This window comes from Stenella coeruleoalba (genome assembly GCF_951394435.1).
Source record: "Stenella coeruleoalba genome assembly, chromosome: 7".
In the NCBI taxonomy this organism is placed as follows: Eukaryota; Metazoa; Chordata; class Mammalia; order Artiodactyla; family Delphinidae; genus Stenella; species Stenella coeruleoalba.
The window spans coordinates 27473369-27617547 of NC_137153.1; the positions used below are offsets into that span (position 1 = coordinate 27473369).

At 39.7% G+C, this 144179-nt stretch overlaps 1 protein-coding gene across 1 annotated transcript; it reads left to right on the top strand.

Moving 5' to 3' along the window:
* The first annotated feature begins 37967 nt into the window (after positions 1-37967).
* Positions 37968-112905, top strand: SPTLC1 (serine palmitoyltransferase long chain base subunit 1). Its single transcript, XM_079927908.1, has 15 exons — positions 37968-38098; positions 40746-40853; positions 43827-43921; positions 64462-64555; positions 65126-65198; positions 81316-81448; positions 89086-89215; positions 92831-92920; positions 98388-98495; positions 100648-100743; positions 101102-101198; positions 102300-102354; positions 106464-106581; positions 109808-109881; positions 111513-112905. Exons 1-15 carry the CDS (start codon positions 38042-38044, stop codon positions 111604-111606), a joined length of 1422 nt encoding a protein of 473 aa, XP_079784034.1. The 5' UTR covers positions 37968-38041; the 3' UTR covers positions 111607-112905.
* Positions 112906-144179: the final 31274 nt, after the last annotated feature.

The following is a 144179-nucleotide window of genomic DNA, read 5'->3' on the forward strand; positions in this document are numbered from 1 at the left end:
TAAATCACAAAGAAATAGAAAGAGAATAGACCTGTAACTGGTAAGGAAATTGAATCAGTAATCAAAAATCTCCCAAAAAATAAAAGCCCTGGATCTGTTGGCTTTACTGTGAATTCTACCAAACACTTTAAAAAGCACTAATACCAATCCTTCTCAAATTTCTCAAAATATTAAAGAGGAAGGAACAGTTCCTAACTCATTCTATGAAGCCAGCATAACCCTGACACCAAAGCCAGACAAAGATACTACAAGAAAACTACAGACCAATATCTCTTATGAACCTTGATTCAAAAATCCTCAACAAAATACTACCAAACAAAATTCAGCAGCATATTAAAAGGATTACGCACCTTGACCGAGCAAGATTTATTCCCTGAATGCAAGGATGGTTAAAAATATGAAAATCAATCAATGTAATATACCACATCAAGAAAATGAAGGAAAACAAACACATGATCATCTAAATTGATGCAGAAAAATTATTTGAAAAAAAGTGAACATCCTTTTACGATAAAAACCTTCAACAAAGTAAGAATAGAAGGAAACTACTTCCACATAATAAAAGCCATGTATGAAAAACCCATAGTAAACATGTGATGAAAGATGGAAAGCTTTTTCTCTAAGATCAGAAACAAGACAAGCATGCCCACTTTCACTACTTCTATTCAACATAGTACTGGAAGTTCTAGCCAGAACAATTAGGCAAGAAAAAGAAAAAAAAGACATCCAAATTAGAAGGGAAAAAGTAACATTATCTCTGTTTGCAGATGATACAATCTTACATGTAGAAAATCCTGACAACTCCAAAAACAGCTGTTAGAACTAATAAATGAATTCAACCAAGTGATACAAAATCAACACACAAAATTAGTTGCATTTCAGTACACAAGTAATGAACAACCTGCAAAGGAAATTACAAAGACAATTCAATTTACAATAACATCAAAAAGAATTAAATATTGATACTTAGGAATTATCTTAACCTTAAACAAGGAAATGAAAGACTTCTACAATGAAAATGACAAAATATTGATGATAAAAATGAAAGATGACAAAATAAGTGGAAACACATTCCACGTTCAAGGATTGGAAGAGTTAATATTTTTAAAATGTCAGTATTATGCAAAGTGATCTGCAGATTCAATGCAATCCCTATCAAAATTCTAAAGATTTTTTTGCAGAAATAGAAAAATCCATCCTAAAATTCATATAGAATTTCAAGGGACCCCAAATAACTGAAACAATATTGAAAGAAAAAGAACTAAACTGGAGGACTCACACTTCTTAATTTCAAAACCTACTACAAAGCTATCATAATCAAAAGAGTGCAACAAGTGCAACATTGGCATGAAGACAGACATATAGATCAAAGGAATAGAATAACAAGCCAGAAATAAGCTCTTTAATATATGATGAAGTGATTTTTGACAAGGTACAAAGGTCATTCAATAAAGGACAGTCTTTTCAACAAAAGGTGCTGGGAAAACTGAATATCCACATGCAAAAGAATAAAGTTGGAAAGTTGGACACTTACTTAACACCATATATAAAAATTAGCTCCAAATGGATCAAAGATTTAATGTAAGACCTAAAACAGTAAAACTCTGAGAAAAAAAAAAGAAGAAAAGCATGGAACAAAAGCTTCACAACATTAGATTTGCCATTGATTTCTTGGATATGACACCAAAGGCACAGGAAACAAAAGTTAAAGTAGACAGATTGAAATTCATGAAAATTAAAAATTTTTTGTCGAGACATTATTCACAGAGTAAAAAGGCAACCCACAGATTGGAATAAAATATTTGCAAATCATATGTCTGATAAGGGATAATTATCCAGAATGCACAGAGAACTCCTAAAACTCAACAACAGAAACAAACAACCTGATTCAAAACTGGGTAAAGGACTTTAATAGATATTTCTCTAAAGAAGCTATACAAAAGGCAAATAAGCACATGAAAAGATGATCAACTTCACTAATCCTTCAGGAAATGCAAATGAAAACTGCAATGAGATACGACCCTACACCCATTTAGATAGCAACAATCTAAAACAACAACAACAAAACAATGTATTGGTGGTGAAGTGGGGAGACTGGAACCCAGTGCAGTGTTGGTGGGAATGCAATATGGTATAGTCACTGTGGAAAACACTATGAGGTTCCTTGAAAAATTAATAATAGAATTAGCATATGATCCAGCAATTCCATATTTGGGTATATATCCAAATGAAATGAAAGCAGGGTCTCAAGGAATATCTTCATACCCATGTACATAGAAGCATTATTCATTATAGCTAAAATATGGAAGCAACCCAAATGTCCATCACCAATGAATAGATAAGCAAAATGTGGTACATACATACAGTGGAAGATTTTTCAGCCTTACAAAAGAAGGAAATTCTACAATATCCTACAACATGGCTGAGCCCTAAAGACATTATCCTAAGTGAAATAAGCCAGTCACAGAAAAACAAATATTATATGATTCCACCTATATGAGGTACTTAGGGTAGTCAAAATCATAAAGAGAGAAAGTAGGATAGTGGTTGCCAGGGGCTAGAGGGAAGGGAGAAAGGGGAGTTATTATTTAATAGGTAATAGAGTTTCAGATTTGCAAGATTTGTTGGAGGGGATGATGGTGATGGTTATATATCAATGTGAAAGTATTTCATACCATTACACTTAAACATAATTAAGAAGGTAAACTTTACGTTATGTGTATTTTAACACAATTTTTAAGAAGGAGGAAAAAGTCTGGCAGTTCCTCAAAAGGTTAAACTTAGAAATACCATATGATCCACCAGATGGTGGATCTACTAGACAAAGACAACTCTCTTTGAAATAACTGTCTTAAGGATGTTCAAAGAACTCAAGGAAGATGTGGCTAAAGTCAAGAAAACCATGTACAAACAAAATGGAAAATGTCAATAAAGAGATAGAAAACATTAAAAAAGACCAAAAAGAAATCATAGAGCTGAAAATTACAACTGGCAAAAAAAAAAAAAAATCACTAAAGGAATTCAAAGGCAGATTTAAGCAGGAAGAATAAAGGATTTGTGAACTTGAAGAAAAGAAATTATTGAAGCTGATGAACAGAAAAAGACTGAAGAAAAGTGAAAAATGCCTATGGGACTTATGGGGTACTATCAAACAGATCAACATACCCATAGTTGGGAGTCCTAGGAGGAAAGTAAAGAGACAGAGAAATTATCTTAAATAATGGCTGAAAACTTACCAAGTTTGATGAAAGATATGAATAAAAACATCCCAAAAGCTCAACAAATTCAAACTAGGATGAGCTCAAAGAAATCCACACCAAAACACATTATAATTAAACTTTCAAAAGACAAAGACAAAGAGAGAATCTTGAAAGCAGCAAGAATGAAGCAACTTATCACATACAAAGGATCCTAAGATTATCAGTAGATTTTTTTCATCAGAAACTTTAGAGGCCAGAAAACAGTGGACTGATACATTCCTAAGTGCTAAAAGAAAAAAAAATTAACAACTAACAATCCTATAACCAACAAAACTGTTTTTCAAAAGTGAGAAAGTAATTAAGACATTTCAGGTAAACAAAAAATAATGTAGTTTGTGACACTAGACTTGCTTTGCAAGAAATTCTAAAGGGAGTCCTACAGGTTGAAATGGAAGGACATAAGACAGTAGTTTAAAACCGCATGAAGAAATAAATCCTCAAGAAATGTAAATATATGGGCTATTATAAAAGCTAGCATTATTCTAACAACAGTTTGTGACTCCACTTTCTGTTTCCTCCACGATTTAAGAAACTAATACATAAAAAGTTATTAGTCTAAATGCTAATATTATTCTAACTTTGGTTTGTAACTCCACATTCTGTTTTTTACATAATTTAAAAGATAAATGCATTTTTAAAAATTATTAGTTCATGTTTTTGGACACACAATGTATAGATGTAATTTCATGACATCACTAACTGAAAGGAGTGGGGACAGAGATGAAAAGGAGCAGAGTTGCTTTATGTTATTGAATTTAAGCTGTTATAAATTCAAATTAGAGTGATTTAACATGAGGATGTTAAATGTAATCCCCAAGGTAACCACAAATAAAATAGTTAAAACATGAAAGCAACCCAAGTGTCCATCGACAGATGAATGGATAAACAAAATATGGTGTATGAATACAATGGAACATCTTTCAGCCTTAAAAAGGAAGGAAATGCTAACACAGGCTACAACATAGAGGAACATTGAGGACATTATGCTAAGTGAAATAAGCCAGTCACAAAAAGACAAGTTCTGTGTGACTCCACTCATATAAAGTAGCTGGGGTAGTCAAATTCATAGAAACAGACGGTAGAATGCTGGGGGCCTGGGGGAAAGGAGGAGTGAGGAGTTATTGTTTAATGGGTAGAGAGTTTCAGTTTTGCAAGATGAAAAGAATTCTGGAGATGGATGGTGGGGATGGTTGCACAACAATACTAATCTATTTAATGTCACTGAACAGTACACCTGAAAATGGTTAAGATGGCAAAAATTATGTTACGTGTATTTTACCATAATAAAAAAGAGCAACGGAGTTCCTGAAAACAGGTGTGTGGGTGAGGGGACTGCTCAAGCCTTCAGAGCTTGGAAGTATGAGCTCTGGAGTGTAGTCTTCCACGTGCTTTCATGTTGATGATTTTGCTTGGACCTCACAGTCATCTGTGCAGAAGACAGACCCTTACTTCCCCATTTTAAAGATCATAAACCTGAAAAAAAAAATGACCTCCACAGTGATCTTTCAAACTGAAGCCAAAATGGACCAAAGAATGTTCTGTGCCCATTGGCATAAAGAGTTTATGGCACATTTAGCAGCATTTTCAGCCTTTCCTTAGAGAATGCACATAACAGAAACTGAGGCAAACCTTTGTTAGGACAAGAACAGCTCAAGACCCAGGCCAAGCATTGGCTGGAGCAGTGGAATATCACTGAAGCCCTGGGTTAAGAGCCAAGGGTTATTGAGCACATATGATGTTCCAGGAAACGCTTTACAAGGTTAGTTTTGTTCTATCCCCACAGCAACCCTGGGTAGTAGGACATACAGACTCCCCAGTTCTTCTAAGAGGCAGAGAGTTAATTAGCTCACCACATTCACTCAACTAGAAAGAGGTGGAATCAGGATCTGAGCCTACACAGGCCACTCGGGAACCTGCATTCATAGTCTCCTCCCCCAAATGCCCTGAGCTGGCCACATGGGGGAGGACAGGACCCTGATTTTGGCATACATAACATGGCAGGATGAGCCAGAGGACCAGCTCTCTGGAACCCAAAAATGTGAGTGTGAGCTGTGATTTATATATATATATATATATAAAACTATAAACTTCAGTTCACAGCCTAGTTTCACACTTCATCTGTGACAGCTGACTCCTGTTTCTTTCTACAATGTGTTTAGTATAAGTCTTTGGTTATATATGTAGCCTCGAAAAGTACATCCTGCTATTTTATTTTATCTGTAAGAATTTTTTATTTATACAAATGGCATGGGCTTTAAAATCTCATTTTGTTTCCTACTTTTCTCACCTGGTACTCAGTTTTAAAGCTGTATCTATGTTGATAAGCGTGTGTGTGCGTGCACTTATATGTCAGCAGCTATGTCAGATTCCATTGTATGCATCTGTCTTATTCAGGACCCCTGCGAGGGAGACCCTGAGATGTGAGTGCATCTCAGAATGTGGATACAAGTGGCTCATTTGGGTCATGACCCCTAGAAACTCCTGAGCGCAGTGGGAAAGTGGAGCAGGGAGAGAAGGAAATCAGTTTCTTCTCTGGCACTTCTGGTCTGCCTTGAACGCAGGCAAAGGTGACTCCAGCCGCCAGATGAATCCCCTGGCAAAGAGGTGCAGATACTGGCAGAGAAACTGTAACTGCTGGGGGCATTGTGGGCTGGGAAGGAGGTACAAACAGCCTCTGCTACAGCATCATTCATGATCATTCCGCTTTAGACAGACCTTAGCTTTCTGCTACCACATATAGTGCTGTATTGAATATCCTTGGCTCCTGGCCCCTTATGATCCTGTGTGGGAGGGTTCCTGAATATACGGCCCAAGAGTAGAATTACTGGGTCTAAGGGACGTGTGTGCTGAGTTTCCCCAGCTCAACCAGACTGCTCTTCCCAGGCGCAGCCCTGACTGACAGCCTCGCCAGCAGTGCATCGAGTTCCAGCCACACCATCACAGGATTAAAAACCATTTCTAGTCCTGTCCACCCATGGAGTCTCACCCACACTACCACCAGCACGTGACAGAATCTCTTTCTAGTCCTGTACATCAGAGAGCTGGAAAGTGGTCTCCCACTCTGATAACGAGTTAATTTCTTATGTTTATTAACTGTTCAGGTTTTTGCAAGACGAGGGAAAAAGCTGGGTACTTCCTCCACACTGCACACCAAAATAAAGTGCAGTTATATCATTAAAAACAAATTAAAATTGTAAAAATATTTGAAGAGAACAATTTTTTAAAATGTGAGTTGAAAGTTGAAGTGTATATTTGAAAATTGCTAAGAGAGTAGATCTTAAAAGTTCTCATCACAAGGAAAAAAATGTGTATGTGACAGATGTTAACTTTTTGTGGTGATCATTTTGCAATATACACATATACCAAATCACCTTAAACTAATACAATGTTATATGTATATCTCAATAAGACTGGGATGAAAACAGAAAAGAATGGCAAATTTGACCACAAAAAAATGTTTAATTCTGTACAATAAAAGATACCTAAACAAAGTTTTTTTTAAAAAACACTGAGAGATGCAATGTAGGGAAATAGGTACAACATACATAAAAGGAGATAAATATAAAAAAATACATCAAATCATATAGAAAAAGGAAAAGAACCTTATGGGAAAATGGGTAAAATTATGAACAAACGATGCCCTGAAGAAGTTTTACAAATGGGCAGTGAGAAGCACAAAACACCTCATTGGAAATGAGGAACCGGCAGTCAAATCCACTAAGACTCATTCATTTCTCCATCGTCAGACTCACAAGTACTCCGTGTGGGCATGAAGCAGGGTTACAGGCTCTTGCCAGTTCTGTGGGTGGCAGTATAGATCCAGCCAGTCTTGGCCAAGGCACCTGGCTCTTGGGTCACACACAGGAGCTGCATGCAGAGGAGAGACAGCCACACAGGAAGTCCCAGATGTACTCATTTCTCTCCTGAGAGCTTAGCAGAGTTTAAGCTCAAAGTCCCTTTACTGGTGCCATGCTCTAGCCTTCTGGAGGCTTCTAAGAGCTCCCCCCACCCTGAATTGGAGGATGGGCAGAAGAGCAATGAGGAGGGGGTCACTAACTTGAGTGTCAGACCCCTGGCAGCTCTTACAGCACAGATTGCTGAGTGCACTCCTGGAGTTTCTGATTCAGTGTGAGATGGGCTCAGAAATCAGGGGGTGTGGACACTAAATTAAAGTATGAGCAAAACATGGTTATAATGACCATATTAGTCTGCTTGGGCTGCCATGACAAAGTACCACAGACTGGGTAGTTTAAACAACAGAACTGGGCTTCCCTGGTGGCTCAGTGGTGAAGAATCCGTCTGCCAGTGCAGGGGACATAGGTTCGAGCCCTGGTCTGGGAAGATTCCACATGCCACAGAGCAGCTAAGCTTGTGCGCCACAACTACTGAGCCTGCGCGCCTAGCATGCTCCACAACAAGGGAAGCCACAGCAGTGAGAAGGCTGTGCACCGAAACGAAGACCCAACGCAGCCAAAAATAAATAAATTTTAAAAAAAAACAACGAAAAAAAAACAGAACTGTGTTGTCTCACAGTTCCAGAGGCCAGAAGTCCAAGATCACGGTGTTGGCAGGATTGATTTCTCCTGAAGCCTCTCTCCTGACTTGTAGATGTCTGTCTCTTCTCTGTGTCCCCACATGGTCATCCCTCTGTGAATGTCTGTGTCCTAATCTCCTCTTTTCATATCCTTATAAGAAGTCAGATTTGTATATACCAGTCAGATCACACTAGGACTCACCTAGTGACCTCATTTTAATTTAATTACCTCTTTAAAGGCTCTTTCTCCAAATACAATCAGATTCTGACCTGTTGGGGTTTAGGACTTCAACATATGAATTTTGGGGGAACACAATTCAGCCCATAACAATGACCTCATCCAGAATTTCTTAGTCAGGTCTTGGACTTCTTTTGCTCCCCTTGGCCAGCATATCCACTTACCTCTTTTCCTCAGGCCATATTTGAGTTATCAAAAGAAAAAGTTTCAGAAACCTAGTGGGAATAGAGTCACCTCCAACACTACTTATTTTTATTATTTTTTTTTGTGGAACGCGGGCCTCTCACTGTTGTGGCCTCTCCCATTGCGGAGCACAGGCTCCAGACGCGCAGGCTCAGTGGCCATGGCTCACGGGCCCAGCCACTCCATGGCATGTGGGATCTTCCCAGACCGGGGCACGAACCCGTGTCCCCTGCATCAGCAGGCGGACTCTCAACCACTGCGCCACAAGGGAAGCCTTACCTATTTTTCTTGATTGTATTATGTTTTCATTCATCTCGTCTCCTTTATTGATGTCTCCAAACTGTAAATTCCATGAGGGCAGGGACCTTGACTGCTTTCTTTACAGTTGTATCCCAAGGTCTTAAACAGTACCCAGCATATAGTAGATGCTGAATAAATGTGTATCAAATATATGACTGAATGACCCACCCCTCTCCTTCCTTCCAGCATTATCCCACAGAGCATGCTCATCTCACACACACAAACACGCACACGCACACACACACACACACACACACATCTCTAATGTATGTAATATCTATTCATTGATCCACTCTGACCCATTTCTAGCAAAATCTCTTTATGCAGCTTTTGTCTGTGAAAAAGAAGCAATGCAATGAATGCAATGAATGCTCTGATGAGGAAATGTCCCTAAGATACGTTTAAATTTTAAAAAGGAAGTCGCAGAACATATCCTTCCACACCTTGCCCCATGCCCTCTGCTCCACTCGCACTTCTCCTCCTCCCACACCTCACCACCACATTACTAAAGGCCTATTTCCAGTAGGTCCTTTTACCCAGTACATGATGTCTAGCCACCAAAAGAAAATTACAAGGCATACCAAACAGCAAAATATACACTTTGAAAATACAGAGCAAGCATCAGAACCAGACCTACACATGGCAGATATATTGGAATTATCAGACCATGGAATTTAAAATAACTATGATTAATATGCTAAGGGTTTTAATGGAAAAAGTACACAATATGAAAGCACACAATTACATATGGGCAACAAAGAGAAGAAATTCTAACAAGGAATCAAAAAGAAGCACCAGAGATCAAAAACAATCCAACAGAAATGAAGAATGCCTTTGTTGGGTTCAATAGTAGACTGGACATGGCAGACGAATAATCTCTGAGCTTGATGATATGTCAACAGAAACTTCCAGAACTGAAAAGTAAAGAGATAAAAGTCTGAAAAAATAAAAAATAATATCCGAGAACTGTGGATAACTCGGAACTGTGGGACAACTGCAAAGGGCGTAACATACAACTAATGGGAATAACAGAAGGAGAAGAAAGGGAAAGAAACAGAAGCAATATTTGAAGCAGTAATGACTAAGAATATCTCTGAATTAATGTCAGACACTAAAGCACATTTCAGCAGGATAAATGTAAAAAAAAAAACAAAAAACTTGCACTTAAGCATATCGTATTCAAACTTCCGAAAATCAGAGATTAAAAAATAAAATCTTGAAGGAAGCCAGAGGGAAAAACACCCTACCTGTAGAGAAGCAAAGACAAGGGTTACATCTAACTTCTCAGAAACCATGCAAAGGAAAAGAGAATGTAGTGAAATATTTAAGTGTTGAGAGGGGAAAAAACCCCCACTAATCTAGATTTTTGAACACTGCAAAATTATCCTTCAAAACTGAAGGAGAGGGCTTCCCTGGTGGCGCAGTGGTTAAGAATCTGCCTGCCAGTGCAGGAGACATGGGTTTAATCCATGGCCTGGGAAGATCCCACATGCCATGGAGCAACTAAGCCCATGCACCACAACTACTAAGACTGCACGCCTAGAGCTCGTGCTCTGCAATAAGAGAAGCCACTGCAATGAGAAGCTCATACACCGCAATGAAGGGTAGCCCCCCTTGCTATAACTAGAGAAAGCCTGCACGCAGCAATGAAGACCCAACACAGACAAAAAAAATTTTTAAAAACGAAGTCAAAAGTGTTTTATTAAAAAAAAACAAAACTGAAGGAGAAGTATATTCTCAGACAAATAAAAATTAAGGGAATTTGTTGCTAGTAGACCTGCCTTGTGAGAAACATTAAAAGAAGTTCTTCAGGGAGAAGGAAAATAATACAGGTCAGAAACTCAAATCTACATAAATAAAGAGCATCAGAGAATGAATAAGTTGAAGGTGAAATAAAAACATATTTTTCTTATTCTTTTGTTCAAAATAATATTAGCAGCAAGGCATTCAGTTATGTATGCTATGTGTGTGTATATAGCAAACATACTCTTACCAAAAAATCCAACAATAGCACTTTTTGGTATTTACTCAAATGAACTGAAAATGTATGACTGCGCAGAAACCTGCACATAAATGTGTATAGCAGCTTTATTCATTCATAATTACCAAAACTTGGAAGCAACCAAGACATCCTTAAGGAGGAGAATGGACAAATAAACTGTGATACATCCACAATGGAATACTATTCAGCACTAAAAACAAATGAGCTATGAAGCCATGAAAAGACATGGAGGAACCCTAAATGCATATCTCTAAGTGAAAGGAGCCAATCTAAAAAGGCTACAAACCATATGATTCCAACTACTGTATATGACATTCTGGAAATGCTAAAAACTATGGAGACAGTGAAAAGACCAGCGGTTGGCAAAGGTTAGAAGAGAGCAAGGGATGGAGCACAAAAGATTTTTAGGCAGTAAAACTTTTGTATCATACTATAATTGTGGATACCTGTCATTATAAATTTGTCAAAGCCAGTAGAATGTATAACATCAAAAGTGAACCCTAGGGCTTCCCTAGTGGCGCAGTGGTTGAGAGTCTGCCTGCCGATGCAGGGGACACGGCTTCGTGCCCCCGTCCGGGAAGATCCCACATGCGGCGGAGTGGCTGGACCCGTGAGCCATGGCTGCTGAGCCTGCGCATCTGAAGCCTGCGCCTCCGGAGCCTGTGCTCCGCAGCGGGAGAGGCCACAACAGTGAGAGGCCCGCGTGCCGCAAAAAACAAAACAAACAAACAAAACAAAGCAAAAAAAAGTGAACCCTAATATAGCCTATGGACTTTGGGTGATAATGATGTATCAGTGTAGGTTCATCAATTGCAACAAACATACCTCTCTGGTCGGGGACGTTAGTAGTGGATATTGATAGTGGAATGGACTGTGCCTTGTAGGGACAGGGAGTAAATGGGAAATTTCTATACTTTCTGCTCAGTTTTGCTGTGAACCTAAAACTGCTCTAAAAAAGAACTTATTCATTAAAAAAGAAAACATAACCGCAGGTAGCAAAGACATGAACAATATTGTTCTGTTGTTATTTTTATGGTGATTACATTGCTTATTTTCTTTACAGGGAGTGAGGAAATGTTTTAGATATATTAGTAACTTGCTAACCACCTGCTCATTCCCTTGGGAATTCTAAAAGGTTTTAGAACTCATTGGGAAAACCACTTACTCTCCATAGAAATGCAGTTTTAGGATTTAAATCCACATTTAATCACAGAAATAAAAAGGAACACAGTGTTAAGTGGGTAGCCTTGCAAACATCTTAAACACTATTGTGCAAACCTGCCATTGAGAAATCCAGCTCAAAGAAATCCAGCAAAGGGGATTCGGCATGTTGTCAAACTTGTCCTACTCCCTGTGGATCCTGAATGTTTGACTCCAGAAACCTGGCACTTAATTTTAATCAAGATTTTCTAAAAGACACAGGACACTCCTACTTTCCTTGGCTCCTTCACCATTTCCAACAGAAATAAGATGTGCTCTGGGCTCAGGACCAGCATTGCCACACACACAAACACTCATATGTTTGGAATGAAGAAGGAGTGGTTATTTATTTCCTCCAGTCTGTGACATAAAAAACAAACAAACCAACAAACTCAGTTTGAAAGCTCGGGATGCAGACAAAAAGCACAACAGGATTTCACTTTAAAAATCTGATTGAACACAACTCGGTCCAGGATTTGGGAGAAGGAAGGATTTCGGGGCTCCACCTAGGAGGGTCTGGACCCTGCATTTGGAGGACACTTTGTTCAAGATGGAGAACAAGCTGACTTTCAAATCAGGTAATTATGAGAAATGAGGAGAATAGGGACTGTAAGGACTTTAGAGCCCCCCTTGGCCTCCGCTTGGCGCTGCCCTGATTCCACCACCTCATTTTGAGCGCCTCTCTGAGTCCCTACCACTTGGACCAACATGGCAGCTCATGATGGGCTTTTACGTTGCCCTATGCATACTTTGGCTTGAACTTTGTGTTAACTAGAACAACCCATCTTGTGGTCTATCAAACATACATTGTACATCTGCTTTAACCATTAAAGAAAAGGGTGCATTGTCCAGGGCTAAAGAGTGTCCATCTGGAAAACAGAGATAAATGCCTCCCTTCCTGGGACTCCTTTGATGATAAGCCTTCCTTCCTACGAGCTAAGGCCATACTGACTCGCTGTGTATGTGCCAATCTGTCTTTTTTGAAACCTTGAAGAAATGCATCCCCATCAGGTTTGATGTTTTGTTCCGACAAAATATAAAACTGTCCTGAAAACCATGCTTTTCTGGAGCATTTCCTCAGAGCTATCTGAGAAGCTGTCTTCTGGGCTACAGTCCCCAGTCTGGCTTGAATAAAACTCTCCTCTATTCTTATTATAGATTGGTTTATTCATTGTTTCCAGTGACATCAGCAATCTTAGTGAGCACCCTGTCAAACCCCTTCATGTACAGATCAGGAAACTGGGTTAAGAAAGGTGGAATGACTCACCTGAGGACACCAAGCAAATAAGCAGCAAGCACAGAAGGGAGGTCGGTCACCAATAGGTTACCCTTGTTCACTGTGCCAAGATGAATTGTGCCAACCCTCTGACTCCTTCCTTTAAACCTTGCTGATTGAGGTGGGAGGAAGAAAGGAGGTGAAATATAAACATGACACGGAGAGTCCTTTGGCCTTATTCTCTGCTCGTATTTTTGTTCAGGGTACATATGAATGCTTTCTTCAACCTAGATGACCCAGATGAAGCTACAGGTGGTGCCTGTCTGGTCCATCTCTGCTGGGGATCCTGGCAAGTCACCTAGTCACTCCCTAAATTGGCTCTGAACGCATCCTCCAACTTCCAGGTAATGGGTCCCTGCCCTTCTGTCACCCCTGAAACTGGAACTTCTCCAATGATTATAATAACTGCCTGTTATTACCGTCTATTACTGTGCTAGGTGCTTCATATTTAGTAAACCATTTTATCTTCATGATAATCCAAGGGGGAATTACCATTTCCATGGTACAGATGAGAAAACTAAGAAAGCAGAGGGATTCTTTCAAATGTGCTGAGAGTGTTAAATCTAGGACAGGAGGCCAGATCCCTTCAGCTGGGCCTGGACTACACTCATTCCCCCGCTCTGGGTACTGTGGCCTGCTGTCCCCACTCCAGCTCCCAGACATGGGCCTGTGGCCTTCCCAAAAGAATCAAACTTAAATCTTTCTTTTATTCCATGAACATATCACACCTGGAACCCAAGCTAGACCCAGAGCCTGGGGCTCCTTGACTATCTAATAAAGAAGATTGGTGTGATTACTTTGTTTCAGGGTCTTCATCTAATAAAGACATGTAATAGATGGAAAAATAGAGAGAAGAAAGGAGAAGTGAGGAAGGGAGAGATAAAGATACTAAAGCAAACCTCCCTATACCGGCTCATCTCACTACCCTGGGAGTATTCATAGTAGTGCAAAACAGTGCATCAATACATACATGCACACACATACATACACACATGCATACACATACAAACACATGAATGCTTGTATATATGCAGGAGTGTGTAGACATGAATATATATGCAATGTATATATTTGACTCTAATGTACAAAACTAGTAAGGATTGGTTGTACTTGATTGTGAGTCATTGAAGTGGAAATGCTAAATGCATGTGAAAAGATGCTTCCTGAATGACAAATGTAAGTCATCCGTCTCAACCAGTGGAACAGGAAGAGGGGTCACTTGGGCATCCCACGATCACCTGGTGGGATCTGAGTAGCTCCGACTTCTCTTTTTCCCTGTCACTGGGGAAGGTCGTTAACTGTGCTGGGTGGAAAGTGCCCCGCCCCTGCCTCTGTGCCTTTGTGCATGCTGTTCCTGTCTCTTCAAAACCTCATCCCCAACTCCCTACTCAACCCCTCAGTTCATCCTTCTCCTCCTTAAATGGTCCAGCTTAAGTCTTCCTATTCCAGGAAATTTTTTCCTGATCAACACAAGCTCACAATTCTTTTCTTGTCTGAAACCCTATACAATGAGTTCTTCTTTACTGTTATTTATTGTTGAGATTGTCATGAGGAGTTAGGGAGATAAGTTACATAAAAGCACCCAGCACTAAAAACATGACAGGTACTCAACAATGAAGACTGCTATGACTATGCTGGAAATAACATAGAACAGGAAGCAAAATAAAAGCAATAATGTAAGTTTCTTGTAGAAATGTTTCATTTTAAAACATCTGGATTTTTTTTCCCACACAATAGTAGTAAGGGTCTAGGTGAATGTAGGTTATGTGCTAGGCACAGTTCTGAGCACTTAGCATGTGCTGTCTTGTTCTGTCTTGTTTATTCCCCCACAGTCATCCTTGGAAATGAGTTCCACCATCATCCCTGCTTGACAGATGAGGGAACGAGGTGCACAACTAGGAAGAGTGTGTATGGGGCTTAACCAATCCTCCAGACCACTCTGCACCCCCTTGCTCTCCCCAACACTAAGCACAGACCTTTTAAGGTCAGAAGGTTCACCTTCAAAATGGGATTTCCTTTTTAAAATTTTTTTTTAAATTTTATTGAAGTATAGTTGATTTACAATGTTGTGTTAGTTTCTGCTGCACAGAAAAGTGACTCAGATATATATATATATATATATATATATATATATATATCCTTTTTCATATTCTTTTCCATTATGGTTTATTGCAGGATATTAATTATAGTTCCCTGTGCTATACAGTAGGTCCTTATTATTTATCCTATATATAATAGTTTGCATCTAAAATAGCATTTCCTTTTGTCCAAGCCCAAAGCCCAAAGCCCCTGGTGATTTTAAGTTCATGGTTCTGTTTGTATGACCAGCACAGTTGAGAATTGCAGCGTGCCTGGGATTTCCCTTTAAACAGCATGCTTCCCACTGCCTAGCACAAAAGCACAACACCGGAGAACAACAAACATTATCAACAGCATTTTTTCTCTTGAGTGTATTCATTTTAGCAGTTCAAATTCATTTTTCAAGTTTCCTATAAGCAGTTTTAATACTTTTAAGCAGGTAAAATTCTATTCTTCTCAGGAAGTAGAGAAAAGTTCACCTGCAGAACCCAGGGAAGATCTGGGCTGATTCCAGGCTGGCGTTGGGTTAGCTGCAGTGCCTGATTCAGGGGCAACCACACTGGGCAACCGTCCATCTGAGAGATGAAAATCCCTCAACTGCTGCTGGGGTGAGTCTCCTTGGTGGCCCAGATGCATTTCAGGGCCCAGCGCTCACTCCTGGCAGAAGTACTGACCTGCAGTGGGCCCTGGAGCTGCCTCCAGTTCAGACACGGCCAGCTCACTCAGGGATCACGCAGGAGCCATTCTGGGCTCCCCCATTTGGCTTGATGAACCTTCAAGAGAAGGTAGGCTACTAGGATCATTTTCTACATTCCAGATATTTATCTGATATGACCTTTGAGCCTTTTATAAAGATATTCTCTATAGGTACATAGTAGTAGTATTAAAGATCACCAAACAAGAGAAGACATTTTAATTAAAAACTAATATAGTCATTAGAAAGAATGTTTATATTTTGCTCATTATAGGGAACAGAGATAGAGTTTGCTAAGGACCAAGGACTCCTGGCCCTCGGTCCTCTCAGTGACTTCAGAACCAAGACGGCCTCTGCCACAATGTTCCCCAGAGCTGCTCCACTCCATCGACTTCTATTCAGAGGAGTGGAGAAAACCTGTCTATAACAGGTCTCCTAAAACACAGTGAGGGGTTAAGGGGTCCCAGCTCATGCAACTAACTTATTCCTGCTTCTCTGTACCTTGATGGGTAATGGCCGGACCACAGGAAGTATTTGCAACTCCTAGAAAAGAAGGGGATTACAAATTAACACAATGTAAATATAATAAAATAAAATGTTATCCTAAAACAGAGAGGTGCACAACTGTTTTTCTTCTACAACGTGTCTCTGTCTCTAACTAGCTAGGTGACTTTGAACAAGTCACTTTATCCCCTCTCCTTCCGCCCCTGAGTCGTTCCCTCTGAACAATGACTGAATTTGAACTTGATGGCTCCTGCATGCCCTTCAGGCCCCGCAGTCCAGGGCACTCTGGGCTGCCATGCGGGGATGATGGCTTCTTGGTGATGGTTGAGGCATCAAGTGAGAGCAGCATGGTGTACCGGGTACTTGCAGCTACAACTTGATTTAATTTAAACTGTATTTCATGAGGTAGATATTAATAGCCCCATTACAGATGAGAATACAGAGGTTTAGAGAGAATAAATGATTTACCAAAGTTCCTAGAGCTGGTTAAGTGGTAGAGCCTGGATTCAAACTTTGAAAACCCATGCTTTTGGAGGCTCTGCGTTGAGATCCTGCCACTATGCTAGACATTGGAGTAACAACCCCAGGTACACAGCACTTACCAGGAGCCAGACACAGTTCTAAGCACTTTGCATATACTAACTTGCCTAATCCTCACAATGGTCTCATGCCATTTCACAATTGAGGAAACTGGGGCACAGAGAGATTAAACAACTTGCCCAAGGTCACAGAGCTGGTATGTATAGGAGGGATATTCATAAGCACAAACGATAACTTAGACCTGGGTTTCTCCTTTAAAATAAAGTATGGAAATACTATTTTTTTACAACTATCTGTAGAATATTGGCACAGAAATTTTTCCAATACCAAATCATCTACCTTTCAAAACTTCCTCCAATACTAAGATTCTGTTCCCCAAGAAACCTAGTCACAGCATCACCCCAGGACCCTCAGGTTGGGTATACTATAAAATACATTCGTTTCTAGAGCAATTAATTTATCCTTCTTTAAGAGGGCTCTCCTAATTATGTTAATCTGCACTTTTAAAAAAAAACGTGTAACGTAGTTATCCAAAACTTGAAAGATGAATAGGATTCTATGACATTATAAATTGTTTATTTGTAGTATCCTGAACTGAAACCTAATAATTTCACCAAGCATAAAATAAGCTCTTGGGGCTTCCCTGGTGGCGCAGTGGTTGAGGGTCCGCCTGCTGATGCAGGGGACGCCGGTTTGTACCCTGGTCCAGGAAGATCCCACATGCCGCGGAGTGGCTGGGCCTTTGAGCCATGGCTGCTGAGCCTGCGCGTCCAGAGCCTGTGCTCCGCAACAGTGAGAGGCCCGCGTACCGCTAAAAAAAAAAAAAAAAAAAAAAAAAGCTCTTGTTTAAGTAAAATGCTGGACAATCATTGCTTGGACAATCTAAGATCACCCTTTTGAAGTTTTTCAGGATTTAGGATTCAGAATAACATTTTAAAATGACTCAGTGTTTATACAACACCAGCATCGGGAAGTGTGGGTGAAGGTGAGAGAGCAAAACACAATGTTCATATATTTTATAATTATTTATTGAGTATGCACTAGATACTTGTGAATACAGTGATGAAAATATTGTCACAGCTCCTACCTTTGGTCAATGGAGAAGGCAGACATTAATTCATACATACACAACTACATACTTAGGTTTTATTATGTGAAACCAAGAGGTGCAGAGTCCTGGAAAAAAAAAAAAGTACCGAGTTCTAAGAGAGCTTATAACTCAGGGAGGGGAGAGCTCCCTGAGAAAGTAGTGTTTGAGCTGAGATCTGAAGGATATATATCTCAGATCTTGGCTGGGAGATGAGAGCATTCTAGGTACAGAGTGTGCATTCCAGGTACATGTGCCAAGATTCACAGAAGAGGAAAGGAAGGGCTAGTGGGGATGGGACACAGAAGGAAGGCTAGTTAAGGATGGGGCTTTAGGTAATGGTGTGGCTGGCACAGTGGCACATCCAATTCTACTCCCTCTTTCTTGAAAACAGAACCCCACTTTATTCAGGCAGTAGGCAGAGATCCCTTGATCTCAGTGAAGGTAAGCCCAGCTCCCAGACTCAAAAGATAAGTCAGAACTGGTTGGCTAATTCTTTGCCTCCTTTCCCAGTGACCAGAGAGGGGTTGGCAAGTGGCCAGTTCTGACCAATAAAGGAAAAATGAAAGAATGCTGGAGGGTTCTTGGGAAAAATTAGATTTTCAAATAAAACCTCAGAGATCAAGAGAAGACATCCTTTTTGCCCTGCCCCTCTTGTCCTGACTGTATGTGACAGTGTGGCACTGTGGTCATCTGGAATGCATGACAATCTTAAAAACACAAAGCCACCGGGTGGAGGATGACAGAATGGAAAAGTAGCACCTGGGTCCTTGACATTTGCAAGCCTCTGGGCAAACCCTGGAACTGCCTCCCCCAGGCCCCTTGATATGTAGGATCATTGAAGGCCTTTGTTTAAGTCATTATTGCTCAGGTCCTCTTATTCACAGCCAGATGCAACCAAAACTGATATGTGCGGGAAGACATTTGTTTCAGTGGTCTATTGTTAAGTCATGAACCACATCAGAGCTTAATGGCATAAAGCACCCATTTATTATTATCTCTCACAGTTCTGTCGGTTGACTGTGCCCAGCTGGGCAGTTCTCACTTGAAGTCTTACAGGTGGTTGCCATCATACAAAAGCTGCAGTCATGTGAAAACTCAACCAGGTTGGATGCCCAAGGTGGCTCACTGATGTGGCTGTTGGCTGGTTGCTCAGCTGGGGCTGTCAACATTGCGCCTATTCATTGCTTTGTCATGCAGCTTGAGCAGCTCACAGTATGGTGGCTGGTTTCCTAGAGGGAGTATTCTAAAAAACAGTGTTCTAGCAGAAACAGTAAAGTTTTTTATGACCCACTTTCAGAAGTCACATGGCATCATTGGTCAAAAGCAAATTGCAGAGCCAACCCAGATTCAAGATGTGAATACCAGGAGGTGTAATTCAGTGGGAGGGTCATCTTTGAAGACTAACTTCCATACTGTTGAAGGATTTTAAGTGATGAGTGGTGTAGTCAGATGGTTGCTGTATCGAATGGATCGGTGGAAAGGAAGATAAAAGGGAGACCAGTGAAGTGGCTTTCTAGGATTGTGATTGACTCCAATATCCATTCTGTGCCTCCCATTGTGTATCAGCAAATCATCCCTTCTCTCCTTTACACTTACTGATTCAGGTGTGGACAGATCCAACTCAATGTCGACCAAGGAGACTTGAGCAGAACTCTCAGGATCTCTTAGAAAATTTGTTCCTTGTTCTTAAGAAAAAACCTCTTGAAACCAGTCTTTCTCTTTGGCTGGACATGAACATGGAATCATGCAGGACTGATTACCATCAGCTGCTGTCTTATAGCCAGTGAGGAATACTGGTCTTAAAATTATCTTGATATTGGTCTTACAAAGAAGTTAATACTGTGGGTAGTGGAACAAAGATCTCAGAAGAACCAGAGGCTTCAATAGCTTTGTTGAGCCACAGGACAGGAGCTATCCAGGGATGACCTGAACCTCACTTTTTAAATTTTTCACAAATTATTTGATTGATTGATTATCACTGCATATTTTGCAAGGCTACAGGTATAATTAAAGACATTAGAGCAGGTGTCCAGAAGGACAAGGGATGAGAATGGGAGTCAGGACTGGAGACAAAGTGGGGGGAAAAAATGGATGAATGAATAAAGAGACTACAAGTGATTTATAAACTTAGCAGTCTGAATAACTCAACTTTATACCCCTACAATAATAAAAATAATAATAATGAATTGAGAGCCCTTAAGAAATATTATCTAAGGAAAGGTTGCAGGAATGGATTCAAGGGTGTGTATACAAAACTACCTGTTTGATATATTGCAGGGTAATGGGAGATTTAAGGGATTTTCAGTTAATTTTAATATTATACCAACAAATCTATTTGATTTTAGATCCAAACAAATTTTTCTACATCCCACAATAAGATATTATTCCACTGTTCAATATACATAAATCACTGATAACAGTGACTGACACATAATGCTAAATACGTTAGGTAAAATATTATAAAGAACAATTAAAGATACAACTTTGCTTAATTTTGATTTTTTTCCCATTTAGTACATATACTATATATGCATATACATATATACTTATGTATATTATAGCTTAAGAATTCAGATAAAAGCATGAGGTTTATAAAAATAAAAATCTGTCCTGGCCCACCCTTCCCCACCCCAGATTCCCATTTCCAAAAGGCAACTACTTCTTTTAGTTACTTCTAAAAATTTCTTTATATTTTTAAGTAGCTTGCTCTTCTGGTATTTATGATGTTTTCATTTTGCTGCTGTTCATTAACAACATGCTATAGAAGATGAAGATTCAGGTGTCTTAACATTATCCCTCACACACATTTCAACATTTCACCAACTCCCATCTTCTCAATATAGTGGAACCCATTTTTCAGTTAAGTTCATTCACAGTGTTTCTATTACTAAATGACTTTAAACATTGTTCACTGTCAAGCCAAATAGTGATTCCTCTCTATAACATTTTTCTTCTGGGTTTAATTGTCTCTTTTTGTTAATTTTCTTGATGTTGGACCCACTTAGATCCATTCCTTCTGTCCTCCATCCCGTTAATCCAATTTTGCCTAGTCACACTTAGGCCTGCCCACAGCTGTCATCCTGGAATCTCCTTCCCTTCTTTTCTGTGTGAGGTGTCCCATGCCATCTTCTTTCTTGTTTTGCTACTCATTTGGGAGAGGCATATCACCCAGGAGTTTCTTGAGAAAGAGTACCAAGGTGGATTGGTTATTAAGAACTTGTGTGCGGGCATCAGTGCTTTTCTGTTTTCCAGACATGGAGTAACATCACACCTCCTTGCCACATGAGTAGAAGTGGCATGTTCCCTTCATGCCATAGCACTAATTGCTAGTGTGAAACTGGCACTAACACAATGATAGGTGATGTCCAGGATGGTGGCTGTTGTGTTGACCTGGATCATGAAAAAGGGCAGTGTTGCAGGATCTCCCCTACTCTCAGATTTACAAAGGGGTGTAGCATAAGCAAGAAATAAACTTGTTATAATAAGCCACAAAGATTTGGGGGATGGTTGTTACTGTAACATCACCTAACTGATCCTAATTGATACACATTGTATGTCTTCATTCTACTTTTATTATTGCATAATAGTTAATGATAGACTCCTTTGTTGGAAATCATTTCCTTCAGAAGTTTGAAGGCATTGGGGACTTCCCTGGTGGTGCAGTGGTTAAGAATCCTCCTGCCAATGCAGGGGACAGGCGTTCAATCCCTGGTCCAGGAGGATCCTGCATGCTGCGGAGCAACTAAGCTCATGTGCCCAACTATTGAGCCTGCGCTCTAGAGCCCACGAGCCACAGCTACTGAGACCATGTGCCAACACTACTGAAGCCCGCACACCTGGAGCTGGTGCTCCACAACAAGGGAAGCCACTGAAATGAGAAGCCTGCGCACTGCAAGGAAGAGTAGCCCCCGCTCACAGCAGTGAAGACTCAACACAGCCAAAAATAAATAAAATAAATTAATTAAAAACAAAAAGTTTGAAGGCATTGGTCTATGCTGTCTGGCTTCTAATATTGCTAATGAGAAGTCTGACCCTACATTTACACATGATCCTTTTTATATGACCTGTCCTCTGATCCCCCTTTTAGAATATTTAGGAGCTTTCTTTATTTTCATTTATGTTTAACTTTACAATGGTATAAGTAGTTGTGGGACTTTTTTTTTTTTTTTTTTTGTGGTACGTGGGCCTCTCACTGTTGTGGCCTCTCCCATTGCGGAGCACAGGCTCCGGACGCGCAGGCTCAGCAGCCATGGCTCACAGGCCCAGCCACTCCGCGGCATGTGGGATCCTCCCAGACCAGGGCACGAACCCGTGTCCCCTGCATCGGCAGGCGGACTCTCAGCCACTGCACCACCAGGGAAGCCCTGTGGGACTTCTTATAATCAGTATGTTGGGCACTTGAGGGAGCCTTTCAATCTGGAAACTCATGTCCTTTGGGGAATTTTCTTTTATTATGTCTTAGATTGTTTCCTCTCCATCTTTTCCTATGTGCTGTCTTTCTGGAACTCAAGTATATGAATCTTGCAATTCCTGAACTGTTTCTCTCATCTGTGTGTCTTTTCTCCCTAATTTCTATCTCTTTGTATTTTTTGTTATATTTTCTGGGACATTTCTTTAACTTTATCTTTCAAGACTTTTAACACATTCTTTCATTTCTGCTTCCATGTTTTTAATTCCCAAGAACTCTTCCTTATTACCTAGATGTTCCTTTTTATGACATATGGCTCTTGCCTCATGGTTGCATTATATTCTTCTTCTTTCCATTATATTCTTCTTCATTTCACATTAACCCTGTTTCCCCAAGTTCCTTTTTTTTAATAAGCTTTTTATTTTACAATAGTTTTAGATTTACAGAAAAAATTGTGAAGATAGTAGAGTTCCTATATAACTCACAAGTAGTTTCCTTATTATTAAACAGCTTATACAAGTATGATGCATTTGTCACAATTGCAAAGCCAATTGTGCCAAGCTCTTTTTATTCTTTGTTTTGGTGTTTTTCTTCATGTTAAATTATTTTTTCAACTCTGCGGTGACTCTTGGATGACCATTAATATCTAAGAGTTGGGAAAATCCTGATATATAAAGTAAATGGGATTTTACTGGGCTTTAATTAAAAAGTCTTTTCAGTGACTATAGTAAAGTCTGTCTCTATATTAACATTCACTTTATTCAGTCTCTGAGTGGGCAGCAATCCAAGGTAGGAAAAAATTAAAATTTTAGAAAAATTTTTTAATTTTTAGAAATGTTTTTCAAATGTACTGGAAACTAATACCTAATATGACCAAATAGAAATAATATCTGAGGAAATATGGTTAATAGGGAAAACAGGAGGCCATTTTAAAGTAAATGTAGTTAATATACCCAGAAAGTGGTGCTTTAAGGCAGAGCCTTTATACCTCTTTTCTCCTGTATCTACACTCATTTCCATTTCTATTCCTTACCTCTTTTCTGAACTTCAGATCCAAACATCCACCTGCCTATGGGACATCGCCATGTAGATGTCTAACACCTGCTTTCAAACTTGCTCACCTTCAGTCTTCCCCATCTCAGAAAATGGTAATGCCATTCACTCAGTGATTCAGGCTAAAGACCTTGGAGAATCCTTGATCTACCTTTCTCTCCCATCCCACAGTGGCAAATCCTATCAGTTCTATCTTCAAACTGTCTCTCGTATGATGACTTCTCACCTCATCCAACTCTACCACCAGCGTCTAACTAAGTCAGGACCTTTGCAGTAGCTCCCCTCACCCTACACCAGCCACACTCTCATCTTTGGTATTTCTTGAACTCCCAAAACATTTTATCATCACTTAGTCTTTCCCTTACCTATAACACTCTTTCACCAAACATTCATAAATTTCATTCCTTTATTAAAAGTTCTGTCCACACAACAACTCTTTAGAGAGGCTTCCCTGTCCACTTTCTGTAATTCTTTATCTCTATACATACTTTCCCTTTCTTCATAGCATTTCATGACATTAGGCCATAATTTTATTGTTTATCTGTTTATTACCTGTCTACCCACTAGAGTGTAAGCACCAGGAGGGCAGGGATGTGACATTTTTTGTGCATTTCTATGCTCCAGTGCCTTAGGAAGTAAGTGCTCAATAAATAAATGTTGATGAATTCCACATCTAGAATTTTAAATAACATCTCTAGAAATTAAAAATGATCACTGAAATTAGATTTTAAATCGATGAACTGATGGGCTGAATAGGCACAACGGAAGACAAAATGGTGAACTAGAATATTGACACCAGGAATTTTACCAAAATGAAGCTTAAAAGGACAAAAATTGGAAATTTTGGAAAAAAGTTAATCTATATAAAATTTAAATACATACATATAAAGAAATCCTTTATTGTGGTAAAACATACATACATAACAAAATTTACCATTTTAAGTGTATAATTCAGCACCATTAAGCATCCGTTTATGTGCTTAGTGACTATTTGTATACCTTCTTTGGTGAAATATCTGTTCAAATCCTTTGCCCATTTTTTAACTTGGTTTTTTTGTTGTTGTTTTTGTTCAGTTGCAGGAGTTCTTTATACATTCTGGATATTAATCTCTTATCAGTTGTGTAGTTTGCAAATATTTTCTCCCATAAATAAAAACTGTCTTAAAGGTAACATAAATAATGAGGTAGAAATAGTCAAAAAAATTGTTCTAGAACTGAAGAAAGACATAATGCTTCAGCTTGAAAGAAACCACCTAGTAACCAGCAAAATAAATGAAAAATGTTCAACATTACTACATATAATACTTATGTGTGTGTGTTGTGTTAGTCTCAGATTCTTGATAGTGATGCTCATGGTTAGGAATGCCTAAGACACTTGCCCAGGGCCTATATTACAAGCAGTCAGTCCCCACAGACATTTCCCTGACCTGATCCAAAGTTGTGGCTGGTCTGGTCATTGTAGTTCTTATTATGATTGCAGGATGCACTTCAGCAAAAACCATCAGGGAACTTTAAGGAAAAAGGTTTATTACTCACAGGTCTTGGAGGGTACACCGCAAGCTCCAGGACCACACTGTGAGGTCATGGAGAGGGAGGGAGGAAGGGAGGGAGGGATCTGGGGGGAGAGAGAGAGAGAGAGAGAGAGAACCTAGCAAGAATCAGGGTCTCTGCCTTTGTTAGGGTCCAAGGTTCATGTGTGTAGGGTTTTGCAGGTTCACTCTGTCAGGAGGAAGAAATTTTTCTCTACCCTTCTACGTTCTTCTGGCTGGTCTAAGAATTAAATTGACATGAAACAGATTAATAGGAGAAAATCACACAAAATTTTAATAACATGTATACATTGGAGAGACCCAGGAAAACAGGATAACTCACCAAAATGGCAGAAACCTCACCTTACATATCATCTTCAGCTAAAGACAAAATAGGATGTTGGGGATAGCAGTTTGGGACTTCAAAGAAGGGGAAGGCAATTTACATGGAGATGGAAAAGCAACTGTTTGGTAAACAAATGTTTGCTGGCCATGCAGAGACAGTGAGACAGAGAGGAATTTTAAAAAACACACTGCTAGGTTCCCCCCTGTGTACACACCCAGTTCATACCATAGTTATCTATGGTGATAGCTCCCTTCCTGAAACAGGTCCTCTACCTACATTCTTTAGGCAGTTAGGAGGAAGGTCAAAGGTTCTTCCTGAGTCTTTTGGGCTTTGAATTTTTTCAACTCAAAATAATCTGCATGCCAAAGAAACATTTTGGGGTGAGAAATTTTGCTCCTCTGTAGTCCCACTTTTGAAACTTCTCTTAAGTTTCACAGTCCAGAAGTTAAGTTGATAGATTGCTTTATAACTCATTGAACCAGTATCTTAGTCCTGTTAATAGGTCAGTTCAGTTACTCATTTCAGGAAGCAGAAATGCAGGTGGGCTCCCAAAGCTAGGCCTCTAGGGTGTAAGAAGTTGGGTATTTAATAAGAGGCATTTCTATGGAGACAAAAGAAAAGCAATGGTTAATGATTGGAGCAAGTTATAAACTCACTGTCTGAGTGAGTTCTGATTGCTGCCAGTCCAGAAGATTTCTTGATGTCAGGGTTGAAGCATCTTTTGCAATTTGAAATGTCTCTGAGGATGTCATCACGCGTTCAGGTAAACCTTCTGAGTGCCTTACACAGCAATAAGCACAAAGATTGTCTAAACATGGGCTACTGAGGTAACCTCTCTTAAGTTTATATCAAGTTGTTCAGTTCACAGGGCTTCAGGAAAAAGGCAGTTTTAGTTCTCAATGATTCCACGTCCAAAGTGGGAGAAAAATTAGAAACATTAGTTTGAAAAGTTGTAGTAAAAAATTTGAGTAAGCTAGAAGAATTCAGGATCCAGACCAGCTAACGAGTGGAAAAGCAAAACCTTGAAGACAATTAACAGAACTAGCATCTAATATCCATGACTGTGTATTAAAGTTCTACTGAAAAACAACTTTTTTCTCTAAAGTCACCCTTATTTCTAACAAAGCTAGCTGAATTAACATTTAATTTGTTTGCTAAATAAATTTAGTTTTATTAAACCTAGCCTGATTACTTAAATCCAGAAAGAATAGTGATTGACCGTAAAGACTATTTTAAATTTGCTTTGCTGGAACTTTTCACAAGGAATTCCAGATTAAATTTTTTTAGCCTATGGAGGCCAGGAAGCCATGAAGCCACACCAAGGACTTGCCATCTGACTTGCCTGTAATACCTATCTATTTGGGTGAATTCCTCTCTTCTTGAGGTCCCCAAAATATTCTGAGATTCTTGTGCCTGCCAGGAAGTGATCTTCCTTACTCACCTGGTCAGGCCACTGAGAACCTGTTAGCAGGGCACCAGGCTAACTTTCTAAGGGATTTTATGGCTCCCTAAAGTCAACCTCAGTTCCTTAAAGCTGTCTGGATGTATCTGATTCTATGCACATTCTCAAAAATGACTTTCCAGCCAAAGCCATAGCCAAAGTTTCCAATTGGGTCCTGTTATAAAGGGAACATATTCTTAGTGAACTTATACAAATAACTATATTGCCATGAAAATAAGAATACTCACTAAGAGTCTCCAAATTCTGGAGCAATCAGGTAGGGATAAAAAAAGATAAATGTTTCAATTCTACTTACAAATGTATAATTTACCAAGTAGCTATAATATTGTTAGCTTAAGAGGAAAGATTTCCTTATATCTGGAAAGCAGAGATTAAAAAGCCTGTAATAGTTCAGATGAAAAATCATAAAAATTATGATCATGTTCATCAGTTCATTCAGTTTGGTATAATTAATTCTTATTGATCTTGATCTTTGTTAGCAGTTTTATGAAGCCATCAGGGTTTTCATTAGAGTTCTGTAATTTCCTACTCAGTTAAGTATATGATTTGAAAGTTATCAGAAAGGTATATATGTCAAAAAATTCTTTCTATAAATCTTCTTGAACGTGAAGCATTTTTGTGAAAGCATCAGAGTAAAACAGTAACTGTCTATAAATGACAAAATACTTAAAATGGTATGGTTAAAGATCTTATTATAATGCAATTGACAAGGAAATTTGGTTATTTCTGTGACATACAACATTATAAAATAATAACTCGAATTGTGATTGATATTATACCAGGACATATCTGAGTTTTAAGAATTTTATATAATTTCTATAACATTTATATTAGTAACATTCATTCATACAATATAACCTAAGGTTTATCTCAAATTATCACTCATTTGACAATGCTTTCCATGTAATTTAACACACCAAATAAGCCTAATAAGTTTAATATCTCTCTTTGAGATTTTTCAGGGGCTCTCTGAAAACCTCAAAGTTAGCTAGAGGTCAAAAAGACTTCATCTAGAATTTGATTTGGGGAAATTTGTCAAAGATATCAAAAGGTTTAAAACACTTGGTCAAATAGGATCATAGGTCACTGTGAAAGAATACTTATTCACTTAAACAAAGTGACAATAAAATATTTCAAAGGCAGGGCTTCCCTGGTGGCGCAGTGGTTGAGAGTCCGCCTGCCGGTGCAGGGGACACGGGTTCGTGCCCCGGTCCGGGAAGATCCCACATGCCGTGGAGCGGCTGGGCCTGTGAGCCATGGCCACTGAGCCTGTGCGTCCGGAGCCTGTGCTCTGCAACAGGAGAGGCCACAACAGTGAGAGGCCCGCATACAGCAAAAAAAAAAAAAAAAGAAAAAAAAAAATTTCAAAGGCAAATACAGAAAATTACAACAGATTATTTAAAAGGTAAAGAACTTTTACAATCTGCTATCAAAAACAGATCAATAATGTAAGATAACTTTGTCCCCTTAACAGAGAGAAAAATTCAAATTCGAATTTTGCAACAGCTTAGTTTTAATATTAAAATTCATTCACTCAATTAAATTTATTATATTTATTCTAAATTTATTCTATTTTATTCTTAGCCAGTCTTAACCATGCACAAAAATTTTTCTCAGGGTTTATTTTCCATAAACCTCTATAACACCTTTCTTTTGTATATTCAAATTTTGTCCTATGCTTTCCCTTTCTCTCTCTCTCTCCTTTTGCTTTTAACTTCTTTTTAGGACAAAATTATTTGTTTTCCCTTTAACAAAATTCATTTCCATTCCTTATACTTTTTTCCCCTTACATATAAAGATGTTTTCCTTATTAATTTTAATTATTTTAATTATTTATATTAATTAGAGTTCTTAACCCTTAGAAGCCTTAATTTCTAGTGAAAACTAAGGAGTAAGCAATTGTGACCTGTTTGTTATACCAATATTTTTTGGTTGGCAAACATGTGAATACATTTCATAATTTCTAGAAACATACATTTCCTCATAACATAATATTTTTTTAATGTGGTACATGACATGTTTCTAATAAATCTAAACATATTTAGTTTTTCTGTAATAAGAAGACAAAAAGTAAGTATATTTATACTCATTTAGCAATTAATATTTATCATATTTGGAAATGATCTAGACATTCGATGAATTTTCATCATTTAATTTAAGTTAGCAAAACTGTACAGTTTTGTTTCCAAATTAATTTGGAAGCTGTTTTTAAGTTTTAGCTTACTTACATTTATCTACATCACTGTTCTCAAAAATTATGTTTAGATCACCCTTGAAAACTTCAGGAGACATTAGACAAAGTTGGTCAACATCCCAAGCTATTTTTCTTGCTGACAAATTTTGTATCAGAGATAACATAAACTTATTTGACTTTTGATAAACCTAGGTTGAATAAAAGTTTTACATTTAATGCTGACAACTCTAAACACATGCCTATTTTAATTGAACTGATAACCTTAAATATACTTTTATTTGTTAAAGATTAATCCTGGATCACATGAACTTGAAAAATATTTGGGTTTGTTTCTATTACATTTAAAAATATTTAATTTGTAAGCACTTTTAAGCAAAGTAAACAGAGGTCTTTTACAAATTAATTTCAATAATACTATCAGAGGTAGAAAAAAATACCGTATCTTCAACATACACCACAGACATACAGACGCAACCAGTGAACTCAAAAAATACCATATCTCCAACATACACCACAGACATACAGACACAACCAGTGATCTCACAGCTTCATTTTAAAACTTTAGTCATGAATCTTTTACAAATTAATTTTGATAATACTATCAGAGGTAGAAAAAACACCATATCTCTAACATACACCACAGACATACAGACACAACCAGTGATCTCACAGCTTCATTTTAAAACTTTAGTCATGAATCTTTTACAAATTAATTTCAATAATACTATCAGAGGTAGAAAAAACACCATATCTCTAACATACACCACAGACATACAGACACAACCAGTGATCTCATAGTTTCATTTTAAAACTTTAGTCATGAATCAGGTATTGCAATATAAAACTCACTAGTTTATAAATAACAGTTGGAATAAGTTAAGTTTATCTGCTCAGAAGACTAAGGCTTTTTAATATTTGTGGAAGAGACTTTTAAGATTTGCATTTGTCCTTGAAAAATCTTTACAGAGACTATGAATTAGATTTTGGGGCAAGGAAGTCTTTCCAGCAGGTTGCACTTTTTATAGCTCTCTTTCCCTCTTTTTTCCCCCTTTGGTGTCAGGTACTACCTGACTGAGGTAACAGGGTCCAGTCTTAGGCAATAGTGAGCTGTGTTTACATTTCTGTTTAGGTAGAGATTACAAGACAATGTTTTCAATTTCCCCAAAAGAACTGGGTTGCCGCCTAAATGATATGAAAAGGCTGACTTGCTGGTCCAATTACATTTTCTTTCACTTGCTTCTTTATATCAAGGAGATTTCCAACAACTAAAATGGAAATCAAAATATTTCTATGTTCTAGAATTTCAGAGTTTATGTACCACATCTTTAAAAAATCTGCACAAGGCACTCAACAAAGGCCCTCTATCTGAGTGCATAAGTCAACCCTAAACCAGTTCACGCTAGGGACAAAAGTCCTCCGCCACTACTCCTGTCAATCCCCAGTTTCCACCTTACACTACGTGGGATCAGGCAACCCTATTGACTTCTTTTAGTATGTTCAATTCACGTACTACGTTGTCCAAAAGGTGGATGTATATGGCCTGTCTTACAATACCAGGCAGGGGAAGCACTCCACAGTGAGACACAAAGTTCACTCCCACAAAACAATCAGGCAAAAGAGACACAACCATTTTACATAAAGCCCATTCAAATATTCCCATTTTCTCCAAACTGAGGTAAATAGAGCAGACTTGTTTGGGGCCCTTTAATGTTGGGGGGATGAGTAGGGGAGTAAGTAACCACATCAGTATTTGTTTTATATATCCCACTTCTTAATAATTATCAAAAGATTTTCATCCCTCTGTGATGAATCCCATGATTCTTCCTTTTCTGATTCCACTTTATTCTGCCTCTAGCAATATTTGCTAGACATAGGTGCTGTGAGGTTGCCCCTGAGCAGAGCTATTTGCTTAGGTGGCAGCTGCCATTAAAAGTGCTAAAGAACTTCAGGCAGGGCAAACTTGACTCAGAGCAAAGTGTCAGGTTTGCTTTCTCACCACTCAAGTGGTTTATTTTCCCTTGTTAGACCCTAGCTGATACATTGCTTCTAAAATGATCCCATCAATCAATTTTCAAAGAGCTGGCAGAGAAATCCTGGCAAATGCAAGCCAGAGCATGTCCCTCTCCTGTTCAGAAACCTCCAACAGCCCCCATGTCATCTGGGAAATGGCAGAGTCCTGAGAGCGACCTACAATCCCCATAAGACCAGGTTTCTTCCTCACTCCTAACCTCACCTCCTACTCTTCTGCCCTCTGGCTCAATCCAATCCAGCCAGATGGGCCCCTCATTCTGCCTTGAGCACTCTGAGAATGCGCCAACCTTAAGGCCTTGCACCTGTTAGTCTCTCTACCTGCAAAGTTCATAGGAGCTGAGAAATTTTTGCAGTGTGTAGCACAAAGGACAATAGTATCAACTAGGTATCTGCATGGCTAGCTCTTTCATTTGCAACTAGTATTTAAGTCAAAAGTTAACTTCTCAGTAAGCTTTCCCTGGTCATACTATCTAAAATATCAACCTCTCAAACAATTTATATCCCCCTTCCCTGCTTTATTACTTTCTCTCTAGCATTTATCACTATCTAAGACACTATATATTTTCCTTGTCTGTCTTGTTTCTTTCTGGTTCCCTTAGTAGGATATAAGCTCCAGGAAGAAAAAGATCTTTGACTATTTTGTTTACTTCTTTGTCCCTATCTCCTTAGGCTTATAGTGGGTACTGGTTAAATATCAGTTGAAAGAGTAAATGAAAAGAAAATGTAACCTCATGAAAGAAGAACTGACTTATGAATAAGAAACAATGAGCCAACTGAATTGCTACATTCACCAAGAACAAAATACCACAAAACTACAGTGAATTAAAAAAAAACATGGTGCAAACCACTTAATGGCAAAGGAATAGTATCTAGATTACACAAAGAACTCTTAAAACTGAACAGTTAACATAAAATACTATTGGAAAATGGGCAAAAGACATAAATAGACATTTTACCAAAGACGATAAACAGATCTCTCTCATCCTTATTTGATAACAAACAAACATATGAAAATTGGAAAATTCTAATTAAAACTACAGTGAGATATAATTACATACCTATCAGAATGGCCAAAGTAAAAAATTGTGACAACACCTGGTGAGGATGCAGAGAAACTAGATCACTGATACGTTGCTGATGGGAACGCAAAATGGTACAGGCACTCTGCAAAATAGTTTGGCAGGTTTTGTAAAACTAAACATAAAATTACCATATGACCCACCAATTTCACTTCTGGGTATGAATCCCAGAGAAATGAAAATTGATGTTTACACAAAAATCTGTACACAAATCTTCATAGGAGCTCTATTCTTAATAGCCTAAAACTGGAAACTACTCAAGTGTCCTTCAACATGTGAATGGCCTAACAATGACCTAACATCCATATCAGAGAATACCACTCAGTAATGAAAAGGAAAACACTATTGATACATACAACTTCCTGGATGAATCTTCAGGGAATTATGCTGAATTTTAAATGCCAATCTTAAAATTTCCCCTATGGTATGATTCAATTTATATAAAATTCTAAAAATGCAAAATTATAGAAATGGAGAACAGATTAGGGGGTGTCAGGGGCCAGAGACTGAGGAGGGAGAAGGGGAAGTGGATGTAGCCATAAAAAGGCAAAATGAGGGATCCTTGTGACAAGGGACTGCTTCTGTATCCTGACTGTATCAATGTCAGTATTCTGGTTTTAATATTGTACCATAGTTTTGCAAGATGTTATGATTGAAGAAAACTGGGTAAAGGGGACATGAGATCTCTCTGATTTATTTCTTACAATGCCGTATGGACCTGAAAATATTTCAAAATAAGTAATTTATTTTTTTAAGTAATATTGTATCAGAATGGGCACAAATAAAATAGATTAATGGAATCAAATAGATGCTCCAGATACAAACTCTATCAGGTTTGGTTTCCAGAAGCAGACTATGAGACAAGGATATGTGTGAAAATGATTTGTTAAGAAGCATTCTCAGGAAAAACTGGTGGGAGAGATTGGTGGTAGGATCAGAAAAGAAAGGAGGCTGTAGTAAGTTGAATAGTGGCCCCCAAAGTCATGGTCTTATCCCAATCCTAATCCTACATTGTAAATGTCACCTTATTTGGAAAAAGGGCTGTAACAGGTGTAATTAAGGATTCTAAGATGAGATCATCCTGGATTATCCAGATGGGTCCTAAATCCAGTGACAGTGTCTTTATAAGAAACACAGAGGAGACATACACAGAGAAAGAGGAGAAGACCATGTGAAGATGGAGATAGAAATTAGAGTGATGCAGCCACAAGCCAGGGAATGCCTGGAGCCACCAGAACCTGGAAGAAGAAAGGACACATTCTCCCCTAAAGGCTTCAAAGTGAGTACAGCCCTGAAAACAGCTTGATTTTGTATTTTTGACCTCTCAGAATATAAGAAAATAAATTTCTCTTTTTTTTTCGCCCACCCCATTCGTGGTAATTTGTTATGACAGCCCTAGGAAACTAATACAGATTTTGATACTAGGAAGTGAAGTGCTGCTGTAAGAAATACCTAAAACTATGGAAGTGGCTTTGGAATTAGGTAATGGGTAGAGGTTGGAAGAATTTTGAGGTGCACGAGAGAAAAAGATTTGAAGAGTCTACAGGTAGAAATATGGGCTTTAAGGATAATTCTGGTGAGATCTCAGAAGAAAGTGAAGAGCATGGTAGAGAAAATGTCTATCATCTTAGAGAATGGAGATCCCATCATGACCAGAATGTTAGTAAATATGGATGTTAAAGTCATTTCTGTTGAGGGCTCAAAAGGAAATGTGGAACATGTTATTAGAAACTAGAGGAAAGGCAATTGTGGTGATACAGTGGCAAAGAACTTAACTGAATTGTGTCCTGTAGCTACTGTGGAAAGCAGAACTTTTAAGTGATGAACTTGGATAATTAGCTGAGGAAATTTCTAAGCAAAGTGTTGAAAGCGTGGTCTGATTCCTTCATGCTGTTTCTTCAAAAATATGAGAGGAAAGAGGTAAACTGAGGAAGGAACTGTCAGGCAAAAAAGAACACAGCACTTGATGACTTGGGAGGTTCTTGGGTTATCCATATTGCAAAGGATGAAAAAATTAGTAGAGTCACTGTTGGGAAAATATGCTCTGGAGAGAGGGTCAAGGATGCAGCTGGACAAACTTTTTGTAAAGAGATTAAATATGTGACTCATGGATCCACTCAATCATCTCAGCAGAGCCAGAAGTAGAGATGGGGTTATTCAGAAAAGATCTCTGGAGGACTCTCTGTCTATGGCACAGTCTCATGACATACGTGGGAGACCCACAAGGTTTCTGAGAATGTTGTATCAGCAGAAACACGGTCAGCTTGGCCTGAAGGGACAGAGACAGGACAAAGTGAAAGAGTGCTGTTGAATTTCTAGAATTCTACAGGGCTGTTAGAGCTGCTTAGCTATAAGCATATGCTCCCCTTCAAGAATGACTATAAGGGCAGAGCCATGGACTCGAGAGCTAGAAGCTGGAGATGTAGGAGCAGAGGCCTACCAATCTACCATAGGTACAGAGGCCTATGGAGCTGTGTGTCCAGATGATGTAGCTTCATAACACAGAGAATTATTCTCAGGCCTTGAAACAAAATGAAACTGGCCCTGCTGAATTTCTAACTTTCTTGGAACTGATGACTCCTTTATTCCTTGCATTTTCTCCCTTTTGGAATGGAAATGTCTATCCTATTCCTGTCCCACCCTTGTACTTTGTATGTGACCTTCTGGCTTTACAGGTCAACAGATGGAGAATTTTGCCATTGGATGGGTTATACCTAGAGATTCATTCATATCTGATTTAGATGACCTAGATAATGAGATTTTGGACTTTTTGAACTGATTTAGATGAGGGTTGAAACTTTTGGAAATGTTGGAAGGGAGTGAATGTATTTTGCATGTGGGACAGAGGTGAATTGTGGGCCAGAGATTGGACTGTAGCTGAGTTGAATGGTGGGCCCCCAAAGTACATGTCTATGTCATAATCTCTGGAACCTGTGAATATGGTCTTATTTGGAAAAAGTTTCTTTGCAGATGTAATTAAATTAAGGCTCTTGAGATGACATTAGCCTGGATTATCAGGATGGGTCCTAAATCCAATGACAAGTGTCTGTAAAGAGACACATATAGGACCGACAGAGAAGACCATGTGAATACAGAGGTAGAGATTGTGGTAGTGCAGTCACAAGCTAAAGAATGCCAGGGGCTTCCCTGGTGGCGCAGTGGTTGAGAGTCCGCCTGCCAATGCAGGGGACACGGGTTCATGCCCCGGTCCGGGAAGATCCCACATGCCATGGAGAGGCTGGGCCCGTGAGTCATGGCCGCTGAGCCTGGGCGTACGGAGCCTGTGCTCCATGACGGGACAGGCCACAACAGTGAGAGGCCTGTGTACAGTAAAAAAAAAAAAAAAAATGCCAGGAGCCACCAGAAGCTGGAAGAGACAAGGAAGGATTATTCCCCAGAGTCTTTGGAGGGAGTGCAGCCCTGTCGACAACTTGATTTTGGATTTCTGTCCTCCAGAACTGTGAGAGAATAAATTTTTGTTGTTTCAAGCCACCCAGTTTCTGATAATTTGTATGGCAACCTGAGGAAAATAATAAAGGGACCATGCAAGAGTGAAAAAGCCTGCAAGGTTCCACAGGTACCCATTCCAGTGATCTATTGTAGCAGATAACTTCTACATAGCAACCAATCCCAAAGCAGTGGCTTAGGACAATAACAATCATTTGTTTTGCTTACAAATTTTGGGGTTGTCTGAGCTTAGCTAGACATTTTTCACTCAAAGTCTCTCAGATGGTTGAACCAGAGGGTGATTAGAGCCAGGGTCATCTTGAAGGCAACTTCCCTTACATGTCTGGCACCTGGACTGGTAAGACTCAAACAACAGGGGGCTGGAGCAGGTGGGGTCACTTTGCCATCTCTTTTCGTGTGTATGCGGTCCCCACGTGATCTCTCCACGTGGCAGCAGCAATCTACTGTAGAAGTTGTCACAAGGTACATCCAGATTCAAGCAAAGAGAACATAGACTCTACCTCTTGATGGGTGTGTCAAAGAATTTGCACACAGTACCCCTGACTCAATCTAGAGGAGATGGTGAGGTTTACCCCTCAGAATCGTCTTGCTCTGTGCAGCCAGGAAGCTCCAATATTTTATTCCTCAGCAACCATCAGTCACCCACCCAGTAAAGGGCTGCCTGAGAAAACATGTTCTCAGATCCTTCCAGTTCTCCATGAGAGTAGGAAACATGGGTTCTGGCAGCCTGAAGGTACGCCTCTGAAGATTGCAGGAGCTGGCTGCTGGGAGTGAATGCACCTGGGCGAGGCAGTGTGCACAAACATGGTACTGGATCCCAGGTCACCAACATCATCGGGTACATAGTGGCAACTTCATGGGCAGTGCATTAGTGCTGGTGCCATTTCACATAATTTGGGGAAATCAGGATTACTAAAATAAATGGCACTGAGAAAAATTGTTATTCCTTTAGGAAAAAATAAAGGCCCATAACTCTCATCATACAAAAATATAATTTCCAGAATAATTAAAGAGCTAACTATAAACAACAAACTGAAGCATGGGAGGAAAACCTAAGTGTGGTGAAGATGGTCTTTCTAAGCAAGATACAAACCCACAGGCAATAAAAGAACAGACTGACACATTACATAAAAATTAAAATATAGGTATGACAAAAGACAATGTAAAAAACTAGACAGAAATTGGGCAAAAATAATTGTCACATATGAAATTAGATGGTCTTTCTAAGCAAGATACAAACCCACAGGCAATAAAGGAACATACTGACACATTACATAAAAATTAAAATATAGGTATGACAAAAGACAATATAAACATCTAGACAGGAATTGGGCAAAAATAATTGTCACATATGAAATAGGAAAATATAAGATATTCAGAATGCATAAAGAGCTTCCATACATCCATTAGAAAGTGAAAAATAACTAATAGAAAACTGGGCAAAGAATATGAATTGATGATTCACGAACGGACTACAGATGCCAATAAACATATAAGAATAACCATGAATAACCAGCAGCATGGAAAGTAAAATTCAGTGAAGAGACATTTTATCTCCATTAAATTAAATTGGCCAAAAATAGATTGATAATATCCATCATGACATAGAGTATGGATACACTTTCGAACATTTAAAATTGGTTGAGCCATTCTGGAGAGCAGTATGGCAGTATTTATCAGCATTAACATGCATATTGAGTAAAATTCGACTTTGAGGAAACTTGCCAGACATACCCCAACACACACAGAAAGACAATAGGGCACATCGATGTTTACTGTAGAATTGTTTGTAATAGGTGAAAAAGTAGAAAAAACCTAAGTGTTCATCAATAGGAAAATGTTTAAATAAAATGGAAAGAGAAATATACATAACAAATTATTCCAATAAATAGGCTTCTTTGTTGATTAAAAACACAAGATTTACAGCCAAAAAAAGAATGGAAGAAAAGCAAATTGTAGAACAATATTGTCCCTATGCTCCCGGTTAAATTTAAGAAATCCAACCGAAGTGTGTGTGTACACCACGTTGGGATACATAGGCTCTTGAAGGTTCCACACCAAACTCCTATTATGGCTTAATACCTGCAAAGCCTTAGGCTAGGCTTTATACACGGTAAGTGCTATATAAGAGCTGTCTATTTTTTTTTTACGATAATGCATTCCTGCATTACTTATGTAATTTAAAAGTAAAGAATATGTTTGTGATTGCATTAATAACTCCCTGCACCCAACTGCCTGCCAAGCGCGAGGGCCATTTATTAAAATCTCTCCATCCGGAGAGCCCAACACGTGGTCTGGCACATAATGGCCGCGTTGTGAACACCTGTTGCGGGGACCTGCCTGCCGCTTCCCACCCCTCCCCGCACCCAAGCGAGACCCCAAGTTGACCTTTCACCCCTAAACCTTCCTCAGCCAGCGCAGCCAACCGCCGCCCAGTACACAGGCGCGAGAAGGCGGTGCCCAACTGACGGCAGCCCCGCCTTCCGGGCGTATAGACGTCACTGGACCGCGCCGCGCAATATCTGACGTGCCTGTGGCCTGCCTTCCGGAAGGAAACCCTGGCGGCTAACTATGGCGACGGTCGCGGAGCAGTGGGTGCTGGTGGAGATGGTACAGGCGCTCTACGAGGTGAGCTTGGCGGCCCCAGGGGTCCACGACCACACCCAGCCCTGGGGAAGTGGGACGTTTTGTGTGGAGTTTTGGTCTGAGGCCTGGGCGGGGCTGGCCCGGTTATGCCCGGACCCCCGGCGTCCCTCGCTGGAAAGGCTCATAGGCGCACACATTTCCCAGTGGCGGAATGTAGGGAGACACGGGCGGGAGCCGGAGCCGGGGGGTCTTGTATTGCGCTGCTGCGAGCACGGAGCCCTCTCCAGGTCCTGCCCGGATACAGGAGAGAGGCTAGTCAAAAACAAGAGTTGGGACTGATGGTAAAACGGAGTGATGAAAGTAGAGTGGAAAATCTCAGTCTGGTGAGGTCCTAGGGAAGACAGGTTCTCGGAACTGTGGAGCAGGGAATAGGGAAAAGAATTGTAATAAGTTGGACTTTGTTTTTGTTGGGACGTGGGGTTAGAAAGGAAGCCGAATGATTTAGGTATGTGAAATAGTTTGTCATTCTTCCGCCTACGTCCCATTTTCTGTCTTGTAAAGATACAACTATTTTAGTAAACTTTTAAAGAAAGACCAGTTAGGAGCTTTTTTGAAAGGTAATATAAAATTTAGATGTCAGTCTTGGAGAATGTTCATTCATTTGACATTTAGTGAGTTTCCATGCATTGTGCAATGGAACTTTCTGCGTGTTCTCTGAGCTGTTCAGTACGGTAGACCACTAACCACATGTGGCAGTTAAGCACTTGAAACGAGGCTAGTGCAACTGAGGGGCTGAATTTTTCATTTAATTTAATTTAGATGTGTATTTAAATAGTTGAATGGTGCTAGTGACTACAGTATTGGACAGCAGAGATCTAGATGCTAGGAATAGTGCAATGAGGGAACAGGTAAAAGTCCCTGTGCTTACAGAGCTTACATTCACTTAAAGTGAATCTGTTTTCTTTTGATAATTTTCTTAAAACTTAATATAGCGCTTACTGGTAAGGGTGATGATGCAAGATGTATTATTGCAAAACCCATCAGGACTTTTTGGGAAAAAAAACAGTTAGAGCAAATAGAGCCTAGGTGATGTCCAACCTTAGGTAGATTATAGTGACTAAGAAGAACCACTAAAATTTAAGATTTCCTTATTTCTTTTTTAGAAATGAATAATTTCTACTATATATTGTTGCTGCCTTTTTGAAGACTGCTCTTTGACTATGTAACTTCTCATACCCTGGTATTGACCATGAGTGAGACTTGAGAGAAGGTCTCCTTGATGTAACATTTCCTAGGGAAGAAAAGAAGCCACATTTGTGATTTTTATTAATTCAGTAGACATTTCAATTTTTCTTAGGATTTCTTTGTGGAGTGGAATGTTTAGTGACTTGGACTTATGTTTGTCAACTATAATCCAATTATTGATAAAACTAAAAGGATTTTTTTAGTAGAGTCCTCATTCTTAAATGAATTATAGTCAGGAGGGATCAGCAAATTTTAAAAATAGTCTTAGATTTCTTGTTTTGCTTCTAATTTCTGTGCACAGTGTATGCAGAATTTGAGGAGTCTTGCTGTGTACCCATACATATGTAGCATGTATGTAGTTTTAAAGTTATTTGTCCAATGACCTGAAAGTTTATTTATGAAATTGCCAGCAGTTTCCCTGATCCCCCCTTCTGAACTTTTTTAACTGTTGTGAATCATCATTGCTTTCTTTTTGTCTAATGTTTGAAAATAATTTGTATTTACGTTTCTAAATACCTCTTTTTTTTTTAACATCTTTATTGGAGTATAATTGCTTTACAGTGGTGTTAGTTTCTGCTTTATAACAAAGTGAATCAGCTGTACATGTACATATATCCCCATATCTCTTCCCTCTTGCATAAATACCTCTTTTAAATGACTTTCCGATGACAACCTATTGGAATGTAGCACCCCATAACTGACTTATGGAGGTTTAGTTGGTATCTGGAATCTTTTATATGCACTTACTGTATCTAGTTGTGTAAGACATAAAAGTCAGCCTGGCTTTTATCCTGGAAATGTACAGTTGAAAAGAAGACCTGATGCGGATAATTTCATTAAGGTACCTTTATGGATGTTGACATGGAAAACACTACATACTTTGGGGGAACTGGTAGAAAAGAGACCTGCTATTTCTTTAAACACTTATAAAGTCTTCTTTTCTCTGCCACATTCCAAGGAGAACTTAAAGAGGCCTATTGGGGATACAGGAAATATAGTAAATTGTGCAAAAGTCTTTGAGAATTATGGTGTCCAAATAATTCTCAATTTATCCATGGTATGTGGGGGTTGTAGAAGGCTTGTGAAGCTGCGATATGTTTGTTACAGTTATTTCTCACCAGTAAAAATATAAATTACCTGAAGGATCTGATAGTTGATATTGTTAGACTATTGGAATTCTGTGTCAGATTTAATTTTTAAAATTAATTTTTATTCCTAACACTGCAGTTTTAGAGATTTTTCATGTAGGAGAAATTGCCTTCTGTTAGAAATGGGAAAACGAATGAGTAGACGTGAAGTGAGCTTTGAAAGTAAATTTTAAGAAGTAATAAATAGGTATAAAGGTCATGGGAGCAGTATATGCAGATGAATTAAATTTTATGTGCAGGTTTTGGAAATGTTTATTTCACTTCTTGTTATGCTTTTGCTTTTGACTCACTCCTAGGCTCCTGCTTATCATCTTATTTTGGAAGGAATTTTAATACTCTGGATAATCAGACTTCTTTTCTCTAAAACTTACAAGTTACAAGAACGATCTGATCTTACAGTCAAGGTAAGAAGTTAAATCTCTATTTTATTATTCGGTGTATGATTATAGTTGCTACATCTTTCGAAACAGGACTTGTGGTGGCTCAACTATAAATGTTAAAATATTTTCTGGAATGTAAGGAAATCAGGGTAAGCAAAATACGGGGAAGCCAGGGATAAAGTGAATACACAAAGGAGTACCATGTTACAGGCCTTTTTACTTTGCTAGGAGTAAACAGCAGTCTGGGAACGTACTAGATGCTGGACGGGAAGCATGGATGCATGCTGGATTTCAAATGTCCGTATACAAGAAGGATTACATGAGTTGCTCAGGAAAAGCACCACTATTTCTGAAGCCTGAATGAAAGTTTCCCCTGTGGTCTTTATAAAGGAAATTCAGAGTTAGAAAGAATCCTCCCCATCCCACTGCTCTCCACCTTACCACCCCAAATCAAATTTTGATGTGTTCTATATGGTAAGGGACCCAGCTCAAGCCCAAGCTAGGCAAACCTTAGGAAGCAGAAGTGTCGAGAGGACTTGCAGTCCTGACCACTTCGAGTCTGTTAGTACGAGGGACCAAGGGGTTTGTGGAGTCCCCTACCTTCTCACGCAGGTAGGAAGACTTAGTAACTGTGCCCTGGGTGTGAGAGGAAGAGCAGTTTTGACTGCAGTGTGGTTTCTGTAACTTGGATTGTTTCCTTATCCAGCCTCTGTAGCAATGTGCCAGAATACTACTTAGGGATACAGAGATGGTGAGAGATGTTTTCCCACAAAAATGCCTGAAACTTTGGTTCACAAGGCAGCATTGAGTGTGGCACAATGATGGAGTACTGCTCTTTTCTGGAGCATTCACAGAAGGAAGTGCAAGTGGAATGGAATTACAGCAATGTGGCGATTGTTCCCCAGGTTTCACTGGCTGCCCCTGCTGTCCTGATCATTAATATTTGTCATGAGATGGTCAGGCAGTATCCCCCCCTAGGGGGTAGGGGATATGCAACAAATGGTTCTTAGGGCACATAAGTTTTGGAAACCTGGGTAAAGAAGACTAAAGAGGTGTCTCATTTCATGATTTCTTGTAACCTTTAATATGCCAGTGGATATTTGAACCGCTGTTTGGAGAACTGCCATAAACTTGACCATAGATCCCCACCCCCGCCCTTTTTTTTATGAATACCTGTGGGATTAGTGTGCCTTAGAACACTCTTTTGATAGTATTGCAGTAAGATTGGGCTATCTGGGCCAGAAATCCTGTCTCTACTTTTTTCCCTTGGTATTTAGGAGCTCCACGTGAATGATTATGAGGCCATGGAATAGATTTATAGCCCAGCTTTTTAAGGGGTTGATCATTCCTAATATTCTTAGTTTAAGTTTAGACAAGTCAATCCACACAAATATGCATTTTAAAAGAAGGATACTGAAACATAATTTTAGGATAACCCTCTAAAAGCAGAACTTACCTAGAGCAAGATTCAGTAATCACTGACATCTTACCCTAAAAGCTGTGGAAGAAAAAAAAAACTTTATGAGTGTTTCTAAACCTTAACTTATGGCAGCAAAGAAGAAATACCTTCTCAGTTTTATACGTCTGCAGAGTCTCTTTTTATTATTTATTTATTTATTTATTTTATTTTGGCTATGTTGGGTCTTCGTTGCTGAGCGTGGGCTTGCTCTAGTTGCAGCGAGTGGGGGCTACTCTTCGTTGAGGTGCTTAGGCTTCTCATTATGGTGGCTTCCGTTGTTGCGGAGCACGGGCTCTAGGTGTGCGGGCTTCAGTAGTTGTGGCAGGCAGGCTCAGTTGCTGTGGCTCACGCGCTGTAGAGTACAGCCTCAATAGTTATGGTGCACAGGCTTAGTTGCTCTGCAGCATGTGGAATCTTCCCGGACCAGCGCTTGAACCCATATCCCCTGCATTGGCAAGTGGATTCTAAACCACTGCACCACCAAGGAAGTCCCCTGCAGAGACTCTTGAATACCAGGCAATCCTGAGTTGATTCTCAAATCTGTCTTTGTGGTAGCAAGTGGACAGTGTGCATGATACATACTTCAGGCTTGTTCAGGCTGCTGTTCTGTGCAGTCATTGGCAGAAATAGATGAGGAATTTATTGACTGATTTATTCAGCCAGCATTTTTGAGTGCCTGAGCATCAGGTGAATATGCTCCTAGCCATGCCCTAGAATTGCCTGTTAGGAGAAAAATGCACAGAAGCATTTAACAGGAGTGTGAAAATAGGAGTATTGAGAGTGGGCCTATGTAAGGCAAGATTTGCTGTGGCTGTCAGGTTCATCAGGTGCCTCATCTCATCCTGTACATCCAGACTACATTTTCAAAATTACATTGTTTTCTAGTTCAAGAAAGGGTAAGAAACTCAAAATAGTCAAAATACTTGGAATGCATGAAATAACAGGTAAAAGGAATAAAGTAGTTTTTTATGAGAAATTTCCAAACAACTAAATCCTGTTACAATAATTATTATGAGAGTCTTTTGGTATATTTCAGTTACTTCTGAATCCTTGCCAATGGCTTGTAGAAACAGTGCTTTGTAGTCTAGTTGATCCCTTCCTGTGACAGCCATGCCTGTAAGAACTTAAGGCATGGCTGTCTGTCATATCTTGCAGTAGAGGCTGAGCTCCCTTACCTGCAGTCATGCCTCTCACCTTTGTGTTACAGACTTTTAGTTTTATCATCAGTAGCAGTTATACTTCCTACTTCCCACAGTGAAAAATCCTGAACATAGAAATAAAATTTTTAAGAAATTTCCAGTCAGCCACAAAGCTTCATGGAAAAAGAACCTTTAGCCTGAGATAAGGAAAGAGGTGAGGGGTTAAGTACACAAAACTCAATAGTGATTCTGTGTCATTTCCAGGCACAGCAGCTAGACGTCTGTGTCTAGCAGTGTGTTCATTATGATGGTTCCATTACAACAAACAGTTTAGATACCGCTAGAGTTGCTGTCCAGTAAGTAGCACTGCACTGTATTTTAACTGCTTTTCTCCTGTAGGAAAAGGAAGAATTGATTGAAGAGTGGCAACCAGAACCTCTTGTTCCTCCTGTCTCAAAAGACCATCCTGCTCTCAACTACAACATCGTTTCAGGGTAAATTGGTTTTGCTAGTCAAGGGCTTATATTTGGTTTCCTGTAGGTAAACTCAACAAAGTATACAGTGGTTTATATAGTATTCCTTTTTTTTTTTAACTGATATAAGACTTTCAGAAATTTCTGGAGATCAGAAACTTTTTTAATAGTCTCCAATTTGGGTTTCCAAGTTTGTCCCTTTTTAAAAATATATATATATATTTTTAAAAGCAGGGGCTTCCCTGGTGGCACAGTGGTTGAGAGTGCGCCTGCCGATGCAGGGGACACGGGTTCATGCCCCGGTCCAGGAAGATCCCACATGCCGCGGAGCGGCTGGGCCCATGAGCCATGGCCGCTGAGCCTGCGTGTCCGGAGCCTGTGCTCCACAACGGGAGAGGCTACAGCAGTGAGAGGCCCGCGTACTGCAAAAAAAAAAAAAAAAAAAAAAAAGTAATACACACACATAATATTTCAAATGGGAAGACAGTTAAAATGAAAAACAGCATTCCTACTTTTTCCCACCTGGATTGTTTCTGATTTTAGATCTGTTGAAGGTTACCTTCATAACTAGATATTAGCAGTATGCTTACGTTACTGTTTCTTGATTGATTAATGATAGGCAGTGCCTGTTGACTTTCACAATATGAATTATGAAACCAGCTCACTTATGCTACCTACCTCCTGGCTTCCAATGTTTTATTTTTATTTTTATTTCTTAAATTTTAAGTATACAGAAAATATCAGTCACATACGTATCTACCACCCAGAAGTAATAGGTATTAACATTTTGCTATCTTTACTTTAAATCTATTTTTTAAAAGAAATAAAGCATTAGAAATGCAGTTGACCCTTGAACAGTATGGGGGTTAGGGGCCCTGACCCTCTGGGCAGTCAAAAACCTGCATATAAATTAGAGTCAGCCCTCCAGATACCCAGTTCCTCTAAATATGTGGTTCTACATCCATGGATTCAACCAACTGTGGATCATGTAGTACAGTAGTATCTACTGTTGAAAAAAATCTGTGTATAAGTGGACCTGCACAGTTCAAACCCATGTTGTTCAGTGGTCAATTGTATCACTAAAGAAATCCCTTCCCATCTATCACTTACTCTTGCCTCCCAGGCAAGATAACCACCATCTTGAAGTTGGTAGATGTTTTTCCTTTGCTTATATTTATACTTTTGCCACAGCATGCCTGTTGCCATGAAAGTGTTTAGTATTCTATTTTAAAATATGATGTAGGATATTCTCCTGAGTATGTCCTTCTACTTCTGGTCTGATCTGAGAGAGGCTTGTATTCTTCACTTTCGCGAATTTCTTTGGTCTCATGAAAGTTTTACTTCTCCTGAAATCAGACTGACCAATCATTAATGTTATGGTTATAAAATCCTTCCTACCACAAAGGTCTAATTTGCCTGTTTTCCATATGACAGTCAGTTGTCCCAACATTATTAGTTGAATAGTCCATTTTTTACCTACTGATTGGAAATTTCCCTTCTTTCATATGTCAAGTTGCCTTATAAAGGATCTGTTTCTGGCTTTATTTCTATTCTTTTGGTATATTTATCTCTCCCTGTGCCAGAACCTCGCTTATACCACAGCTTAATAATAGGCCTTGACTAGAGTGAGTCCTTCACCTCCTTGTTCTTCACAATTGTCTAGGCTATCCTTCACTCTTCACTATGAGTTTAGGTTTAGCTGATCAGATTTGACCAGAAAATGGGTTTGGGTTTGTGACTAGTAATGCATTGAATTTATGGATTAATTTGGAGAGAATTGGTATATTGCTAATACTGAATCTCTTCACCACGTACCTTGTGTGTCACTTGTATACTTAGGGCTTTTATGTCTCTGAGAGAAGTTGCATAACATTCTTCATAGAGATTTTGCTTAACTTTTTTTTTGCTACTTTTTATTTGGAAATAATAGTAGATTCACATGCAGTTGTAAGAAATAATACAGAGAGATTTCATATACCCTTCATCAGTTTCCCCCAATGGTAACATCTTGCTTAACTATAGTACAGTATCACAACCAGGAAATTAACATTGCATATCTTTTAATAGCTTCATCTCTGGGTTCCAGAGAGTTTTCACTTCTGTCATGAAGCGTCATTTTCTTCTTGTTTCTGTGTTATTGCACTTGCTAGGATACCTACCATGCAGTGTTGAATAGGAGTGGTAACAAGGGCCTCTGTATCCTGTTCCTGATGGCTTTTAAGGGATAACCTGTATGGTGTTACAAGCCTTCCTTTCTCTTCCTAGTTTGCTAAGGGAACTTTTTGTTAGTTTTAAAGTCAGTGTTAAATTTTATTAAATTTTTTCTTTATGTATTGAGATGGTTGTGAGTTTTCTTCTCTAATCCATTACTATATTAAATTGTACTGATTGATTTTTTTACATTAATTAAGCATATACATAAATTTTTATGAGAAAAATTGCAAGCAACCATGCCACTCATCCTCACCCCAGATTCCAACTCTGTAGACTTGCAGAAAGATGGGAGATTTACTCTCTGGAAAGGCTAAATATAAATTGAAAGTCCTAAGAATGTGTGAGGAGGCGAGTGCCATTCTAAAAACAGAAAGCAAATATATAATGAATAATGGGATGCTAATCCCATTTCCTCCAACTCAGCTTTCAGAAAGTTGGAAACCAGATTTATATCCTCATATACACCTCACTGGAGGATTCCTCTCTGGTGAAACTCAGTCAAGAGAGTAAAAACAGAAAATTTTGAGTTTGCGGTCTCCACAGATGAATAAACAAGTCTATGTCTCATTATCATAGAGTGAAGCCCACCATCAGTCAAGAAGCCAAGCCCATTTACACAGTGCTTGCAATTAGCATTTCAGTGTCTTATTCTTAAAAATGGGTGGACAACCTTAAATTATGGTCCATTGATTTTCAACAGAATGCCAAGACAATTCAGTAGGAAAAGAATACTCTTTTTAACAGATTGTGGTGGGACAACGGGATATACACATGTAAAAGAATGATGATGGACCCTGACCTCACACCATGTGTAAAAATTAGCTCAAAATGAATCATGGGCTTAAGTTTAAGAGCAAAAACTATAAGTTCTTAGTTTAGAAGAAAGAAAACAAGAGTAAATCTTCATAATCTTGGATTGGCCAGAGATTTTTAGATATGACACAAAAGCACAAGCAGCAAAAGAAAAAATAGACAAACTGGACTTCATTAAAATTGAAAACATTTGTGCTTCAAAGCCCATTACTAGAGAAATGATACAAAACCCCACAAAATGGAAGAAAATATTTTCAAGTCACATATTTGTTAAGGGGCTAGTATCCAAAATATTAAATATATAAAAAGAACTCTTACAACTTAGTGATAAACCCTATTTAAGCATGACTATTTGGTTAATTTTTATTAATTGTTGGATTTTTTTTTTTTGCTAATATTTGTTATTTTTAGCATCAGTATTGAAAAATGAGTTTAGTCTTTTTCTTTTCCCTTACTGTGCTGGCCCAGCTTTGGTATCAGAGGTATATTAGTCTTACAGTTTTCCTGGCAACACTATTTGTTGTTTGTTCTGTTGAGCATAGATTTTTAATCATGAATTTAATGTCTTCAGTGAGTTTTTAAAGCTGTTCATATTTCCTTTTTGAGTAAGTTTTGGTTACTGCCATTTAGTAATTGTTCATTTCTTCTTTTGTTTTCAAATGCATTGGCATGAAGTAATTCATAGGATTCTCTTGGAAAGTTATATGTAAAATATATACATATAACTTTGTATATAGATATATATAACAACACATCTATGGATTTGTGTCTCCATTGCAGGCATTTGTGTCTCCTTTCTCACTCAAATTTGCCAAAGGTTTATCCTCTGGTTTAGTTGAGTCTCTGTTTTATTTTCTTCATTTTGGGCCTCTCCTGCAAAGGCATTGACTCTCCCTTCAGCACCGCTCTCATCAGCACCCATGTAAGGCAGCATTCTCATTTGCTTTATTATTTCCTTCATCCCCAGTGCCTGCATCTGTTCTCCTCCCCAGTAAGGTATCCCACTGCAATACGTGTATTTTGCTTTCTTTTATTATTTTATGTTATTAAAGTCATATATGTTATTGTTTTTATTATGTATGTATGCTTGAAACCATGTAATCTTAATGTTTTATGAAAGTTTTTAATTTTGTGCTCTAGACTTCATTCTGGTTTTTTTCTTACAAGTTGTTTACTCAGCACTTATTTTTCAACAAATATTTGAGTGCCTACCATGTTTAAGGAATGTGCTGATGAGCATGTGCGATAAATCAAAATCTTAGTTCTCTTGGGGCAGGCTGACCAAGAATGAAATAAATACAATGTTAGCTGGTGTTGAGCAGTATGAAGAAATATCAAGCAGGGCAGAGAGGTGGAATTGCTAGATGGACTTCCTGTTCATTTCTTCCAACTGCTACATATTATTCTGTTGTGTATGGCCACCATGTTTTACTTAGTGATGGGTAAATTTAGTGATTTTCCTCATGATGGATACCTAAGCTACCCCCACTCCCCACTGCCACAAAAAAACCTGGTGATTAAACCTGATTAATGTCCTCTTGTGGACCTGTCTGAGTCTCTCTAGGGATGTGGGACCAGAAATTGGGTACTACTCTATATGCCTGTCTCATTTCCCTATGGGACTTTCCTACATTGTGATTCTCCTGAGTTAGTATATGGGCGTTCAGTTTCCCACAGCTGTGTTTGGTAACATTGTTTTATTTTGCATTTCTCTGATTATTTGAGCCCTTAAGTATCATTTGATCTACTTATTATTAGCTGCTGGGGTTTTTCCCTCCTGTGAATGCCTCTTCATATCTTTTAGTTCTTCTTCTCCTTGATTCCCAGTCTATCTTTCGATTATCAAGAGTCCCCAGTATTGTGTAGCTTTTAATCCTTGGTCAGTTTTTGAGTAGTAGTCTATTACAATGAGTCTAAGAAACTTTTTTTTTCCGATTTTAAGATCTCTGAAACATGTATGAATCTTACAGCTGCTGAGAGTCATTGTCAGCTGGGAGCAGGTGAGGGTATCATTTCTTGCACACTGATGAACTTGGTCATGGCTATGCTTACTGCCAGCACCTCAGTTGAGTTTTGTGCACTGCTGGTAAGTAAATCAGCTGATGGAAGGAGAAATGGCCAGATTCCTCCAGACAGTTGAACAGAGGCTACTGGGACTAAGGCTTTGAACATTCCTTTGTCAAACTCCTACTGCCTTTGGGTAATAACAGTTTACTTTCTAGAAACGTGATTCAACTGCATAAAGATGAAACTAAGAGTTTAGTCCAGTAGGAAAGTTCCAGCATCAAACTTAGAGAATGGGTGTTACTGACTTGTCAAGTAATCCCAGAGATGATAGCGGAGCATCCTCCTAAGCAATGCCAGGATCCTTCTGTCAGCAGGGAGCAGAATATGTTAGCAGGGAGTATGAATACCCATGGTATCCATTACGTAGCAGAGAGCAGACAGAACTGCTGACTAGAAGTTACGAATGTCTTACCTGATTGATCTTGCTTATATTTTTCTTTTCATAGATACAAAAGTAGAATGACAAAAATCTGTGTCAAGATAGCCCTTTCATTAAATATGAACTAAAATATAAATGATAAGAAAACATCATTGCATTTTATTTTATTTTTTTCATTTTTGGCTGTGTTGCGTCTTCATTGCTGCATGCATGCTTTTCTCTAGTTGCGGCGAGTGGGGGCTACTCTTCGTAGCAGTGCACGGGCTTCTCATTGCGGAGCATAGGCTCTAGGCACGCAGGCTTCAATAGTTATCCCACACGAGCTCAGTAGTTGTGGCTTATGGGCTCTAGAGCACAGGCTCAGTGATTGTGGCATACGGGCTTAGCTGCTCTGTGGCATGTGGGATCTTCCTGGACCAGGGCTTGAACCCATGTACCCTGCATTGGTGGGCAGATTCTTAACCACTGTACCACCAGGGAAGTCCCTGCATCATTGCATTTTACTTGACTGTGTCTTTCCTCCTTAGTGATAGATAAAATACAGTCGATGCCATCTTAGATTCATGAAATCTAGTAAATCTCTTTATCACCTGTCTGTTAATTTTGTCTTTGGTATCTTCATTGAACCAGAATTCTAAATTTGGACTTGGTCATATTCATCCATTTTCGCCTCATGGTTTGTGTGTTTGCATACTTGTTTTAGAAATCATTTCCTATTCCAAGGTCACAAAGACCTTCTAAATTTTCCTCTGTTCCAAAATACTTTTTAGGTTTTTTTTAATATGCGTGGAATTCATCTTTGAATATGGTAATTCAATTTTATTTTTCTCCATAGAGAAAGAAATATGTGTAACTTAGTAGTTAGTGGGGGCAACTGCTGTCATTTGCCATATATTTATATATAGGCACACCTCATTTTATTGCACTTCACTTTATTGCACTCCCATAGATACTGCACTTTTTACAAATTAAAGGTTTCTGGCAACCCTGTGTTGTCAGAAGATGGTTATCATTTGTTAGCAATAAAGTATCTTTTAAAAATTAGAAAAAAAGGAGACCTTCAAGATGGTGGAGGAGGAAGATGTGGAGATCACGTTCCTCCCCACAAATACATCAGAAATACATGTACATGTGGAACATCCCCTACAGAACACCTACTGAATGCTGGCAGAAGACCTCAGACCTCCCAAAAGGCAAGAAACTCCCCACGTACCTGGGTAGGGCAAAAAAAAAAAACAGAGACAAAAGAATAGGGACGGGACATACATCTCTGGGAGGGAGCTGTGAAGGCGGGAAAGTTTCCACACACTAGGAAGACCCTTCACTGATGGAGACAGTGGGTGGCGGGGAGGAAGCTTTGGAGCCACGGAGGAGAGTGCAGCAACAGGGGTGCAGAGAGCAAAGTGGAGAGATTCCCACACAGAGGATCGGTGCCAACCAGCACTTAGAGGTTGAGAGCAGCACTGAGAGGCTTGTCCGCTCACGCGCCTGGGCGGGTGGGGGCTGGGAGCTGAGGATCTGGCTTAGGAGGTCAGATCCCAGGGAGAGGACTAGGGTTGGCAGCGTGAACACAGCCTGAAGGGGGCTAGTGCGCCACAGTTGGGAGGGAGTCCAGGAAAAAGTCTGGAACTGCCTAAGAGGCAAGAGACCATTGTTTCGGGGAGCGTGAGGAGAGGGGATTCAGAGCACCACCTAAACAAGCTGCAGAGACGGGCACGAGCCACGACTGTCAGCGTGGACATCAGAGACGGGCATGAGATGCTAAGGCTGCTGCTGCAGCCACCAAGAAGCCTGTGTGCAAGCACACGTTACTATCAACACCTTCCCTCCCAGGAGCCTGTGCAGCCCGCCAGTGCCAGGGCCCTGTGATCCAGGGACAACTACCCCGGGAGAACACACAGTGCGCCTCAGCCTGTTGCAACAGCATGCTGGCCTCTGTCACCTCAGGCTCGCCCCGCATTCCATACCCCTCCGTCCCCCCGGCATGAGTGAGCCAGAGCCCCCTAATCAGCTGCTACTTTACCCCGTCCTGTCTAAGCAAAGAACAGACACCCTCAGGTGACCTACATGCAGAGGCGGGGCCAAATCCAAAGCTAAACCCTGGGAGCTGTGCGAACAAAGAAGAGAAAAGGAAATCTCTCCCAGCAGCCTCAGGAGCAGCAGATTAAATCTCCACAATCAACTTAATGTACCCTGCATCTCTGGAATACCGAATAATAGATCATCATAGAATTCAGGTGGTGGACTTTGTGTAATTTTTTCTGTATATCTTTGCTTTTATCATTTGTCCTAGGGTTCCAGCTGTCCATTTTTTATTTTTTTGTTTGTTTTCCTTTTATTATAGTTTTTAGTGCTTGTTATCATTGGTGGTTTTCTTTTTTGGTTTGGTTGCTCTCTTTCATTTTTTTATTATTATTTTTAATTTTTTAATTTTTAATATTTTTTTAATAACGTTTTTTTTCCCTTTTTTTCTCCCTTTTCTTCTGAGCCGTATGGCTGACAGGGTCTTGGTGCTCCGGCTGTGTGTCGGGCCTGTGCCTCTGAGGTGGGAGAGCCGAGTTCAGGACATTGGTCCACCAAAGACCTCCTGGCTCCACATAATATCAAACAGCGAAAGCTCTCCCAGAGATCTCCATCTCAGTGCTAAGACCCAGCTCCACTCAGTGACTAGCAAGCTACAGTGCTGGACACCCTATGCCAAACAACTAGCAAGACAGGAACACAACCCCACCCATTAGAGAGGCTGCCTAAAATCATAATAAGGTCACAGACACCCCAAAACATACCACCGGACGTGGTCCTGCCCACCAGAAAGACAGGATCCAGCCTCATTCACCGGAACACAGGCACCAGTCCCCTCCACCAGGAAGCCTACACAACCCATGGAACCAGCCTTACCCACTGGGGGCAGACACCAGAAACAACAGGAACTATGAACCTGCAGGCTGTGAAAAGGAGACCCCAAACACAGTAAGTTAAGCAAAATGAAAAGACAGAGAAACACACAGCAGATGAAGGAGCAAAGTAAAAACCCACCAGACTAAACAAATGAAGAGGAACTAGGCAGTCTACCTAAAAAATTCAGAGTAATGATAGTAAATATGATCCAACATCTTGGAAATAGAATGGAGAAAATACAAGAAATGTTTACCAAGGACCTAGAAGAAGTAAAGAGCAAACAATGATGAACAACACAATAAATGACATTAAAAATTCTCTAGAAGGAATCAATAGCAGAAAAACTGAGGCAGAAGAACGGATAAGTGACCTGGAAGATAAAATAGTGGAAATAACTACCGTGGAGCAGAATAAAGAAAAAATAATGAAAAGCATTGAGGACAGGCTCAGAGACCTCTCGGACAACATTAAAGGCACCAACATTCAAATTATAGGGGTCCCAGAAGAAGAAGTTAAAAAGAAGGGGACCGAGAAAATATTTGAAGGGATTATATTTGAAAATTTCCCTAATATGGGAAAGGAAATTGTCAGTCAAGTCCAGGAAGTACAGAGAGTCCCATACAGGATAAATCCAAGGAGAAACACACCAAGACACATATTAATCAAACTATCAAAAATTAAATACAAAGAAAAAATATTAAAAGCAGCAAGGGAAAAACAACAAATAACATACAAGGGAATCCCCATAAGGTTAACAGCTGATCTTTCAGCAGAAACTCTGCAAGCCAGAAGGGAGTGACAGAACATATTTAAAATGATGAAAGGGAAAAATCCACAATGAAGATTACTCTACCCAGCAAGGATCTCATTCAGATTCAACGGAGAAATTAAAACCTTTACAGACAAGCAAAAGCTAAGAGAATTCAGCACCACCAAACCAGCTTTACAACAGATGCTAAAGGAACTTCTCTAGGCAGGAAATACAAGAGAAGGAAAAGACCTACCATAACAAACCCAAAACAATTAAGAAAATGGTAATAGGAACATACGTATCAATAACTACCTTAAATGTGAATGGATTAAATGCTCCATCCAAAAGTCATAGACTGGCTGAATGGATACACAAACAATACCTGTATATATACTGTCTACAAGAGACCCACTTCAGACCTAGGGACACATACAGGCTGAAAGTGAGGGGATGTAAAAAGATATTCCATGCAAATGGAAATCGAAAGAAAGCTGGAGTAGCAATTCTCGTGTCACACAAAGTAGACTTTAAAATAAAGACTATTAGAAGAGACAAGGACACTACATAAAGATCAAGGGGTCAATCCAAGAAGAAGATATAACAATTGTAAATATTTATGCACCCACCTGAATACATAGGCAAATGCTAACAGACGTGAAACGGGAAATCGACAGTAACACGATCATAGTAGGGGACTTTAACACCCCACTTTCACCAATAGACAGATCATACAAAATGAAAATAAACACAAGCTTTAAATGATACATTAAACAAGGTGGACTTAATTGATATAGAACTTGCCATCAAAACACAACAGAATACACTTTCTTCTCAGGTGCTCATGGAACATTTTACAGGATAGATTGTATCTTGTGTCTAGCCTTCGTAAATTTAAGAAAACTGAAATCATATCAAGTATCTTTTCCGACCACAATGCTATGAGACTAGATATCAATTACAGGAAAAAATCTATAAAAACTACAAACACATGGAGGCTAAACAATACACTACTAAATAACCAACAGATCACTGAATAAATCAAAGAGGAAATAAAAAGATACCTAGAAACAAATGATAATGGAGACACAATGATGCAAAATCTGTGGGATGCAGCAAAAGCAGTTCTAAGAGGGAAGTTTATAGCAATATAGTAATGTTTCTTGTTTCTTCATACCTCAAGAAACAAGAAACATCTAAAATAAACAACCTAACCTTACACCTAAAGCAGTTAGAGAAAGAAGAACAAAAAAACCCCAAAGTTAACAGAAGGAAAGAAATCATAAAGATCAGATCAGAAATAAACGAAAAAGAAATGAAGGACACAATATCAAAGATCAATAAAACTAAAAGCTGGTTCTTTGAGAAGATAAACAAAATAGATAAACCATTAGCCAGACTCATCAATAAAAAAAGGGAGAAGACAAATCAATAGAATTAGAAATGAAAAGGAGAAATAACAGCTGACACTGCAGAAATACAAAGGATCATGAGAGATTACTACAAGCAGCTATATGCCAATAAAATGGACAACCTGGAAGAAATGGACAAATTCTTAGAAAAGCACAACCTTATGAGACTGAACCAGGAAGAAATAGAAAATATAAACAGACTAATCACAAGCACTGAAATTGAAACTGTGATTAAAAATCTTCCAACAAACAAAAGCCCAGGACCAGATGGCTTCACAGGCAAGCTCCATCAGACATTTAGAGAAGAGCTAACAGCTATCCTCAAACTCTTGCAAAATATAGCAGAGGGAGGAGCACTCCCAAACTATTCTACAAGACCACCATCACCCTGGTACCAAAACCAGACAAAGATTTCAGAAAGAAAACTACAGGCCAATATCACTGATGAACATAGATGCAAAAATCCTCAACAGAATACTAGGAAACAGAATCCAACAGCACATTAAAACGATCATACACCATGATCAAGTGGGGTTTATCCTAGGATTGCAGGGATTCTTCAGTATACCCAAATCAATGTGATAAACCATATTAACACATTGAAGGAGGAAAACCATATGATCATCTCAATAGATGTAGAAAAATCTTGACAAAATTCAACACCCATTTATGATAAAAACCCTGCAGAAAGTAGGCATAGAGGGAACTTTCCTCAACATAATAAAGGCCATATATGACAAACCCACAGCCAACATCGTTCTCAGTGGTGAAAAACTGAAACCATTTCCTGTAAGGTCGGGAACAAGACAAGGTTGTCCACTCTCACCACTATTTTTTTTTTTTTTTTTTTTTTGCAGTTCGCGGGCCTCTCACTGTTGTGGCCTCTTCCGTTGCGGAGCACAGGCTCCGGACACGCAGGCTCAGCGGCCAAGGTTCACGGGCCTAGCCACTCCACAGCATGTAGGATCTTCCCGGACCGGGGCATGAACCCGTGTCCCCTGCATTGGCGGGTGGACTCTCAACCACTGCGCCACCAGGGAAGCCCCACTCTCACCACTATTATTCAGCATAGTTTTGGAAGTTTTAGCCACAGCAGTCAGAGAAGAAAAACAAATAAAAGGAATCCAAATAGGAAAAGAAGAAGTAAAGGTGTCACTGTTTGCAGATGACATGATAGTATACATAGAGAATCCTAAAGATGCTACCAGAAAACTACTAGACCTAATGAATGAATTTGGCAAAGTAGCAGGACACAAAATTAATGCACAGAAATCTCTTCCATTCCTATACACTAATGATGAAAATCTGAAAGAGAAATTAAGAAAACACTCCCATTTGCCATTGCAAAAAAAGAATAAAATACCTAGGAATAAACCTACCTAAGGAGACAAAAGACCTGTATGCAGAAAACTGTAAGACACTGATGAAAGAAGTTAAAGATAATACAAACAGATGAAGAAATATACCATATTCTTGGATTGGAAGAATCAACTTTGTGAAAATGTACTACCCAAAGCAATCTACAGATTCATTGCAATCCGTATCAAACTCAATGGCATTTTTCACAGAACTAGGACAAAAAATTTTACAATTTGTATGGAAACGCAAAAGACCCTGAATAGCCAAAGCAATCTTGAGTAAGAAAATCGGAGCTGGAGGAATCAGGCTCCTGGACTATAGCGTATACTACAAAGCTACAGTAATCAAGACAGTATGGTAATGGCACAAAAACAGAAATATAGATCAGTGGAACAGGATAGAAAGCCCAGAGATAAACCCACCACATATGGTCACCTTATTTTTGATAAAGGAGGCAAGAATATACAATGGAGAAAAGAAGGCCTCTTCAATAAGTGATGCTGGGTAAACCGGGCAGCTACATGTAAGAGAATGAAATCAGAACAGTCCCTAACACAATTCACAAAAATAATATCAAAATGGATTAAAGACCTAAATGTAAGGCCAGACACTATAAGACTCTTATAGGAAAACATAGGCAGAACACTCTGACATAAATCACAGCAAGATCCTTTTGACCCACCTCCTAGAGAGAGGGAAATAAAAACAAAAATAAACAAATGGGACCTAATGAAACTTCAAAGCTTTTGCACAGCAAAGGAAACCATAAACAAGACCAAAAGACAACCCTCAGAAGGAGAGAAAATATTTGCAAATGAAGCAACTGACAGAGGATTAATCTCCAAAATTTACAAGCAGCTCATGCAGCTTAATATCAAAAAAGCAAACCACCCAATCCAAAAATGGGCAGAAGCCCTAAATAGACATTTCTCCAAAGAAGATATACAGATTGCCAATAGTTACATGAAAGGATGCTCAACATCACTAGTCATTAGAGACATACAAATGAAAACTACAATGAGGTATCACCTCACACCAGTCAGAATAGCCATCATCAAAAATTCTACAAACAATAAATGCTGGAGGGGGTGTGGAGAAAAGGGAACGCTCTTGCACTGTTGGTGGGAATGTAAATTGATACAGCCACTATGGAGAACAGTATGGAGGTTCCTTAAAAAACTACAAATAGAACTACCATACGACCCAACAGTCCCACTACTGGGCATATACCCTGAGAAAATCATAATTCAAAGAGTCATGTTTCAGTGTTCTTTGCAGCTCTATTTACAATAGCCGGGACATGGAAGCAACCAAAGTGTCCATCAATAGATGAATGGATGAAGATGTGGCAAATATATACAATGGAATATTACTCAGCCATAAAAAGAAACGAAATTGAGTTATTTGTAGTGAGGTGGATGGACCTAGAGGCTGTCATACACAGTGAAGTAAGTCAGAAAGAGAAAAACAAATACCATATCCTAACACATATATATGGAATCTTAAAAAAAAAAAAAAGGTTCTGAAGAACCTAGGGGCAGGACAGGAATAAAGATGCAGATGTAGAGAATGGACTTGAGGACATGGGGAGGGGGAAGGGTAAGCTGGGACGAAGTGAGAGAGTGGCATGGACATATATACACTACTAAATGTAAAATAGATTGCTAGTGGGAAGCAGCTGCATAGCACAGGGAGATCAGCTCGCTGCTTTGTGACCACCTAGAGGGGTGGGGTTGGGAGGGAGACACAAGAAGGAGGAGATATGGGGATATATGTATATGTATAGCTGATTCACTGTGTTATAAAGCAGAAACTAACACCATTGTAAAGCAATTATACTCCAATAAAAATGTTAGAAAATAAATAAAATTTTTAAAATTAGAAAAAAAAAATTTTTGTTTTATTGAGATATAATTGACATATAGCATTGTATAAATTTAAGGTGTGCAGCATAATTATTTGACTTAAACACATCATGAAATGATTACCACATTAAGTTTAGTGAATATCCATCATCTCATTTAGATACAAAATTAAATAGAAAAAATTTTTTTCCTTGTGATAAAAACTCTTAGGATTTACTCTCAACAATCTTCATACATAATTTAACAGCAGCATTAATTATATTTGTCATGATGTACATTGTATCACCGGTACTTATTTATCTTATAACTGAGAGTTTGTGCCTTTTGACCTTCATCCTGTTCCCCCTTCCCTCACCCTGCCTCTGGTAACCATAGATGTGATCTCTTTTCCTATGAGTTTATTCGTTTCTTTTTGAAGTATAATTGACTTAAAACACTGTTAGTTCTTTTCCTTTTGAAGTGTAATTGACTGAAAATGCTGTTTATTCGTTTCTTTTTGAAGTATAGTTGACTTAAAACACTGTTAGTTCCTGGCACACTACATGGTGATTTTATATTTTTGTACATTTCAGAATGATTACCCTGATGAGTCTAGTTACCATACAAAGATATTACAGTAATTAGTAACTATATTCCCCACACTGTACATTTCATATCCATGACTCACTTAATAACACACAACACACCATGCATATATAGCAAATCTTTTTCCGTACATATATCGATGGGCACTCAGATATTGCTACCCCATCTTGGCTATTGTAAATAATACTGAAATGAACATAGGGGTGCAAGAATATTTTCTAACGAGTGTTTTTGTTTTCTTTGGGTAAATACCCAGGGGTAGAATTGCTGGATTGTATGATAGTTCTATTTTTAATTTTTTGCAGAGTTTCCATACTGTCCTCCATAGTGGCTGCACCAATTTACATTCCCATGAATAGTGCATGAGGGTTCCCTTTTCTTCGCTTCCTTGCCAACATTTGCTATTTGTGGTCTTTTTGATGATAGCTATTTAGACAGGTGTGAGGTGGTATTTCATTGTGGTCTTGATTTTCATTTCCCTGATGGTTAGTGATCTTGAGCATCTTTTCATGTGCCTATTGGCCATCTGTATGTTTTCTTTGGAAAAATATCTATTCAGATACCCTGCCCATCCTTGTCTTGTTCTAAATCTTAGAGGTAATGCTTTCAGCTTTTCACCATTTAGTATGTTAGCTATGGGCTTGTCATATGTGGCCTCTATATGTTCCCTCTATACCCACTTTGTTGAGAGGTTTTGTCATAACTGATTGTTGAATTTTGTCAAAGATTTTGTCTTTATCCTTACTGAGGTGTTCATGATTTGTATTCTTCAGTTTGTTATTGTGATGTATCACGTTGATAGATTTTCAGATATTGAACCATCCCTGCATCCTTGGGATAATCCCATTTTATCATGGTGTATGATCCTTTTAATGTATTGTTAAATTCAGTTTGCTGATATTTTGTTGAGGAGTTTTGCATCTATGTTCATCAGTGATATTGGCCTGTAATGTTCTTTTTTTGTGATATCACTGGTTTGGGTATCAGGGTGATGCTGGCCTTGTAGAATGATTTCAGAAACATTCCTTCCTCCTCTGTTTTTTTGGAATAGTTTAAGAAGGATAGGTCTTAACCCTTCTTTAAAGGTTTGGAAAAATTCACCTGTGAAGCCCTCTGGTCCTGGGCTTTTGTTTGTTGGGAGTTTTTTATTACTGATTCAGTTTTATTACTGGTAATTGGTCTGTTCATATTTTCTACTTCTTCCTGATTCAGTCTTGGGAGGTTGTACATTTCTAGGAATTTGTCCATTTCTCCTAGGTTGTCTATTTTTTGGCGTTTAGTTGTTCATAGTAATTTCTTATGGTCCATTATATTTCTGCAGTGTCTGTAACTTCTTTTTTCATTTCTGATTTATTGATTTGGACCCTGTTTTTTCTTGATGAGTCTTGCTAAAGGTTTATTAATTTTGTTTGTCTTTTCAGAGAACCAACTCTTAACTTCATTGATCTTTTCTATTGTTTTTTAGTCTCTTATTTCATTTATTTCTGCTCCAATATTTATTATTTCATTCCTTCTACCAACTTTGAGATTTACTTGTTCTTTTTGTAGCTCCTTTAAGTGTAAGGTTAGGTTGTTTATTTGAACTTTTTCTTGTTTCCTGAGGTAGTCTTATATTGCTTTAAACTTGCAACAGCACACTTCCCTCTGGTCACCAGAGCTACGTGCTCCGAGTGTGCCCTGTGTGTGTGCTGAGCGAGTCTTTCTGTTTTGGTGTGCTGACTAACTACTATGGGTGCTTGGTAGCCACGGTTGGCCCTTGGTCCAGTTGGTTGCCAGACCCTGCCTTGTGCAGAAGTTGCTGGCCCCTGGTAGGCATGCCCAGATCCTGGCATGGCTGGCTGCATGGCCAGGGGAGTCCCAGTCCTGGTGCCAAGCAGCTGGTGGGTGGGCCCAGGTCACAAAGTAGCTGGCTGTAGGGCCAGGGGTCCCAGAGCTAGTGTTGGCCTAGTGTTTGTGGGCAGGGCTAGTCCTGGATTGCCTGGGGCTCAGGGGGTCCTATGATAGCCTGCCTGTTGGTGAGTGGGACTGTGTCCCGGCCCAGCTGGCTCCTTGGCCTGGTGTTTCCCAGTACTGGTGCTGACTAGCTGGTAGGCAAGGATCAGTTTCAGTGCTAATAAGCTAGAGTGAGGATTCAAAAATGGCACTCGCCAATACCAGTGTTGCCATGGTATGATAATCTCCCAAAAGTGGCTGCTGCCAGTGTCTGTGTCCCCAGGATGAGTCCCATTTGCCTCCTGCCTCTCTGGGAGGCTCTCTAAGATCAGCAAGCAGGTCTGACCCAGGCTCCTTTCATATTACTTCTGCCCTTGGATACTGGAGTGTTTGAGATTTTGTGTGCAGCCTTTAAGAGTAGAGTCTCTATTTCCCACAGCTCTCTGGCTGTCCCAAGAGGAAGCTCCACTGACCTTCAAAACCAAATGTTTGGGACTTCCCAGGTGGTCCAGTAAGAATCCACCTTACAATGCAGGGGACCCAGGTTCAATCTCTGGTCAGGGAACTAAGATCCCACATGCAGTGTTGCAACTAAGCCCACACACCACAACTACACCAAGCCCACATGCCTCAACTAGAGAGCCCATGTGCTGCCAACTACAGAGCCCACGCACTCTGGAACCCCTGTGCCACAACTACAGAGCCCACACACCCCAGAGCCTGCATGCCTCAACTAGAGAAGAGAAAACCTGCACACCACAACTAGAGAGAAGCCCACGTGCCACAACGAAAAATCCCGTGTGCCTCAATGAAGATCCCGCATGCCTCAACTAAGACCCGGTGCAGCCAAAAATAAGTAAAATAAGTAAATAAATAATAAATTTAAAAAAAAACGCAAATGTTCTGGGGGTTCATCTTCCGGGTGCAGGACACCCAGGCTGGGGAACCTCTTGTGGGGCTCAGACCCCTCACTCCTTGGGAATGACCTCTGTAATTGTAATTATTCTCCCATTTGTGGATCACCTACCTGCGGGTATGGGTCTTGACTATACCATGTCTCCACCTCACCTACCCATCTCATTGTGATTCCTTCTATCTTTAGTTGTGGAAGATCTTGTCTGCTAGTCTTCAGGTCATTCTCATCAATAGCTGCTCTGTAAATAGTCGTAATTTTGGTGTGCCCATGGGAGGAGGTGAGCTCAGGGTCTTCCTAGTCTGCCATCTTGGCCACTCCCAATGCAATAAATTATTATTTATTTATTTATTTTTGGCTGTGTTGGGCCTTCATTGGTGCACACGGGCTTTCTCTAGTTGTGGCAAGCAGGGACTACTCTTCGTTGTGGTGCACAGGCTTCTTGCTGTGGTGGCTTCTGTTGTTGCAGAGCACGGGCTCTAGGCACACAGGCTTCAGTAGTTGCAGCACGTGGGCTCAGTAGTTGCAGCACACGGGCCCTAGAGCATGCAGCTTCAGTAATTGCAGTGCATGGGCTCAGTAGTTGTGGCTTGAAGGCTCTAGAGCGCAGGCTCAGTAGTTGTGGAGCACGGGCTTAGTTGCTCCGTGGCATGTGGGATCTTCCCAGACCAGGGATCAAACCTGTGTCCTCTGCATTGGCAGGCGCATTCTTAACCGCTGCACCACCAGGGAAGTCCCAATAAATTATTTTTTAATTAAGGTGTGTACATTGTTTTTTAGACATAATGCTGCTGTACACTTAATAGACTACAGTATGGTGTAAACATAACTTTTATATGCACTGGGAAACCAAAAACTTCATGTGGTTCTCTCGATTGCTATACTTGCTTCATTGTGGTGGTCTGGAACCGACCCCGGAGTATCTCTGAGGTGTTCCTGTATACACAATTTTCTTGAGTTCTGGATTCTTTCATTCGTCCGTTTGTCTGTTCTCCCTCAAGTGCCAAACCTGTTGTTAATGGGGGTCTGTAGTATTTGTTTCTTTCTGGTAAAGCACCATTGTCCTATTTCTAAGTTCACTTATGTAATTACTGACTCTCAGTAATAGTGTGGTTGTGGGTTTTGACTGGAAGGGTTTTATTTTCCCTCCCTTGACTCTTCTGAAGCCTTGTTGTGAAGATGTCTTTCTGTATCGGTTTTATTTGCTTCTGTGAGGAACTTTGAAGTGTCTTCAGCTCCAGAATTCCTGTGTTAAGTGCCCTGTCTGGCTTACTGCTGCAAGCCTGCATGGGGCACAGGTGTGAGCCTTCCAGTTCTCATGGAAACTGTTTTCCTTTCCTGCCCCATGTGCTAGGCAGAAACAAGATGTCTACATCCCTACATCATGCTGGCAGCTTATCGACTGGTCAGGGCCTTTGGGTGTACTTATTCCTGGTAGTTTGATTTCTCTGTGTGTCACAGTTTTTGTAGAATGGCCTCAACTTTCACAGCAGCAACCGTTAGTACAGACTTGTCTACATGGATATTTTGTTTTTTCATCTTTTTGTGGGTGCCAACACCTCCACATCAGGGAGGACTTATGAAACTAAAGAAGTCCTGGGAAGTGGGAAGCTAAATAACACAGTGGATTATTTGAAAGAGAAGAAGCTCTTGAAGCAATAGGGAAAAAAGAAGAAAATATGATGAACACCTCTTATAATGAACAAGTTGAGAAATGAAACTGAGGCTTATGCAGGCCAGGTAACATCTCTGAGTTTCTGAAGTGGTCAGTAGCCATAATACTGATGGGATCTGCCTGACTCCACAACCATGTCCTTTTCACCGAGTCTTGTACGAGTTCATCTGCTTTTGTGAATTTACTTCAAGTAGTCATTCTTTTCCTTCCCTGGTTTCCCAGCATCTTTCGTTATTTTTCTCATAGAAAACCAGTTCTGTTAAAACATACTAGTGAAAGTGGTGTTTCCCAATCTTTTCTGACCACAGTGCATTTTACAGAGCAGCCCAGTGCACAGAGCAATGCATGTGTAGAACAGTTATGTGCCACCGTCCTTTCCCTGGCCCTGTTGGTGCATTTCCATTCCATTCTATTCTTATGGTTTACTTTAGGTGAAATAGGCTGGCTGTGACTAAGTAAATTGATCTCACAACCCTTTAATAGCTCATGTCCCATAGTTTGGCCAGTGTTTTTTTTTTTTTTTTTGGTTTACTTATTTATTTATTTATTTTTGGCTGTGTTGGGTCTTCGTTTCTGTGCGAGGGCTTTCTCTAGTTGTGGCAAGCTGGGGCCACTCTTCATCGTGGTGTGCGGGCCTCTCACTATCGCGGCCTCTCTTGCTGTGGAGCACAGGCTCCAGACGCACAGGCTCAGTAGTTGTGGCTCACGGGCCTAGTTGCTCCACGGCATGTGGGATCTTCCCAGACCAGGGCTCGAACCCCTGTCCTCTGCATTAGCAGGCAGATTCTCAACCACTGCACTACCAGGGAAGCTCTGGCCAGTGTTTTTGAAGCATGACTTAAAGCTAGAGTATTTGTCAGCAGAGGACATAATAGGTTGTCTCCTCAAGAGCCCATCTCTTGTCTCAGCTGAACTCAATCCATGCTTCTCCTGTGCAACTGGCCACTCTGTTTTCCCCCCTTTTGGGATGAGGGGGATTCCTTTTAAATGGTATTCCAGCATTAACTTTAGAAATTGGGAACAGAGCTCACTTATTCTTTTGGTGGCTTCCTGTAGATAACATGTAATTTTTTTTAATATTTATTTATAGTTATTTATTTATTTATTTTGGCTGCGCCAGGTCTTAGTTGCTGCATGAGGACTTCTTAGTTGCAGCATGCATGTGTGATCTAGTTCCCCACCAAGGATCAAACCCAGGCCCCCTGCATTGCGAACGCAGAGTCTTACCCACTGGACCATGGGGGAAGTCCTAGTAACATGTATTTTTAAACCACTTAACTGTAAGATTGTTACTTGCTCTGCCTCTTCATACCTTTGATCTTGATCTTTTTATATTTTCTCCCTGTTTGTCTCATTCCAGGTACTTTATTTAGCAACTTCTTTCTTAAGTGAGTTTTAAAACTAAAGCAACGGTTTGCCATTCATCTATTCATCTTGGAATTCTAGCTCAATTTTTTTTATTTAAGTACTACTAGGTGGCCTATTAAGAGTAGAATTGATGACCGAGTATCTGATTTTTAATATACTATTGTCTAATTTTACTTTTTAAGAATAAAAAGAGAGCTAGGAGGCCAGAAGGCAAATAGAGTAGAATGACAACACTTGTGTGTCCTGTCACCTTCCCTCTTCTGGACAGCTGATAATGTGTGTCCTGTAACAAGAATGACTGCTGAAGTATACCACTCCTGTCTCTTTCCCCAGCCCTCCAAGCCATAACATTGTGGTGAATGGAAAAGAATGTATAAACTTTGCCTCATTCAATTTTCTTGGATTGTTGGATAACCCTAGGCTCAAGGTAAGTAGCACATATGCTGAAGTGGACAGATAACATGACTGACATAAGCATCTGGACATAAAATAAGAGACAAATGCAGAATATCAGAAGGGGCTGTGTAAGTACTTACTCTTTACTCTTTAGTGACAGAGCTGTAACCTAGTTTTCAACAAAGGGAGGCAAGAGTGTCCTAATGTGGCTTAGTGCTGGGTGACAACCAGAGAACTATATGAACCAGACCCAGGTAATAGTTGGAGATGTGTCTAGGAAATTGCTTCATCTCCTGTTGGGATTGTGGGCCAGTAAACATTTTTTGAGGAAAGACCTGTGCCCACAAATGCCAGAAAGTACGAATGCATTGAGTTAACCAGGTTTTAATGATCAAGCTAATATAACTTTTCCATGTTTTAAGTCGTATACCTAAGTCTTCCCATCCCTCTTTTCTTTATATCCTGTTAGAATTGTCTTAGTACTAAGAAAGGAAAAGCCAGGGTACTGGGGAGCTATGTGGGTTAAAGAATAGGAAATGTCATTTTTAAACTGTTAAAGATACATTATTACAGTCTAATTTTTTTTTTTACTTTCACAAAGGCAGCAGCTTTGGCATCTCTAAAGAAGTATGGTGTGGGAACTTGTGGACCTAGAGGATTTTATGGCACATTTGGTATGTTTTCTGTCATATTTTTCAGACTACTGCTTTCAAGAATTAAGATTCAGTTTGATTTCAAAACTCCTTGGAAAAGGTATCCTTAATTAGTTGTGGAAATAAGCTGGTGAACTTTCTAGATTTTGTGTTTGAAATCATTGGTAGGAGATGCATTGGTCTGGGGCTGACTGTCCGTTGTGGACAAGAGTCATAGGTATCTAAGGCACACTGTCTCAGTAGGGCGAAGCCTGAGCTCTTGTTGCATTTGCCCCAGGAGACATGGTGTGAGGAGACTGTTTCTGCTGTGCATGACAGTTGTAAGGGGAAGCATCCGGTTGTGAGTGGCTCTGCTCTTTGTAGTCATGCAGGAACCCAGATTTTCCCTGTCTCGTTGCTCTAGGCCTCAGGGCACCATCTTTGTGTGACCGAAGCCAAGTGATGAGTATGGAGGAGCAGGAGTGCAGGGCATTGGTACCTGTTTAGGTGGGCAGGTGGTGGTGCTTATCATTCCGGCCACATTCTGTTGGTGAGAACATTACCCAGGTCATGTCTCCCAGCAGAGGGACTGGAAAATTGCTCTAGCTGGGCAGCCACCACGTGCCGGAAGGAAAGTGAGAACAGATTTGGGGGATGGGGGAGGTCATAGACTGTGTAGCCCTTTTCTTTCTGGAATGAAGACAAAGGATCATTGATTTCCTTGTGTGTGGATGACCTGGAGATGGGCTAACTACATATTAGGATGAGAGTGTGATTTCAAACACGATGAACTCCCTAAATCAGAGTCATCAAAGAAGACCCTGGAATTTTATGGTGGTTTTTTATTAAATGTATATTGTTCTTTGCTTCTGAAAATTTCAAAAATGTTGTTAAATAATTTTCCAAATAAGTATATTACTGGAAATAACATTCTGGTTTACAAAATGTCAGAGGGTGGGGACAGTGGGGCCAGGCAAGTCTCTTTTGTCTTCTCTACTCATTTTCATTTCTGGGTCTTTGTTTTTTTCACTTTAACAGTTAAGATGTTTTTATTTAAGGGAGCACCTTTCTTTATCCCTTAGCTAATTTAGTGGTTAAATTATTTTTATTGGAAACAGATGATGGGAGTTGGTGTCCAAGAATCCTACAGTTGGAAATCCTACAGTTGGAAAATCCAGCTATTCAGAAGAAGAACAGAAAGCTCAGAGAGGTTAAGTGACTTCCTCATGGTCACATAGCTAATTAATTTCAGCCCTAAAACTAGAAAATAAGTATTCTGATTTGCAATATTAATGGCAAGATCAAAGACTTAAAAGAGCTCAGATCAGAGGCTCCCTCTTTCCTCTAGCCTAGTGCAAACATGATTTGTTTGCCTGCTTTTTACTGGTAGGGTATTATTTCCTTCATAAGAATTAGAAAACTAAAAAAGACATTTTTTTTACAAAGTTGTTTGTTGTAATCTGATCAACAAGGCTTTCTTTCCATGATCTGCTTGTGGGGTAAAGAAATTGCTTTCTTAAAAGCCTCTCTTTCTAGTAGATCTTATTTGCATGTGTGGCCTTGGCTCTTGCTCAGGAGTTAATCTGAGAAGACTGATAAGAGATTTATTGCTAAATTTAGAGAAAAAAAAGTTTCAAATCTTCAAGACCAGTTTTCCCAGAACTATGGAAATATGTTGTTTTAATTGCCCAGTCAGTTTTTCATTTGGATCACCTGAAATATGTGTAATAGGATGCTGTGTGCCTCCAAACTTGGGGGGGGGGATCTTTAGTGATTTTTAAATTAATTTTTTTAATTTAAATATAGTTGATGTACAATATTACGTTAGTTTCAGGTGTAGTATATAGTGATCTGACATGCATACATTATGAAATGATCACCATGGAGTCTAGTAACCGTCTGTCCCCAAAGTTATTACAATATTTTTGGCCATATTCCTTATGCTGTGTGTTACATCACCATTGCTTATTTATTTTATAACTGGAGCTTTGTACCTCTTAATCCCCTACACCTAATTTTCCCCACCCCTGATCCCCTTTCCCTCTGGCAACCACCCCTTTGTTCTGTGTATCTATGAGTCTGTTTTCATTTTGTTTGTTTTGTTTTTTAGAGTCCACATATTAGTGAGATCATATGCTATTTGTCTTTCTCTGTCCAACTTATTTCACTTTTCGTAAAACCCTCTTGATCCATCCTAAATTAATTTTCTTGATTGAATAATTCAATCCAAGATATAAACCTCAAAGATTTAAAGAGATAGTGAAGTCTTCTCCCCACTGCCATTCCACCCCCAGAAAAGACAGCTACTCTCAGTAGTTTCTTGTTCATTCTTCCAGGCTTTTTTCAGTGTGTGCAAACCACTTCCATACATTTCCCCCCCAGTTTTACAAAAATGGTAGCATACCACATACATGTGGTGTGCTGTTCAAGTGCGTTTTAAATTTAAATTGGATTTGATCCTTCAAGTGTCTGAATGGGCCACCAGAGTCAATATAATGAACACATAGTTGTGTATTAGCTACTCTGTGAACTACATTATTGGTCACTGTGTCATCCTTATCCTAATGTAGTCAAAGGTTCAAACAGACTGTGGTATCTGGACAAAGGTTGAAGGTTAATTTGCAGTGTGATGGTTTTGTAATAAGACACCAAACCTACAGCTTGGAGTAATGTGTATTGTTTTCTGAGTACATTGTCCTTCCTGTAAACTTGTTTTGTTCCTTTTCAACAGTTGCCCATGCTTGCTTATCATCTTTTTTCCTTTCTTTATGTGTATATAGTATGTATTTTTACTTGGTTTTCCAACAGGGTATTTTCTATGTTTTTCCTTATTCTGGAACTAATCACTTATATTACTGTAGTTGTATTAAATTACCTTGAAATTTCAGTGTTAGATAAGTTCAAGAAGATACTTGAGGTCAGCTAAGGCTATATTTTAAATCTCTAAAATACCCTTGGGACTTCCCTGGTGGCGCAGTGGTTAAGAATCCGCCTGCCAATCCAGGGGACACAGGTTCAAGCCCTGGTCCAGGAAGATCCCACATGCCACGGAGCAACTAAGCTTGTGCACCATGACTACTGAAGCCCGCGTGCCTAGAGCCCGTACTCTGCAACAAAGAGTAGCTCCCACTAGCCACAACTAGAGAAAGCCTGCGCACAGCAATGAAGACCCAACGCAGCCAAAAATAAATAAATAAATTTATTTTAAAAATAAAATAAAATACCCTCTATAATTAAATTATTCTAAATATTTAGATATTTGCCCTTTGTACTGAGCATTAAAGCAGAAGTGAACTTCCCTTTCCTCTCATTTTAGTAGCTTGTGTATGAGGCTAGGGTCTCTTTCCCAGGCCCACCAATAGGTTGCTTTTGATTTTGGCTTTTTCTTTTCCTGGAAGTACTAATATCACTCAGGCATCTGTTTTCAGTGATGAAAATGCTCTGTCTTCTAGCTCTTTTCTCAACTTTTCAGATAGTGAATGAAAGTCACTTACTGGAAAAGTAAATTTCCTTATTAAAACATTTTCTGTTTATTATTTCATAGTAACATATTAGATGGTACTGGATGATTAACACAAAAAAAGAAAATTGACAGTTGAATTAAAATTCTTCTAGTTTCTTAGGCTAAATGTTCTCCTGCCTCCTAAAGGCCCAGCAGGTTCTTAAAATAGTCTTGTGAGGACTGTGTGGATCAGAAGTGTTTCCACCTTCTCATCTTATCGTTTTAATGTGTAGTTTAGAATCAGTCAAGTGATTTTATCAGGTTGTGGAGCCTTCCTTTCCTCTAAGGCTAATGGGGTCCCTGTGCACTTTGATAGTTTCTCTTGTTGAACCTCTCTGATTGTTTTGTTTGTAATGCATTCAGATCTCATTTACATGTGGTTTATCCCTGTGCCTGGGATCTGCTTTGCATACATGATGCCTACTTGATTCTTTGGTCTTAAACTAAATCAAAAGACAATTAGTGGCAGTTTCATGGTGAGAGATAGTGGCATATAATTGTGTTCTAGAGCCAATAGTGAACAATTGTTCATTTGTTTATTTTAAAAAATATTTTCTCTCTGTTGTAGGACCATGAATGCATGTTTTAGTAGGAAGGGCATTTGGTCATAAAATTCTTAGATCTGCCACTTCTTCCTACCAGTCATGGAATTGTAGTTTTCACAGTGTAGGCAGGGAATCATCTTTGTTGCACAACTTAGAACATTTTGGTAAGAATAAGATACTGTATGTGAAAACATTCTGGAAAACATTCAGCACTGTTTTTAACGTTTTAATGAGTACATAGGTGACATTTGTACTTTTAAGAAAATTGTCCAAGTCTCAAGGGATTTAAAAAAAGTCTGCAGGGCTTCCCTGGTGGCGCAGTGGTTGAGAGTCCGCCTGCCGGTGCAGGGGACATGGGTTCGTGCCCCGGTCTGGGAAGATCGCACATGCCATGGAGCGGCTGGGGGAGTGAGCCATGGCTGCTGAGCCTGCGCGTCCGGAGCCTATGCTCTGCAATGAGAGAGGCCACAACAGTGAGAGGCCCGCGTACCGCAAAAAAAAAAAAAAAAAGGTATGTAACACAAAAATATGGAGATTTTAAGAGAAAATATAGTTGGTTGTTTTTAAACTGTTCTAAAGTTGGGTATTTTATAGTCTTTCCTCTGAAAAACAATCAAGAAGGCCATAATACCTCTTTTTATTCTGATAAATATGAACTTGAATAAGTGGCTTTAATATAAGATAGTTCTTTAATATCCAGGATTTGGATAACGTAATTAGCAGATAGCGTACCTTTTTTCCTTATAAAAGATTACTCTTTTTTGGAGGGGGAAAGCTTCGGAGCCCCGGAGGAGAGCACAGCAACAGGGGTGCAGAGGGCAAAGTGGAGCGATTCCCGCACAGAGGATTGGTGCCGAACGGCACTAACCAGCCCGAGAGGCTTATCTGCTCACCTGCCGGGGCAGGTGGGGATGGGAGCTGAGGCTCGGGCTTCAGTCAGAGCGGAAGGAGAGGACTGGAGTTAGCGGCATGAACACAGCCTCCAGGGGGTTAGTGCACCACGGCTAGCCGGGAGGGAGTCCGGGGAAAAGTCTGGACCTGCCAAAGAGGCAAGAGACTTTTTCTTCCCTCTTTGTTTCCTGGTGCGTGAGGAGAGGGGATTAAGAGCGCTGCTTAAAGGAGCTCCAGAAACGGGCGTGAGCCATGGCTAAAAGCGCAGACCCCAGAGACGGGCATGAGACGCTAAGGCTGCTGCTGCCGCCACCAAGAAGCCTGTGTGCGAGCACAAGTCACTATCCACACCCCCCTTCCGCGGAGCCTGTGCGGCCCGCCACTGCCAGGGTCCCGGGATCCAGGGACAACTTCCCCGGGAGAACACACAGCACGCCTCAGTCTGGCGCAATGTCACGCCAGCCTCTGCCGCCGCAGGCTCGCCCCGCACTCCGTACCCCTCCCTCCTCCAGGCCTGAGTGAGCCAGAGTCCCCGAAGCAGCTGCTCCTTTAACCTCGTCCTGTCTGAGCGAAGAACAGACGACCTCCGGCGACCTACACGCACAGGCGGGGACAAATCCAAAGCTGAGTCCCGGGAGCTTTGAGAACAAAGAAGAGAAAGGGAAATCTCTCCCAGCAGCCTCATAAGCAGTGGATTAAAGCTCCACAATCAACTTGATGTACCCTGCATCTGTGGAATACATGAATAGACAACGAATCATCCCAAACTGAGGAGGTGGACTTTGAGAGCAAGATTTATTATTTTTTCCCCTTTTCCTCTTTTTGTGACTGGGTATGTGTATGCTTCCTTGTGAGATTTTGTCTGTGTAGCTTTGCTTCCACCACTTGTCCTAGGGTTCTATCCGTCTGGGTTTTTTTTTTTTTTTTCCTTTAAAAAAAAAATTTTTTTTGTTCTTAATAATTATTTTTTATTTAAATTATTTTATCTTACTTTATTTTATTTTATTTATTTCTTTCCTTCCTTCCCTCCTTCCTTCCTTCCTTCCTTCCTTCCTTGCTTTCTTTCTACTTCTACTAATTCTTTCTTTCTTCTTTCTTTCTACTTTTTCTCCCTTTTATTCTGAGCCGTGTGGATGAAAGGCTCTTGGTGCTGCCGCCATGGGAGAGCCAACTTCAGGACACTGGTCAACAAGACACCTCTCAGCTCCACATAATATCAAACAGCAAAAATCGCCCAGAGATCTCCATCTCAACACCAGCACCCCGCTTCACTCAACGGCCAGCAAGCTACAGTGTGGGACACCCTATGCCAAACAGCTAGCAAGACAGGAACACAACCCCACCCATTAGCAGAGAGGCTGCCTAAAATCATAATAAGTCCACAGACACCCCAAATCACACCACCAGACGTGGACCTGCCCACCAGAAAGACAAGATCCAGCCTCATCCACCAGAACACAGGCACTGGTCCCCTCCACCAGGAAGCCTACACAACCCACTGAACCAACTTAGCCACTGGGGACAGACACCAAAAACAACAGGAATTACAAACCTGCAGCATACAAAAAGGAGACCCCAAACACAGTAAGATAAGCAAAATGAGAAGACAGAAGAACACACAACAGATGAAGGAGCAAGATAAAAACGCACCAGACCTAACAAATGAAGAGGAAATAGGCAGTTTAACTGAAAAAGAATTCAGAATAATGGTAGTAAAGATGATCCAAAATCTTGGAAATAGAATAGAAAAAATGCAAGAAACATTTAACAAGGACCTAGAAGAACTAAACATGAAACAAGCAACGATGAAAAACACAATAAATGAAATTAAAAGTACTCTAGGGCTTCCCTGATGGCGCAGTGGTTAAGAATCCGCCTGCCAATGCCGGGGACACAGGTTCGAGACCTGGTCTGGGAAGATCCCACATGCCGTGGAGTAACTAAACCAGCGTGCCATGAGCCTGCGCTCTAGAGCCTGCAAGCCACAGCTACTGAAGCCTGCGCACCTAGAGCCCGTGCTCCGCAACAAAGCCACAGCAATGAGAAACCCTCGCACCACAATGAAGAGTAGCCCCTGCTCGCTGCAACTAGAGAAAGCCCACGCGCAGCAACAAAGACCCAATTCAGCCAAAAATAAATAAATAAATTTATTTTTTTAAAAAAATACTCTAGGGCTTCACTGGTGGCACAGTGGTTGAGAGTCCGCCTGCCAATGCAGGGGACGCGGGTTCGTGCCCTGGTCCGGGAGGATCCCGCATGCCACGGAGCAGCTGGACCTGTGAGCCATGGCCGCTGGGCCTGTGCGTCCGGAGCCTGTTGCTCCGCAGCGGGAGAGGCCACAACGGTGAGAGGCCCGCGTACCACAAAAAAAAAAAAAAAATACTCTAGATGGGATCAATAGCAGGACAACTGAGGCAGAAGAACGGATAAGTGACCTGGAAGATAAAATACTGGAAATAACTACTGCAGAGCAAAATAAAGAAAGAAGAATGAAAAGAACTGAGGACAGTCTCAGAGACCTCTGGGCCAACATTAAACGCACCAACATTTGAATTATAGGGGTTCCAGAAGAAGAAGAGAAAAGAAAGGGACTGAGAAAATATTTGAAGAGATTATAGTTGAAAACTTCCCTAATATGGAAAAGGAAATAGTTAATCAAGTCCAGGAAGCACAGAGAGTCCCATACAGGATAAATGCAAGGAAAAATACGCCAAGACACATATTAATCAAACTGTCAGAAATTAAATATAAAGAAAACATATTAAAAGCAGCAAGGGAAAACAACAAATAACACACAAGGGAATCCCCATAAGGTTAACAGCTGATCTTTCAGCAGAAACTCTGCAAGGCAGAAGGAACTGGCAGGACATATTTAAAGTGATGAAGAAGAAAAACCTGCAACCAAGATTACTCTACCCAGCAAGGATCTCATTCAGATTTGATGGAGAAATTAAAGCCTTTACAGACAAGCAAAAGCTGAGAGAGTTCAGCACCACCAAACCAGCTTTTCAGCAAATGCTAAAGGAACTTCTCTAGGCAAGATACACAAGAGAAGGAAAAGACTTAACAATAACGAACCCAAAGCAATTAAGAAAATGGGAATAGGAACATACATACCGATAATTACCTTAAATGTAAATGGACTAAATGCTCCCACCAAAAGACACAGATTGGCTGAATGGATACAAAAACAAGACCCATGTATATGCTGTCTACAAGAGACCCACTTCAGACCTAGAGACACATACAGACTGAAAGTAAGGGGATGGAAAAAGGTATTCCATGCAAATGGAAACCAAAAGAAAGCTGGAGTAGCAATTCTCTTATCAGACAAAATAGACTTTAAAATAAAGACTATTAGAAGAGACAAAGAAGGACACTACATAATGATCAAGGGATTGATCCAAGAAGAAGATATAACAATTGTAAATATTTATGCACCTAACATAGGAGCACCTCAATACATAAGGCAAATACTAACAGCCATGAAAGGGGAAATCGACAGTAACACATTCATAGTAAGGGACTTTAACACCCCATTTTCACCAATGGACAGATGCAAGATGAAAATAAATAAGGAAACACAAGCTTTAAATGATACATTAAACAAGATGGACTTAATTGATATTTATAGGACATTCCATCCAAAAACAGCAGAATACACATTTTTCTCAAGTGCTCATGGAACATTCTCCAGGATATATCATATCTTGGGTCACAAATCAAGCCTTGCTAAATTTAAGAAAATTGAAATTTTATCAAGTATCTTTTCCAACCACAACACTATGAGACTAGATATCAATTACAGGAAAAGTTCTGTAAAAAAATACAAACACATGGAGGCTAAACAATACACTACTTAATAACGAAGTGATCACTGAAGAAATCAAAGAGGAAATTAAAAAATACCTAGAAACAAATGATAATGGAGACACGATGACCCAAAACCTATGGGATGCAGCAAAAGCAGTTCTAAGAGGGACGATTATAGCAATACAATCCTACCTTAAGAAACAGGAAACATCTTGAATAAACAACCTAACCTTGCACCTAAAGCAATTAGAGAAAGAAGAACAAAAAACCCCCAAAGTTAGCAGAAGGAAAGAAATCATAAAGATCATATCAGAAATAAATGAAAAAGAAATGAAGGAAACGATAGCAAAGATCAATAAAACTAAAAGCTGGTTCTTTGAGAAGATAAACAAAATTGATAAACCATTAGCCAGACTCATCAAGAAAAAGAGGGAGAAGACTCAAATCAATAGAATTAGAAATGAAAAAGGAGAAGTAACAACTGACACTGCAGAAATACAAAAGATCATGAGAGAGTACTACAAGTAACTCTACGCCAATAAAATGGACAACCTGGAAGAAATGGACAAATTCTTAGAAAGGCACAACCTGCCAAGACTGAATCTGGAAGAAATAGAAAATTTGAAGAGACCAGTCACAAGCACTGAAATTGAAACTGTGATTAAAAATCTTCCAACAAACAAAAGCCCAGGACCAGATGGCTTCACAGGTGAATTCTATCAAACATTTAGAGAAGAGCTAACACCTATCCTTCTCAAACTCTTCCAAAATATAGCAGAGGGAGGAACACTCCCAAATCCTTCTACGAGGCCACCATCACCCTGATACCAAAACCGGACAAAGACGTCACAAAGAAAGAAAACTACAGGCCAATATCACTGATGAACATAGATGCAAAAGTCCTCAACAAAACACTAGCAAACAGAATCCAACAGCATTAAAAGGATCATACACCATGATCAAGTGGGGTTTATTCCAGGAATGCAAGGATTCATCAGTATATGCAAAGCAATCAATGTGATACACCATATTAACAAATTGAAGGAGAAAAAACATACGATCATCTAAACAGATGCAGAGAAAGCTTTTGACAAAATTCAACACCCATTTATGATAAAAACCCTGCAGAAAGTAGGCATAGAGGGAACTTTCCTCAACATAATAAAGGCCATATATGACAAACCCACAGCCAACATTGTCCTCAGTGGTGAAAAAATGAAACCATTTTCACTAAGACCAGGAACAAGACAAGGTTGCCCACTCTCACCACTATTATTCAACATAGTTTTGGAAGTTTTTGCCACAGCAATCAGAAGAAAAAGAAATAAAAGGAATCCAAATCGCAAAAGAAGAAGTAAAGTTGTCACTGTTTGCAGATGACATGATACTATACGTAGAGAATCCTAAAGATGCTACCAGAAAACTACTAGACCTAATCAATGAATTTGGTAAAGTAGCAGGATACAAAATTAATGCACAGAAATCTCTGGCATTCCTATGCACTAATGGTGAAAAATCTGAAAGTGAAATTAAGAAAACACTCCCATTTACAATTGCAACAAAAAGAATAAAATATCTAGGAATAAACCTACCTAAGGAGAACTGTATGCAGAAAATTATAAGACACTGTTGAAAGAAATTAAAGATGATACAAATACGTGGAGAGATATACCATGTTCTTGGATTGGAAGAATCAACATTGTGAAAATGACTCTACTACCCAAAGCAATCTACAGATTCAATGCAATCCCTGTCAAACTACCACTGGCATTTTTCACAGATCTAGAACAAAAAATTTCACAATTTTGTATGGAAACACAAAAGACCCCGAATAGCCAAAGCAATCTTGAGAACCAAAAATGGAGCTGGAGGAATCAGGCTCCCTGACTTCATACTATACTACAAAGTGACAGTAATCAAGACAGTATTGTACTGGCACAGAAACAGAAAGATAGATCAATGGAACACGATAGAAAGCGCAGTGATAAACCCACGCATATATGGTCACCTTATCTTTGATAAAGGAGGCAGGAATGTACTTTGGAGAAAGGACAGCCTCTTCAATAAGTGGTGCTGGGAAAACTGGACAGGTACATGTAAAAGTATGAGATTAGATCACTCCCTAACACCATACACAAAAATAAGCTCAAAATGCATTAAAAACCTAAATGTAAGGCCAGAAACTATCAAACTCTTAGAGGAAAACATGGGCAGGACACTCTATGACATAAATCACAGCAAGATCCTTTTTGACCCACCTCCTAGAGCAGTGGAAATAAAAACAAAAATAAACAAATGGGACTAATGAAACTTCAAAGCTTTTGCACAGCAAAGGAAACCATAAACAAGACCAAAAGACAACACTCAGAATGGGAGAAAATATTTGCAAATGAAGCAACTGACAAAGGATTAATCTCCAAAATTTATAGGCAGCTCATGCAGCTCAATGACAGAAAACCAAACAACCCAATCCAAAAATGGGCAGAAGCCCTAAATAGACATTTCTCCAAAGAAGATATACAGACTGCCAACAAACACATGAAAGAGTGCTCAACATCATTAATCATTAGAGAAATGCAAATCAAAACTACAATGAGATATCATCTCACACCAGTCAGAATGGCCATCATCAAAAAATCTACAAGCAATAAATGCTGGAGAGGGTGTGGAGAAAAGGGAACCCTCTTGCACTGCTGGTGGGAATGTGAATTGGTACAGCCACTATGGAGAACAGTATGGAGGTTCCTTAAAAAACTACAAATAGAACTACCATATGACCCAGCAATCCCACTACTGGGCATATACCCTGAGAAAACCATAATTCAAAAAGAGTCATGTACCAAAATGTTCATTGCAGCTCTATTTACAATAGCCCGGAGATGGAAACAACCTAAGTGTCCATCATCGGATGAATGGATAAAGAAGATGTGGCACATATATACAATGGAATATTACTCCGCCATAAAAAGAAACGAAATTGAGCTATTTGTAATGAGGTGGATGGACCTAGAGTCTGTCATACAGAGTGAAGTAAGTCAGAAAGAGAAAGACAAATACCGTATGCTAACACATATGTATGGAATTTAAGGGAAAAAAATGTCATGAAGAACCTAGGGGTAAGACAGGAATAAAGACACAGACCTAGTTGAGAATGGACTTGAGGATATGGGGAGGGGGAAGGGTAAGCTGTGACAAAGCGAGAGAGTGGCATGGACATATATACACTACTAAATGTAAAATAGATTGCTAGTGGGAAGCAGCCGCATAGCACAGGGAGATCAGCTTGGTGTTTTGTGACCACCTAGAGGGGTGGGATAGGGAGAGTGGGAGGGAGGGAGATGCAAGAGGGAAGAGATATGGGAACATATGTATATGTATAACTGATTCACTTTGTTGTAAAGCAGAAACTAACACCATTGTAAAGCAGTTATACTCCAGTAAAGATGTAAAGAAAAAAAATCAGATAAAGTAGGATGACAAGGAAAGTAAAAATCCTATTATAGATTTATAATCTACACTGAAAGACAATCTCCCTAAATCTCATTAAAAAAAAAGCTTATTTTTATTCTACAAATATTGAGTTAGTTGAACAAACACCAGCATGTTGCTTTTTCCATGCCAGACATTGTTCTGAGTGTTTTATAAGCATTCTCTTGCAGTTCTCCTAACAGTCCTTTGAGGCAGGTAGAACTGTTAACCATTTGACAGAGGAAGGACTGAGAGGCACAGAGCAGTTTTGGGCCTGTCCATGGTTCAGACCTGGCAATGAGGGAGCCCAGATCTGAACCCCCTGTGATGACTGCCATGGCCAGGCCTTGTGTTTGGTGTAGGGCATCCTGCCCTGGCCTTGCCTCCCGTCTCTTACATTCTGGTGAGGGAGCAGGTGCCAGAAAGGGCAACAAGTGCTGAGAAGACACAGAGGCTTTCTGGTCACCTTCCTCCGTGGCCTCTTGCCTACCCTATTGGTTCCTAGCAGTGAATTAGAGAATGACGCGTGCAAAGCTGTGGCACTAATTGTTTAAATGGATCATACACACAGAAGATAGGCATCCAAAGTCAAAGAACATGCCCTGGCAGTTTTTCTGTTTGCTGCCTCCCCCGCCTTTGGGTTAAGAGTTTCTTCATTGCAGAGTAGCTATCAGACATCAAAAGATGTTATGCAACTGTCCGTGTTTACCTGTCACAAAACCTGCTTTGCATGGCTGACATCCCCTAAAACCCAGTGTCTTTAGATAGGAGGAGGAAAGGCCCATCTTTTTTAAACTTTTGGGACTAGGCAAGAACCAGTAAGTCATTGATTTATTGTAAAGAGATTCTTCTTACCACTTTATGGCAATGACATAAAAATGGCTATGAGTATGTATAATGAGAATACTAACATAATTTTTATCAACTGGGTAGCTAACTCTAAAGCCCTAAAACAAAGCCAAGATTGTTTTACTGTTTTATTGCTAATCAGTGAAGAGAGTCATTTAGAGCTACAGAATGATTTAAAATCCTTTTTTGTAGTTGCCAAAAACAGTTTGTCTGTATAGCATAGCTATGTGTCTGTAAACATAGCATGTTTTTTTCTTTTTAAAATGCAGATATTGAATGAGAGCAATTCACTGTGGCTTGGGTTGTCCATCTGCTAGCTAAATTGTTGAGATTTGGGGTAGATGATTCCCAGTTTAGAGGCAGCATTGTAATTTGAAGGAGGCCTCCTATGGGGGACCTGCCCTCCTGTCTCATCAGAAGTGAGAGGCAACAGAATGGTGGGGACGTATCTGTAGGCAGGGTGCTCAGAGAGCACTAACAAAGAGGAAAGGAAGACATGCCTGAGACACGCCCATGCTCAGCTGCATGGAGGTAGCTGGTTCTCTGGTGCTTTGCTGCTTTCCTCGTTCTTGCCAGACTTTGCCTGCCACATTTCCCTGGCAGCATATCTCGTGGAAGGGCGGGCAGTCAGGAGCAAGATCAAGTCTTCAGACTTGGTGGTGTTGGTGTCACAGATTTGATGCTTGAAGAGCTAAGCACTCTTTTGGTACCATTTTGATCAACCGGGATGCATTCTTCTAAACGTTATTGTGAAATCTCATATTTATTTAATGTTGATCTAATGAAAGTGTCACTTCTATAAAAATGACTACCTGATTGGTAATGGAAATAAAGTGGTATTTCATGTGTTTTTTATGTAATAAACTATGTTGGTATACATTTTAACTTATAAATGGGAAGAAGCATGCCTAGTTGTTTATCATTACTTGATGGGATAAATTGGAATGGGATAAATAGTTCATTTTCACAATTCTGTATCATCCTTTAAGAAGTCTACAAATGAAGTGTCTTCAATTTATTTTATTATTTGGATATTGCTGCTAAATTTTCTAATTCCTCACTACACCTCTCTTGCCATCAAATTGAGATTTAGTTCGGACCCTCTGTGTCTTCTCATCTCTCACTCAATAGCTGGCGCCCACCGCAGCAGCCTTTGGTTCACAATCGAGGGACCTGTGTGCCTTTAGTCAGAAGTCACTGTGAACGTGTTGTAGTTCTGAGTGTAGAAGGGGCCCAAGTGCTTCAGACCAGGGGACTGAAGGCACAGCTTAGCCTTGTATCTGCCCCTCTGGGCTCCGAGTTCTCCATTGACAGCTGCCAGGTGCCTCTCTTAGCTGTCTCACCTTGTCAAGTGGCAGAAACCCTATATTTCTCTTTGATCCAGTGCTTATCAGAGTATTTTTATGTGATACTTACTAAATGTTTGATTAACAATTGAATGAGATTGTTGGACAGCCCTCATTTAACTACTTTTTAAAATATAGTCCTTTGTGAAGTTGTATCTTTTATAATTCTTAAATTTGTCTTTTACTAGTTAAAAGCATCACAATAAGATTAACTTGCCACTGATAAATCAGTGAGTGGGTTTACAGATTTTAGACACTTTATTCACATGTTCTAAAAAGTTGTTTGTTCCTGTTGCTAAACTGACCTTACTCACTTGTTCCTTCCTGGAAGTTGGTGGAAATCTCACACTTAACAACTAACCAGGTCTCTGTTGGAAATATTTAGTCCACTCACTGTCCAGCCTTGTATCCAGCTGGGTTAAGTTGTTTCTTTTGTATATCTCAGTCCCTCAGGTCTTTTCCCTCTCTCCCTTCTCACCAGGAATGTCTCTGATAGGGAGGGGCATACTTGGAGGGAAGGCTGATGCTGAAGGGGTCTTCTGGAGCGAGGCTCCCAGCCACAGGTCCTCGACATCTGGGCCGGAGGGCTCTGCCGGGCCATCGGCCCTCTCCACCACCCCTCACTGGGGAACGTCTGGGTCCCCTGCCACTGCCTCCACTTCTGAGTTCCCCTCGGTGGACATGGCACGGCTCTGAAAGTCTGCCTTTACTCCTCAGAGTTTCTCGTTTCTCCCATGAAGCTCCAAGGCTGGAGGGGCCTGGCTGCATCCTTCCTGTATCAACTTCTGAGTTCTTTTTGCGCAGAGCATGTGGTAAAACTCTGATCTTGTTCTCCAGACTTGGGTCCTGCTGTAGTTAAAAGAACTAAAGAAGGTTTAAAAAATTTTTCTCTCTCTTGGGTAATGCCTCATTTTCAGACACTTCGAAGTTTTCCAGTTCACAGCCAGCTGGTACACTATTTATTTTAGACATCGCTGGTCCCTCCATCCCAGGGTGTGAAGCCTCATGGCTTAGCCTGGGAAGGTGAAAGGCTATATGGAACCATGATGTAAGAGAGAAAAAAAATACCAGTTTAATAATTACAATTTATCCCTATAATTACATCAACATTCTTCTTAAGCTGCTTCCATAAAAGGACCATATTTCTCTTTGTACTATACGTTTGAATTCACCAGTACACTTAAAAAGAAATTCAGACAGAAACTCAGTCCTGCAGAGTGATGGCAGGTGCCACAACTAAGTGCTGACACAAACTGTTAGAGGAGTGACCACCACAACTGAAAAAAGTTCCTCTCTCTTGATGCAGAGTATGTGGGGTTCTTTTTAACTTAACTACTTTTCTTTTTTCTTTCTTTTCCTTTTAAAAGCTGGTTGACAGTTGTCTTAGTGCCTGGTTTGGTCACTTCTACTAAAATGCAAAAAGGTGTTAATAAATTAATGTCGTACATTGGTAAAGTCTTGGCATTTTTGGTTGAGGGAAGTTAAAGCAGACAAGGTCACTGGACCTTGAATTCTTATTGCTAGAGTGATATAAAAGCAAAACCTAGAGTCAGAGCTGTCCCAGTCACATATTTATAGACAAATGAGTAGCTGATTCAGTTCACAGAGTACAGAAACAGTTTTGGCCCAGAATTATCTTAGACAGTATTAACAACTAAACTGCTTATGTTATTTTATTTATTCTTTAGTCAAAGAAAAAGAATTATAAGACAGTTTAACCATTTGACTTTTTACTCTTGAACTAGATGTGCACTTGGATTTGGAAGACCGCCTGGCAAAATTTATGAAGACAGAAGAAGCCATTATATACTCATATGGGTTTGCCACCATAGCCAGTGCTATTCCTGCTTACTCTAAGAGAGGGGACATTGTGTTTGTGTAAGTAATCTTTACTGCCATTTCTTACCAGAATTCCTTTGGAAATAATATTGGCCCTCCTAGAGAATTCCTTTGTTAGAGGTCATCTGCCTAAAATAATATTGACTTTTTTTTTTTTTCATTTTTAAAGAAATATACAGTCACCCAGCCAAGTAGTTCTGCAGAATTAGTGAGACCTCCACTGGAGGGATGCCTTAAAGTGTCGGTGCTTCGTTATCTGCCATTATGATTTTATTTATTGATGTTGAGAAGGCCAAACTTACGTAGGAGGGGGCCAGCCGTCTGCTTTCCCTGTGCAGCTCTGTGACAGTGTGGTGTCCTTGTGAGTCCATGGTCGTAACCCACCTAGTCACTCACACTACCTGATAAAGTCACTCCACTTCTCAGCACCCTCGCTGCGACTCTTGGTCTCTGCTGATCTTGCTTCATGGCTTGTTAAGAATATAGAAGTCATGAGTTGCAGACTTCCTTAACTTTCCAGGAACAAATCTACACACTTGCATACATGTGCACTAGATGTATGGTGTTGCTTTTTACTGTGGAGGGGAAGAGCAGAGAGGAGTAGAGTGAGGGCTGGCATAGCCCAGGCAGCTGGTTATACCCATCAGAAGCACCTGCCACTAGCCCGAGCCTCTGTTATCTTTTGAGTGGACTATTAAATGACTCTCTTAATTTAGGTCTCAGAGTGACTTTTGTTTCCTCTTTTCCTTTTTGACACCATATCCAGACACTCCATTTAAGAGCTTCCATTGTTCCTAAAATAAATATCCAAGTTCTTATTATGATCTTGTACATTCTAGACTGCTGTTTTAGACCCATTTTCTACCATTTTCCCTTAGGTGGTCATGCTGTGTAGCCTTACCAGCCTTATATGCTAGTTTCCTCTCAAGGCCTTTGCACGTGCTAAGACCCTGAGTCCCTATGCCTAGAACATTGTTCCTCCTCTCATCTCCTGCTTAATTCCTGCTCATCCTGCACATATACCACCTCTGCAGGAAAGCCTTTCCCAAGCTCTCAGACCAGGTCAAGACCCCTTGCTGCATGTGGAGAAAATTTTACAGCCAGAGGAGTTTGGTATCCTTGTGAATCCATGACCATGTAGGCACTTACATGCCTGTCAAAATCAGTTTCTCAAGCCTCCCTTAACTTATATATGTAGGTGTGGGCATGTGTGCTTATGTGCACCCGTACCCTCTGCTCTTGGCTCATCTTGCCTCACACTCACTGTACTCTCTTATAGCACATTCAACAGTTTATACCAGCCCATTGCCTAGGATAGCATGTGCCATTTAGTGGTGCTCAATAAATACCTTCAGTAAGAGAATGAATGGAGGCTGGAGCTCAGAAGAGGGGTCCAAGTGACTGGACTTCAGAGCCAGGCTTACCTCGGTCCCTGTACCATCCTGCTGCTTCTCACTTACTGTCGGAGCACCTGTAGTGCAACAAGCTCAAGCACACGCTGCAGGGCTGGCTCTTCCTAGGGGTTTTCAGCGTGCTTGTGTCCCATTCTTCCCCACAGCCCTGTGACAGTTACCTGGGAGCACTCCAGCACATGGCCTGGAGTAGAATTGTTTCCCAATGTGACCATGAAAATGAATGTTTCTATTAATTTCTTGCACATAGTTTAAAAAATCAATAATAATAAAGACTCATCACAAATTTGAGAGCCAGTGATTTAAACAGTGATTCTAGTTTTTTAATAAAGCATAGTTGCAGACAACTACAATACAGTGTCAGCCAATGTCGCTTTATACAAGCCCCCACCATAAATTCCTTTTTGAGTTTAAAGTCCAGAAAAAGTTTACAGTTACAGTTGAACTTGTATGCTTCCTTTGTCAGATAATAAATACTATGTTGTCCTTTTGGTTTTCACTGCTAGGAAACCTAGTCTAAACTCACTTTCAAACCTTATGCCTGGTGTCTTAGAACTTCAGTTTCTAGTGAGCCATTAGACAACTTAATTATTCCCTTATACATAATTTTAAATATTCCACCTGAAATTCATTTGAAAGTAGGAATGCTAGAGTTAAAAATGGTGTTTAGTAAATTATTTGATAAATTGTTTTTGATAAATTCATTAGGCATAGACTCTATGTTCGATGTTTTATTTTCTTTCTTTTGTAGTAAACAGTGATAATGCTTTGCCGGTAGGTCTCAGAACAATGGTTGTTTATATACGTAAGTTTTTCCTTGTCACTCTGTCTTTTTTATGTTACTTTGTGTACCCTTTTCTAATGAAGTGTTTTATATTGAGATAATCGTGGATTCACATACACTTGTAAGAAATAATACAGAAATTTTATGTGCCCTTTACCCAGTCTTCCCCAATGGTCACCTCTTGCAAAAGTGTAATACAGTTTCAAAAGTGGGCTGTTGACATTGATGAAGTCAAGATAATCCCTCTTGTTGCCACACCCATATCCTTTCTACTCTACCCACTCTTTAACCCCTGGCAGCCACTAATCTATTCTCCATTTCTATAATTTCATCATTTCAAGATTGTTGTACAAATGTAATCATACAGTAGGTAAAACATTTGAGGATTGGCTTTTCTCATTCAGCATTAATTATTTGGAGATTCTCCAGAGTTGTTATATGAATCAAGAGTTTGTGCCTTTTGATTGCTGAGTCATATTCCATGGTATGGATACACCACAGTTTGTTGAACCATTCACCTATTAAGGATATCAGAGCTGTTTCTAGTTTGGGGCTGTTACAAATAAAGGTGCTGTAAATATTCCTGTATAGGTTTTTCTGTGTACATAAGTTTTCATTTCTTTGGGATATATGCCAAGGAATGCAGTTGCTGGTCATAAACTATTGTGCATTAAGCTTTTTAAGAAATTGCTAAACTTTACCAGAGTGGCTGTATTATTTTACATTTCCATCAACAGTGTATAAGTGATCTAGTTTCTCCAACATCCTCAGGAGCATTTGGTGTTGTCACTTTTTTTTTTTTTTTTAGCCATTCTGATAGGTGTGTACAGATATCTCATTGTAGTTTTAGTCTATATTTCCCTGATGCTACCATACTTACTGTTTTTAGACTTTGGTCTTGGCATCAGGGTAATACTTCATAAAGTCAATTTGAAAGTGTTCCCTCTTATTTTCTGGAGAAACTGTATAAAACTGTTGTTAGTTCTTTAAATGTTTGGTAGAATTCTCCAATAAAAACAGCTGGACCTGGAGTTTTTGGGGGGGTTTTTTGGAAGTATTTTAACTATGAATTTAATTTCCTTAATACTTGTAAGGCTATTCAAATATTGAGTGAGTTGAGGTAGTTCGTGTTTTTCAAGGAGTTGGTCCATTTCTTCTAAATCGTCAAATTTGTATGTGTAGCATTGTTTGTGATAGTCCCTTATTATCCTTCTAATGTCTGCAGATCCCTGTTTCCTTCCTAACTGGTAATTTCTGTCTACTCTCTTTTTTTGTCATTTTTGCTAGAGATTTGTCAATTTTATTGATCTTTTCAAAGAATCAGCTCCTTGTTTCATAGATTTTTCTACATTGTATTTTTGTTTTCATTTCTACTGATTTCTGGTATTATTTCCTGCCTTCTGCTCATTTGAAGTTTAGTTTCCTCTGTCTAGGTTCTTGAGGTGAGCACTTCAATTACTGATTTGAGACTTTTCCTCATGTCTAATGTAGTAGTGCTGTGAATTTCCCTGTCATCACTGCTATAGTTGTGTTCCACAAATTTTGATGTGTTTATTTTCATTTTTGTTTAGTTCATTTCTGTATTTTGTTTCTCTTTAGACTCTCTCTTTGACCCATGAGTTATGTAGAAGTGTGTTGTTTAGTTTCCAGGCGTTTGGAAATTTTTAATTTGTTACAGTTTGTTTTATGGCTCATGATGTGGTCTATCTTGGAATATGTTCCATAGTCACTTAAAAAAGAATATTCTGGTAAATACAGAAAAAGGCCACGTGAGGACACCAGTGAGAAGGTATCACTCCATGATAGGACACATGTGATTAATTTCCTTCTTTATACATTTCTGTTTTTCATATTATAGTATTCGATGATCAAATGTTACACTGACCATTATTTTTTAAAAGCCACTGATATGCAAATTAAAAACCAAAAAAACATACAGAACATTCATTTGCCACTTCTATCCTTTAATCCACTAAGAGAAGCGCTAGTTTTACATGTTGACTTCCTAAGGTATACTTATATAAAAGTTTTAGTGAGATAAAAAGCAATTTACATATGAAACTTTATTTACCTTTTGAGAAAAAAAAATTTTTTGTCATTATCATTAAATAGAAAAAAAATATTCTGCTGAATGGAGTGTTCTATAAATGACAATTAGATCTTTCTAGTTGATGGTGTTATTGAGTTCTTTTTTATCCTTGCTGATTTTCTGTTTGGTAGTTCTGTCAGTTGTTGTAATTTGTCAATTTCTTGTTTCACTTTTATTAGTTTTTGTGTCTTTTGTAGCTCTGTTATTTGGTGCATATTTAGGATAAGTTTTCCTGGTTAGTTGATTCTTTTTATCATTATATAACATCCTTCTGTGTCTCTGGTAATTTTCTTTGTTCCAAAGTCTACTTTATCAGATTTTAACATAGGCACTCTGCTTTCCCTTTTGAATGTTTGCATGGTGTGTTTATTGTATGTAATATATATGTATACCCTTACTACCTATATTACTGTATATAACATACATACATATATATAGCATATAACTATATATATATAACTACATGTATACACACACACACACACACATTCCCTTACTACCCATCTCATTACATTTGAAGTGAACTTCTTATAGACAGCATGTTTAATCCAATCTGCCACTCCCTGTCTTTAAATTGTATATTTTAGCCATTTACATTTAATGTAATTATTGATATATGGTATCTTAAATCTCCCAATTTTTATTTTTTGTTTCTTATTTGTTCTCTCTGTTTTTTGTTTTCTTTTCTCTTTTTCCTGCCTTTCTCAGGGTTAATTGAATGAGTTTTGGAGTTCCATTTTTATTTATCTCGTTTATTTTATTTATTTGTTTTCGAGTGTTTCTCTTTGTATAGTTTTTTAGTCATTGCTCTAAGTATGATGTTATATGTATGCATAAGTTATCACATTCTGCGGGTGTTATTTTACCAGTTCAGTTATGAATCTTTTATCTTCCTTTACATCCCCTTACTCTCCTTATTTATAATACAGTTGTTTTAAGTATTTCCTGTAAACAGTTTGAGAACCACATCAGAGAGTGTTATAATTTTTACTTCAACCATCCAAAATAACTTAGAAAACTCAAGAGGGGAAGAAAAGCCTAGTGTGTTTGTTCATACTCTTTACAGTGTTTTTTCTTCCTTCCTGATAATCTAAGATTCTTTTATTTATTTATTTTTTCTATGTGGAGAGCTTTCTCTAGCCATTCCTTTAGGGGAAGTCAGCTTGGGACAGAGTCTCTTAGTTTTTTTTCAACTGAGAGTGTCTTCTCCCCCTCATTCCTAAAGGATATTTTTGCTAGTTTTGGATTCTTGGTTGCTAGGTCTTTTTTTTCAGCATTTGAAATACATTGGGACACTTTTTTCTGGTGTTAATGGTTCCTTGTTTTTTGTTGTTGTTGTTAATGGTTTCTTATGAGAAATCTACTGTCACTCAAATTGCTTTTCTCTTACAAGTAAGGTGTCATTTTTCTTGTGCTGATTTCAAGATTTTTTTCTTTGTCATTAGTTTTCAGGAGTTTGACTATAATTGTATTGGCATTTATTTGTTTGGGTTTACCTGCAAGAATTTTGCTCAGCTTCTTTAATCTATAGTTTTAAGCCTATTCTTTAATCTATAGGTTTTCAGCCATTATTTCTTTAAGTACCTTTTTAGTCCCACCCTCATTCTCTTTAGAACTCCACAGACTTGAATGCTGCATATTTTATTGTAGTCTCACAGGTCCATGAGACTGTTCTTTTCTTTCTAGTCTACTTTCTCTCTGCGATTTACATTGACTTGATTTCTACTGTTACATCTTTCAGCTCACTGATTCTTTCCTCTCTCCATTCTGCTGCTGAATTCATCCACTATGCTTTTTCTTTTGACTATTTTGCTTTTTAGTTCTAATATCCCCACAGGATTCTTCTTTGTATCTTCCTTTTCTCTGCTGCAGCTTCCTGTTTTTTCATTTGTTTCAAGCATGTTCATAATTACTCATGAAACATTTTTATCATGACTGTTTTAAAGTCATTATCAGATCATCCTGACAGCTCTGTCATCTCAGTACTGGCATTTGTTGATTGTTTTTTGTTTGTTTGTTTGTTTTTTCATTGTGTGATATTTTCTGGTTCTTGGTATGACAAGTGAAACATGAACAGTTTCATATTATGCTGTTATAGTTTATGCTTTATTTAAACTTTCTGTTTTAATTGGCTTTCTCTGACAGTCTTCCAACAAGGGCAGGGGGGCACTGCTGCCTCATTACTGTCAGGTGGAAGTACAAGTCCAGGGTCCTCATGGGGCCTCCATTGACACTGAGGTGGGGTTATTTTCATTCTTCTGGTTGTTGGTGAGAGTCCTACTCTTCTCTGAGCCTCCCCTGACACAGCCTAAGCATAGGCAGGGGAGAGTGTCTCTCCCTGCAGGGAATTGGAAGTTAGGTCTCTCCACACAGTCTTCACTAACACCACAGTGGGAGCCACTTGTTACTACCCAGCAGAGATACAAGTTCTGGCTCCCTTCTCTGACAGCGCCCACAGGGGTATTGGGGAGCCTTGTTATGGCCTTCTGGCGGTTAGAGTCTGGGCCTCCCTCTCAGCCTTTGCTAGTGTGGAGGGGACAGGCCCAGGTTTTTCTGTGGTTTGGCTGCAGTAGAGACATTTGCCGGGCTGCCCCCTTTCCTATCCCTTTGGCTACAGAGAGCAGACTTTCGTCAGAGCTTTTCTGTCTCTGCCTGTTGGCATTTCCAGTTTGCCAGCTGCATCAGCTCCAAGTTAGAAAAATCCAGGAACTTGTTTCATGTCATTTCTCAGGTCCCTCGCTGGTCTGCCTTTTCTCTCCATTTTTCAGCATCATCTTATGTTTGTCTTATACATGATGTCCAGGATTTTTGGTTGTACCCAGTGAGAAAAATAGGGAAAATACGTCTATTTTCTCAGAAGTAGAAGTGTTGCATGTACTTTTAAATAATACACTTAATTTAAGAAATATATCCTGCCCCCCATTAACTCAATTTAGGAGATCTTACTGAAGATTAATCTGCATGACTCAGAGTTCTCCCCTGGGTTATGTAGAGTCAGTAACCCAGTATTCCTTTTGATGGCAAGTGGTGGCCAGTCAAATCAGAGATGCCACTGATGGTGAGGTACACCAGTATTTCATTTATTTTTCAGAAAGAGAAGAGTACTTTGAATAATATGCCATCCATATAGTAAGATGCATGCTGATTTCTCAGATGTCAAAATATGGCAAGAGTTTGCTTCCTGGAACAGAATCAGTATGGTAGTTATGTGGAAAGGCTTGCAGAGTGAAGTGCAAACAATAATGTATTAAAGTTCAAACATGTTTTATTTATTTGCCATGTTCAGTTTAACAAGTGGATGTTGGTCAACTTACAAAAGCAAGCATTCCTTTTCTGAGAATGTTGACAAGACCCTTTAAACCCCAGTTTGGTGGGTCTCTCTTCCTTGCAGAGATAAAGCTGCCTGCTTTGCTATTCAGAAGGGATTACAGGCATCACGTAGTGACATTAAGCTGTTTAACCATAATGATATGGATGACCTGGATCGACTATTGAAAGAACAAGAAATTGAAGATCAAAAGGTATGATTCTTAAAAAAATAAAACAATAAATAAATTAAAATAAAATAAAATAAAATTTTAAAAAGGTATTCTTTTGAAGAAAATTACTCAGTTCTTTTGTACTTTCTAACCAGCTGAATTATAAGTGAAATGGTAATTTGTCATGAAAACTTGCTTGTGGATCACATTTGGACATTAAATAAGGGTGTTTCTACTTATTAAATGTACCTCAGATTAGAGAGTCAAGCCTGATAGTAATTGCCTCATCATTGCCATAATTATATATGGCAAATTTGAGGGAAGGTTATCGAGACAGCTTTCTAAAAGAGAGAAAGAAAAACAGCATGCATTTTGGGGGTGGAGGGATGTACACTCAACTCTACAGAAGTAACAACAGAACTCATTAGGGCATTAACAAGATGTATCTAGTGAATTCAAAATAGGCTTATTCATATTAGAATAAATCATGTATCAATTCACCGGAAGACACTATGGCGGCAGATCTTAATTTATGAATTTATGAACAAAGTGAAGACTCTTTCTCCCTACCCCAACCTCATCCCAGATCTCTGAGCAGCTGCTCCCTGTGGGAAGCAGCTGCCTCAAGCATGGTTTCCTTCTACCTTGCAACCTATTTACACTTCTTCTCAAGCACCTGTGTAGTCCCTTGGAACAGGGAGGGAATTAGGCAGGTGGAACTTGCTCCTTGTTGTTCTGATAGAGAGTGGAACAGAGGAATCGTGTTCAAAGCATCACTGTTAGAATTAGCATTTATTTGCCCCTGACAACATGATCAGAGAACGTAGTTCTGTGGTCTGTGGTTCTCCATCAGGAACCACTGTGTGTGGATTGTACTGGGAACCCATTCATCACATCCTTTGTCTCAAACACCACTTTCAAGTGGACTTTCCCAGTGTAACTCGTCCGTTACTAGAGTAACTGATAAAAATGATCATCACATCCTTAATTTTGTGTTAATTTCCATTTTTCCAGATATTTGCATTATTCCTTTTGGATTCTATCATCTTTGTTGAGGTGATAGCCTAAGAGCAGCACTTCATGATTATACATATTCTTGTGATGAATATGTATAGACTTATGCTATTTTATGCTGAGTGTGCTATAGACAGTGTTTTATAATTATACAATTTAGAAAAATCTATAGGGAAAATCTTAAAATTGAGACCATTCCACCGATGAATTTTTTCTACAGATTGTAAAAAGATGTCCCTTTTCTGATTCAGTAATGGAATGCTACCGTATTGAAAAACACTGCCTTAGAAAGTGTGACCAATGAACCAGTCTGCTGTAGAGTTACTTTGCCAAGTTAGCATTGTACAAATTTGGAAGACAACATATTCAAGTTCTGTGTGTGTGTTGTGTAAGATTTATAATCTGTGGGACTTTTTTTTTAATGAATAACAAAGTTATCTTAAAATTTATTTCCATTTTATAGTTTTTACCTTTTTACTAATTAATTTATACTACGTATTCCTGCCAAGAGTAGGCTTTCTGAATTACTTTACATTTTGGTTTTTAGAAATAATTCTTTTTTAATTTTGTTTTCACAAAAATAATAAATGTTAAATTTTTAAATATTTTGTACTTAGATGCTTATATTTCCTTTGAAAGTAAGTTAAATAATCTGAGTTTGGATCAAACTCTTTTTGTCAGTTTCCCAACTAATGGGGTTCATATGTTTTTTCATTCCTTTTCTTATAGAGTTCTCTTATCCCCTATTAATCCTTCTTAAAAAAAAAAAGACAGTTGATAAAAACAGCAGTTCATAGAAGAAATGCAGATAACTGAGCAAATAGAAAATAGTCTGACTTCACTAACAATTACAAAAATTAGGGTAAGAGGTTTTGCCTGTCCAATTAGGGAAAACTTTTTATGGTAATAATCACTGCCACACTGATGTATGTGAGGATACAAAGGGCCTTCCAAAAACTCTGAGGAGAGCTTCAGTTGGCACAGCCTTTCTAGAGGGTAAATGGGCAGGTATATTCTGGGATTCTTAAATATCCATACCCTCTGGAGTGCTGTCTTTAGAAGAGAATCAGAAGTGGTGTCAAAGATCGAAGGGTATTCACGTGATGTAAAAAAACAAAATGAGGGAAACAACCTAAATCCAACACTGTGGGAGTAGTTAAATAATTTACGGTATATCTACAAGGTGGAATATTAAATCTCCATTAAAATCATGGTTTAAATAATATTAAATAATGTGAAAATGTTCACAACATAATATTTTAAAACCTCACGTCCTAGAATGATTAAAACCCTGATTTGAACAAGGTAATTCACAAAGATATGTAGTTACAAGAAAAAGTTACTAGTGTGTGGTGTAACGAGCTCATTTGTTAAATTCTTTTTTGTACTTTTCCATTTCCCAAGAATATTCCAAAAATAAAATATTCCTTTATTGAGTATTTTAAGATCATAAGAAAGATACTTTGTTTTTTAAAGGCAGGGAGAGGCGGGATGCCCCCATGTCCTCAGCTGTGACCTCCCAGCAGACCCACAGCCTTCAGGTTTGAGTTAGTGACGAGTGAAGATGACCAAGAATGATGTAAACTTTTGTATGCTTCAGCCGACACTTTTCTGAGCATTAACACACAGCTGTGGGTTCTAAAATACCCCTTAAAGAATAGCTCTGATACTTGAGTTTCTAATTGTTCATTAGAAGCTTAGAGGCAAGAAACCTTTGAGTAGAAAGGTGGCGGTAAACTCTGTGGAATTTTTTCAGTGCAGTGTACCTGAAACATCTACAAATTCAGCAATGGGAGTGGTTTATTAGTGATATGACATCAGTGGGTTGTGGGAAGGTGTGTGTTACTTGAAAGAGTCCCTCCACTGCACCACCTTCGAACGTCACTGGGTGAGGTCATGGTCCAGTTTTACTTGAACCAGTAGTGAGGAGTAAGGAAGGAAAAGGGTTTCATCTGTTTTTTGGTAAATAAGGGAGATCAGGGTTTGTCTGTTTTTTAACTTTTTATTAGGAAAATTTCTGGCACATTCAAAGGAGACAGTAGTATAGTGAAGCCCCCTGTACCCTTCTCCTGGCTTTGTTTTCAATATTCTGCCATTCTTGTATCATCTGAACCTTCGCCTAACTCCCCACTCAATCTCTGTGATGATGATGATTGTCATCATCATTAGAGTTCTTTTTATTTTAGGTAAAATTTACAGACATTGAAATACATTAGTCCTAGTTATACAGTTTTGACCAGTGGTTATACCCGTGTAGCCCAGGTATCATGGCCCCCATCATGACATAAAACGTCCCCATCTCCCCCAGAAAGTTCCCTTGGGTCCCTTCCCAGTCATTCTGGGCTTGGAGGGTTTTGTTTGTGTTTTAGTATTCTCAGTGTCTAAACAGTTTGTGTTTGTGTGTGAGGCCTCCTAGTTGACTGTGTGACCTGAAAACATGTCTGAGAGAAGAAAGCACTGTTTTTCATCTCAAAATAACAGGATCTCAAACCTTGAGCTTGAAATTAATTTAGTTTGACTATCTATTTGTTGATTTATCTTGGTGAATAAATCTTGTAGGGTGAAAGTGCTAGAGAGCACATAACAGATTATGTATTTGGAGTTACTGAAATTTAAAACATCTACTTTTTTTTTCTTTTAAAGAATCCTCGCAAGGCTCGTGTAACTCGACGTTTCATCGTAGTCGAAGGGTTGTATATGAATACTGGAACTATTTGCCCTCTTCCAGAATTGGTGAGCAACCATGTTTATTTATTATTTTAGTATTCAGACTATTTGGCACTTAGGCCTTTTGTTTATGACCATTTTTAATGTATAATGTCTGCATTGCTTTGCTTAATAGGTATCATAAGCAAATTCTGATCATACTAGGGTAGTAGATTAACGTTAAATGCCAACCCTGACCTTTAAAGAGTAATCAAGACAGGTTTTTTGTTTTTGTTTTTTTTTGCGGTATGCGGGCCTCTCACCGCTGTGGCCTCTGCCGCCACAGAGCACAGGCTCCGGATGCGCAGGCCCAGCGGCCACGGCCCACGGGCCCAGCCGCTCCGTGGCATGCGGGATCCTCCCGGACCGGGGCACGAACCCGCGTCCCCTACATCGGCAGGCGGACTCCCAACCACTGCGCCACCAGGGAAGCCCAAGACTGAGTTTTATAAAACCAACTTTATTGAGGTATAATTGACACATAATAAAATATACTCACTTTAAGTGTACAGTTCGATAAGTTTTGACAGATGTATACTCCCCTATCACCACCACCACCACAGTCAAGATATAGAACATTTCTGTCACTCCAGAAGTCCCTCATGCCCCTTTGTAATCAGTACCCCATTCCTGGCTGCAAGCCACTGTTGACTTGCTTTCTGTTCCTGTAGTTTTGCTTTTTGTAGAACTTCGTATAAATGAAATCATATAATATGTACTTTTTAAAACTCAGCTTTTTAAAAGGGGATACAGTACACTGTCTTTAGAAACCATGACTGTTGAGATTTTTTTTTAGGTGAAATTCACATAACATAAAACTAGCCATTTTAGAGTGTAGAGTTCAGTGGCATTTAGTACGTGCGCAGTGTTATGCACTCATCAACTAGATAGTTGTAAAACTTTTTTGTCACTCCCAGAGAAGACCCAGTACCCATTAAGCAATCACTCCGCATTTTTCCTTGCCCCCAGCCCCCACCAGTCTGCTTTCTGTCTGTATGGATTTACCTATTCTGGGTATTTCTGATAAATGGAATCATATAATATATGACTATGGCTTCACTCACTTATAATGTTTTCATCGTTCATCCAATTTGTGGCATCATTTATCAGTACTTCATTCCTCTTTTTTTCTTTTAATTTATTTAATTTTGGCTGCGTTGGGTCTTCGTTGCTGTGTGTGGGCTTTCTCTAGTTTTGGCAAGCAGGGGCTACTCTTCGCTTCATTCCTTTTTAAAGCTAAGTAATATTCCATTGTGTGGGTATATCACATTTTGGTTTTTTTGTTAACAGATATTTGGATTGCTTCACCTTTTGGCATTTGTGAATAGTGCTGCTGTGAACATTCATGTACAAGTATTTGTTTGAATCCTTGTTTTCAACTCTTTTGTGTATGTGCCTAGCAGTGTAATTGCTGGATCATGTGGTAATGCTATTTTTAACTTATTGAGGAACTGCCATACTGTTTTCCACAGTGGCTTATACCATTTTACATTCCCACCAGCAATGGAGGAGGGTTTCAGTTTCTCCACATCCTTACCAATGTATACTTTTTTTTTTTTAATTTTTGCCATTCTAGTGGATGTGAAGTATATTTGCATTTCTGATTTACATTTCATGAATGACTAATAGTGTTGGGCCACTTTTCTTGTGTTGGCCATTTGTATATCTTTGGAGAAATGTTTGTAGAAGTCCTTTGCCCATTTTTAAACTGGGTTGTCTTTTTGTAAAGTTCTTTATGTATTCTGGGTACTAGACCCTTTCCAGGTACGTGATTTGCAAATATTTTCTCTCATTCTATAGGTTGTCTTTTCATTTCTTTGATAGTGTCCTTTGATGCACAAAAGTTTTTAATTTTGGAAAAGTCCAATTTATGTAGTTTTTGTTGTTACTTGTGCTTTTAGTGTCATATCTAAGAAATATATTGCAGGGTATGAAGATACACCCCTGTGTTTTCTTCTGAGATTTTTATAGTTTTAACTCTTATTTTAGGTCTTTGATCCACTTTGACTTAATTTTTGTATATTCTGTGAGAGAGGGATTCAGCTTCATTCTTTTGCATGTGGTTATCCATTTGTCCCTGTACCATTTGTTGAAGAAACTATTGTTTTCCCATTGAATGGTCTTGGCACCCTTGCCGAAGTCAATTGACTGTAGGTATATGGGTTTATTTCTGGACTCTCAGTTCTATTCCATTTGTCTATATGTCTAGCCTTATGCCAGTACCATGCTTAATTACTTAATTCATGTAGCTTTGTGGTAAACTTTGAAATCAAGACGTGAGTTCTCCATTTTTGTTCTTTTTCAAGATTGTTTTGGTTATTTGGCATCCCTTGAAATTCCATTTGAATGTTAGGATCAGCTTTTCCATTTCTGTAAAAAATTACATTGAGTTTTTTTATAGGGATTGTAGTGAATATTTAGATTACTCTGGGAAGTATTGCCGTCGTAATGATACTAAGTCTTGTCATTGATGAACATGGAATGTATTTCCATTTATTTCAGTTTTCTTCAATTTCTTTCAGTATTGTTTGTGGTTTTTATTGTAAAGTCTTGTACCTCTTGGGTTACTTTTTTTTTTTTTTTAAGAAGATGTTGGGGGTAGGAGTTTATTAATTTATTTATTTTTGCTGTGTTGCATATTTGTTTCTGTGCGAGGGCTTTCTCTAGTTGTGGCAAGCGGGGGCCACTCTTCATCGCAGTGCGCGGGCCTCTCACTAGCGCAGCCTTTCTTTTTGCGGAGCACAGGCTCCAGATGCGCAGGCTTAGTAGTTGTGGCTCACGGACCTAGTTGCTCCATGGCATGTGGGGTCCTCCCAGACCAGGGCTCGAACCCGTGTCCCCTGCATTAGCAGGCAGATTCTCAACCACTGCACCACCAGGGAAGCCCCTCTTTGGTTAAATTTATTCCGAAGTATTTTATTCTTTTTTATGCTATTATAGATGGAATGGTTTTCTTAATTTCCTTTTTGGATTGTTCACTACTAATTATAGAAATACAGATGACTTTTGTGTATTGATCTTGCATCGTTCAACTTTTGCTGAACTTGTTTATTAGCTGAAACAGTATTTTTGTGGATCGTATTCTGTATATAAGATCATGTCATCTGTGAATAGAGCTAGTTTTGCTTCTTCCTTTCCAAGGATGGATGCTTTTCTTTTTTTTTTCTTGCCTGATTGCTCTGGCTAGAACTTCCAGTACAGTGCTGACTAGAAGTGACAAGAGTGAGTGTCCTTGTGTCATTCCTGCTCTTTAAGGGGAAAGCTTTCAGGCCATCACCATTGAGTATGATTTTAGCTGTGGGTTTTCCATAAATGCCCTTTATCAAGTTGAGGAAGTTCCCTCCTATTTCCTATTTGTTGAATGCTTGTCTCATGAGAGATTTGGGGTTCGTCAGATGCTTTTTCTGCCTCAGCTGAGTTAATCATGTGGTTATCCTTCATTCTATTAATATGATGTATTACACTGATTTTCCTGTAATAAACCACCATTGCATTTGACCATTAAAATCTGAATCTATGAGTCCATCAATTGAGTAGGGATTCAAAATAAAGGTTTCATATCTTATTTTTTTAGTTTTTCACTATTTCTTGAGGAAATCTAGATACATCCTAAATGTCAGTAAAAGAGATGATTTTTTTTCCTCTCCTTCCTTTTGTGAGTGTCAAAGACTGATAGAATAATGTAGGAGAGATAGTCGGCCACAAGATACTAGAACTGTATGTTACAGGGGTACAATAATAAAGCAGTACTGATGGGCAAATATATAGCCAATGAAACAAAATGTAAAGTGTAGGAACAGATCAAGTACCTAAAGTACTTAGTATGTAAAATTACAGGATACAAATTAGGGTTTGACAAAAGGATTCCTGTTTTGTTTTACTTGTCTATTTGTGTTCCAGTACTGTGATGATATTATTAAATATTTTCTAAAACATAGTTTTTAGAAACTATCTCACTCATATAATACCTCATATTAATGGATGGGAAAGAATCAGTATTGAAAAGTTGTAATTCTCCCCAAATCAATTTGTTCATTGTTAATGAAAACTCAGCTAAAAGCCCAGTGAGGACCCCTCTCCCAGTTTCATGTTGATTCACAAGATTAGCCTGTAAAATCTTGATGGTTAAAAAATAAATTATCAGACTCAGGATATGAGACATCAACCCATCTTATATATTTCTGTGCATTATTTCTATAGTTTCAGTGGAAAAAATGATAGTAATTAAACATTTAATAACTAAAATTATGATTCTGGCACGAGAGAAGATTACATGAGTCATGGAAAGATTTAAGAGCCCAACTTCTCATGTTATATATATAAAAATTTAGTGGTTGATAATCACTGTATTTTAATTCAGCTGTGAAACTTATCACATACATATCATAAAGGGGTAAATCAGTTAAACACTAGGGGGAAAAAATCTGTACATATGTTCAGCCTCCCAATGTATAAACCAAAAAATTTATGAAATAATTAGAAGAACATATAGATAAATATGCATCTAAACCTTAGATGGGAAAGGACTTTCTTATAAGCCGGAAAGCAAAGGGGGAAAAATAAGATTAAAAAACATATTAATGAAAACTTTTTCTGGATTAAAAAAATGAATCTAAATTGGAACAGTGCCTCTGAGGGAAGAATATTTACAACATTTCTCTAGGAGTTTTTATGTATAATCAGACCAGTATTTAACAGATAGATTACATGTCTGTACTCATAATGTCTTAACAGTTCCTTCTTTAAAAATTGGCATTGTGCTGTCTGTATTACTGAGTTAAATTGAACCATTTTAGAGCATCTAAAATACAGTTATTTTTCATTATTCATGGTAGTTATGTTCTATAAAGTGTGTGTGTGTGTGTGTGTGTGTGTGTGTGTGTGTGTGTGTGTGTATTTATGTTCTGTAAAACTGCTGCAAATACTGAACTTTTGCTCCTAGCGCAAATACAGAGTTAGTTTTCTGCAAACCTCTAGTCACAACATTTTCATCAGTCACTCAATACATAACGTTGTTTTATATGTGTTTCTGTTTAAAGACACCTTATTTAATATGTATCGTTGATTTATTCATATTGAACTCACAGCCAGCAGTATTATAACTCAGGCCTGAATGAAGCTTATGTAACACACACATTTTTTCCATAAGGCACATCACAGCCTTCTTGCACTTAGGGACTCTAGGCCAAACTTCAGCACTGTGCTTGGGGGCCATTTTAAACAACAAAATCACAAAGAAAAGCACAAAATGCGAAAAATGTGGCAGTAAACAGAATGTGAAAAGGACACTTGTTTGCAATATAAGCTGAAGCAGTAGCCTGTTAACTCAGCTGGGAAGGTGCATTTCAGGTGACTCAAAGTTTTTCACCACCCTGCAAATATGCCCTAAGTATCGATTTGGAGGTTACAAATAAATTTTAGCATGTAGGCAGATTCACAAATATGAATTTTATGAATTTTCAGTATTTTAAAGTTGTGTTTATTTACCACTTAGGTTAAGTTAAAATACAAATATAAAGCAAGGATCTTTCTGGAGGAAAGCCTTTCGTTTGGAGTCCTGGGGGAGCATGGCCGAGGAGTCACTGAACATTTTGGAATCGATGTAAGCTCTCCTTTTTTGGAACATTCCCTCTTACAGTAACCATGCAGTTCCATCCTGCTGGGCAGGTTTCATGGGCACAAGACAGTGTTCCTCATCAATGTGCAGGGTGCAGCTTTGGTGTCTGTCACTTCACTGAGCCCACAGAGGATTGGGTCAGCCAGACCAGGGTCCCTATCTTCCCTTGGAACTCAGTGGCTAATCATAGAATTTGTGTTCTGTTTACATGGTAACATTTGATCCCAGCTTTCAGTGTTTCTTCTCTAGAAACAGTTAAATTTGCCTTCCATTTTTTCTTTAAAATCAGTAAGAATTCTCTAAGTTGTCCTTTAGAAAGTATCAAAGCAGTGAAAAGATGTTCTTTCTAATATTTAAAATTCTGTATTTTTATTTGTGTGTATGGGGGTGATATATATATATATATATATATATATATATATATATATATATAAAATAGAAATACCACCAGCATGGATTCACAAAGCTGTTCAAGGTCCCAGACAACTGGAGTGAGTTTTTCATTGTTTCTTTTGCTGAAAGGAAATGAGCCTCAACTAGCCCCACTCTTAGTGGGTTTTGCTCCTAGAGCCTCGGAGAGGAACAGTGTGGGCCCATCTGCAGAACCTGTCCTTACCCACCTCTGTGTGGTTGATGTGAAGGAAGCTTTTCTCCAAATCTTGTGCATAAAAGTTTTGCAACTTGTGTTAAAATGTTGAACTATAAAACATAAACTCACCTTAGATTATTTGCATCCCTCTACCCATACAGACCTAGAGAAAAATGCAGAGCAGAATGAATATCACACCAAGTTGACTGAAGCATACTCTTCAAAGACAAACTGACATTTGGCAATGAAATGCACTGAAGAATTTAAGATAAATGGAAATGTAATTCAAGTAAAATTTACACCAGAGCAATTTTTAAGGCATGAACATTTTAAAGAAGGAAAAAGCACTATCTAATTTCACTGTTCTAGTTTCCTCACTGCTTCCAGCAGTTGTCTCAGAGGTAGTATTTATAATGGCTTGAGTAAGAGTGCAGAATGTATGAACCTTATTTGGACCCTAATTCAAACAAATACTGTGAAAAACAAGCTTTGTGAGACAGACGCTTGAACACTCAGTATTTGATATTAAGAAATTTTTCATTTTTTAAGTGTGGTAATGTTTTTGGAAGAGTGCATATCTTTTAGAAATGCACACTGAAATATTTATAGATGAAAACATAAAAAGTCTGAGATTTGCTCCAAAGAAATGAAGAGGGCAGTAGGGGGCTTATACGTGGAACAGGATTGTCCATAAGTTGATAATTATTGAATCTGGTGATGGGGATTCTTTATACTTTTGTATATGTTTGAAATTTTTCATAATGAAAGGTTAAAAAAAAGAATAGTGCACAGGTTTCCTTGTTGGATCTGTGGAACACTTGGGAAAACACCAGATGTGATCTGACCAGTCATTATTATGGCCATCAGTGAGTAATTACAGAATGGCTGCTGTATGCAGGATGGAACTTGGTGCTGGGGGCTGGAGCAGAAGGTGAGGACCAAAGGAGTGCTGAGCTGTTGAGAATGTAGTGGGTACTCAGGAGCCCAGTGGGCACATTAGGTTCATCCACTGCCCAGTTGGTCCATTTTGGTCAGAGCCCATGATGGCCCATTGCCATCATGTTTGGATAAATTGATTTCATTTTTGAAAAGGTAGAAAAGGTAAATGGAATGTAGTACTTGCTCCAAAGTGTTCAAAACCCTGATAGATTTCTGTTTATTTCTCTCAAGTACCTTCTATGGAGAAGGACAGCTGAGACCACTGTTTTAGCAAGGAAATGATCTTATCTTGTACCTCTGAATATGTTTAGTATCAAACAACTTTAGATTTCATCTTTTATCTAGCTCTTCCACGGTGAATAAATTGTCAATGAATGATGGAATGGCAAAAAAGTATAAAGTGAGACATCTTCAGAGGTGGGCTATGAAACATTGGTCCTTTTAACGATTGATTTTGTATGACTTACCCTTTATTTTCAAGGAGGTAGTTTGAATCCAGATGTTGACATGATTAGTGCTGAAATTTTGTCTCTAGGATTGACATTGGCCTTTCCCCCCAACTTTTCTTTAAATTGAGAAATAACTCCCGCTGTCCCTCTTTTCTGACAGATTGATGATATTGATCTTATCAGTGCCAACATGGAGAATTCACTTGCTTCTATTGGGGGTTTCTGCTGTGGCAGGTCTTTTGTAATTGACCATCAGGTGGGTTCTTTTTAAAAACAGAAGTAAAAACTGAAACCTGTTGCTCCATTGGTCAACTAAAAATGTAACTGCTATTACAAAATTTCATTCTAACTTAGTTTGTCACACAATTTTTATTTAGAAGTAGATTTGTTAAAGAATCATTCAAAATATTTACATTTAGAAATTATCTCCCTTTCTAAAAAAGTTTTGGTTTTGTTACATAACTTCTGTACATGCCTGGGTCTTACCACCTCACCATTTGTACGTGCTATTTGATAGGGAATGCAGAGATTTGGTGCCTTTAGTTTTTTTAGCCAAAGGAAAACAAAGACAAAAAAAAGTGTTTATGTTTTATAACTTGTGTGTTTCTTCTCAGCGACTTTCCGGCCAGGGATACTGCTTTTCAGCTTCATTACCTCCCCTCTTAGCTGCTGCTGCAATTGAGGCCCTCAACATCATGGAAGAAAATCCAGGTATAACCTTTAAACACAGGAAGTCAAAGATATTTCAAGTCATGTTAGCCATGCTGCTGGTTTGCCTTTTTGGAGAAATTAGCTGGAGGAAATGATTTCCCAGACAAAGCTCTGGCTCTGAATTACGTTATCTGGCAATTTATGGGAAAAATGATGGTGAAGAAGTTTTGTCCCTGCCTCAGGGTTTCGGGTTAGAGCTTCTCTCGTGTTTCTGGAGGTGAAGGCAGAGCCAAAGAAAAGTTCGCTCCCTTGGTGGGCAGAGATGCCAGGAAAAGGAGGGACTAGCTCTGGGCCAGTCATCCTTTAGTTTATCGGGGTTTTTTGAGAAATTAGCTGAAGTATGCTAATTCTTGGTACTTATAATTTTATAACTGTTGTCTAGTTTTCCTCATCAGCCTTTGATTCATGAGTTGGTGCTGAGGCCATACAGGTTTACCAACTATTAAAGCTTGCTTAATGGGCAGTCGACTCAATTTAAAATGTGGTTTGGGGCTGTGATAGCGCCTCCTCACCAAAGGCTAAAAGGAAAATGGAAAAGCAGGCCTGGTATTTGTAATTTTAAATTTTATAAATTTCTAAAGATTCAGCATTGGTTTTAATTCAGAGAATCAGTAAAAGTGAGTGTTTCTGTGTGCACATTCACATGCTTGCTTGTCAGATACCTGCCACTCCTGTCTCCTCAGATATTTCAGTTTGTGGATTTTCCTTAAAAGAAAGTGAAAATATCAAGAAGAGATCATAAACATTACTGCAATGTCTATTTTTTCCCAAATTGTTTAGGGTCCAGAAATATTTAATATATTTGTACCCTTTTGTTCTTGGCCAGATAATTTATAGTATCTTAATAAGAACAAGAGCCATTGTTTTGTTGTGGAAAACCTCATCCCAGATTTTGCTGAAAGTTGGGTGAGCAGGTGCCAGCTAGTATATGCCACAGATGAAAGTTGGGGACCTTCAGAGGAGTTACTGGCAGTCTATTTGTGTGTTATTAGTGGGCAGAAGGATTTGCTGCATTTTAAATTGATGAACTGGATCTTTAAAAACATTTTTAGATTAGTATATGCAGTCTTCCAAATGTACTAATGTATTTGTTTCCTTCAGATATTTTTGCAGTGTTGAAGGAAAAGTGCAAACGAATTCATAAAGCTTTACAAGGGTGAGTTTTACATATTTTCAACCAACTCAAAAGTTTATCTGCACAACATTTAAACAACTTGTGAAAAATTTTGAATGTCACCTCTTTGGTTTTCAGTGCATTTAATAGGCTTGAGTCAGTTTGTCTAAATTGCAGCTAAGAAACCAAAAACACAGTTCATTCAAATTTGTCTCTGTGTGTGAAACCAGAGCATTCATTTTGTCATTGTTTTAAAATATCATAACTTTGTTTTTCTAAAAATGATACAAGCTCGTTGGTAAAATACTACAGCAGTACAGAAGGTAACAAAGATGAAAAAAAATAACACAACGTGCTGCCACCAGAAATAACCAGCATGAACACTGGCGAATCTCCACACATCTTGTAAGGATAAAAGGATGACAGTGGGTTCATACTGTCCATGCTGCTTTTTAGAAAATTACTGATTTATTTTAAGTTACTTCAAGAAAAAGAAACAAGTGAAATAGAAGTGAACCTTATGAGTGTTCTGTTTACTTTTGTTTTAACAACACAAGAGTAGTTCTTTAAGATTCCTCTAGAATTGAGAAAAAAATTGAGGCTAGTGACATCTTCAGGCAGATTTCTTATCTTACAGAAAATGATCTCACCTTGCCTGTGGTTTCTTTTTGCCTTTCCAAGTTGAAACCTGCCTTCTCAGTCATGGAAGTCCTATCCCTATTGCCAGATATGGAAACTAGAAACTTTTCTAAAAAGGACAGTTAATAAATAAGCGGGTCACAGATGTTCCCGATAAAGTAGGGGGAGAAATAATTGAAGTTGGGTCTGACTTTCTGATCCTAACAAAAGTCCTTGTATGATTTATGGTAGAGAGATATTATTGTTTCCAGTTACATTGGCTTATGAAATATTAATAAACCAGTTCAGCCTAGCACATTGGAGTCACTGTCAATTCATGAACACCTACCTCAGATGCCCTTTATTCTATGAGTGTTAATTTGTTTATTTTTTAAATCCAATCCTCTACTTTTCCCAGTTCTTTCACACTTTTTCTTCTCTCCAAAATCCCTAACCCTCTGTCTCACTCCACCCAGTTTTAGCTGACAGCCTTGCCTCATGCTGTCGCTTGGGAACTCCCTCATTTTCCCTCACAGACCTGCACACCTGCGGGTATCCGAACCAGTCTTCCCTCGTGTTATAGCCAAAGAAACGTTCCTCCATCTATCACAGCTCTTCTTTCTTAAGGACCAAGTGCCTTTGGTTGTCTCCTCTCCTTTCTCTTCAGTCTCTCCCCTTTCCTGAGTCATTTGATTAGCATTCAAGTACACCCTGCCCTATCTTGTCTTAAATTCTTCTTTCCTGTGGCCCCATACTCCCCTCTAGCAACTAGCCCATTGCTCTGCTTCTCTTTATAGCCAGTCTTTTTCCAGAGTTGTTTATGCCCTCTCCACATCCTCACCTCTCATGTACACTTGAAACTACTGAAACCCACCTCTACGGCACTTTACCCAGAATGTTCCTGTGACTACTGCGGGATGACTGTATTTTCTGATGTTAAAACATCCTTGCATTCCTGAGTAAATCCCTCCTTGATTACAGTATATTTTTCTGCCCTGTTAGAATTTTGAATTTTTATATCCATATTTATAATTTAAATGGGCCTATAATCTTTTGTTACAATAACCTAGGAATCAATGTGTGGTAGCCTCAATAAAGTATTGAGCAGTTTTTCCACTTCCCTGCGTTGTGGAGCCATTGTATAAGACCAGGCTTGATTATTTGTTTCTTCAAAGTTGAGCAGGACTCCTCTGTAAGACTCTCTAGACTTGGGGCCTTTGGGCTGGGCATAGTCTGTGATTATCTCTCTTGTGTCTGTTATTTCCCCTTTTTATTTTCTGTTTCTGTCGTTTTCATTCTTATGATAATCTGTCCAGGATTTTGCCCAGCACGTTTTTTAAGTTTGATTTTGTTTTTTACTCATATTTTGTTTTCTCTGATTGATTTTTTTTTCCTTATTTCTCTACTTTCTTGTTTCATTGAATTGTGTTTTTTTACTCTTTTTTAGCTTTTTACATTTAGGTTATTGGTGTTATTATTTTCCAATAAATATCTTAAGGATAAACATTTCAAAGGCAGTAAGTATTTTCAGTGTTCAGTTCTAAGTAATTTTTTTTAGTCTCCTCTAATCAGTGATTTGCTTCTCTCATCTCTGAGGTTGCATTTGGGAGAGGAAGTCAGCGGCCTATGCTGCTTTGGGTCCTTGCTGGAATCTTGAAGAGCTCCTAAATTCTAACAGATAATTATTCATGTCCAGCGCTTTCCCCACACTAAGCACATGATGGAGACCACGTCTGAACTGTTGATTGTTCTATCCCTAGGACCTAGACCAGTGTTTAGTATTTCCATTTGGTAAAATGGGTAAAATAATATGGTAAATAATGTGCTCTCCAGAAATGCTTTTTTTTTAAGTATAACAGGCTCTGAAACACAACTTCTAACTTTCTGAACTCAAGTTATAATTCTCTGTCCATTTGGTTTTAGTTAAACTTTAATGCAGCATCCAGGCAGCCAGAAAGAGGGCATTTTGTTTCATTCCTTCTCACACCAACTTGCTCCACCTAACATGTGAGATGAGCCCATTTGAGCAAATAATAAGCTCGATTGGGCTTATAGGTGCCTTGTTTGTATCAAGGAAAATCCAGGCCATTTAATTCATATGAAATGCAATTTGAAAAGTAATTTTTTAAGTTCTCCCTGAGAGTACATGACCTAAAACAATTAATACTTCTTTGTGTACAAGTTTAACACATTCAAAATTCACCTAAGAAATGGGTTTTGAAAGCATATTTCTTAGTTTCTACAGTAGTAAAACAACTGATCTATAAGGTTTCCCCATATTCCAGAAGCCCTAGAGTCTAAGATTCCATGATTCAAATCTGCAGCCTGATTTACTGAGAGATCCTAGTGTGATGCATTACATTTAAAGAAAGTAGACACAAATTAATGATGTTCAAGGGTGGTTTGAAAGGCAGGTGAGCTTAGCTTCCTCACTTCATGTGATACTCGGCACAGGTAGTCATTCAGTAAAAGCTTGTTGAGTCCTAAACATGTTTGAAGAATCGAATATGCCAGCAAGTGCTTTTTGTGCTCATTTCATTCTAAGGGAAAAGCAAATCTTTCCAGGTAAAGCAGACTAAATGAAAGCCATTTAAAATGTTTAGCCCAATTTCAAATAGACATGTATCACTCTTTTTGTCCTAGGAGATAGGTCAGAAATCAAACCATACATGGCTAAATTATATGGCCTACTGTTCTCATAACACTGCAATAATCATTTGAAAATACAGGCTTTCACCCCTAAAGAAATCTCCCTTCCTTCCTGAGAAACAGCAGATTTCTGTGCTGTTAATCCTAAGAGAGAAGAAAATAATTGTAATTCAAGAAAAATTTAAAATTAAACATGTACACAAGAAGACAGCTTTACAACCTAAATATACTGTTGGTGATCAAAGTATAAAATTTTAGTGTCAGAAATTATCCCTGTTGTTTATAAAAGACAAGATACAAACTAAAGATTTAGAAAATAAGGAAGCAACATTATCAATTGTAATATGTTATCCATGGAGGAAACAGAGGTAATAGAAAATGATGGTGCAGACACTTCCCTAAAGTGGGTGATGAGGGAGGCCCCCCCTGGACCTGGGACCGGGCGTGTCTGGCGCTAACCGTGCAAGAACAGGAGAGAGCAGGTGAGAGGAAGCGACAGGGCAGAGGCCCAGGGCTGAGTGGGCCTGCAAGGGGCCCCTCGAGGAGGGGTTGGCCCCAGCCAAGGTGGGTGAGGCGCGTAGACCGTCTGGTGGGAGGCTGGGGATGACGCACGTGTTCTCTGTGAAATGTGAGCCGGAGGGTCCCGCGGGACTGGGAATCCTCTTCCCAGCCATGCTGCAGGGTGTCCTAGACTAGGAAGCACTGCCCAGAGCGTGCATTTTTACCTCCCTTTGTCAGATCTGGAATCCCACCACATGATGTTTCCCATGGAAGTCCCAAGTTTCTGTCACCTTCATTAATGCAGACTTTGTAAAATTATTTATATGTGAGAAATCTGAGCTCGGAAGAGGATTTATGCTTGTGTGTGTGTTACCCTTCCTCAGCATTTCTGGATTAAAAGTGGTGGGTGAGTCCATTTCTCCAGCATTTCACCTCCAGCTGGAAGAGAGCACTGGGTGTCGAGAAAGAGATGTTAAACTACTTCAGGAAATAGTAACTCAAGTGAGTATCCAGTTATTCGGGTGAATCTCTTCGTACTCCTCTACCCTGAACCCAAGCAATTTTTAAGGTCATTTTTAAGAATGCTCTCTTTGCCCTAAGAGATTGGGTACAACAGAAATTGTGGTTACCCCTCTGGTGACATGGAATTGTTCCGATGCCCAGCCTTCCCGACATCTGTCCCTGCCCAGTGGAGTCTGTAGCAGTCTCTGCTGACAGGCTGCAGGTTATTCCATTGGGTCAATTTTCAGTTCACATTGAAGTTGTGTTCTTTGCCACATTGTATTAAAATACACTTTGCTTCCACTCTGAATAATTAGTCTTCCAGAAAACCCAGTTGCTTACTATTTACAAAGCCAGGCTTTTGCACATGTAGGTGGGGATGGCATTGTGTATGGTGATGGCGCACAACACCGGACAGCTGACTGGGGCTGAACACCCAGCATAGCTCAGAAACAGGTCGAAATAATCTTGTAACCAAAAAGGAAGGAAGAAGAGCCACTCCTTTACCATGCCTAACTTGGGAGCCTGATTTAAATGTCTGACTTCTGAAAGTCTTACTACTAAGTGTACCTTAGTTATTAACTAAGAAACGCATCACTAGGGAAGATCCCTTGGCCTTTTACTGTTCAGTAGAGCTGCTTTCACCCAAGTCCTCTCTCCTCACTTTCCTCCTTCTAAAGAATGGTCAAGTGGCCCTGCAGCACTGAGCACCAAGGGGGGTGCTGCCTTGTACTTGAATCTGAAATACGTGGAGTATGTATTTGAGAATTTCCTTGTCCTGCTTGTCCTGACGGTTCCTTTCAGAGGCTCCTTCCCTGAGTCCGTGCTGCCAGGCATCAGGGTAGTAGTGACGGTCAAGTCTGCCATGTGCCCCTGCCCGGCTGTGGCACAGCAGGCAGTCACGTGGCTGCTCAGTATGGAGACTGTGGTGCTAAGCCAGCCTCTGGCTTCAGCTGACCTGTACCCTACGATGTGTGAACCACAGTACCTGCAGGCATTGATTCGTGGAGAGCTTCTTGCAATTTGTGCAGCATTGATTCGTGGAGAGCTTCTTGCAACTTGTGGCCTTCCAGAGTCAGTTGTCCTAAAAAAACAAAATAAAACCAAACCCAGAATATGAGATTCCTAATTAAGGAAACGTGTCAGATTATGAATGAACAGGCTGGAGTGGCTCTCGCCTCGCTGGGTGAGGAAATGTCACGGATGTCTCCTCAGGTGCAGCTCTGCAAACATGAAAAAAAACTCTTTAAAGGGGAAAAGCATCCCACAGACCTTTTTTACTGCCTCGGTGTTTTTATTGTCATATTACTTAAATGTATAAGCTATAAAAGGAAGTACAGCATCCTTTTAATTAGAGCTCCCATACAAATGTAATACCAAAACAAATTTATAACAAATATGAGCAGAACAGACAAGCCTAGTAAGAGTCAAATTATGACATTACCTTCATGTGACAGCTGAGTTTGTTTTTGTAACTGAGTTGCCGGGTGGTGTGACTGACGCTGACTGCCGCCAGAGCAGCCTTGTGAAGCTGCATGTCCTATGTTGGAGTCTGTGGTGACGCCGTTATTATCCCAGAGCCTCCCCTCCAACCCCCCTCAGGGTGACTTTGTGTCACAGGACGTGGGCCTTCTCTAGGTGCCAGGGTGTCAGTTCCAGTCAGATCCACCTCGGTTCTTTTCTCACTAGGTAGCGACAGCTAAGGTCTTACTGCGACTCTGTTCCAGAGGGAGATTCAGAAAGGGCATGTGAATGAAGTGACTCGATACTTCTCTTACATAGGTTATCCTCATAACAAAAAGAAAAAGTGAGTCTGGACAATTCACAGATCCCAAAATTACATCTGTGGGCTCCCGCTGGATATTGGCTGTCTTCAGGAAATCACCTTGAGAATTGAATAAGGAGAGAACAGGCTCTGGGGAAGGGAACAGAATACTATCTGGAAACTGCATTTGTAGGAAGGAAGAGGAAAACTCTTAGAGTTTCTTTGCATCATTGCAGCTTCCATCTTAATAAGTCTTTTGTCCTGTTCCTCTTTGCTTTTTCTTTTCAATATTTGAAAGAGAAAAAAGGATCATGACACCGTAGTTCTTGTTTAAGCTTTGCGGAACTGAGCAGTTCTGCCAAATTTTTGTTGACTTCCTGATAAAACAGTTTTTACAAACTGAGCTATGGTTTATACTGTTTCTTAACTAGACAGGACTAGAAACAGAGCCAGTCCAGATGTTTGCAGAAGGAGTTAACTTTTCCAAGTAGACTTCCAGAATGTAGAATCAGCAAAAGACATTGCCTGCCATTGTTTTCCATCTTTTCCTAGCAGAGGAAAACCTTGCCTCACAGCTTACAGAATGGCCCCTCTTCAGGCAAATACCTGCACTGCCACACGCTGGCAGTGATTGTTCTTTCCTTTACAACACCCCTTGCTCTAGCTGACTGTTAGTTTCTTTGTTCATTTGTTTAAAAATACAATTCACGTTCCATAAAATTCACTCTTTAAAGTATACAGTTGAGTGGTTTTTAGTATCCTCACAGGGTTGTGCAGCCATCACTGATTTCAAAACGTTTCATCACCCCAAGGAGAAACCCTTATAAACCATTACCCTCGTCTGACTTTATGCTTTATTTTGATAGCGATTATTTAATTTTTTAAAAAATGTTGGCAGGTAGCTGATGTATTGGAAAGCTGTGCAAAATGTGACACCAGACTCTTCTGTGCTTGGTAGCACTGTGTCCGAGTGTAGCACATGGGAATCAGAGGTGTTGTTGATACTTGACGTGTGAGCAGTTCCTCTCTGAAATGATTCTGCTGGCGTTACTAAGTGCAGCTCTTGGTTAGCCTCCGGGGCTTTGTTGGTCCTGTTTCCCCCTGTCCTAACTCTGCTTTGCCTAAAGTGGTAAACACTAGTTACCTATGGCTGTTTAAATTAAGTCAGATTCAAAGTTCAGTGTTACAGTTGCACTAGCCATATCTCAAAGTGCCCGAGAGCCACGTGGGCCCCTGACTGCCGTCCTGGACAGCACAGGGCGAACACCTCCATTATTGCAGGAAGTTCTGTAGAACAGTGCTCTCAAGATGATTCTGTGGTATTTTGTTTTGTCTTCTAGCAGTTATAATTGGAAAAATGAATTAAAACTACTATTGAGAGTAGCATTTCACTGCACCTTCCTGTTTTAATGATCAGTGTCTGCAGTCCAGGTTGCAAATGTATTCCTTTTCCTCATACAGTGCATGGACAGAGGCATCGCGTTAACTCAGGCGCGCTACCTGGAGAAAGAAGAGAAGTATCTCCCTCCTCCAAGGTTGGTAGACTTAAAATTATGACCTGAGTCATTGTTTTCTACTTTAAACTCTGTATGAAATGTATTATGTTTTGAAATTTTTTGAAAGACTGTCACAAGATAAGGAAGAATGTGTATTGTTAAAAGATAGAACATCACCTGTTTCTGTTCTTAAGCTAGATGTTTTCCCATTTTAATTGGAAATGCCCTCAGGACTCTGTAATTAACTTAATGACACATCTGCAATCCCAAGAACGAACTGGGACAGCCCAGGTTCGCATTGGCGACGACCTACCACTGTGCTGCGGTAGCATGTGCTGGGCCAGCTGTTTCCGCCACCAGGATAGTCCTTACGGTGTGTGTGGGGGGGGGCACAGTCTGGGGGTTGCTGCTCATCCCACCTCTTGCCCAAGCACTATGTGGTACTTCATCTGACAAATATGTATTAAACACCCAAGGAAAAGCAAAGTGACAGTGGGGAAAACCTCTACAGAGGTTCAAGCAGCCCTCAGTGGGAAGGCACCTTGACTCATGATTTAAAATTGGCGTTCATTCAACACCTGATTCTGTCCCCTAAGCACTTAAACAGTGTAGTCCAAGAAGGTAGACACCCAGAGCTTGAGGGTTTCAGGGTCATGACACAGGTCAGGGAGGTCACAGAGGAGGAGGGCATGGTTAGTTCTGGCCTGGGACGGGCTGAGGCTTCCTAGAACAGGAGACACTTAAGCCAAGCCTGCAAAATCAAGCATATCAAACAAGCTGGGGTGGGCATCAGGCCTTCCAGCAGGGTCTGCAGTGGCGTAGAGACCTACAGGTGCACCTGGGGAGCCCAGAGCACAGGTTTGAGAGGCACCATGGAGAGGGAGCCTGGAAGAGTCTGGGAGAGACCCACGAGAGCACACAAAGTCAGCGCTGTGCAGGCGTGGAGCACTGGGCTGGGTTCTGGAAGACTGTTCTGGCAGCAGCTCGAAAGCACCCTAAAGATCCTGCTCTCTCCGTTCTAGTTACACCATCCAAAGTTGTGATCCTGTGTTTCATGAGGACAGGGGCCACCGTCATTTTGTGCCCTCAGGACTCTGGGCCCAGCCCAACTCAGTGTGTATGTGTCCAGTGGCGGATGCAGATGTTTGCAGAGGGGAGTGAGAGGGACAGGGGTAGAAGTGCCCTGTCAGGCTGATATTTCTTGTCTTCAGTTTCCTGAAAACTTGAACATTTCTGCCTCGCATCAAAGTATTGTAGAACCTCTATATGACTTAATTGAATTACACTTATGAACAACCACACACTCATTAATATGAGAAACGTTGACTTCCTGCTTTGGGCGTGATACTGCTTGCAGCGGTAGATTTAAAGGACAGAGTTTCCTGCCGGCCCTGGGCAGAGCCCTACTGCAAGATTACCTTGACTAGATCGCTACTAGTCCAGGCAGGGAACGGCAAACTCCTGTAAATAGCAGAAAGTAAAATACTTTCAGCTTGCAGGACACAAGGTCCCTGCCACAACTACGCAACCCTGCCGGGGCAGTGAGAAAGTGGCTATGGACAGTAGGCCATGTTCCAGTAGAAGAGCTTTATTCACAAAAACAGGTGGCAGGCTGACCCTTGGTATAGACTCTCATTTGACTGTCTTTTGTGTCCCTTATTATTTCTCAGCATTAGGGTTGTGGTCACAGTGGAACAAACAGAAGAGGAACTAGAGAAAGCTGCGACCACAATCAGCAAGGTGGCCCAGACCGTGCTGCTTTAGTCTGGGGCCTGGTGGCCTCTCACCACGCAACATGCAGACAGACCTGAGTCACTGCAGAGTGAGCCAGAGGGGGCCTGCGGGAACCACATAGGGTGTCACTAGATGGTGTGGATATCGACTCAGTGTATGACCATGAAAAGGATGCTGGGTACTTAAAAGAAAACAAATCCAAAAGCCCAAGAACTGATTTTCTTAAGAGAAAAACTAATGACAGCATATAATTGATATTTAAATTGTGCTGTTTAGTACTATTTAAACGTTTTATTAATACTAGTATTTTATATTCTTTTTTTTGTTGTCATTGTTTAAAAATGGAGCTTCAGTGTATCTTCTTTCCCTTCTAATGATAAAGATTGTGAGCACTCCTTAATATCTCATAGAAAATTTTCTGCAACATTAAAGCTTAGAGGCACTTCAGCATATATGATACAAAATGTATTGAAGATCTAATTCAACCACATCTTTTTCAGTCTTCATCATGTGAAGCTCAATGGTGGCTAATATATAAAGAATACTTTATGTGTGATCATTATAAATTTTTCATTGTAATATATTTGAATCCTAGAATTTTTATATACACTAAATACTGATGTTGCACCATTTCTAACAGTGAATCTTAGCATCCCTAACCAGAGAATAGTCATTATACTTCCTAAGTGAGCAATAATTTAAATCAAATGCTATTTTATTTTAGTATAATTGACCTGTACATTCGTTATGTGTTGACTTCTAATCTGTTTTCAGAAGAGGATTATTGTGATGATCCCAAAATAGAAATCATGTCCTTGATATTTTAGAATATCTAGAATGTGTTGTTTTTTGTATAGGGACGTATAACTACAAGCTTTTTTTCTAAGCTAAAGAAAATGAGACCTTTATTTCTTTTCAGTTTATGAATTCCAGATATCTAAAAAAGATGTGAAAGCACTAAAAATAAAATTTTTAAGCTGTGTTTCAGCTATTTGTTTTTTCTTTAGCAAACCAAGTTGGGTGGTATAAATGTTTGTGATATGTGCCATAAGGTACTACATAAATATTACGCTATTACTCCATCTCTTATTAAAGAGAAAGGAATAAAATTATATTAAAAATGTCATTTTATAATATATGTTCATATTAACAAATGGTCTTCAACATCTTTTTAAATAACATATTTTTTTAATTTTTAGTTTCTATTTTGCCCGAGGTATTTTGTACATATGTGCCTTGTGATTGCTGCTGCTTTAAAGGATACAGTACTCTTTGGGGGATGAATCTGTTTCGTTTTGTTTTGTTTTTTAATGAAATAAACCTACATTCCTGATAATCAGTCTTTTGCATATGTAATCTATTCAACAGAATAGTCTCTTGATTTTAAATTCTGCAGGCCTAGGGTAGTATTCTCTGTGTGTGTGTGTGTGTGTGTGTGTGTGTGTGTGTGTGTGTGTGTTTGTGTCATGGGGGTTTTTGGAAAATATTAATTTAATTTCTTAGTGCCTTTCTTCAATGTACAGTATCTGAAATTTCCTTGGTTCCTATTGATTTAACCCTTGGCCACTTATGACTACAAAAATACCAGACCTATTATTTTTATAAACAGATTAGGATTGTAACTTTTCAGCTACTTTTATAATACTCTATAAGTCAAAATTGCAATAATCTAGTTTATTGCTACATTTAAAAAATGATTGGACTCAAAAAAAAAAAATGATGGGACGTTCCTGGAAAAGATGGTGGACATTATTTAACTTTATTAACATTATTTAATGCTCACACGTTATTTAACTTCAATCCTTGAAACACATCAACACGAACCAAAAATAGAGTCTTTATATTAAAGCTATAGAGTGACCACAATCTGGTAATACACACCACAGAAAATATCTACTAGAAGCAATAAATTTGTATGAAACAAGCAAAATGTTGAGAAACAACAGTCATCTCAAACCTCAAGCAGTTTACAAATTGCTGTTTTAGAAACAGTGAGAGAGAGAGGGTTCTGAAGTGCTCTATCAACGGACCTCTGTTTAGAAAGGCAGTGGCTGGGTGAGCAGCATGGAAACCTTTTGAGCCGGTTTCCACTCAGCAGTTGCCCCCAGGGGAGAAGGAAGCCACCCACAACGGCTCCCTTTCTATTGTCCACAGAAGGCTCTAGCTCAGGAAAAGTGGGGCTTTGAGTCAGGTTAGGACACGTGGACCACAGGCCTAAATATAAATCTTAAAACTACGAAACTTCTAAGAGAAAGCACAGGAGGAAATATTTTAAATCTTTGGTTAGGCAAACATAGATACAATACCAAAAGCGTAAGCCATAAAAGGAAAAATTAGTAAATTAAGCTTCATTAATTCATTGTTTAATTTGTTCTTCAAAAGACAGCTTGAAAGAAATGAAGACAGGTCACAGACTGTGAGAAAATATTTGCCAATCATATGTAATAAAACATGTGTATCCATAAATATAAAGAACACAGCCCCAAAATAAGAAATCCAAAAGCATAATTTTAAAATGGTGAAAGACTTGACATTGCATCAAGAGAGACATTCAAATATCTAAACTCATGAAAACGTATTCGACCTCATTAGTCATCAGAGAAATGCAAATTAAAACTACAAAGAGATACTATTACACACTCACTAGAATGACTAAAATCAAAAAGACAGATAACACCAAATATTGGCAAGATGCGGAGAAAATTGGAAACTACATTGTTGGTGGAAAGGTAAAATGGTACAACTACTTTGGAAAAGTTTGGCAGTTTCTTAATATAAATTTGTCATGTGGGCCAGCAAATCCACTTCCAAGAGAGAAACATGTTTGTGCAAAAAATTGTACACAAGTATTCATAAGATTTTTTTTTAATTTATTTTATTTATTTATTTTTGGCTGCATTGGGTCTTCGTTGCTGTGTGCGAGCTTTCTCCAGTTGCAGCAAGTGGGGGCTACTCTTTGTTGTGGTGCATGGGCTTCTTGTTGCAGTGGCTTCCCTTGTTGCGGAGCACAGGCTCTAGGCGCGCGGGCTTCAGTAGTTTTAACACGTGGGCTCAGTAGTTGGCTCGCAGGCTCTAGAGCACAGGCTCAGCAGTTGTGGCGCATGGTCTTAGTTGCTCCGTGGCATGTGGGATCTTCCCCGACCAGGGCTCGAACCTGTGTCCCCTGCATTGGCAGGCAGATTCTTAGCCATTGCGTCACCAGGGAAGCCCTATTCATAGCAGGATTATTCATAATAGTCAAATGTCTGCCAGCTGATGAATGAGTAAACAGAAAGCAGTATATTCATACAATGGAATACAATAAATAAAAGCAATAAAAAGAAGTGGATAAATCTCAAAAAAGAAAACATTTTGGTAAGTGAAGAAACCAGATGAAAACAACCACGGAATTATGTGATTCCATGTATATTCAATGTCCAGAGCAATGTAAAAAGAAGATAAGTTAGTGGTTGCCTGCGGCTGGGGGTGAGAATGGGATTGACTGATGAAGACTGTCAGCCCCGGGGACCTTTCCAGGAGGTGTTCTAAAACCGGATTGTGGTGATGGGCGCACAACTCTCTGAATATACTAGAAACCGTTGAATCAAGTACAAATCTCTGATAATGAACGTAACTACTAATGAACTGGCTTTCTTCCAGTCATTACAGCAAATACTCTCTTACCTGTGTTGTCCATGATGAACATTTGGAAGTCTGTGACGTGCATGGGCTGGCAGGCCTCAGCACAGAGGTGGTTCCTGCTGGGTTCCTCATCCCCTTTGTGATGTGCACGGTTTGTGAGTGCACGTGGCCCACGTGCCAGAACAGAACAGGAGGCAGCCCAAGGCAAATTCGAAAACAGAACAGGGTCTGGTCCTAGCTCATTTACTCAATAGCCATGAGTCCTTGGACCAGACCCTACTCCTCACTGAACAAGTTCTTTCTATGAAATAGAGAGTTGGGCTGAAGGACTATATTTGAATTATCTTAAATCCTCCTGCTGTCATAGTGTTTCCCAGGCCAAGTTGGAAAATTCTCCTTGGCTCCAGACCTCTGTCACTGAGAAAGAACTACCCATACACACCTTTCCCACAGGGGATGTGGAGGCCCCTTTGTTCGGCCTCACACCAACCAATATCCTATTTTGATGAAAATGCACAAGCCAGAAAACTTCAAATATAGGGTTCCATTCCCCCGATTGTTGGTACTTATCCTCAGAGCGACTGTCCCCCTGAGCCCCACGCCATCTCTCCCCTGCTTAATGGCTTCCAAGAACTTCCTTGGAGGCGCCCTCCATGCTGCTCGTCACCATGGGCCCCTTTGTCCTCTCACCCTCATTTAGTCCACAGACCCCGTGACATCTGAGGAGGCTGCTGAGGGTTCCATGCACAGTGCAGAGGAAGCCCTGGAGTCAGGTCATCTAGACAAGAACCAGCATCACCACCTGCCATCCGTGTGAACCTGGAGAGTGGCTTCAACTGACTGTGCCTCAGTTTCTACATCTGTGAAATGAGAGTAATCGTGCCCCAGCCCACAGAGCCATTGTGAGAATTAGGTGAGACGAGACATGCAAATACTTTAAATCACACCTGATGTGTAGTAAGTACAAAATATGTGTTATTATTATTATTAATAATGTAAATGAGACAAATTGGCAAAAAGAACTCGATACAGGAGTGCAGATCTCTTACCTCTTATATGATTCAGTAAGAAATCACTCCAGGAGGGCTTAGGACTTACATGACATCCAGGTCCATGATTTTTCCTGCAACTGCTTTATGGAAGCTACCCCAAATACTGAAGACTGAAGGAGTATTTCTGTCCCTTTAATTCACATGCACGGCTTAGAACCAGCTTCCTACATGTTCTGTTGACAATTCAGATCTCCTGGCAGTTAATTCCAAGCCCACCCCTCCATCTCCCACACGGGGGCTGATAGAAAGCTGAGAAACTGAGTGCCCCACCCACCCTGGGGGCTGGAGCTGAAGAGGGAGACCTCTGTTCAAATTCCCAGCGTGTTTCTTTAGGATCTGATGCCACTGAAAGTGAAAGAGGCAGGGAAAGTGTGGTGTGTTGTCGGGTTTCCCAGCTCCTTGCAGGTAAGCAAGACTTGTATTTTCAGCTTAGCCCTTTCTCAGCTCACAAGCTCAGAACTAGTAGAGGTCTGGAGGCCAGGCCTCGCAACAGGCTGCCTGCATGCAGGCAGGCCTGAATCCCCTACCGGGATAGCAGAGATGTCTCTCTATCTGAGCATCCTAACACTGCTGCCGCTGAGCTGAGTTGAGTTAGAACAGGCCCGAGTTGCCATTTCCACGGCCTCAGATCTGTGGGTGATACATCATTTTATGGCTGTCACATCTGCCTCTTCCACATTCTTGATTTCTTTTGTTCAAGTGAAGAGAAAACCCTCATTTGCCCTGTGCAATCGACCCACAGTCTCTGCTTGGAGCTGAGCACCAGGGGATTGGTGAGTGCACGTGGCCCACGGTTCCTCCACATCTGTTTTCTGTCCCTTAGTGGCTGGGTGGCCTCCTGGCTCATCTGACTCCCCAGCTTAGATGGATGTGCAAAGTCCTTATTCTCCGTCCCTGGGGATGAGGAGCCTTGCTTCCTTGTTGTTTACATTTTTAAAATTACACAGTGATTACATGTTCAAATTAAACATCCGAACAAAGAGGAGGCATGAAGAATAAAACTTGAAAATCCTATTTCCACCCATTCCACTCCCCTTCCCAGGGGTAACTCTTATTCACAGTTCATTGGAGATCCTTCAGGACCGGTTTTTATTTACATATATACCTATATTCAAATAGATTTTTTAAAATGCAGAGCAACAGCCTTGTTCTTGTTCCTTGTTCTGACTTAACCTAGGAATTTTTCTATACCAGACCCTCATTCCTTTTACTTTATGAAGAGTATTCTGTAGTTTGGATGTGTTACAATTTATTTGACTAATGTTCTTTTTGTAGACATGTAAGGTTCTCATTTTTTTCCTATGACAAACAATGCTGAAATGAACATCCTGGAACATGTAACTATATGTGCCTCTGTGGGTACTTCTACGATGTGGATTTTAGAATTGGAATCTTGAGTCCAAGAGTTTGCAAAGTCTTTGGATAGAGACCAACAAATAGTTTTATCAGGTATCTATATGAGAAGTTTTTTTTTTATTTCTTTTCTTGAGTTTGTTATCTTTCTCTCTACAACTATTTCAAATTTTTATGCTGTCAAGTCCTCCAGTCTCTTCCATTATGGCCTGGAAATTTTGCCTTGCTAAAAAGATGTCCCCACTCCAGAATTATAAAAAGGCCATCCTTTCTCCTTCAAATACTTCTTCGTGTGGATCCATAGCCGCTTGGAGAGCCGTTTGTCTTGCCTTGGCTAACATCAGAACTTTCCAACTATTGTTGATTTCTAATATGTTTTTGTATCTGGTAGGACAAGTCTCCTATCTTTCTCTTGTTCAAAATGTTCTTCGACATTCTCACACTTTTTCTCTTCCGGAAGAATGTTAGAATCAACTTATCATATTTTAAAATCGGCACAGTTGTATCTGCACCATACTGCCTTCAAACCTGTTGATGGAGACCTTAATTCTCTCAGGCAGAAACTACCTAATGAGGTCAAATGCTCCAACCAGCTGTGTTGATGGAAACCTCTTCTGAACATGCTAGAAGATCCACAGGGAGGGACTTCCCTGGTGGTCCAGTGGTTAAGACTCCACGCTCCCAATGCAGGGGGCACAGATTCAATCCCTGGTCGGGGAACAAAGATCCCACATGCTCCACAGTGCAGCCAAAGAAAAATTTTTTTAAAAAAAAGAAGATCTATATTTATTAATCTTTGTCCCCTCTGCCCCCTGCATCAGTGCAACCTGACCCTCATTGACCCAGTAAACACTGAGTGAATAGATTCTAGGACAAGAGCAATGAGCTCTTGTTATAGACCCACGGCATTGGCTCTTCCTTACAGCCTTGTACAACCCTGAGCAAATAGCTTTACTTTATGACAGTTGGCTTTCTCATCAGTAACATGGTCACAGTCTTACAAGTCCTGCCTACCTCTCGGTGATTCTAGAACCAAATGTGTGCCATGCGGTGTCAGAACACTAGGAGAATGAGCTAAGGTGAAACTCCCTAATGAAATGGAAATGGGAGGAGGTGGAAAGACAGGTAAAAGCTAGACAAGAAAGAAAATGTTCTCCTTGGACTGTTTGCTACCCATCCCCCAACCACCCACAGAAGGCTCTAGAAGAGACAAAAGACATCCTGTTCTCAGGATCCCTGGAAGTCTTAGGGAGCTGCCTGGGACCTGGGGGAGTAAAACACCTCCAAAAATGATGGATGAACCTCTGCTTAAAACATCTGACAAAATTGCAAAAGAGTGTACAGAGCCCAGACCCAGCAATGACTCCTTCTCTCCTTATCCTTACCTGTCTCTGCTCCTCCTTGGCATTCTGTCTGTTGGAAATCAGACCGAGGAAAACGATGGTCTTTAATTGAAACGTACAATGTACCAGATGCTGTTAGAAGCACTTTTTCATCCTCAAGGAAACCCTGTGAAGTGGGGATTATTGACATCCACATTTTATGGTTGAGGAAATAGAGGCACAGAGAGGTGAAGTGACTTGCCCATCATCACACAACCAATAAGAAGTAGAATCTACATAGAACCCAGATAGTTGGGCTCCAGCGACTATGTGCCCATCCACCAAATCACACTGCTTCTTATGCAAAATCACAATTTTCTTTTTTTTTTTTTTTTTGTGGTACACGGACCTCTCACTGTTGTGGCCTCTCCTGTTGCGGAGCACAGGCTCCGGACACGCAGGCTCAGTGGCTATGGCTCATGGGCCCAGCCTCTCTGTGGCATGTGGGATCTTCCCGGACCGGGGCACGAACCCGTGTCCCCTGCACCGGCAGGCGGACTCTTAAACACTGCGACACCAGGGAAGCCCCAAAATCACATTTTCAATGTGCTCTTTCTCTCTGTTGGTTACATGTATCTGAAGATCCTAAGAATCTTAGATATCCATCTAAGAGATATATATTGATACTTATCTCCAAAGTAAGGTGTCTGGAGTGATGTTCAGCTAATGTTAATGTTAATTCATATTCAAAATGAAAATGCTTTGGAAACTATAACATACTTTAACATAAAAGATTTATTTGGTGTACATATCACTGTGCTGTATACCTGAAACTAATACAGTATTGTAAATCAACTAAATTTCGATTTTAAAAATGCATTAATTAAAAAAAGAAAAAAAGACTTCTGCATCCTAATTCCAGGAATCTGTGAATGCTACCTTATTTAGAAAAAGGGTCTTTGCAGATGTAACTAATTTTAGGTTCTTGAGATGAAGAGATCATTCTGGAGTATTGAGAAGTGATGGGGGCGTACCTAAGTCCAATGATAAGTATCTTCAGAAGAGAGACACAGGGGAGATGAGAAGATGTGAAGACAGAGATAGAGATCAGAGTTATGTAGCCACAAGCCAAGGAATGCCAAGGATTACCAACAGCTGTCACAAGCTGGTCATCTTACCCCAGAGCCTCTGGAGGGAGTGCAGACCTGCCAACATCTTGATTTTGGACTCTGGCCTCCAGAACTGTGAGAGAATAAATTACTGTTGTTTTATTACCTATCCGCCCCCCCCCAAAAAAAAGATTTCTTGGTTTATATTTTTATGTACTCTCGCGTTTGTATTTCATATCTATTTCATTTTCAATATAATTTTTTTCTGTTCAATGTATTTTTGTGTTCTTGTAATCTGCTAAAAAGTCATAAAATATGATATATTTAATTCCTATATAAGATTTATTAGAACTGTTTTTTATTTGTCACTTATCTGTACCTATTTGAATCCTTCTATTTTGTGAATAGTATGTTGCTGTCATTTTTGAAATTATATCTTAAAATTTTTATTCTTATGCAGCATTTTCAGTGTAATTACTACTGACTAGATGACTCTAAGTGAGATATTTCCTTTAATTTTTTGAAAGATATGGATGAGGCTATTTGACATTAGTTCTTTTTCTTTTAAAATTTAAAAATCAAATTATATTGAAGGATTTCTACCCCAAATGTTCCCACCTTCAGCCACACTCTCACGAGGCAACCACTTAAACCTTTTTCTCTTTATTTCTTCTGGAGAACCAAACATTTATCTAAGTAATGTTATGTCTCTATTTCCTCATTTATCAGCCTTAGTTAGGATCTCCTATTTCAAAAATATTTTGTACATATCTTTTCCCCATTTCTCTGTCTGAATTACTACCTTTCACTTGTTCATTCTTCTAGGAATTCTTGGTTTATGCCAGGTAATAACCCCTTATAGTTTCATGCAATTGCATTACTAGCTGACCTCTATATCTTAGCTGTCTCATTGAGCAGAAGCGTGCATTTTGATGTAATGAAAGCTATCAACTTTTTTTCCTTACAGTTTTTGCTTTTGAAGTTTAGTTTAAGGACTTTTCAACACTCTTAGCTCTCCACTGATTTCAGATCTTTATTTTCACATTTAGGTCTTTAATCCAGCTAAAGTCTATCCCTGTATCAGGATTAGGTAAGGGTCAAATTTCATTTTTATTCTTCTTCACATGGTGAGATTGTTTTCCCAAATCATTCATTAAGCAAACTGTTGTTTCTCCATTAATTTATTCTTATAGTTTATCTTATATTAAGTCTCATACAAACAAGGATCAGTCTTTAAGTTATTATGTTCCCTTGATCTGTTCATCTGTTCTCGTGCCAATTTCACTGTCTTTATTAAATTATCATCTTTCAACATGTCTTAATATTTGGCAGGGCACACTCACCCTTTGTTTTCTCTAAAACTGACTTCACTATTCATAGATTTTTATTCCTTCATATACGTTTTAAAATAAATTTAGTTGAGTTCCTCAAAAAAGATCCAAGTGGAATTGTCTGATATTGCATTTCATTCATAGATTAATTTAGGAAGAATCAACATCTTATAATATTAAATTGTCCAATCTAAGAGAATGGGACATCTTTGTAAATATTTATTCAGATCTTCAATCTCCTTTATTAGAGTTAAGTTTTCCCATAGAGGGATTTTTGTATTGGATAATTTCTAGATATTTTATACTTTTAGTTATTGTAATTTGTATTTACTTTTATAGTATTTACTGGTCAATTTTGCTGGCGTAGGAAAGCATTGACTTTTTTTTCAAATTTATTAGTAATTTATTATATTATAGAGTAAATGCTCCAAGTAAAAGAAAAGAATTTTAAGATTGGATAGCAAAAACTTAGGTATATTAAAACTCCACATAATGTCCACTGTGTGTAAAGTGACATTAAAAAAGTAAATAAGATTGAGCAATTAAGGAAAAGCAAACTGATATAACTACTGGTATACTTACTGATGAGCATCATTAAGAAGTAGGACAGCAGGGATCCTTGTTCCCTCTTCTTGCCCCAAACACGGGCAGTTGTCCAGGGGAAGAGCTTTCATAACTGGATTCCAGATGCTTTTCTGTCTTTCCACCCAGACTGGCCACTAGAGTTCTGCCTCTTCCAGGAAGCCACGTCTCCATCACCAAAACTGTTGGACTTGTGACTTGATTATTCCCTTCTTCCAAGGAAAGTTAGCCTGTTTGTCTTGGTTCCCTTTGTTCCTGAGTCTCTCAGGGGTGACACAGAGGGCCCACGTGAAGTCTGCACATACGCTTGGTTGTCTCACAGGAGAGGAATGCTGAGGTTGTGGGATTTATTTCAGTTTCTTTGAAGTAGGAACCAAGCCTGCTTGTGTCTCAATGGGAGAGATGAGCTCGTCTATCCGAGTTCCTCACTGCATTTTTCAATTCGATGTTACTGCTTCAATTCCAACAGATGTTTTTCCCCCAGGATTATCCTGCTGAATTGCTGAGTCTTGGAGGACTCCTCTTCTCTCCACTGTCCTCAAATCTTCTTCTTGTTCTAACCAAGAGATCAGAGTGGGTTTCAATGATTGATACCCTGCTGTGGTCAGGTTCTTGCAGTTCTCCAGCATCACATCTCTGAAAAGAGTCCAGTAAAGTCCACTCTTCCTGGGTGAAGTCCACAGCCACATCAGCGAAGGTCACTGAGTCCCGAGAACAATTTCTCAAACACTCAGTCATCATCCTTTCTGCCTCTATCTTTTCCTCAAGAAGGCAGAAAGGGTCCTTAGAAAGGACACTTTTTTCCATTTTCATTTCTTGTGGGTACTGAAAACAATTCATTATATATATGATATACACATCATATTTATATTAGACACCACTGGTCAAGACTGCAGCTGGATATTTGAAAGGAAGAAAGATGAAGTTTTTTATTCGGTTGACATGCTTGAGCTTCCTTGATGGATGTTGGAGAAGCTTGAGGCCTGGGCTTCCCTTTAATTTATCTCTGGCTTATTCCTTTATGTGTTCAGTAGATAATCAAGAAGTTATGAGCAGTTGAGAGCAGAAACATATTCAGAAAATGTCTTGGCATTATAATTCAAAGTTCCAAGCACACTCTGAACCACACGATGACCAGCATGACTCCAGCACTGATTTTTTTTTTTTTTTTTTTTTTTGCAGTACACAGGCCTCTCACTGTTGTGGCCTCTCCCGTTGCGGAGCACAGGCTCCGGATGCACAGGCTCAGTGGCCATGGCTCACGGGCCCAGCCGCTCCGCGGTATGTGGGATCTTCCCGGATCGGGGCACGAACCCGTGTCCCCTGCATCGGCAGGCGGACTCTCCACCACTGCGCCACCAGGGAAGCCCAGCACTGATTTTTATAAGTTGATTTTGAAAACTTACTGAATCATTTGTTGATTCTTTTGTTTTTTTCTAGTTAGTTGTTCATTATACCTCTTATTTCTTTTTCTTTCGTTGTAGCATTGTCCAGGATCTCCAGAACAAGATTAAATGGTGGCAGTGGTAGTGGGCACGTTTATCTTGTAATTAACCATAAAATAAGTTGGGAAGTGTTCTCTCCTCTTTACTGGAAGAGGAGCAATTTGTAAAAATTGGTATTCTTTAAATGTTTGGCGAAATTGTCTATTTGAAAACATCTGAAACCTGGGGATTTCTTTTTCAGGAGCTTTTATTACAAATTCTATTTCTTTAATGATTATAGAACTATTCATGTATCTATTTTATATTGCTGAATTTTGGTAGTTTGTGGTTTTTAAGGAATTGGTCCATTTCTTCTACGTTATCAAATTTATGAGCATTGAGTTTCTTGTAGTATTTGTTACTTATTATTTTAATGGCTGCAGGATCCTTTGTGACATTGGTGATTTGTGTCACCTCTTTTTGTCAAGGGGTTTGCCAATTTTATTGATTTTTTTTGACAAATGAGTTTTTTGTTTCATTAATTTTCTCTCTTGTTTTTATTTTCATTGACTTCTGCTTTTTTGTTGTTGCCGTTTGTTTTGTTCCTTCTGTTTGCTTTTTATTGTTGTTTTCTCCTTTCTTTTCTATTTCCAGTCTTTTGAGTTAGGAATTTAGACTACAGATATATTTTCTCTTTTCTAATGTAAGGATTTAGTGCTGTAAATCCCTCTCAGCCCAACTTTGATATGTTGTATTTTTTATTTCATTTATGCAATTTTTTTTATTTTTTAAGTTCTTTTGAGACTTCCTCTTTGACCCATGGATTATTTAGAAGTGTATTGTTTAATTTCCAAGAATTTGGAAAGTTTTCTGTTGTCTTTCATCTACTGATTTTTTTTTAATATCTTTAATGGAGTATAATTGCTTTACAATGTTGTGTTAGTTTCTGTTGTACAACAAAGTGAATCGGCTATATGTATACATATATCCCCATATCCCCTCCCTCTTGAGCCTCCCTCCCACCCTCCGTATCCCACCCCTCTAGGTCATCACAAAGCATTGAGCTGATCTCCCCTGTTCAGCTTCTGACTTCTTGATTTGATTTTATTATGGACAGAAAACATACTCTCTATGATTTCAATTCTTTTAAATTCATTAAGGTTTGTTATATGACCTAGGACATAGTCATCATGGTGAATGTTCCATGAACACTTAAGTAGAATGAGTATTCTGCTATTGTTGGGTGGAGTGTTCTATAAACGTCAGTTAGATCTATTAGGCTGATGATATTGTTCACTCATCTGTATTCTTGCTGATTTTATCTCTGGTAGTGCTACCAAATATTGCAAGTTGGGTACTGAAATACCCAACTACAACTGTGAATTTGTCTATTTCTCTTTTCATCTCTATCAGTTTTTGCTTCATGTATTTTGAAATGCTGCTAGGTGCTGCACACATACTCAGGATTGCTACATCCTAGTGGGTTGATTAATCCTTCATCATTATGCAGTGCCCACTTTTGTTCCTAATAATTTTCCTTGCCCTGAAGTTTACTTTATTTGATATTATTATGGTCACTCTTACTATTTTCTAATTCCTATTTACATGATACATCTTTTTACTTCCTACTTATCTATGCTATCTGTGAAGTCATTTTCTTAGTCTGTATATAATTGATAAATGTGTATTATTCACTCTATTTTTAATTTTTTTCCAACTTTACTGAAGAATAATTGATCTCTTTTAATTGGTTTATTTAAATTAATCATTGATGTGTTAGAGCTTAAGTTCTGCCATTTGGTATTTGTTTTCTATTTGTCCCTTTGTTTCTCATTCCTCTATTTTTTTCTTGTTTTCTTGTGAGTTACTTGAATGTTTTTTCTTTCTTTATTTGTAATATTCTTTTTTTTTAATTGTTTTTTTTTATTTTTGGCTGTATTGGATCTTCATTGCGGTGCACGGGCTTCTCATTGCGGTGGCTTCTCTCATTGTGGAGCACGGGCCCTAGGTGCGAGGGCCTCAGTAGTTGTGGCGCACGGGCTCAGTTGCTCCGTGGCATGTGGGATCTTCCTGGCCCAGGGCTTGAACTCGTGTCCCCTGCATTGGCAGGCGGATTCTTAACCACTGTGCCACTAGGGAAGCCCTCCAAATACAGTCTCATTGAGGATTGGGGTTTCAACACATGAATTTTGGGAGACACAATTCAATCCATAACGTTGTTTTTTTTTTATGTTTGGAGAGCTTCCTTTAACCAACCTTTAGATGTAGATCAGATAGCAACAGATTCTCCTAATTTTCTTTCATCTGAGAAGTCTTATTTTCCATTCATTTCTGAAGGATAATTTTGCCAGATATAGAATTCAAGGTTGACAGTTCTTTTCTTTTATAACTTGAAAGGTGTTGTGCTGCTAAGTTCTGGCTTGATGGCTTCAGATGAGAAATCCAGTGTCATTAATTTGGTCTTCCTGTATAGTTAATGCATCATTCCTCTCTGATTATTTTTAAGACTTTTTTTTTTGTCTTTAGTTTATCAGAAGTTTAATCATGATGTGTCTTTGTTTGGATTCTTTGGGTTTATCCTATTTGGGTTTCACTTAGCTTCTTGACTCTGAAGTTTTATGTCTTTTGCCAAATTTATGAAGTAATTAAACATTATTTCTTTGATATAATGAAAGAACTATTTGAGTATTTTTTCAGCCCCACTCTCTTTCTCATTCCCTTCTGGGACCCTGATGATAGGATGTTATGTATTTTAAATATTTAGTTACATATCTGTTTCACAGATCCCTGAGGCTCTGTTCATTTTTTTTCAGTCTATATTTTTGTTTTGTTCATATTGTATAGACTCAGTTGATCTATCTTCAGGTTCATGGATTCTATCCACTGTCATCTTTACTCTACTATTGAGTCTACCATGTGAGGTGTTTTTTTTTAATATTTGTTATATTTTTCAGTTCTATAATTTCCATATAGCTGTCTTTTGTATTGATAATTTCTATTTTTTGCTGAGATTTTCTATTTTTTCCTTTGTTTCAAGAGAATTTGTAATTGCTTGTTGAAGCATTCTTATTAAATACAAGGATTTTAAAATCCTTATTAAATAAATTCAGCATCATAGTCATTTCAGTACTGGCATTTTTTTAAATTTTAGTACTGGATTTTTTTTTCCTCATTAAAAGTGTGATTTTCCTGGCTCTTGGTATGATGAGTGAAATTTTATTGTATCCTTCACATTTTGGTTATTATATTTGGAGATGAGTGAACTTTTATTGTATCCTACACATTTTGGTTATTATATTAGGAGACTTTTAAATGCTATTTAAATCTATTTTATTAGACACTCACCCTTTTTAAGTTTAATGTCTAGATTCTGGCCTATTTTTGTGAGCTGTAGTTCCAGTGACAGTTTAGTTTTCAGAGCCCTTGACGTTTTATTCTGGTCTGCTTCATTCTTTGGCATTTCTGGGGCTCTTGCTCAGTCCCTGCAGGTGTTGCCTGAAGGGGTGGAAGTTGCTTTTCTGGGTCACCTAGAGTGCAAGGCCACCTTCAGCCAAGGGAGGTGGAGAGACTGAAGCCACAGGGCCTGGATCTTCTCATGCCATTGGATGGAGAGTGAAGCCATGCCAGGCTGTGCTGATGCTTCCCCACGGTGGATCAGTCTACCCACCAGTCCCCAGAAGAAGGGGTGGAAAAGGGCTTGGGTCAGCCCAGTGTGACTTTGAAGGCAAATGGAACCCTCTGATGTGCCCCCTTGTGAAGTGGGAGTTAGCATTCCACCCCACCCCCCACCATTTTGGCTCTGTTGGGTTTCTCCTTTCTGGGTTCTTTGCCAATGCCTTTCTTGTCTGTTTGTTTGTTTGTTTGCTTGTCTATGCACATTGGTGATTCCAGGGTTCAGGCTCTCTGGCACCCATATGAGGCATATAGGAGATAAAAGAACTCACCACATCATCAGTCCTGAAGTCCTGAGGTCTCTAAGTAGTCCACCTCTTCTTTCCAGCTTTCAGAATCCTTTATTCTTGTCTGTTGGATTATTTCCGGGCTATTTAATTGTTTTGGGGGGGGGATGGGTGGGGGAGGGATAAATGAGCCTACACTTTCTTGTTCTGGAACTGGAAATGCTATTAAAGATTTTGCATATGGAAAGAGGAATGAACCATTTAAATTGCATGGCTGCAAGAGCCACTTCTGGGCCTTGGTACAGAGTGGGCACTCTGTAATCATTATTGGTTGAATGAATGAAAAAAATGGAGTTTTCATACTTTAATTTCAGTGTCCTGGAGGCATGTGTAAGACAGAGCCCCGTTTTCCTGAATTCTTGGACAAGTACTTCTCAGGGCTTTTAGGCTTCATCTTTCTGAGAAAAGACCACAATGAACTGGTGGCCTAAAGGTAGGAGATTGCTATTGTTTGAAAGCGGATGACACTACTATGTCCTTATATCTGTCTATCCATCCATCCGTCTGTCCATCCATCCATCCATCTCTCTGTATATATATATAATCACCTCGAGGATCATTATTCTTTTCTCTTTTCCAAAAAGAAGAAAACTTGCTCTTCAGTATTCAGACATACTTAGCATAATAAGTCAGGACTCGAAAACACCCCCTTAGCTAGAATCTTTCTTCAAGAAAAAGGCCAGTATTTAAGATACAGAAATGATAACATTTTTGAAATTTTACTCTTAGTAACACCAGATTTACATGACAGAATGTCAGCACTTTTTAAAGATGTTAATGTTGAGATTTCAATGAGATTTCCTTCAGCTCGTATTTCCTTTTCTCTGTGAATAGTATGAAGCCTCTCAGATGTGGCTTTTTAAATAAAAACATCTTAATGAAGCAGTAAATAATTCTACGGTGAGGGGATCAACTGTGAGGGGTGTGTTTCACAAAGGATCACACTCGCAGGTTTTGTTTTTGTAAATCTGAATTTTACTCCCCAGTGGATACCCCACTTTTTGTATTCAAGAGATGAAATACATAAGGAATTCATTAAGAAATCAGGCTTTGGTGGGACAGCTTTGATTTGACACTTTTGAAATATGATCTAGGTCACAGTGGTGAATGGTGCAAACCTCTTTTTTGGCAACGGCATCTGGACTTGATTATTTTAAATTAGGTTGTGGGGTGCTGGCATCCACCCCTCTGCAAAACTGCTACTGCAGACAGCCCTTGTTCCCCGATATGATATGGCAGATTAGATGAGTTCTGAATACTTAGAAATAAACTTTTATATTCTCAACTTTGTTGTTTCAGTAGCCCATTTTTATAAGCTTTTAGAATGTCACCTATTATCTTTCATTAGTAATGATGGCTTTCATGCCCAAGATAAATTAAACCTGGAGCATTTTATTAATATTTAACTTCTTCCTTCAGAAGCATAAGTGACACTAAATAGGTTCTTCAGCGAATATTTATTAAACGAATGGAAAATTACCCCCAAGGTAATCTATCATTAAGAACACGCAGTTGTGTTCCGGGAGGTCTGTGGGCGGCTCTGTGCCTACCTGCACACTTTGTCCCACGGGCTTCATTCTCTTTCCATCTCAAGTGTTCAGGAATTCAAAACCCAACTGTCTCCTTCACTCCACCCTGACTGCAGTCAAACAAGAGGGTGTAAAATTGGGTTTAAACCCAGTTTTCGGCAGCTAATAGGTACAGTTTTCTGATTTCAGGAATGTTTATATTTGAAAGTTGATTTTTCAGGATCAGAGTCTGGTTAAAAAAGAAAGAAAAAACACACTTTAACATCTAAAGAGTTTACCAACTGTATTTCCTCTTATATGTTGTTTCAGAAATAGTCACACAGCCATTTCTTAAATAATTTCATAGAAACCAAATTCCAAGTGTGTTTATGTTTCAGAGATGAATGGTTATTTTGATGAGCTTTCAAATTTGTAAGGGCTTTATAACAAATATTTTGGGAAGAGATTGTGCACCAAGAAGAAATGGAATGCGGATCTTCATTTGTACCCACACGTCAGGGTGACACAATTGGATCCCACTTATTCTTCTCCGCAAGACTTAGCTTAAAAGCACCCAAGGGTGTAGAGTATTAGCATCTGTCACATTATATCTCAAAGCTCTCCAAGAAACTGCAACTCATTTAACCCACCCCCCAAAACCCACTTACAGATGAGAAAAGAGACAGGGAAACTAACTTTCCTCTCGTCCTACAGCCAGGATGTCACCAAGACCTGTTCTTGACTCCTATTCACTCCATTTGCTATACTTTTCTCTCTATCACACAGCAATCCAAAATGGGCTAAAAAGAGCCCTGGAAGATAAAATCCTGGGAAAACAATAATTTCCAAAAGGGCCCTCGAATCTCCCTTAATTTCTAATCAACGTGACTTTCCTTTGTTCCACTGAACTGTAACATTCTTTGTGTCCCACTCACCACCTTCTACTTTTAAATTTGGGATTTTTTTCCCTTCAAATGATGGTGTTTGGGGTTTTTTTGTGGGTTGTTTTTTTTTTTTTTTTTTTGGTGTATCAAAAAATAACTTATAAATCACAAAGTGAGAGAAACGCATTTATTTGTTAGAGAATAGGTGTTTAGAGTCTTGGGAACATTATTGATATTCCTGGGCTATTGTTTCCGAATCACTTTTCATCTGTTTCTGGACAGGCAGAGCAGACTCTTCCACGTTAAGAACAGAGGACTCTGGAGTTTTTCAGGAAGATAGAATTTCAATAAGGGTCTCTCAGTTTCTTAGCTCTATGACCTCAGGCAACGTTTTGAGCCTCAGTTTCCCCTTCTATGAAATGAGGTGGGACAAGCTGCTTCCCAGAGGTGTGGGGCAATTCCACAAGGCTTAGGTAATCAGATACCCGACCCACTTAGGGCAGAGCCCTGATTCCAGCGATGACCAATCAGAATGGATGCACACAACCGACGGCCAATCAGAATGGCGCCCACAGCCAGCCTCAAACTGAGCTCTGACTAAGCGGGTCACGCAGAGCATCCAGCTTGGTGCTGATTGAATGTCTACTGACTGACTGTGGCTGAGTTTGGGCTCCCTCAGGAGCAGACCCTGAAATGAAGATTAAAGTGACAGCAGTGTATCTGGGAGGTGATCCCGGGAAGCACCTGCAGGGGAGTGGGAGGCACTGACATCTCTCCAGGGATGGATATCAGTGAGAGGGTCACTCTGTGGACATCAGGGGCTCAGTCCTGCTGGGAACCTCTCAGTTGACTGCTTGGAGAGTCAGAAGGCTGGTTAGTGGCCCTACTCCTGCCCCTCTGGCTGAGGGCTGCTCAGCACATTCTTGCCCACTCTGCACAAGCTCTTGCAGCCACAGGCGCTGGCTGTAGGTGTCACAGATGGGCAGACATGAGCTCTGAGGGAACGTGGCATCCACAGCGTCTGCTACGACTGCTATTACAGGTTTTGCAAAAGAGGACTCAGCATTTAGCGAGTCTCCAAGGGGACAGTGGTCACTTTCAGCAGAGAGTTAAACCTAGGACTTTGGAGGACCTGGAAGCACCCTGCCTGGCTGTGCCGCCTCTCCCTGTTCTCTGCACGGTGAGCAGGCCTGGCCTGATGCTCAAGTTCAACTCCGGGCACCGACAGCAGGCCTTCACCCCAGTCAGTCACTGGGCGAGTTGCGCTCCCAAGGTAAGGCGCTCACTACAACTGAGACAGACCCTGAAGGAGCTGACAGCTGGGGCAACAAGCCCTTCCTTCAAGGAGTAACTGGATGGCGTGTCTGTCCAGTACGTTCTAGAATTCTGGCAGGCGGCAGACTCTCAGCTGCCCAGGGCCACCCCCTCTGAGGGTCCTTCTTTGGAGAAAAAAACCTCCAAGCGCTGACATGTGGAGTGAAAGAACTGGCTCACTCCTAGGAGGCCGCTAGCCCCAAACTCCCTCGGCCAGCTTCTCAGCACCTGACTCTTCAATACGAGCAGATGGATGAAGATCACCATCGTGGGAGGGACCAAAACAAATGAACGCATCAAACATAATCAGAATTATTTACACACACATTCCTGTGGTTGGATATCATCAGAAATAGAAGAGAAAATTCGGCATTTGTGAATTGAGAAGAATTATCAGAGACCAAAAAAAAAGCAGCCTAAATTAATTTTTTCTTTTTTTTTTTTTTTTGCGGTATGCGGGCCTATTACTGTTGTGGCCTCTCCCGTTGCGGAGCACAGGCTCCGGACGCGCAGGCTCAGCAGCCATGGCTCACGGGCCCAGCCGCTCCGCAGCATGTGGGATCCTCCCGGACCGGGGCACGAACCCATGTCCCTTGCATCGGCAGGCGGACTCTCAACCACTGCGCCACCAGGGAAGCCTCCTAAATTAAATTTTTTTTACAAGTTCAGTAGGTGGCATGGAAGATAAAGTTAAGGAAATATCAGGGTAAGAAGGATGGAAAATATAAGAAAATTAGAGAATCATTCTAGGAGGAACAATATCGAATTACCAAAGGTATAGAAAGAAAGAACAGAAAAAAAAAATGTTAAATGTTAGCAGATTCGCATTCACTTGGGTTTTTTTAATTAAATGCTTCCGCTTCAGCCAAATGTTCTAGCCGAAGCTGAATTAAAGAATATGGGGCTTAGAGATATCTACTTCTGCCCCAAACAGGGAAAATTGATAATCCTAAACTTCCATAGAGAAAAAAAATACAGATCTTCTATTGTGACAGCCACTGTGGATGTCCCCAGCTCAGAAGCCTGCAGTATGGCCCCTCCTGGGGGAAGAATCATATCCAGGTCAACTAGGGCCCCTTGGCCAGTTACTGGACAGGGTGTGTTTTGGCACAACCCTGACCAAGGAAATGCAGGGAGACATCTACTGGGACTGTTTAATGTTACTGCTACTCTCCTGTTACTCGCGCTGTGATGTGTGGAGCTGGTGCAGCCATCTTATCCCAATGAAGAGCACCATTGCTGACACACTGAGGAGGGAGGGGCAGAGCTGGAATAACCCTGGAGCCTTTGAAGAGCATGGGAAGGTGCCAATCCAACCTTGGGATTGCTTCCTTCTAGACCTCTCCTTAAGGGAGCAATCAGTGTACTCATGCTACTTTTAGACATGTGTTATGTTCTGGGAAGAATCAGAACCATGCACCCCAAAATATGACGCTTTTGCATAAGGATCATTTTGAGCTGAAGGCAGTTGAGAAGCAGCAGATATAGGAAATGCTCTCTAGCCTCCCCCTATCTGCCTAAAAACAGGGCATAAGTTTCCCTTCATGAAGCTGTAACCCTCTCCCCTACCAGGAAGGGAAGAACCACCTTTATCGCTGGAGATGGAGGTGATAAGTCTGCATTAAAAAATCTTACTGAATAATCCTTATCTTTCACTACTTACTCCCGTATATTTACCTCCCCAGAATTTACTGCCTCTAGAAGCCTAAACCCCTCTCCTTTATCTAATTGCATCTCCACAGTTTATCACTTTGTTAAAATGACATAGAAGTCCCCAGGTCTAACCACCCCTTGGGGTCTTTACTTTTTTTCTGTAGAGGCCTCCATGTACACATAAAAATTAACATCAAATAAAATTTGTGTGCATTTTCTCCTGTTAATCTGTCTTTCACCAGTTTCATTTGCAAACGCAGCTACAGAAACTAAGAGGGTAGAGGAAATGTTTTGCCTCCCCTACAGTTCCTTGCTACCCAAGGCAGCTTAATTAATACACATACAAAGAATCAGAAATAATAGTAGCATGGAACTTTTCAGCAGCCATATGAGAAGTTAAAAGAGTAAGAGATTAGTAGAGAGTGCGCATTTCCCTCTGTCCTCACCAGCACTTCCAGTGGGTACCCCATGGTTTCTCACTGTCATTTTAATTTACATTTGCTGATAGCCAGTGAGACTGAGCATTTATCACAGATTTATTGGCCATGTAGATTTCTTCTTCTAGGAACTGTCCACTCGTTTATACACTTTGAATTCCTTGCTCTTTCCTTACTGATGTGTAAATTTCCTTTTGTCTTCTGGTACTAATCCCTTATTCTCCATGTTGAAAATGACTTCTCAGTCTGTAATTTGGGGAGATTAGGGCTTGCATTCTGGCTGTGTCATCTTTTTTTTTAAAGACTTTATTTTTTAGAGCAGTTTTAGGTTCATAATATAATTGAGAAGGTACAGAGATTTCCCTTATATCCTCTACCTCCTCACATGCATAGCCTTTCCCATTATCAACATCACTCACCATAATGGTACATTTTTTACTGAGGATGAACCGACATTGACACATTATAATCACCCCCAAATCCATAGTTTACTTTAATGTACATTCTTTTTTTCATTTATTTCATTTATTTTTTTATCGAAGTATAGTTGACTTACAACACTGTGTTAATTTCTGCTGTACAGGAAAGTGACTCAGTTATACCCATATATACATTCATTTTTATATTCTCTTCCTAGGCTATTAAATATAGTTCCCTGTGCTATACAGTAGGACCTTGTTGTTTGTCCATTCTATATATAATTGTTTGCATCTACTAACCCCAAACTCCCAATCCATCCCTCCCCCACGCCCCCTCCCTCTTAGCAACCACAAGTCTGTTCTCTATGTCTGTGAGTCTGTTTCTGTTTCATAGATAGGTTCATTTGTGCCACATTTTAGATTCCACATATAAGTGATATCATATAGTATTTGTCTTTCTCTTTCTGACTTGTTCACTTAATATGATAATCTCTAGTTGCATCCATGTTGCTGCAAATGGCATTATTTCATCCTTTTTTATGGCTAAGTAGTTATTCCATTATATATATATATATATATATAGAGAGAGAGAGAGAGAGAGAGAGAGAGAGAGAGGGAGGGAGGGAGTACACTCTTGATAATTGTACATTTTATGGGTTTGGATAAATGTATTATGATATATGTTCATCATGATGGTATTATACAGAATAGTTTCACTGCCCTAAAAATCTTCTAAGCTCTGCCTCTTCATCCCTTGCTCTCTCCCCTTTCAATGACAACCACTAAAGTTTTTAATGTCTCCATTGTTTGGCCTTTTACGGAACATAGTATAGTCAGAATCATCCAGTATGTAGGCATTTCTAGACTGAGTTATTTCTTCCTTTTTTTTAATTGAAGTATAGTTGATTTACAGTATTGTGTTAGTTTCAGGCATATAGCACAATGATTCAGTTATATATATATGTCATATATACATACACACATATATATATATTCCTTTTCAGATTCTTTTCCCTTATAGATTGGTTGTGTCATCTTTGAGACTAAACCAACTCCTTTGTGATCTTAGGCAAATTACTCAACTTCAGCCTCCTCTTTTCTAACCAGGTGATATAACCCAACTCACAGGATTGTTTGGGGCATTAAGTGAAATAAAGTATGTCAACAGGGTAGTAGATTAATATATGGAGGTAGCTTTTGTGATTTTTAAAGCCGGAAAGAACCCTAGAAATCATTGAGTCCATTGATCATCAAATTAATTCTATTTAGACAACACTTACCAGGTACCAGGGGCAGTTTTGAGAGTTTTACACATATTAGCCTATCTAATCCTCACAACCACGCTATTTGATAGATACTATTATTACCCCAATTTTAGTATAAGAAAACTGAGAAACAAAGAGACTAGGACGCTTGCCCAAGACATCTTGGAGTGGGTAAGCAAGATAAAGGTATTGATACAATTTCTGCTCTTTCATCAACTGGGAGGAGTGCTCGCAACAATTCAGTTTAAAAAATAAAGAATGTTGTTTAAACAGGAGATCATTTGAAAAGGACTGATAACCACTCCTTAGCTATTGCAAAGACATCTCAAGTTTCTAAAGAACTACTGGTTGAGACCTACAGCAGGGTGCAAGGAGCCTCGGACCCAGACCTGAAGTATCAGCTACAGTCCTCCTTCCAAGCCCGCAGCGCCCCAGGCAGTGTTCCCTGATCATTTCCCATAAGTTTGCAAGAAATGCCATTGGATGCTGTAAAGAGGGACCATCCACCCTCATTATACACAACTGTGCTCTTCTGGGAAGAGAGTCCGTAGCTTCCATCAGATTCTCAAAGGGGCTTATCATCCCAAACAAGGTTAATTTACTAAACAAGCTCCCAGTCTAAATCTTAAGCTCCCCCCAAAAAGCTAAGAGACAGAACTTTCTTCTTTTTATTTTTACAATGATAAGAGCTCCAGTTTCCCTGAGCTGCAGGGGCTCCTTGAGCAAGATTTACTCATGTGGATAAAGGAGAGTCAAGAGGTGGTGTAATGAGAGGGGGAAAAAAATGCATTTTTTCACACTCTTATGTTCAGTTCCTGGGACCCTGCAAATTAAACTGACAAAAAAAAAAAATTAAGGTGAGAAAAAGTTTATGTCATATACAAATGAGGGAGGCTCACAGAAATGAAATGAAAACATGAGTGAAAGATTGTGGAAACAGGACAAAGGAAAGGGGGTTCATGTTTCTAGGGGCAGTAAATTGAGGGAAGATAAATATATGAGGGAAACTAACGGAAGATAAGGGTTGTTTTAGTAAGGTTTGTTTGTGGGGATCCATCCCGGTATTGACTCTGTGGTAAGAATGTTCTCTGCTTAGTGTGGAGAGAGCACTTTATAACTGGAAATTGATGACCTGCTTTTAGGTGAGAAGGGGGAGGTCAGAGCCCTTCCTGCACCTGCTGTTTCTCAAGTGTTTGCAGCTCAAAATAATCAATATGCCAAAGTGGCATTTTGGGGGTGGCATATTCTGATTTTTCGGTGAGGGGTGTCTCCATCACTCCCCTCCCCACCTTCCCCGTCCCACCAGACTTCTCCCAGGACAGGGTCATTCACTTTCATTAAGCAGGTAAACAGCCTGGAGATTTTTAACCAGAATGGGTACTCTGTGCAAACAAATGCTCTGGGGACTTGGATGAGCTCTGTTCAATGACCAGAAGTTGTGAGGCCCTGGGATTTGGGCCCCTGGGGGGACCTTCCCAGTGTCAAGGCCTCCGCTGCCCCCCCTTTCCCTGAACCATCAGGGGCACTGTTTACAGCCACTTAGTTCATTCCATCTCAACTGGAATTCGGGCTGGGCAGCTATATTCCAAATGCTTTCTTCAATGCTTTCGAGGTTTATTGCTGTAGAAAGAGTTTTCTGAATTAAACCCATCTAGGTTAAAATCCATTCAAGGTTTTAGCAGAGCTTGGTGAACAAATGCTAATTCGCCTATATGGTTACACTTAGGTAAGGAAACTCGGGCTTGCTGAATTTAATCCAATACCTGGCCCACAGCACTCCAAGGTCTGGAGGGAGTTTGTTTAAGCAATCCTATTTCTCAAAGCCGAAACATAAGTAAATTAAAATTCTTTACTGTATTGGGGAAATTTGAACAGATCACATTTTCCTGGTGGTACTATTTTCAAAAGGAGAAAGATGAATCCAATTGTGTGTATTTTACAAGCTAACATAATAATCTCCCTAACACCGTTCTGATGTATAAACAAACAAGTGTGGGTGCCCAAGGGGGAAGCAACTGTGCATTTCAATATGAGAAGCAAAACGGGAAAGACATCCTGTCTCTTCAACAAAGGGAGATTTCTACCTCATTTTGAGCAGGGTTTAAGGGTTACATTATAAAATCTTTTAAATAACATTTTATTATGATAGAAAAAAATATATGTTCATTGTATAGAAACTTTAAATTGTTCAGGAAAGCATCAAGGACAAAAATCACCCTTGATCCTTCCCCACAAAGGTAAAAGACTAATTATTATTAATACTTGCAACGAGTAACTTGATTAGTGATAGAGTTAGTTTAGGGGGTAGGGGAGTAACATTTAAAGAAGAAATGCGGGCTTCCCTGGTGGCGCAGTGGTTGAGAATCTGCCTGCTAATTCAGGGGACACGGGTTCGAGCCCTGGTCTGGGAGGATCCCACATGCCGCAGAGCCACTAGGCCCGTGAGCCACAACTACTGAGCCTGCGCGTCTGGAGCCTGTGCTCCGCAAAAAGAGAGGCCGTGATAGTGAGAGGCCCGCGCACCGCGATGAAGAGTGGCCCCCGCTTGCCACAACTAGAGAAAGCCCTCGCACAGAAACGAAGACCCAATACAACAAAAATTAATTAATTAATTAATAAACTTCTACCCTCAACAACAACAACAAAAAAGAAGAAATGCTTGAAGATGGTCCACATAACACTTAAAATCAAACTAATAATAATAACAGTTTTATATATATATATATATATATATATATAAAATATACATTAATTCCGTGGGGTAGGTATTCATCCCATTGTATAAATGAGAAATGTTTTTCTGAATGAATTTCTGCTGGCATCTTTATGAATTGTCCTATTTATCATGATACTGTTCCTGAGTGATTGGAGCAATAACCATAATGAATGATTAGTATTTAATGAGCCCTACATTTTGTCAAGCACTTATCTGAGTCCCTCAAAAACCAGGCAAAACCTCTCACGAATAACAAACTTTTTATGACTAAAAATTTAATCGTTAGGTCAAGATTAATTAGCAGGAGATTATATTAAGATATTAGAAAAAGTCCAGTGCCTTTGGCATGGAGCACCCGTTGAAATGGTAACTAGCGTAAAACAAAGGCTACCTCTGACTTTAGAACTGTTTCGCATCAGTTACAAATGCCGGGAGGGAGGCACCAGATTTTGGAGCCAAGGGCTGACAAATGGAGCAGCCACGTACATAATGGAGTCTAACCCTTTGAATAAATAAATATCTGAAAGTCCATACTGGCACAAATAAAAACTTGAATAAGTAAATAAATGGGGAAGTAGCAACAGCTCTTTCTTACAGGTGAATTCCAGTTAACAATGGTATAAGGAACGAGGGAAATAGAAAGTCAACATTAGGTAGTAACAGACATAGTAATCAGTGTAGGCAAGATCCACCGATGGGTGTGAAAATTAGTGAAGAAACGTTTGAGAAGAAATAGGATAGTTACATTGTCTCAAAATATTCCCCCCTCCAATAATGACACTGCATAGTGGGGACCCCAACAGACAACCTTCCCCAGGGGACTGAGGACAGACCCACATGAGGAACCCGGAGAGGGCACCTTGCACTAAGAAAGGTGCGACACCGCTTGGGTGGTTTTCCTGCTGAAAATGTGTAACCTCAACCTAATCATGAAAAAACATCAGACCCAAATCAAGAGGCATTCTATAGAAATAACTGACCAGTGCTCTTCGAGACTATGTTAAGCCCATGAAGGACAAAGATGACTGAGGAACTGTCCCAGAACCGTGGAGACTAAGGAGCCATGATAACTAGATGCCAGGTGGGATCCTGGAACAAAGAAGGGACGTAGTGGGAAAACTGGTGAGACTTGAATAAGGTCTGTGATTTGGGTAGTAGCATCCTTTCAGCACTAATTTCCTGGATTTGATCACCATGGTTTGGAAGATGTTACAGGAACCGGGGTGAGGGTATGCAGGAACTCTCAGCCCTATTATACAACTTTTCTGCAAGACTAAAATTATGTCAAAATAAAAAATATAAAGAAAAGAAGCAATGGCAACAGAGAGAATGATTTCCTCCCACTTGAGCACCAAATCACGAGACCCACGGTTGGCTGCTCTCCATGGCTGGCATGGATTTGTCATCAGTGATCTGGCTGAATCTCTCATGGGCAACTGGAACAGTCCCAGGAGAATCAAGGTCACGATTTATTTAGTCTCATGAAAAATGGAAAGGTGCCGGTTATTAGTAATAAGAGAACTGGCTCTTGATCACCAAGACCGGCGTATGACTTGAACAGAAAGTCGAATTAAGGAATCTTAGAAGATATGCCAACAAATTGACTAAAATGTGTTCATAATTTAAAATGGAAGGCATGCACAAAGTTCTCAAGCTTGTGTTGAGATTGCTGGGGGGCAGCAAATAATACCCCTCTTTTCTTCTCCTGAATTCTGAACTAATTGACAAGTAAGACAATCAGTGATCAGAATACCAGTTTTACAAGTATTAAAGTGGATTGGAGAAAAGGGTTTTTTCTTTACTTTCTAAGGGCTTTTTTCTTAATATCCTCCCCCAGCCCCATCCAGTCACAGGCAGACCTGAGCCACCACAGCCCCTGAGAAGGCAGAAGAGCCCAATGACCAGATCTGGAGAGCCTGTTACCTCCAAAAATCACGGACGATCCAGAAACCCTCGGCTTCCCCCAAACACCCATCAGAGAAATTCCCCTCTTCCCTTGTGCTGACTGGAGTGAAGGGGAAGAGATTCCTTGCTCCTGGGCTAAGCTCAGAATGCTGGGGGGAGAAAAAGGGAGGATGATTTCCCTACAGCTTATATCTAAAAGTCTAGCAAAACTACATGAATTAAGGTTGCCAGGGGCTGGGGGAGAGGGATGAATGCAGAGTTAGTGTTTGATGGGGACAGAGTTGCAGTTTTGCAAGATAAAAAGAGTTCTGTGGAGGGATGGTGGTAGCATAACAACGTGAATGTACTTAATGCCACAGAACCATATACTTTAAAAATGGTTAAGATAGTAAATTTTACATTATGTGTATTTTACCACAATTTTTAAAATTTTAAATTGAAAATGAAAAAAAAGGTACATGAATTAATAACATGGCCACAAATCAATTATGACTTTACTGTACCAGTACTATTCAAAAGCAAAATGAAATGCCATCACTATGTCTGGATTTATGCCTGCTCTGGGGAGAAGCAGAAAATGGTCTCAGAAACTTTCTTTTAATTATTCTTTCTCCAAGGACTACAGCATAGGGAGGACCAGAAAAATACTTCTCTAAGCCTTCTACTTGCTTCAGGAGTGAGTGAGTGAGAGGATGCCGTGAGTTTCCCAGTGATGAACAGGGAAGAAGCTAACATGGGGTCCTAGCAAATGTAAAGCCAGTGGAGACAGGGATGGTGGGGAAATCATTCAGGATAGCGTTTTGGTCTACATCAAACGCACAGATGATGGACCCTGATCAAGGTCGCCTGGGGAGGTAGAGGGGGCACTGCGTCCCCTTCCCAAGATCCCATCTTGACTCCTCTGGATACAAAGTGGCTCTGAGACGGCTCCAGATGGAGACTGAACCCATGACCTCTCCGCATAAAGACATCATGACACCCACTACGCCATCTGGGGCTCATAAAACCACATTCTCTATCTTTTCTTGGCTCTCAGGCTAGTCAAAAGCTGAAGGGCAATATTTGGGACGGCTCTGGTTTATTCGTGGGCTTTAATTCAGAACACATTTCCACAAAGAGAGGCAGAACAAAGCACAATAGCACTAAAGTTCAATTTACATTCTCAGTCAGTGAAACAAAATGGAAATAAAAAACAGTTGTGCAAGAGTCATTTATAACTAAACTATGGCTCCAAAAGAGCCTTTCCTATAATGTCATGGAATAAAAGACATTTTTAAACCACCAGCAAGAAAAGCTTAAGTGACCAAAAAAGGAGAGGTGAAGGCTTTCTATTAAAAAAAAAAAAAGATTAAATGAAATTAGAGCACCCATGACAGCATGCAATCTCTCTCTCCGAATCTGGCAGATACAAAGTTATGTCAGTATTTCCTGATTTAAAGTGCTTTCCTCCTGGTGATGTTGGTTTTAGTGCTTCTAGTCATTGGGAAGTCAGTGCTGTCACAGGAAATTCTGCAGGTTTCACTTCACAGTTTGGCGAGACTCCTCCAAGACCACAGCGCTTGTCTGCCATCACATCTCCGTGATTTCCAGGTACAAATTTGCCATAGTGAGTTATGTCTGGCTTGTTCTGCAAAAGAAATTTACCAAGTGCTAGCAGATGGCTGCAATTGCAACCACCATTGGCAGCTCCGCAGTTAAGAACCAGCACACGAAGCACGAGTGTTCTTACAGGATGGGAACCGTTCTAAGATTGCAGTGCTAAATAAAGGGGCTCCCTCAGTTAAATTTCAAACTTGATCTCCCACAGCTAGTCAGCAGCAGAACCAGAAGGAGACTCTTGACTCCACGTCTTGCACATCTTCTGCAGAGCTAAAAAATGAAAATTCTTAGAAGAACACACACAAGCCCTCACAAGAGTGGTCCATAAAGCTGCTCACAGCTCCTCGAGGTGCCAAGCTGTCCTCATCACCACGCCTTCATCTGTGCTGAATTTTCTCTGAAACATTTCTGAGTCCCCATGCTAGTTTGTCACTGTCTGTTTAGTGTTTCTTTTGCAGGACCTTTCCCACATTATATTGTAACTATCTATTTATAGGCCTGTTCCCACAGTTGTACTGTAAACTTCCTAAGGATATGGGACATCCCGCAGTCATCCTTGTCTCCAGGGATTTCAGCCCAGTGCTTGGTGTGTAGTCAGGGCCTTGTGAAATGTTTATGGAACGAATTAATGCTCCATCCATACTAAATGCAGTAATTTTTCCAAGTTAGGTTTTTTCCTATTTTTGTTTTCCTTTAATTTGTGCATGGATATCTACTAAAGAAATCTACTTAGAAGATACATTTCGATAGAGTAAGAAACAGTGGGAGGGCAAACTTGTTTTTTAGCTCCTCCAGAACCCAATTCATAAAGTCAACTCCTTTGCTTGCCCCTAAGAGAGTTTAGAATGGCTTAATACTTGGATAAACAACAAGGTCTTACTATGTAACATAGGGAACTATATTCAATATCCTGTGATAAACCATAACAGAAAAGAATATGAAAGAGAATGTACATATCTATAAAACTGAGTCACTTTGCTGTACAGCAGTAATTAACACAACATTGTAATTCAACTATATTTCAATAAAAAGATTAAAAAGAATCGCTTAATACTTGTTTCCCAGACTCCCTTGCAGCTCAGTGTGCCATGGGAGCAGTTATGGTCAAAGATATGTCAGTGAAGGTCCCATGGGAGGCTTCCCCTTCTTCTTGCACCGAAGGTCACTGCAGCCACCTCCAAACAGGGGGCAGCAAATGTGAATCTGAGATCCATCACACCAAGGATAGAGGAGCAGGGAGACAGAAAGATCCGGGATCTCGGGGTACATCACAGAGCAGCTGAACCTACATCGGCAACTGCTATCCCCAGACTTCTTGTTCTGTAAGAAAAAGAAGCCCTTCTTTTTTTGAAGCCATATTTAGCCCAAAGGTGGCCTAATGTCTTTGAACGTTTTCAATTCAACAAAAAATAGTGGAGCAATTGCTCTGAGCAGAGCACTGTGCTAGTTTGAGGGGAAAGACATAGTTTGACTAAGGCAAAGCATCAAGGAAGAGGCTTTCTGGAATTTATAGCAAAGCCTATTTGAGAGTATTGTCATGTTCCCAAGTCTTATAATATTTTGTTTTTTCTGCTATGACTTCCCAATATAAGGCTATGTATGTATTTTTTCTGAACAATTATAAAATATGTTGTAGCTTTCATGACACTTTACCCCTGAATACTTCATAATGAATCATTTCCAGATGTAATCTAATGCTCAGTCCATATTCAAATTTCCCCAGTTGTCCACCCCAAACATGTCCTATAGTTCAGCCATCCCCTACCTTTTAGACACCAGGGGCGGGTTTCCTGGAAGACAATTTTTCCACGGACAGTGGGTGGGGTTCAGGGGGTAACGTGAGTGATGTGGAGAAGCAGATGAAGCTGCACTCGCTTGCCAACCGCTCACCTCCTGCTGTGCAGCCTGGTTGCTAACTGGTTCCTGCTGTGGACCACTACCCGTCTGCAGCCCGGGGGTTGGGGGCCTCTGCTATAGTTGGGCTTTAGAACCACGATCCAAGCATTGCATTCTGTTTTTATCTAAACTAGCCCTCCCAACCCCTTATATCTGCATAATATTGGCTTGTTGGAGAGACCAGGCCAGTTGTCATGAAAAGCGTCTCACTTTAAGGATTTTTTCAGATTGTTTCCTGTTGGTGTGTTATTTTATTTTTTTACTTTTTTTGTGTGTGGGGGGGGCTGCCTTGGGTCTTCATTGCTGCACACAGGCTTTCTCTAGTTGTGGTGAGCGGAGACTACTCTTGGTTGTGGTGCACAGGCTTCTCATTGCGGTGGCTTCTCTTGTTGCAGAGCATGGGCTCTAGGTGCGTGGGCTTCAGTAGTTGCAGCACGTGGGCTCAGTAGTTGTGGCTCATGGGCTCTAGAGCGCAGGCTCAGTAGTTGTGGCACACGGGCTCATTTGCCCTGCAGCATGTGGGATCTTCCCAGACCAGGGCTCGAACCTGTGTCCCCTGCATTGACAGGCGGATTCTCAACCACTGCACCACCAGGGAAGTCACTGTTGGTGTCATTTTATTGTTGCTCTGTCCCTGTATTTCCTATAAGTGGAGTTATGTCTAAAAGTTTGGTGAGATTTGAGTTAAAATGTTTTTAGCCAGAACACAGTAAGAGAGACATGTGGATATTTCTCACAGTTTCTTCTCATCACACAGATCCGTGTGCCACCTTTTACTCCCAGGCCAGCTTCTCAGCCATCAGTCCTGTGACTCCGCTCCTTGTCCAGAGCTGTACACTGTCACTGTGCTTGGTCTGATGCACCTTGCGGTCACCTCCATGCCTCTGTGTGTGCTGGGCTCTATACAAAGATCATTTTTCTCCTGTAGTCCAGTCGTAAGCACAGTGAACATGGCCCTTGTGTGTGGAAAGGACCTGGCACTTGCTTCTGATCAGTAAAATACAGCACTGGTGAAGGAAGGTCGCTCCCCTAATTAGGTTGCATACAATAGTAACCTCCAGCTGGCCAGCAGATTCTCTCTCTTGCTGACTTTAATGAAGCAAACTGTCATGTTGGAGTTGATGTGGCAAAGAACTGAGCACAGCCTCCAACAACTACCAGCTAGGAATGAGCCCCTCAGTTAAACAGCTGTCAAGGACCTGAAGCCTGTCAAGAACAATGAGAGCCCGGAATTGATTCCTTCCCCATTTGAGC

What these genes read in the sequence shown, in the direction of transcription:
- SPTLC1 (XM_079927908.1), top strand. Translation starts at nt 38,042, where the DNA reads ATGGCGACGGTCGCGGAGCAGTGGGTGCTGGTGGAGATGGTACAGGCG. An exon ending in TGGATAACCCTAGGCTCAAG is followed by an intron (nt 64,556 to 65,125) that starts GTAAGTAGCACA and finishes ACTTTCACAAAG; the next exon opens with GCAGCAGCTTTGGCATCTCT. An exon ending in AAGTATCTCCCTCCTCCAAG is followed by an intron (nt 109,882 to 111,512) that starts GTTGGTAGACTT and finishes ATTATTTCTCAG; the next exon opens with CATTAGGGTTGTGGTCACAG.